The 144,179-nt window shown below is 42.1% G+C and overlaps 1 protein-coding gene across 1 annotated transcript; it reads left to right on the top strand.

Moving 5' to 3' along the window:
• The first annotated feature begins 26,741 nt into the window (after positions 1-26,741).
• On the top strand, positions 26,742-117,140 carry LOC115401175 (solute carrier family 12 member 9). The gene is made up of 13 exons (XM_030109380.1): positions 26,742-26,961; positions 28,708-28,842; positions 31,103-31,240; positions 32,896-33,219; positions 37,524-37,631; positions 39,371-39,482; positions 60,626-60,783; positions 65,987-66,069; positions 85,858-85,982; positions 100,821-101,013; positions 111,384-111,558; positions 112,940-113,086; positions 115,704-117,140. The coding sequence occupies exons 1-13, from the start codon at positions 26,742-26,744 to the stop codon at positions 116,666-116,668; spliced, it is 2,883 nt and encodes a 960-aa protein (XP_029965240.1). The 3' UTR covers positions 116,669-117,140.
• Positions 117,141-144,179: the final 27,039 nt, after the last annotated feature.

A 144,179-nucleotide genomic window follows, 5' to 3' on the forward strand; every position in this document is an offset into this window, starting at 1 on the left:
TTTCAACTTTTTGCAGCGTTTTCAACATTTTTGAACCTTTTTCAACTTTTTGGAGCGTTTTCAACCTTTTTGAACTTTTTCAACTTTTTCCAGCGTTTTCAACCTTTTTCAACATTTTTCAAGTGTTTGCAGCCTTTTCAAACTTTTTCAACCTTTTTCAACTTTTTGCAGCGTTTTCAAACTTTTTCAACCTTTTTCAACTTTTTGCAGTGTTTTCAACATTTTTCAACCTTATTCAACTGTTTTCAACTTTTTGCAGTGTTTTCAAACTTTTTCAACATTTTTCAACTTTTTGCAGCGCTTTCAACCTTTTTCAACATTTTTGCAGCGTTTTCATACTTTTTCAACCTTTTTCAACTTTTTGCAGTGTTTTCAACCTTTTTCAACTTTTTGCTGTATTTTCACCTTTTTTTAACTTTTTGCAGCGTTTTCAAACTTTGTCAACCTTTTTTAACTTCTTTCAACTTTTTGCAGTGTTTTCAAACTTTCACCGCCTTTTTCTACTCTTTTCAACTTTTTGCAGCGCATTCAACCCCTTTCAACTTTTTGCAGTGTTTTCAACCTTTTTCAGCTTTTTGCAGCGTTTTCAAACTTTTTGACCCTTTTTCAACTTTTTGCAGTGTTTTCAAACTTTCACCACCTTTTTCTACTCTTTTCAGCTTTTTGCAGCGTTTTTAACCTTTCTCAACCTTTTTCAACTTTTTGCAGTGTTTTCAACCTTTTTCAACTTCTTTCGAATTTTTGCAGCGTTTTCAAATTTTTGCAACCTTTCTCAACTTTTTGCAGCATTTTCAACCTTTTTCAACTTTTTGCAGATTTTCAAATTTTTCAACCTTTTTCAACTTTTCATCTTGAGCTTCTTGAGCTTTTTCTGCATTACAGTTTAGCATTTTCAGCTCAGCATTCACACTTGCAGTTTCTTCAGGAACTGCAAATTTTTTCTAGTTAAGTTTAGATCTGGATGTCTCACCTGCACATCTGGATCTGCCTGTGGTAATCCAACCTCGATGGCCACCTGCCCGCAGGTGTGGTCAGACCTCAGGGTGGGATGCTCTGGGAGACAAGAGGCGGCAGACGACCACTCCTGGCATGGCAGCTCCACAGGCTCTCGACAGCAGGGGCAGTGCACGGCGCAGGGGGGCTGTGGACGGCCGCGGCGCAGTGGACGGCGCGATGCGGCCTCCTCTGCGGCCTCCTCTGCGGCTGACACGCAGCGAGCACACATCGGATGAGAGCACGGCAGGATCAGGGCAATGTCATAACCACGGTGACAAGCAGGACAGTGGAGGAACTGCTGCAAACAGCCTTTTTCGTCTTCTTCTTCCCTTCGAGCAGTTCCCCACATCCTTGAAATGTATTTCAGGAAAGAAGGCCTTCATATCCTCCTGAGACCTGGGGAAAAAAAAGTGCACAGATTTTTTTTTATTGATACATATATTAACTGTTAGGATGCTAGAAATTATTGCAAAGGTCATTTGGAGTTTACATGTGCACTATAGTGCACAGTGGGACTTTGTTGATCTAATGTGTGCAAAATAATCAACATTTGAAATCTGAAATGTTATAATGCCGCTGAAATATGTCTGAATGGTATTTCAAAAAGTAATAAATACTTGTGCATAAAAAAATATAACAGAACAACACTTTTAACAACCTGACTTGTCACTGGCAGAGGCTACTGGCCGAGGATCATCTTAAACTCTTAAACTCACAATAGGAATTCCTGATCATAAAAACAACAACAACAACAACAACAACAACAAAACATTTAGTTGTGTTATCTTTGGAAAAACTCTTTTTAGAGACACAGAAGAACGTTTCATAGTTCACACATTCCACATATGTTTTACTGTTGCACTCAGACATTCTGCTTCTACAAGGACTTGGGCTACTTGGGGCTGGTGAATTGCACCATATCTTCTTATCCTCTCGTCTGGGGAGGGCTTCCTTTTCTTGATTTCTGGAGAGAACTCATCATCACTTGAGTCACTCTGATGTTGAAATGCCTGCACATGGGTTATCTTTTCTTTTGCCAAGAGCAGTTTGAACTCCAGGTATTGGGATGTGTTCTTTGCCGTCTGACGATCTTGTTGGTACCGAGGCCAGCAGTTGGTAAAGGCCAAATCAGTGAAGTGAAGAAAGGTGCGAACGGTCAACTTCTTGGTTTGGCTGGACATTCTGTCAAAGCTGAGCATGTGATCACAAATGTCCACCCCTCCTATATTACTGTTGTATTCCTGGACAACTGTGGGTCTCTGGACTTGTGCTTCTTTTCTTTTTGACCATCTGGAACAGATATCCTGGAACTCACTCCCATAGGCGGTTGATGACATGAGAACAGCCTTGTTGTTCATCCACTTGGTGACTGACTGACTGCCATTTTATTAGGTTTCCGTTGAGTCATTTCTGATGACCCTCTTGGTTTTCTACTCAGGATGTTGTCAGCAGTGAGTTGGCATCCTTTTGGGATACAATTCTTTTGTATTGATATTTTTTTATCAATAATAATTCACACAATATTTAAATCAAATTAATAAGTCTGTACATGTATTAAATCAATGACTTGGAACATAAGAGATGAGTTATCCATCCCGCGATTAAGATACTTGAATCCCTAAACATTGGCTCTGATGACGGTGTGCTTCAGCTGTCCTGTGTCTTGATTCACATCATCTGGCCCTGAATCCTCTGCATCCTCATCTGGGCTCTCAACCTCTCCTGTCTCACTAATTGGACTGTCATCACCTGAATCTCCCTCAATGATTTGGCGACAATTCTCTCTGCCTTTGTCAAAGAGCTGCCTGTCTACCAATGAAAGGGAAAAAAAGAAAAAGAACAAAGTACCTATGTCGGGGCGACAGTAGCTCAGTTGGTAGAGCAGGTCGTCTTATAACCGGAAGGTTGGCGGTTCGATCCCTGCTCCCGCAGGCGTAAAACTGTCGTTGTGTCCTTGGGCAAGACACTTCACCCACCTTGCCCAGTTTGAAAGTTGTGAGAGTGAATGGTCGGAGGGGCCGATGGCGCAGATTGGCAGCCTCGCTTCCGTCAGTCTGCCCCAGGGCAGCTGTGGCTACAGCAGTAGCTTACCACCGCACAGTATGGTGTGAATGAATAATGTAAAGTGTCTTTGAGTGTCCTGAAAAGCGCTATATAAAACCAATGCATTATTATTATGTTTACTCCAGAGAACATCTATTAATCAATCAAGGATTTGCCTTATGAACTAAATCATGACTCAGGTCTGAAAACTCACCCAAATTAGTCCATTGATATTAAATTTCTGAAGACAATTAAAATATCACAGTAAAAAACTTGATGAATCTAAATTTTAATGCTTACCGTGCTCTCTTTCGTCAAATGTGCTTACACTGATGCTAGCCATTTTGAAAAGACCAGAAAAGGAATCTTGACAAGATCAAACTCCCTTATTTGGTATCATCTAAAATCTACAGTTGTCCTCTTTAAAAATCACCTAGATTTCTTGATGTGACATTTTTAGGATTAGAGTTAGGACCAAAAATGAACGTACACTTCAGTGCCGGAAGGTATTTATACAAACATCAGGAGGACATACATACATACATACATATATATATATATATATATATATATATATATATATATATATATATATATATATATATATATATATATATATATCGGTCTCACCTGGTTTTAAAGTTAAGAGGAAAACCACAGGATTCAAGAATCAGCATTCCTTTTGGGTTCCAAAAACTTGACACTGTATATTCAGCTGTCAATTTGAATTGGAAGAAAGCCTCCACATCAGCAAAAAGATGTCCTTTGGCCAGAAAAATCATAAAGCTGCTCCACTGGGCGGAGGGACCCCACTGTGGCGGAAACTGAACACAGTCTTAGACCTCAGGGGGTAAAGCTGTTCAAGAGATGTTAGGAAATCCTGTTGCGCCATCCTTGCTGCCTTTTTGCTGACTGTGGTGGGTGAAATTTGTCGAGGGGTCTTGCAGATAAAAGACAGCCAGAGAGTGGTGGGTGTAAAGAGGGGGGCTTGTGAAAGGTACTCATTGCTCAGGTTGCCATGGTTATGGCTCCTCCTACAGAGACGCACAACCGCCAGACAATGCCCGGCAAAGGACTCTTGCACACGCTGACAAATGTATGCTAATGTTGACAAAGAGCTCATTAATGCCAGGCACACGAGCCACGCCACTTGGAAAAAACTCCCGTAACAAAAGCAGATACAAAGTAGCACAAACACTCTCTTGGATGACACATTTACTCTGGCTATTCTGCGTGTTCCTTCATTTATGAAAATATTACCAAAAAGTCTTTGTGTCTTCTTAAGAATTCACGCTCTGCCAAACCACAAGGCACCATGAGAATACTTTAATCCTGACAGCAGCATTTATTGAGCAGTTCATATGAAGCCAGAGGCAAATAACCAGATAAGAATATCAATGTCTTTTCCAAAAACAATGATTTAACATTCACTGTCTGCTGGAAAAAGAATTTACACCCTCGGTTGGCTCTTTTTTTTAGCAATGACTCCATGAAGAAACCTCAGGAGGACTTTTGGACTCTTTTCTTAACTCATTTCTTACCGTTTAACTCAAGTCTGGGCTCAGACTGAGTCAGGGTTGGATTGATGCGGCGAACACTTCCTCACATTATGCAGGATGATAGACTGATAAACTAAGGTATTGCTCTCTCCTCGGGATGTAAGGCGTCAAGACCCTGAAGCTACAGAGCAGCAACAACTCATGATGCTCCCTCCACCATTCCTCACTGTGGGGAGTGGGCACGCAGTGGATTTCCTTCTTCAACAGACGCGTGATGCAGGAAAGGCTCTTTTTTGTTCTGTTTGATGTTGCAGGAATAATTGACTTCAGTAATTCCATGCATCCAGGAGTACATGACATTTTTTCCTATTCGCTTCTCATTAGCACATTGAGCCTTCTGTGTTGTATCTTTGGAGTCAATTTGACTCACTACTATTAACAGTCTTTTTTTTGACAGTTTGAGGACAGGTGAGTACCTCACGTCTTTAAGACTGCGGAACTTTGGAACCATTTCGAGCTTGATGCAAAAAAAAAAACCCCATTGTCTATAAAAGGTCTTCTGACATCCTATTCTTTGTGATGTATTGTTTACACCAGAGAGATTCAATAGTTTAATGGTCCAATTCCTGCCCTGAGCCTAGGGGCCTTCAGAAGAGCCTATGGCCACAGGTTAGAGTGTGGGTTAGCTACTGTAACATGCGATTCCGAAAGCAAGAAGTCCTATGATTGAATTCAGGATGTACCTTGCCTTTTCCCACTGTTAGCTGCGTTCGGCTCCATCAGTCAATGACCATGACTTGGATAAAACAGAATAACGTGGATTAATAGATTTCCGCACCAAAAGATACCTTTTGTATGAAGCAAACTTAACAATTCTGTATGTTTTTATAAGCTAGATTAGCTCTGCACCTAATTTAATCCTCAACATGTTGATTAAACTTGATATTTTCTAACACCTCCCTCCCATTACTTCTCTGTCTCCAGTATAAAACAGACGTGTCAAAAACATTTTAGTTGAAGGTTCACATCCAGTCCCATTTGGAATGGATTGTAGCCTCCTGCAGACCCTTTTTGGCCCGCAAGTTTTATGTTTGACATCCCTGCCAATAAGGTTCACTTACCTTATTTAGCATCCCAGAGAGGAAACGTGCAACAACATGAAATATTACAAATGTTTTTGCAATATCAAGCCAAGAACAGTGTGTTTGTGTATAGCCGTGAGTAATTCTTCCATAAAACCTCACTGAGTGCTTCGACAGTACTTTGAGATCAAGCTTTTGTTTGGCAATGAACGGTAGAAAACTATTCAGGTCTCAGAAGAAGTGACAGAACTGCAGCTTTGAATAACGTGTACATTTGTTGTCAGGTACAGATGCAGCAATTAAAGATGACAAATGTGTGGGAAAATTCACCAAGGTGGTGTACACAAACGAGCACAGACACACACTTTCAGAGCGTAACTCCTCTCAGGCATGAGCTTGGCTACACCTCCTGGGAATTCTAGTGAACCGTAACCATGTGATTGCAGCTTTGAACAATTCAACGCTCTGAAGTTTTTCAAAATGTGTCATCGCTTTTTTTTTTTCTCCTTTGTTCATTCAACACTGAAGTGGGGCAATAGGGAGCACAATTCAAGTTTAAAGAAAGGTTGTTTTAAACCGACACTAAGGAACTTTTCAACCTTAATAAAACATTGTAATATCTTTTGTGACGATACATTGACTTACAACTAGTTGAATGACCCCTCTGTCACAGCCTGAACGCGTCAGTATTGCTTTCACTTGGACTCAGCAGCTGTGAGGAGGGTGGTAGGAACCCTGCACACTAAAAAACTCCAAATGTGCGGACTGCTTTACGGCATGCATCACATCATGATATAACATTGTTTAGCCACTATTAGATTCATTACCTCGTCGCTATCCATCCTTCACACAGCCACTGGAAACAAATGAAGGCGAGTTCAGTCCGACAGCACGCCACCGGGAGCAGCATTTTACCACGCCACGCGCTAGTCCTCATGGGAACTGTAGTATTCCTTCAGGCAAAACACTACCGCTTTTGTCCACTGGCGCCGCCAAAATCAACGAAAACTGAAAGTTCTTTAGTGTTGCTTTAATGTTTTTATTTTTAATTCCTGTTGTTTGTTGGTAGCTCATATGTGGGTGTGTAAAGCAAAGCATTAATCTCATCGCATTAGTGGTGGAAACTTAACCAACACAAATAAAATGTGTTTCTCTGTTGTTTTTATATGTCAGCATCAAATTCTAAGTTACACAAATAGAAGAGAGACAAAGCTAATTCTGAGTGAATATGATGGTGTTCGCTACTACAAAAAACATCAAAAGAAGTTAAGACAGTGAATCCCAACCTTTTTTCCCCCTAGACGATCCACATTTCCTTCAAGAAAGACTACCAACCTATAGTGCCATCCCAGAAGTTCTCACTGGTGCTGAAACTCTAAAAGCATAACAAATTGTTGAGCTAATGAAAACTATGCAGTACTTTACAATGAATTAAAAAAAAGAAGTGTTAGAAAAATGCCAAAGGTAAACGCACTATATTTATACTGATATCACACATTTTACAGTTTCAACAACAGTTTGCTCATTGGAATCATATCCATCTGGTCATTCCTAGAATTACACTCACAAGCCAATGGTGAGTTGCCATGCAAAGTCATTTACATTTTAAGTTTGGTTTCATTGTCTTGTGACGACTGATATCAAAACATTAATCATTCCAATACCATTACACTGTGTATAGATTCCAGTATGACATAGTAGTTAGTATTATTTTAATAGCTTGTGTTCATTCATCAAAATTGCACCGATACTGCACAGAGTATTCATCGTCATACTCGGAAAAAGGTCCTCAATACAACCTGGTTAGTATTAGGATGTCATGCGCCAGCAGCCTCACAGGCATGTTAGATGGCTTCCTGCTAACACAGTCCGTTTAGGATCCAAGAAAAACAATTCTGTTCGTTTTCATGGTTATTAAATTGCTTCAATTTGAAAGAAAGTACGATTAAGTCCTTTTTGACAGAAGCTGAGAGTGACCCTGAGAGACCTTTTCCATTCAAATAATCAGACACGAACTGGACACAAAAAGGCCCGGGAGACAGGAGCCAAACTGGACACAGACGCAGACAGGTGTGGAACTGAACACAATGACTCGGGGATACGAACTGAACACAATTATGGGTCGAAGCAGGACTCACAACGACTCAAAACAGCAAAACCGAAAAGACTCAAAAATGCCCTCTAGGAGCAACATCTGTCGAACGTCTACCCCCGGAGCGAGCAGAACAGCAGATTCACCTGAAAATCGGGTTCTGAGCGAACCCCAGTCTCAACCTACTCAGGAGTACAGGGGCACGGAACGTCCCGGGAGTCAACATCGTCCTCATGGCCTTGACTGGCATAGTTCTTATCACAGCTATTTTTGCCCGACTCGTTCCCATCTTCGTCATCCTCCTCAGAACTGCTGAAGGGGGGACCGACTAGATGGGGACTCACAGGGAAAAGACTGGCAGAGGGCAGGCAGACTGACTGAAGACTTCTTGTCCTTTTCTCTGGAAATAATTTAAGTATTGAGAATTTGTCCATCTCACAAATGTAGAATCAGCATCTGTATTCATATTCGCCATTCGAGCAACAGAAAATAACTCTTCACAGATTCATTTTTTTGGTTGGCGGACTATCTCCCAGTGTTTTCTTAAATTCTTTTAAAAAAACAACAAAACCGACTCTGGTCAAAATTCATTGTAACAGGTATAATATTACCAAAATTTAATTAGTAACGTGTTATATTACCACGTTATAGGAAATAGCAATTATATTATTAAAATTGCGTTACTTTTGCAACGAGTTACCCCCAACATTGGAGAGGTAATCATGACTCCTGATTGAGTAACAGATTGAACGAAGTATTAAAAAGAAATGTAGGATAATCAGTCTCATTGGACCCACAATCCTGAGGTGAGCCTCTTGTGATCATCGCAAGAGTCTCGTAAGGGAGTTAGCGTTTGTGGGATCCTGGAAGAGGCAAACATCAGCCGTGAACGACTCTTACCGAGGTTCTTCAGTTGATAACTGAGATACACCTCAAACTCAATGAGTGTGAATGTCTTGAGTGGGAAGACATTGATGTTTTGTGTATGAATGTAGTTGTTTGAGTGATCCGAAGGCCTTGTATATATTTAAAAAGGGTGTTTTTAGTGTGGATTTTTTTTTGTGTGTTAAAGTCTGGCTTTGTGCTCAATTGGCACCTGTCGGACCAGTTTCAATCTGTGGGGTGTAGTATGGTTTTTGAAGGACAGGTGTGCGATTTTACACATCCAGGAAGTATATTGGATGAGAGTGAGTCCATGAAGAAGTCTGAAATATGTGTATGGCTTATGTTTTATGTTGTGTGACAAGTGTTTGAACAGCGGCTCGTTTGTAAGTCCGGCATTGTTGGCAAGTCGTCATGGTTGATGTGATACTGCGAGCCAGAGAAGAAAATGACGAAGACATGTCAAGGAGAAGGATTAAGGGATGTTTGGTTGCTTTGTAAAGTCGAAAAGTTCCTTTTAGACGAAGCCCTTTTTCCCAAAGGGATAAAATGAGTTTGGAAATAAAATGTAAACAAATGTGTCAAAAAAGAAGTGCTAAATGGAGTTTGGAAATATGAGGAGATTAAATGGGAAGAAAGAATCAAGAAAATGATTTGTAAAGCAGGAGAAACAGACGAAAACAACTGTGGTGTTTTCATGGTGGACCTTAATAACGTTCTGTTACAAGTCAACTGTTTTTATAATATGTCTCGACTGTCACAAAGGAATAATAAAGTAAAGTTTTATAGAAAGACGTTGCGCTTGTTGCTGGATTTATCTGCCCTGTAAGAGAAGACAGTCTGTACCTGCCAGCTTGCTGTGAGTCTGACTTATACTTAGTGCTGAGTCTTGGAACTGCGAGCTCTAAATAAATGTGTTTTGAAGAAACTCCAAGCTTTGAACTTGGTGTTTTCCTTCCGATCCCTCCAAGCCTTGGTTGACCACATCCCGGGTTCGGGGTGACCGCTCAGTCCCTCACCTTGTCAAAAACATGAAACCTGAACAACTGAAAACTTGAATCCAACTGTAAATTTATGCAGGAAGACTATGGATATACCCTTTCACCTTTTCTCACACAGCAGTGTCGCAATCCAAGTTTACAAGTGAAGAAATCATTGGCCACAGCAATAAAGGAAATCAGATTACGGTATATGAGCAGAATCCATGCTTTCTCTTGGGTCGAGAATATTTAAAACCAAGTGCCACCTCTGAGAGCAGCATGAGGAAAAGGCATAGCAAGGCAAATAAATAAATAAATAAATAAATAAATAAATAAATAAATAAATAAGAATTATGTGAAAAAATAAATAAAAATAAATAATGTGAAAAAAGGTACAAAAAAAAAGGACTTCAGGCCAACGTAACTGGTTTAAATCCACCTATAGCACTAACAACTGACAGTGACTTAATGGAGATTTGTAGCTTTCATACATCGTTTTCACACAAAAACTGAAAACTGAGCAGTTCTTCTGGCCATGCATGAGTAGATGAACAATAACCACAATGGCAGCTTCCAGAGTGGCAAGACGTTCTGTCCATATTCCCCTTGAACTTGGCAGATTTACAGACGAATCACTCATATTAGCAATTTTCTTCTTGTCCATATGGCTGTCCCTGAATTCACCATATTATTAATGTTATACAATATTGTTCTCTGCAGGCATGTACGTTTTTTTTTTTTGTTTTTGTTTTTGTTTTTTTACAAAATCGATTAACAGCACCAACACATGGCCTGGCATGCTCACTACATCTTTTTCAGCGTCTCTGCCATCGTTTTCTCAGACATTTAAGTATTCAGTCATTATGAGTGAGAGGACACAACAGTGTATATAAGTGTTTTTAGTTTTCTGTTCATGATAAATTCCAAGTGAAGCCACATCTCAGTTGCCAGGATCTCGAAAAGGCAAGCCATGCTTTAATTAGTTCAAGAGTGGACTTCTGTATGGTCCTTTGTATTGTCTTCAATTTGGAGTCTCCAACTTGTACAAAATGCTGCTGCCCGATTTTTAACAAGCATGTCTCGACGTGAACACATTACCTCCATGCTGTCATCACTCCACTGGCTTCCTGTTCCTTTTAGAATTAATTTTAAACTCCTGTTGTTTGTTTTTAATGCCATGAATGTCCTTGCTTCCTCCTACTTGTCTGAGATTTTAACTGTCCATGATGGCAGGGTGCTGCATTCACCGGGCCAGCTTCCATTAGAAGTGCCCCCCGTGTTTTTAACTCAAAGCTGAAGACCTACTTGTACAGATTGGCATTCGATTCTGACGAGGGCGATCTTGTCTTTCTATTTGCTCTTGGTTTGCCTGTTTTGTTTTGTGTCCTTCTGGAAGGCTTTTAATAACCTGCAGCACTGTGGCACCTCCTACAGTCAGAATCCTGGGTTTCCCTGTAATGTTTTCCTGTAACGCTTCATGGCTTTGTTGTAAAGCACTTTGGGTTGGTTATTGAAAGATTCACTCATTCACTCTGAATCTCCATCTGGAGCCTTTCTCCCTATAGGACAGATCCACCATCCTCCATCTTTTTTCCACTACCTGGTAGACACAGGCTGCCTCTACATGGTGCCTCTCTTTTCTTATTTGCATTGACAGTCGGGAGTCAAACATTAACTTTTGGGCTAAATCAAACACATGCCTGCCTACTCTGAAAGCTTGCAGCATGACCGACCACACGTCACGCCTGACTCACCAGTTTATTAAACAAGCCAAAGAGAAAGCAGCTGAATGGCGTCTCTGCTAGAGCTGGTGCGTGTGTGGAACTTGGATCTCTACTCAGAGCTTTAATGGTGGGAATCGACCGATTCTGATTGGACAACATAAGATTTGAGAGTGCGCCGCTCTTGTTCCTGAGAAATCCAACAAAACGATGAAGGTTGAGAAACCAGAGCCGTGGGACAACATGCATCCAGGAAAGGGTTATGGCTTATAGCAGTAAGTTAAATGTTTCTTATCTTATTTACAGAGAGGCAGGTCTGGTATATCAGGTGTCACTGTGATTTTTGCATACTCGTGGTGGCGCATAAAACATAAATATGTCACGTTAGTGTCAGAGTACAACTTTGTACAAATCATGGCCTACTTATCAGGCCTACTTCTTCAGGAGAACTCTTCAGTCTTACAGGTTGTTCTGTATTGGTTATGTCAACCAAAAGTAAAGCATTTCTTGCCCCCCCCCTTTCTTCTACAAACTTCAACATTCAGATTTAGAAATATACAATTTGTCAGAGCCCTGCCTTGAACATTTGTTGGATGAAAAAAACAAATTTTTAAGAGAAAAATGTATTAAAATATCGAATAATAAACAGATTAGGTTCTTCATGTGATGGAGCTTCATCATCAGTGTTGCTGTTGATGCTCCTCCAGGACTCCTGCTGCTGCTGATGGGAGTGATTTCCACCCAGTTGCCCCACCTCCAGGCGAGACCCACTGACTTTTGGTGCAAGAATGACGCAAGGAAAAATATGATGGAAATGATCGAAGACAAGGTGAGGCAAAACTAATCAAGTGACTTCAGTAATGAGAAAAGAGAAATTATGTTTTTCTTCCAAAAGCTACAATCTTTTAGAGGTTTTTATTTGGAAAGGTCAATGCCTTTTTGTCAAATCTGTTGAAACTATTGGCACATTTTCTTTTGTTGACTGAATAGTGATACTTTCCCGGGTATGACTCGCTTTATTTGATTTCCTCAGAATGGCTGCATGGCCTCAGACACGTTTTCCTCCCTTGTTCAGCTGCCCTGTGTTGGGATACGGGCAACAGATTGGGCAAATAAAACTGTGAGTTCTTGCAGACACACACACACACACACACACACACACACGCCTTGTGTTTGTCAGGAAGTGAGAGCTTGTGGAGCTCAGTGTGATTTTTTTTTCTTCTTTGCTGTTGCACCGTTCCAGTGCCTGCACCTCTGTTTGCAAGCAGCGGGGCTTTCTCAACTCCAGTTTACGGAGGAGTTTTTCGTGGCATTATTCAAATAGTACTTGTCCACACAGCAACAGATTAAAGCGTTTATTTATGAAGAAGGAAGCTATGTGGCTATCGGCATGTTTAAAAACAAAAGTATTGGCAATGTTTTGCATAATACTAAGACTGGAATACCTTCGCGGAAAATTGCATCATATTTGGCTTCATTAACTGCAAAAGCTTGCAGCTCTTACGCTATGACAACCCTGTTATTTTGCCTGTTGCAGTGTCCATGAAAAAGGTTTGCGTCTTTTATTGCTTTTATGGACAGAACAATTTATTGCTTTAAAATTGCATCTTTGCTGGTCTGACAGCACAAAAAGAAACCGCTGTGAAAGGGAAAACTGATCTCTACAAACGTTTCTTATCATGAGATAAGTTAAAGGGGGCATATGCTTTTTCCACTTTGTGAAGAGTTTCTTATAGTAGTATGTGTTGCCGTGGCCTCATTATGATGTTCAAATTTGAAAACTGTCTGTTTCCTCCCTGTCTTGCTACACCGCATTTTGTGAAACTGAAACTGAAACGGTCAAATTTGAGTTGGGTCTGCTTATTTTGAAATAAGCGGATTTAACTCCTCCCCCTAACTGTGCCCCCACCATGTGTGTGTGTGTGTGTGTGTGTGTGTGTGTGTGTGTGTGTGTGTGTGTGTGTGTTCTTGTATTTCTATCCTTGTCGGGGCCAAATGTCCCCACAAGGATAGCAAAACGTGGAACGACGTGCCTTGTGGGGACCTTTTTCCGGTCCTAAGTAGGAGAAACAGTGTTTTCTTGACCATGTTGTTGTTACTGAAAAAAGTAAAAGTGCAAAAACATTTCTTTAGGGTTAGGCTTTGTTGTGGTGTGGGTTAGGGTTAGGGTAAGGGTCAGGGTTAGGGGCTAGACATGAATGGGAGTCAATGGACGGTCCCCACAAGGATAGAAATACAAGACTGTGTGTGTGTGTGTGTGTGTGTGTGTGTGTGTGTGTGTGTGTGTGAGACAGTGAGTGTGGACAGATGAGTTCAAGTGCATACCGGGAAGCAGACTCAGAAAAAGCCTGTTCTGAGGAGGGCTCGACAGAGCGACTTTTTAGACTGCTGAAACTCCAAACAAGGGATGAATTTGGGGCAAACAAACTTAAATATTGTGTTTTTGGGGTTCTGAGACCTATATGACGTGACTGAAAAATAACATAATATGTCCCCTTTAATGCACTATAAGTCCATCTACCTATCCACTCACAGAGAGGGAGAGAGAGAGAGAGAGGGAGAGAGAGATAGAAAGAGGGGGGGGGGGGGGGGGGAGGTCTTCCAGCAGTCTAAACCTATAGTATTTCACTAAGAAAATGGTCCAGCGAGGCCTGATCCAGTCCGAATTGTAAGCTTTACTAAATAGAAAGATCTTGAGCCTTGTTTCGAAAGCAGAAACTGCTAGCTAGTTCCACATGACAGGAGCCTGATGGGAGTTGAAGGATAAGTCCTTGTCTAAAATAACTTTCAGGTTCTTCACAGTGTTACTGGAGGTCAAACTAATATCATCCAACCTTAGTGTATATTCAGATTTTTTGTCATTCAGATGTTGTTGGGCCTAATATAATAACTTCTCTTTTATCTGAGTTAAACAGCAAACAATTACACCTTAGCCAGACTTTTACGTCTTTCAGAAAAGCTTCTATTTGACAAGATTATTAGTATAATCTGGTTTCACTGATAAATACATATATGTATATTCATCTGCATAACAGTGGAAGGTAATGAGGTGTTTCCTGATAACATTCTCTAAGCATGCAAATTGTGAAAAGCATAAGTCTGAAGCCAGAACCCTGTGGAACTCCATGTTTGGGTTCAGTCTGAGCTGAAGAGTCATCATCAACATGAATAAAATGGAACCTGCCTGCTAATAGCAGTATGATGGAAAGCAGTTTACTGTACCTTCAATCCTGATGATCTGTTTCAGTCTCTGTCTGATGTTATGATCACTAGTATCAAAAGCACTGAGAGCTAATAGGACAAGAGCAGAGACGAGGTCTTTGACTGAGACCATGAGAAGCTCATTAGTAACTTTGACCAGAGTTGTCTCTGTGCTCTGATCAGCCCTGGAGCTGTTCCCAACTAACACTGGGCAAAAAAGGAGCTACACCATGGGCAGGTTGTTAGTCTACGACTAATCATTATCAGATAGTACAAATGAAGACCATCTGTAAAACCCATCAAGCCAGTTGTAATTCCATTGTAAAATTCCATTGTAAAAAATGTTTATTGTGCTTGTTTCCCAAGCTCCATCAGAAACGTCTGGAGGTACTGAGGGACCTGCAAGAATTTCAACGTGGAGTTCAAGACATAAAAGGAACACAGGCCGCAAGCCAATGTCACACCACAATCTTGCAACTGGACCGCAGCATCGAAAATCATTGGAATATTGTCAACCGCCTTACCGTACAGGTAACAACTTCAAACAGTGTCTAGCATCAGATCGCACCAGATGATAAACTGAAAGTTTAATGTATCACCGAGTTCCTGCCATGAAAAGTGAAGACCTGACAAACCATTACAGTCGGGTTACATGTAAAAAGACGTCAACCTGCAATCGTGATCCCTGGAATTGGATAATTGCCATTTCATAGGGTGGTTATGTTCACCTGCATGCATGCATAAGGTCATAAAACTTGGCTTAGATCTTGAGAAATTTAATTATTTATTGACTGTCAAACAGCCCAGGCTGCATAAAGACAGTCTACTACACTGTTGTAGACTGTCTTTTATGTCCTGCTTAGCCCTCACTTGACTCACTTGAGATGTTATGAAGTCTTGTTTGAAACTTTAAAACTATGCATCATACTACCTGGAGAAAACTGGCCATTTTTTTGAGTAGAAATGTGAAGAAATAGGATATCTAAAATCAACTATTATAGGAATTACTGACTCTCAAATAAGCATATTGCATATTACAACTCTTGCTGCAAGTGCTTCACTGCTTTTGATAATTTGCTGTAATTCCCATGAGAAAGCCATCACACCAGTATAAGGTGAAAAAGAATGATGACCAGAAATACAAATTCAACCTTTGGGAAAATGCAAAATCCCCTCACTCATCTCACTCTTTTACCTATTCCTCATAGTCTGTTTAGAATTTACGTTTATTTCCAGTGAACCATTAAAAAAGGAATCATATTTCATGAGGCTGAAATTAGTTTTGGGCTCACTGTTCACTTCAAATTTTGCAGTGTATTTCTTTATAAATGAATTAATGACAAACTCGCTAAAAATTCTGTTTGGAAATAATGGAATGCAGATTTAACTAAATAATGTTTAACCAGTTACACTCATCAAATGTCCCAAATAGACAGCTAAAAGACAAATTTGACTAATCCTGCTTCATTCGGCAGAACGACAACTCTACAACGTCTCCGCCTGAAGTGCAGAGCTGCACCGGCCAAACCAGAATGAACCAAGTGCTGACAGAGTACCGAAGGTTCCTCAGAGGGAAGCTGGATCGCCTCGCTGTGGACGTCCAACACATCATCTGCAGGGAAACACAGAACTAGCAATGAAGAAAGACTTCCAGGGTATTTTAACAAATGGAAAAACAAACAAACAAATAAATAAACTCATTTTGGAGTCTGTGTTACCGGGTCGGATATGCTGACTGATGAGGACCAAGAGGATTTTAAAACCCACAAGGAAGCAAGAAGAAAAGTGACGGGGACATTCTTTAGTAAAGGCATCAAGGGATGAAGCATTACTTTAAGGCTGGATGTCTTGACCAGTACTTCTGTGTTTTCCTTCGGACGTCGTTTCGACTGCAAGTATTTGGTCCTCAATGGATTTGTCGGACCACGATGCCACACTCAAAAGAAAACCCATTGGAGCGCCACAGCTGTGTCCTCAGTCTAATCAATTGTCCTCAGTAGCAAGAGTGTTAGGGAAGGCCAGACATGGACTAACCAAGAAACATGGTTAAAGATCATGTTTTCACGGAGAAAAGAAAAATGCATGAAGTGGAATCGTCAACTTTAACATTCCCAAGTGAAGTGCCATTGAGAAATGTATTTTATTACCCAAGAACTGAAAGGTTCTGTAGTCTTACAACATGTGAGACATCCACCAAGACTTTACATCTATTTTCAGCAGATATAGGCCGAACGAGGCCTTTTCATGTGTCGATCGACTTCTCACAGTTCACGTCTGTGTCTGGCTGCGTGTGCTGCTATGATACACCCGCTAATGCTGCATCTGTGCTTGTTGAAAAGTTGCCAAACAAATATGGACACTTCAAAAAATGTGCTGTGTTTGTGCGATTGAAGCTTCAAGCTAACTTACCCAGTTGGTAAATTGTTTTTCCAAGATGTACTATTTGCATTTGCATCAACCAGGAGGTGGCCAAGTTGCAAAAGAGGAAGCAGGAGCTTAAGAATGTTTTCAAGTGAAAGCTCAAAATTTTTTTTACAATTTGTTTGTCTATTTACAAAATGCAACTTTTTGAAAATGGCTCAGAAGGTGGAACTTCTAAAAGACATTCCAACTCTGTCTCTGTGTAAACAGCTATTCAAGCTAACTTGGTCGTCTTGTAGTTGAGTCTGCCTGTGCGCATGTCTGTGCTTTCACTATTATTACTGTCTATCGCACTTCGTTCTCTGCAGTCTTGTGTGGTTAACAAACACACCGTGTTCTAACATGCTGACTAGATTGATTTCAGTATTTCTGCCATTTCTGTGTAAAGCAACGTCATTAATAAAATGCTGCCATGAAAGAAGAATATTTTTCCAGCCTCAAGCTATGAGATTCTGCTCAAAAAGAAAAATGATTATTGGTTCACAAGTTACTCTTCCTCATGTTGGCATTTTATCAAAAACGTGCTCATGGGTCACTAAAGGTTCGGTTTTGTCTCATATGTCCATTTTTCTGTATATAGTGTAAATAAGAGAAATAATACTTTAAAAAAAGAAAAGAAAAAAAGCAATATATTTAAATTGACTGACGCTTTGCCAAGAATGCTAGAGGTACTTTGCTGTGTACCACGTAGTCCCCGTGATGCTGTAATATTTTAGCAAACATAAATCATATCTCGTGTTTGTGTCTGTACAACAACTGTTACTGTGACTGATGATAGAATGTGCAATCCAAAACTGTGCTTGCAGCGCCCTCTGCAGGTCATGGAGGTGAGCTGCTGCGTGATGGGCATTGCACTGAAAATAAGAACCACAGCTTGACTGAAATTTGTTTTTAAAATTTATTGAAATGAAGGTGTAGCAGTGACTTTGTTGATATAGAGAATAGGTTTATATCGGGACAAAAAAGGTGAAAGAATAAGAGAAAAATATAAATATATGGTTTTGAAATATAGATTTGGAGAATATCAGTGTTGATGAAGAATGATGAAATGTGTCCATATTATGGTATTTGAAAAAATACATTTTCCCATTAGTGTATGTATTTAAATATTTACTAGTGCTTGTATGAGTTCAACAGGAGCGTAAATGATATCCATACATTTCCTATGCTGCTTTATGGGACTCAGTTAAAAGATGAGCAAAGGCAGAGAGAGAGAGAGAGAGAGAGAGAGAGAGATTTTTTGATTTTTAAAACACTTTTATTTGCACAGTTTACAGTGATCCAGTGTGTGTCAGACTATTAAAACCATTCATGCTTTCAAATTAAAAAATGTGCAAAATGAAGTTGATTGTTGTCCATACAGCACAGAATGTCCTTAAAACACCAGACCTCTTTAAAAGCATTTAAATCTTTGTTTTGTTTAAAAAACCGATATTCGAGCCAGAGTCTGGATTTGACGTTGACCTGCCACACTTCTTTGACGTCCTGTCCTTCTCTGCCCTCAACCTTGTTCCTCCTGCTGATGTAAATCGCCATCTTGGCTTCTCCTGAGATAAAATTGATTAGCTGCCACTTGTTTTTTTCTTTTTGTCTGTAGCCAGCTCCCATGATAAAAGCTCTCTCAGTAAAAGCAACACTAAAAAGACTAAAAACCGCCGTTAAAAGAGTGAAGAAGCTTGTGAGCCTCTTACACTCAGTAAAAACGTGGTAAACAGTCTCTCGCTGATGGCAGAAGGGGCATGTGTTTAAAACAGCAGGGTTGAGGACAGAGATAAAAGTATTGGAGGCGATGGCACCGTGTAAAATCCTCCACTGGAGGTCTCCAGTCCGTTTTCTTAAGGGGGGCTTGTATAAAATCCTCCACTGTGGGCCGGGTCCAGGACCAGCCTGTCCCAGTCTCTGTGACCACAGTGGGGGGCCTGTTGCTCAGTCCACCCTTGTGGATGCTCTTCACACAGTTCCTGTAAAATATTTTTTTGTCTGCCTTGTGTAAGGATAGTCTCTCAGGCTGTGTGATCTTCAGGAGGGGGCCGGACAGATCCCCCAGCTCCAGGCTCAGCAGGACCTCGGGGAAGGGGTCGTCAGCATCCGGGGAGAGTTCTCCTCGGCTGTACCTCCTCAGCAGGCTCCTGTCCCTGGGCGTCAGTGCACTCCTCCACTTCTCCAGGAGCCCCTGGGACACCCGGATGGACTGCATCCCCAGCAGCGAGCCCAGAGCCTGGGCGTCGCTCAGGTCCGGCCCCACAGCATCCACAAGCTGACCCACGGTGAGGGTCCCAGACTGGATCAGCCTTCCGGTCAGGCCGGGGGTCGAGGCTCCGCTGATGTCCAGTCTGGATCCGTGGATCAGGGGTTCTTTCAACAGCCAGTGCAAAGAGTCGGCTTTCAGGCACCTTCTGCGTGAAAATAAGGCCCAGCATTTAAATGAACTCTGGTAAAACGGAGGCAGCCCCTTGAGGTTTAGAAATTTGGGATCAGTCAAAAACAGAACATTATCCAACCCCAACTTATTGGCACGCCTCAGGATGCAGCTGGCCACGCCTCTCCACACCAGATCCGCTGGTCCTGCGAGGTACCTCTGCAGGAACTGGAGTCTAAAAGTGGCGGTCCGGCTGGCCAAGTGGACCAGGCCCTGGCCCCCCTCCTCTCTGTCTAAAAACAGCACCCCCTGTGGCACCCAGTGCAGACCATCCCAGAAGAAATCTATCATTTTCCTTTGAATTTGAGCCAGGAGACCTGGAGGAGGGTCTGCACTGGTGAGCCGATGCCACAGCTGGGATGCAACCAGATTATTTAAAACCAAGACTCTGCCCCGAAGTGACATTTTCGGGAGGAGCCACCTCCACTTGGAGAGCTTAGCCTCCACCTTTTCCAGGACGGTCTCCCAGTTCTTCTGAACAAAATGTTCCTTACCAACATATATTCCCAGATATTTGAGGCCCTCCCTCCTCCATGTTAGATTTTGGGGAAGAACTGGGAGACCGCCATGCCACCTGCCGACAGCAAGGGCCTCACTCTTCCCCCAGTTGACCCTTGCTGCGGATGCCACATTAAAATCTTTAATAATATTAACTAAAATGTCTACGTCCCCCTGATTCCATATAAAAACAATAAGATCGTCTGCATAGGCCGATAAAATCATGCTTTCACTAAGACCCGGTAAAAACAGACCCTGCAGACTGGAACGTAACTTAGAGAGGAGGGGCTCCAGGGAGAGCGCATAGAGCATCCCAGACAGAGCACAGCCCTGCCTGACACCTCTACACACCCTAAAAGGAGCACACAGACTGCCGTTGATCTTCAGCACACTCTCAATGTCCCTGTACAGCACCTGGATCTTAGCTATGAAACCAGCGCTGAACCCAAAACTTTCCATGACCCTCCAAAGGAAGCTGTGTTCAACTCGGTCAAAAGCCTTTTCCTGGTCTACTGAAATCAGACCAGCATCGATGTCCAAAGAACTAGAGACTTCCAAAACGTCCCGAATCAGGTGGACGTTGTCCACCATGGACCAGCCGGGGACACAGTAGGTCTGATCCCGGTGGATGACCTGCTCCATAGCCCTCCCCAGCCTGGAGGCCAAGACCTTGGACAGGAGTTTGTAATCCACACAGAGCAAGGACACGGGGCGCCAGTTCTTGATGTCCTGCAGGTTTCCCTTCTTGGGGAGCAGCGTGAGAACTGCTCTCCTGCAGGACACTGGCAAGGAACCAGAGGCCAGACACTCGTTGTGGACGTCCAGGACATCCGTACCCAGGATGTCCCAGAACGCCTTGTAGAACTCGGCGGTGAGCCCATCGATCCCAGGAGACCTGCCCGCAGCTCCTGCATGTCCAGGCAGGCCTCCAGTTCTGTGTTGGTCTCCTCGGAGACACGAGGCAGTCCCCTCAGGAACCCCTCCAGGAGCTCCTGCTCCTCCGTGAACTCACTCCCGTACAGGGAGGAGTAGAAGCCCACCGCCGTCCTCCGTATCTGGCATGGTTCGGTGATCTCCTCCCCCGTGTCTGAGAGCAGTGCGTGGATCACTCTCCCCTGTCCGGCCTTTTTCTCCAGGCCAAAGAAGAAGCTAGAGGGAGCATCCATCCCTGTGATGGTCTGGTACCGGGACCGAACCAATGCGCCCTGCACTTTAACGTTCAGCAGGTCGGCTAAAGCCATTTTTTTCCTTTTGAGGTTTTCAAAATTACCTCGATTTCCTGTGGACTCACTTAAAGTAACACTAAGGAACTTTCAGTTTCCGTTGATTTTGGCGGCGCCAGTGGACAAAAGCGGTAGTGTTTTGCCTAAAGGAATACTACAGTTCCCATGAGGACTAGTGCGTGACGTCATAAAATGCTGCTCCCGGTGGCGTGCTGTCAGACTGAACTCGCCTACATTTGTTTCCAGTGGCTGTGTGAAGGACGGATAGCGACGAGGTGATGAATCTAATGGTGGCTAAACAATATTATATCATAATGTGACGCATGCCGTGTGCTGGGTTCCTACCACCCTCCTCACAGTTTCTTAGTCCAAGTGAAAGCAATACTGACGCCCTCAGCCCGTGACAGAGGGGTCATTCAACCCGTTGTAAGTCGATGTATCATCACAAAAGATATTAAAATGTTTTATTAAGGTTGAAAAGTTCCTTAGTGTCGCTTTAAATGCTCCAGTTCCACTATCTCGGTCTCTAGATCCTTCATAGATCTGGTGATATCACTTGTGACATTGAGGGTGTGCTGCTGACACAGGAGTTTGATCTGCGTCTTACCGTGGTCCCACCACTGCCTAAAACTGCTAAAATCTCCCTTCCTCTGTCTAAAACCCTGCCAAAAAAACATTAAAGCCTCCCTAAAACTTCTATCAAAGGTTAAAACAGAGCAAAATGCCAGTAGGCGCTCCCTGGCCTCACATCTCTAATAAAAATACTGCTTAAAAGTAAACAATGATCAGTAAAACCAACAGGTAAAATATCACACCTCCTAAAAGCATTAAAATGATGCTTAAAACAATAAATACGATCCAGCCTGGCTGAGGAGACCCTGCTCTCTCTACAGTGGGACCAGGTGTACTGCCGACAGTCAGGATGCATCCTTCTCCAGACGTCCACAACGCCCTGAGAGTGGACCAGCTGCTTCAAGACGTGCTGAGAGGCTGGATGAGGCTCTGCCTGGTTGCGATCTAAAGTCGCGTCTTCCGTGCAGTTAAAATCCCCCCCCACAAACAAATAGTCCTCCGACCCACACCCACTTACCACCTCAGACAGTTTGAGGAAAAACTGCTTCCTCTCTGCACCGGCTGTTGGAGCATAAATGTTAATAAATACAAGTTTAAAATGGTGGAACTGAGCTTTGACTAAAAGTAGCCTCCCCTGTACACAATGCTGGACCTCCAGGGAGTCGGGGTTAAAAGCCCTGGAGAAGAGGAGGCCCACTCCTCCACTGAGAGGAGTAAGGTGGCTTAAGATGGCCTCCCCCCTCCATTCCCTCCTCCATTCAGCCTCAATGTTAAAATCACTATGAGTTTCCTGAAGGAACAGGACGTCGATCTTCTTCAGTGTGGCTGTCTCATAAACCCACTGTCTCTTTCTCAGATCTCTGGCTCCATTTATGTTTAAAACACCCAGCTTAAAAACATCCATGGTAAATGAGATGTCTAAAACCAGGATAAGAACAAATAAATTAATTAAAAACCACCTGGCTGCCACCTTCATCATTTAGTTGTTTTTTTGCTTTTGGCACCAGTTTTTTCAGCCTATAACATTCCTGGTCAGTGAGGCCGGACTCATGTTTATTCCTCATGTGTACCCTGGCTGAGAAAATAAAACCATTTAGATCCGGGAAATGATCCCCCACCTTCACCCTGTGCTGATTTTTGGTCTGGTGTAAAAATGTCTTGATTTTGTCTGTGCTGTATGGTGACCTGTTTTTCTGTGAACTGTTAAAAGAAATATCGCTGCTGTCTGACACACACTCACTGTCTGACACTCGCCCCTCCACACAGCTTTTCTTTGCTTCTGCATTCTTACCCTCTTTCTTTCTTTTACCTGGTTTAATTCTGTCCATTCTATCTGCCTCCATCTCCTCCTCCTCCACCTGTTCAGCCCATGAGGCGCTCCTGCCTGCCTCTCCTTCCTCCTCCACCACTTTCCCTCCCTGCTCCTTTTCCAGCTGCTCCTCCACCACTGTCTCTCCCCTTTCCTCCTCCACCACTGTCTCCCCCTGATCCCGCTCCACCTGTCCCTCCACCTCACCTTGCTTCTCCTCCCCTCCCTCACCCACTTTTTTTTCTTGTTTTTTATCTTTTTTCCCCTCCACCTCCGCAGTGTTATTTACAGTAGCGTCAGTGTCCCTCCACCCGGCAGACTCGCTCTCCTCTCCCCTGCCGCCACCCGCAGCTTCACCCGGTGTATTTACACTACTCACCCCGTGCTCGGTGCTCTCCTGTGGGGCCACGACAGATCGCCTCCTCGGGAAGGTCCGAGGAGCCGCAGTCGGCCGCTCGGGCTGAGCCGGGGCCGCCGCGTCCCCCGGGAGCCCGGAGCGCGGAGCCGCCGCTGGGGGGGGGGACCCCCCAGGCGTTGGCCCGCGGCGCCGGGGCCGGGGCGGCCGCGGCCGCGGCGGCAGCGCCGGGCTCCGTGGAATCCGGTCCCGCCAGGCCCGCCTCCGCCGAGCCGGACTGAGCAGAGCCGGACTCCGCAGAGCTGGATCCTGCTGAACCAGATGGAGCAGACGCGGCCGGGCAGGCCCTGATGGTGTGTCCCTCCTGTCCACAGCCGAAACACTTCATGCCAGCTGAGCTCGCGAAAACAACGTAATCATAATCATTTACTCTCACGCGGAATCGGAGGTTCAGCTCCTCGCTCCGGTTGTTGAGTATCATAAATACGTGTCTTCGGTGGCACACGGCGTTCTTCAGCAGCTGAGACTTACATCCAGACAGGATGTCTTTCACCGAGGACACCACCTTTCCAAATCTGGACAGCTCGCGGATCAGAAGCTCATCTGGCACGAAGGGAGGGACGTTGGACAGGACGACCCGGACAGCAGGCTGAGACAGCGGCTGGACCGGGACGAACCTGTCCGCGACGGTAATGCCCGACTCCACCACAGCGTTAGCCTGCTCCACCCGGTCCAGGAAGATCACCACGGCGCTGTTCATCCTCGCGACCGACCTAACATTGTCGTAGCCCACTTTCTCCCCCACAGCCAGGGCCACGTCCTCCACGCTGCAGGGGAACTGGGCCACCACCCGGACCCCGTGTTTGCGGGTGAGCTGCCTGAGGTTGGTCATGGCAGCAGCCAGACCTCCCCCAAACAGACCGCAAAACCCACCAAGAACCCAAATAAACTATATAAACTAATAAATGTGCTCTGTGATTAATAAACTACGGTGAATGTCAACATTAACAATTTAAACAAACAGAAAAAACAAGCTAAACGACACACACCACGCTCTCACACACTCCGGCCGCCGCCCACTCCCAGCATGCACCGAGAGAGAGAGAGAGAGAGAGAGAGAGAGAGAGAGAGAGAGAGAGAGAGAGAGAGAGAGAGAGAGAGAGAGAGAGAGACTGTTTTGAACTGTGAGATAAAACCAGGGAAAACTCAAACTTGCGATTCTCGAAAGAAATGTCCATCGATTACCAGCCCATCACAGGAGAGACGACCACACACACACATTCACACATTGGATCTATTTAGGGTCACCAATGATTTTGAACTGTGGGAGGAAACTGGAGGAAATTCACACACACACACACACACACACACACACACACACACAGGGAGAACATGCAGACTCCACACATCCAACCCATATTTTAACCCAGGACTTTCTCAGTTTGAGGTGAGAGTGCTAACCACTCTCCTTGACTCAGGGCAGGGGATTGGAGCAGGGGGGTGCTACGATGAACACATCGTAGTTTAAGGTCCACATGCAGCTCAATATTATCTTGAGTGAACCAGAGAGGTCAAATAGTGCAATAACAACCTTTAAATTTCAACTTTAGAGATTTTCCCAGTCATGGCGTGCAGTATACATGATGAGAATGTCTGTATTTTCACAAAATCAAACAATTACTGCAGAAAATTAGTCCACGCTCAACATATAGTCAATCATCTGGTGCAAAATACAGTGAAATGTCCAAAAACTTCTCCTATAGCGGTTGTATTGTGTTTTTCTTTATGCCAGCTTTCATGGGAGCATCACTGATACTTCAGCTTGGGTCTCATTGCTGTGTTGCGTCTGCTACTCTTGAGATTAAAAAAATGAATAAAGAAAGAAAATAAATGTTTTCTTTGACATTTCTATAATTTGCTTGGTGGTTTGGCGGGCCAGATTGGAGCCTTATGCAGACCAGTTTCAGCCCACAGGCCTTTTTGTTGGACACTTGTGAATTATATTGTTACACTTTTGCAATACTGAAATGCAAAAAAAAATGCAAAGCTAAAAATGATAATAAAAAAAGGTTATTAAAAACAAATCTTCACATTCTCTCGATTTTTTTTCATATTTTGATAAAGCCTTTCACTCAGTATTGTAGCAGAACTCTCTTTTTCTAAATGTTCTATTGTGAATAATTTATTTGTGCTTTTTTAAAATTCCATATTTTCATCAAACATTAAAGTTTGACATACATGATGGTGCAGCTGTTATTATTATTACCTGAAACTCCCTCACCTGCCTTGATGGGACTCCTGTCAGCAGGTGGCAGGGAGAAATGCAGCACTCTGATTGGTCCAGCCAGCTTGATCACATGACTAAAGACAACAGGCTGGAAACACTGAAGCTGGAAGAGGCTGCAAAGCCCAGCAGAACCAAACAGCTGTCAAGTGCCATATGGACGCACAGGGCGGAACAGGAAGTCTGCTTTGGTTTCAAATTAAATTGCATGTTTTAATGCACTCATACAGTGTCGGGAACTGAAAAGACTGGAAATACTTCCCTGAGGAAGATACTTCAACAGGGTTGCTCTACACAGAATAGATTATAATAAATAATAATTATTACAGAAGTTTTAATATTTAAAATAAAAAAGAATAAATATTAAATGTTGATATATACAGGGCTAAAAAGTGACTTGTGAGCATGGACAGATTGTTTATACAAAAAAAAAAAAAAAACAACAACAAAAAATGGTATTTTATTTGTCTTAAATTACTTAAGTAAATATACAATAAACTTTATACATTAATTTGACTTTGGAAAATGACATCATTTTGAAGCTGTAAGTCATAACTTTGAGAGAAAAAAGCTCTACTTTATGAGAGATAATTTGGATTTGGTTTCAATCTGATTAATCAGGATTACATTTTGAATTGAGATTCATTTGGAGACATTTCTGAGTAATATCTCCTCCATGTTTACTTTGAGAAATTTTATTAAATCACTTATTTCAAAATATAATTTAAGGTCCAGGATTTTATACTGAAGGTCTAACCGGATGTGAGTGACGTCACTGTGCGCACTTGACGTCTTTACGTCACATGATAATTCTTTGAATGGCTGTATGGATAATCAAACGGGAGCTCTTTCTGGATGTGGCACTTTATCCGCGTCTAAAACCACGTTTCCACTAGTTATGAAGGACCTGTTGGTTTTTATCATGTAGGCTTAGCACGGAGTGCGCGTTTTAAACCACTTTTAACCATTAAAGCGGTTGTTTCTTGCCTTGCTATGTAGCTCGGTAAGTTTTTCTTTCCTTGTTATTGGAGCAATTTCCGAAACTGCCGTAGAAACTCTCAACTCTTCTCACGAGTTCCGAGTTCGCCCTGGGCATAGCTGTCAGTTGTTCTCTCGGGCGGTGTTGTGGTTGAAGTTAGTGCTGCTTCGGGTCGGTTGTCACTATGACGGAGCGGACCCCGCTGCTCCACTACCGCCTCTCCACCAGCGTCAATGAGTCCGAGCCGCGGGGCCCTCCGGCCGGCCGGGCCCCGGAGCAGCTCCCGGGAGGCTCCCGGCGCCGGTCTGCCCAGCAGCGGCAGCCCAAGAAGCTCTCCATCTTCTTCGGGGTGGTGGTCCCGACGCTGCTGTCCATGTTCAGCGTGGTGCTCTTTCTTCGGATAGGTGAGTCAAGAGCGACAACGCTGTCCAGATTTTCTAATTTCAGTTTAATCTGACACACAAATGAAACGACTCCAGATAATTCCCACGTGAGCCGCTGGACAGGTGATCATAATTAGCAATGCACGTGGATCTCTGAGCGTTATCTGGATTTGATCGTTTATGGCTTCTGTAAACTTTGCAGCTCCAGCAATGACAACGGTCGTGTAAATAAAGCTGAAAGTATCCACTACTCGATTTGGATTTGTGCGTTTTTAGCTCTCAAACAGACACATTTACATCAGAACTGGAAAAGTTGTTCTCGAAGCTTTTCCGTTCTCACTGTGCAGAAATCAGCCTTGGAATCTTGAATCAGGAACACACAACTTCTCTTTTTAGTGAACATCCTTTCCCGCACTCGCTCAGAAGAGGCAGGTGATTTAATCTCATCCATCACATCATTGGTTTTACCGTTATGTTGTTTTCTGGCCTTATTGCCTTATTTCACTTTCCTCCCCCCACTCCCCCTTAACCTCGGTCTCGTGAGACATCAGCTGCTGCACCACGCATGCAACACACACACACACACACACACACACACACACACACACACACACACACACACACACACACGGGCACGCATAGTGGAGCCTCGCACTGTAACGTGTTGGTATGCACAGGAACTCACAGTAGTTTCATTGTGGATGTGAAACTATGGCAGCTTTTACCCGAGGTTGTCGCTATTGTGATTGAAAAAGGAAGGGGTAAATCAAACTAAAGTACCATCCAAATTAAGTTTGGGTCATGGTACATAAGACTTCTTTAAAGATTGTCAATCATATAAACCTGCTGCCTTCTCCCTCACTTCTATGATCTCACAGTAAGATTCTAGTTCTTATCATTCATGTGATGTCAAGCACACCTCATTGATTAAACACAGTCAGAATGTGGAAAATATTTGTATAAATAACTTGTCCCATACTCGATTGGACACACATGACTTTGATTGTAGTCAGGCCTTTCAACATTATCAAGTTGGAAAACTTGACTTTCTTCAAGCGTAGTTTGTCTGAGATTACAGTTCGTTTGAAACGCGGCTTAGGTTAGTTTTCTGTCTTTCAAGGCAGCATCAGTGTAGCACCCTGTAACACTATTGGCTCAACTTGATAACTTCAGCATTTCTGCCATTTCTGTGTAAGCAGACATCAATTTCTAAATGTTGCTGTGAAAATGTGAAACTTTTCTGAAAGGAAACTTGAAAAACAGTGTTTCCCCTTGAAGGGTTGTCGTGGGAATGGGGCCTTATTCAGCCGGAAAGTTTCTCATCAACTCCCTGAAGTGTTTAAACCTCAGTTCAACTAAATAAATTATTGCGCAGGTGGAGGTTGATTGATATATTAAAATAAAGCGTAAAGCTCGAGAACTAGCTTATAGGAAAACATAGACATAAGACATAAGAAAAAGGATTATAGATTGCAGATTACAAAGCGCTCCATAACAGCAGCTTATTTTAGAAACATAGTTTGATGTAACTTTTTCCCAAGAGATAAAACAAATCAACAGGAAAAGCACACCTGATTAATCAATACCATTGAAACATTTGAAGTGAACTAAGTTTTTTTTTTTATAAAAATGACACTGTATTATAACAGTGTTGATGTTGTTCATTTAACTTCCCCCTCATGCCACGCTGGTGCTGCTTTTTCACTTCCAACTTCTGCTTTCTGATAGCTTACGCTTTTTTCTTTTTTAATGCTTCCCTCTGACCAGGGTTTGTGGTGGGCCACGCCGGACTGTACCAAGCCATCGCCATGTTCCTGGTGGCCTACTTCATCATCTGCATGACCGTGCTGTCCGTCTGCGCTATCTCCACCAACGGAGCGCTGGACGCTGGAGGAGCCTACTGTATCCTGCTCAACGGTCACCCGACAATCAGTTTACTGTCTGTAACTCTGTCAAAGAATAGAATGGAGAGAAAGAAAGTGAAAACCACTAAAAATAGAGTAACTGTTTTAAAACTGCTCCCATTTGTGGGAACTTTTTGAAAATGGTCGGACTCCCGTCGCGGTTTTGTAGCTGAGAGTCGGCCATAACGGCATCTGATTCATCTGTTCTTACGAGTGTCCCTGAACTCACCATCGCTCTCTGCGTGTTGGTGTGTGGTTTCATTCCATAAACGACAGCGCCAGCTCCCGGCCTGGCGTCATCGCCACAGAATTTTCAGAGTTTCTGCCGTATTCGTGTAAATGAATATCATTTTCGTAACATAAATGTGAAACTGTCTCGAATGAAGCGTTTTCACTTGACACGTTGTGTGAACAAGGCCTTAGTGAGACTAAATGGAGTGAGTGTCGGTCAGTTTTTGCAGCACAAGATGCTTTTTTAGGATTTTTTTGGGGTTCTTGTTTTTGTCGGCAACTCTGGAGTCTGCGCAGTTTGCATCGACTTATAAATCTCTAAACGTCTCTTGATATAATTATGATGAAAAACAACAGACTCTTCACAAACTCAGGAAATGGGTGCTTATTACACAAATTCTACTGAATGAAAGTGAATTTTATCCAGTAATTTAATATTAAAACTTCTCTTTTTACTTTAACTTTATTTGTTCTATTTTGGTGTACAAGTAATTAAAATGACGAAAAAAAAACCTGTCTCTTGACATTAGAGTGTGTTATTTATCAAAAATTTTTAACTAGAGGCCATAAGTATGAAAATTCAGATTAAAATATCAAACTGCTTCGAACTGTTTTAATTTTTATGCTGTTTGAACAAAACTCAATTTTTTTAAAATATATATTTTCTCAAATAGTGTTGTTTGAAAACTGTTTTTGAGACTTTGGAATGCCTGTGAATAACATTTTTTTCTGTTTTATCGAAAGATAATGCAATTTCATGATCTGACTTGAAGTAATGAATTACTGCCACCACAATGCGTGATCCATCAAACTGCCTGTTGCAAAACGGACAATTGTAAATTTACACATCAACGCCATTTCAACACGAGTGCTTTTTTGTGAATAGGAATTTAGCACCGTGTCAGAAATACTGATGTCGTATGTCAGTGATATTTCTTAAAATCAGAAACTGTACTCAATACCGTTGTAAACACTTTCATTTGATGATCAGGTCATTATCCGTCAGTCATCATTGACTGACAGCTTCAGAAATGGTTTGTAAAATGACAATATACAGTAAAGTGATCATGAAAGACCCTAAAATCCCAGTTTCCACAGATTGTCATGATGTCAACAAGCCTCGCAAGTCATGAAGGAGTACAGATGTTTCCTGAACGTGAAGCGAAGACGAAATGCATTAAAAGCCCTTCAGAGGTGGAACAATGTGAAGTGCTGCTTTCTGCCTGTAACATCCACCAAACAGTGAGCAGAACAAGACTCGGAGAGTCCACAGTAAAGTTCTTTTCACTTCACACCTCTTCAGGCTTCACCAGAAAACAAAAGTCCAGCCTATAGCATGGTGGAGGTATCATCATGGTGTCAGGCTGCTTGGCTGTGTTTCTTATTGGAGGCATTCAGCGTGCCAAAGCAACGATGAAATCCGAGTAAATTATTGCGTTATACTTTTTTTTCCCTTCGGTTTTATTTTTTAATCCCACTGACAGAAAGAGCTTTGTGCTTGTTGGTTTTCAGTAACATGGGATCTTCCGTCTTCATCAAACACGGAGCTAACAAGCAGCAAGTTCTGTGGCTTATCTTACTGAAGTCAGCATGAAATAAGTTCCACTTCCCTCATTATGTGTTTACAGTGGCTGGAGTGGTTTATTTGTAATTATCCGTGGGAATTGACTTTCATTTTCACTTTAGAATTTCCAAACAGAAAATAACTTGGAAGACTAACAGAACTATATGCGAGACTCCGAAAGAGCATAACGTGTAGAAGTGTCAAAGTAGTTCTGAGGCCACACACGGCCCAATTTTATCTTGAATGGGCCAGACTGGTTCAAATGTTTTAATTGTCCTCTTAGTCCAGTAATTTAATATACCTGGGTATCCATTACAGTATTCCTGTCAGGTGAATCTTAAACTTTTACTTTCCTCGGGATGAAGATAAATTAGTAGTACATCAAATGTGCTTAAGTAACTGATGAAAGTTTGAACTCTGTTAAATCCCAAAGTGTTGCCTCCTCTTCCTTAACGGGACTCAGATATGATCAGCCGAGCGCTGGGTCCGGAGTTCGGGGGCAGCATCGGCATCATGTTCTTCCTGGCTAACGTGTGTGGCAGCGCTCTGTACGTGCTGGGTCTGGTGGAGGCGATTGTGACCACATTTGGAGTACCTGAGGGTGAGTCCAGCTCAAATTGGTTTAGCCATTTTGATAAATGATAAAGGGGAGTAACGGAGACTTCTCACAGTCACAGTATTCAGATTACAGTTAAAATCAAAGTCTTACTTATTTAATAATAGTGTTTTTTTTTTTTGTCTTTCTGTTCATATCAAGTAAATGAAAACCGCAAGGCCCCTCTATACTAGAATAATTTAGCCACAATGTCCAATCTGGCTGGTGGACTGATATTACAAAGTTAAAAAAAAAAACAAAAAAAAAAGCATGCATTTTAATTTAAGGAACTGCCGTCAGAGCCATGCATGCTGTTGTTTTGCCGAAATAGCTTTGCCAACATTAGTTTGGAGACCTACAGTGGTCGGCAGGACTTGGGATCATTGTAATGGACTCATGTGTATCTTATCTCATACATGTATCAAAGGGAAAAATTTGGAGTTGTCGTTATTGAGGGTTGATATTTGGTCCACTGGAGATCAATTAGGACTGTATGTGGCTCCTGAACTAAAAAATGTTTGGCATGAGGCATGAAGATGTTGGTATAATAAGATTGAAAACAATTTATGAGGCACTGATTTATTTTCACATCAATGAAAGTTTTGTTAAGCAGTTTTTTTTTTAATTGTTCTGAGACACATTATGAATGAGATTAACATAGGGGGTTTTAAGAAAACATCTCAAAGGAGTTCACGATCTCCGCCTCTGTGTTTCAGGACCTCACAACAATGTCATTTAAAAATCAAATGAATTCTTCTACCTTTATTTTTGCAAAATATTCTAATAGATTTTAGAAACGTCTCAAACCCTCAGTGTAGCGTTTGTGAATTTGAAAGGTTCAAAGTTTTCAGATCATGCCAGGGAAATTCCTCGTAAAACCTCGAGTCAGAATTCACAGAAATCAGAATGAGGAAGTGAAACGATGAGAAAGATATTTTCATAAAGGATCTTGCAGCAGAAGAAAGAACTCATAGTACAACCTCAAACTGAGGTTTAGACAACTGAGGAGTTGTCTGAAGTCTTTCTTCAGCAGTTCAACTTTTATAGAATGAGGTAAGCGAGAGCTGTGTCTGAATCAATAAGTGCAAGATCAGGCAAGTTTGGGTTTCTCCTTTCCTGGAGACGTCCTTGTTTGAGGAACAGAATGATCTGGCTACACAGAAGACGACTCAACTTCATCTTCACTGAGTTACAAAAACCATGTTTTTTTCACAGCTAGATATATACTTTATTAATCCCGAGGAAAATTCAAGTTTTCAGCAGCCCAAATACAACAGAACAAAAAACAGTGGCATTAGTAGCTGCATTGACATCAGTGTGAAAGGTTAATACACAAAACACTTTTAATTTCAAAATCAATACAATTTAGAATGTTTTTTTTCTCCAGTTTTTCTGTAAAAGTGCCTAGAAATGACTGTGTTGTCCCCTGGTGTTATATAAATAATGCTGAAATCAAAATAATTGAAGCAAGATTTGTCAAATTTCTCTAAGTATTTTGCTTTCTTCTTTTCAGACAGGTAGATCTTTGCAATGAATTTTTGACATGCTTTAACTGTTTTGCCTTCATGTGCTGCTTCTGATTGGGATGGAAGACGTCATTGTGTGACAGACACGGAGTGGACGTTTCCAACTCGTCTCTTCTCGTCTCCTCCTCTTCCCAGATGGAATAGTGACTTCTTCCTACCAGGTTTTGCCGTCGGGCTACTGGTGGTCCCTGCTCTACGCCACAGGCATCGCCCTGCTGTGCCTGCTGGTGTGCATGGTGGGGGCCCACATCTACGCCAAGGCCACCTTCCTCATCTTCATGGTGGTCATGTTCGTCCTGGGGACCATCCTCATCAGCTTCTTCGCCGTGCGTCCCCGAACCATCGTGCTGCCGAGGCCCAGTTCCTTCAACCCGACGCCCAACGGGACCGGCCCCACCTTTCCCACTACCGCCAACTTCACCGGCTTCAAGTTGGACACTCTGCTCGGCAACCTGGGGGGTAAGCAGCCTGTCGGCTGGAGGGGGCTTTTCACCGCCTCTTTACTCCGGCACGCCCTCTTCTCACACTGCCTTAAATACAACATGTGCGCGTACTGACGTAAACAACAGAACTGTGTTGGCGATCATTTCTGCGCCTTCCCCTGCTGCTGTATCTGACCTCTCCTGCTGCGTTTCCTGGCAGTCTCAGGGTAATGACGCCAATCCAGGGAGTGTTACCGTTCATGAGCCCTCATAGAAACTCATTACATCATGTTAGACTCGGTTTAGACTTGAGGCCCCTCCCTCGTGGGAAGATTATATCTTCACATCAAACATTAACAGTAACAGTGTCCTGAGCAGGGAATAGCAGAGATTCGGTCTGTGTGCCACGGTTAAAGACATACCACCAAAGCAGTCATTAAATAGAACATCAAGAAAAAAAATTTCAACAAGTTGACCTTTCACCAAACAACACCACAAAACAATCAGCTCATTATTCCCTGAAGGAGTTTAGGGGAGAAAAACAGGACACATTAAATCAAAGTAGCCTATTGATCCATCATTAAAGATTAACTTGTTCTCTATGTCAGATGTGTCACGTTTCAATTAATGTTTTGTTTTTTTGAGACGTCACTCAAAGATAGAGAAACCAACCGTCCACAAACTTGGGTCTCATTTATGAAATGATGCAAGTGAAACACATTGCTTTATTCATTTCAGAAAAGTTTCACATTTACCTGGTAGGGTTTCGATCATGTCCGTTTCCAGGGAAACAATAAAAAATGCTGAAAAAGATAAGCGTTTTCATGTAAGGCTGTAAGTGGGTGCTAATGGTTGCTTTGTGAGGACACCAAACACACATACACACAGCAATGTAGAATAAACATCCAGAATGACCAGCACACGGAGATTCACATGGACAGATGGCCAAATTGGATTGCTTTTCCAGGTGACCCGACCTTAAAACCACAAAGTACCAGGAGAAGCTGGAGTCATGACATTTGTTGTTATTGTCCAGCTCCTCGTGCATGTGGAGAAAAACTGTTGCCGTTGATCAAGTTGCGCCTGCGCAGGAGCAGCTTTTCCGCTTTCACTTGAAAACATAGTTGTGTAAAAGCCTTGGGGAGACTTTCGTTCAGGAAGTAAGCAGAAACTTTGGCAGCCTTACAGCAGGCAAATCATTACAGCATATTCTCACAAATCCCAAACATGTCAGACGTATAACAAGGCTGAAGTCCTCAACCCTCTGATCAGAAACCTTTTAGCTGTGTCAAGGTGAAATTGGACAAAAGAGTTTGTTCCCCTGTGAGTTACAAATATAACGGCAAACAACTGGAAAGTCTGTCACAGCTTGTAGCAATGGGCTTGCCTCTTCTCATTTCTTGAACTGCTGCCATATCACATATTTTTCCTGAATCTTTTTTTTCCCCCATGACTAGAGGTGTTCTGATACCATTTTTTGCCTCCCGATACCGATTTTGATACTTTTATTGTTGGTATCGGGCGATACCGAGTTCCGATCTGATACCAGTATATTATAAAATAATATCATGTCACACCTGCATGACTGTCACATGATTATCACTATGGTGAGGCCTGGCTCAGGTTAAACCCTCTAAAAACATGAATCAATACAGCAAAGTCGAGCCATTTATTTTTAAATAGAACAGTATAAAAACAGCAGTGCAAAGGCAATGGAACTAAATCAATCTAGGAATAATTATTTACAATAACTTTAAGCGCAGCCCCAATATTTTTAAATTAAAAGGGAATTTAAATAGAACAATATAAAACACTAGTGCAACAACAACTTAAATAAATCTAGGAATATATGTTGTTGCATTTTTAAATTAAAGTTCAGACACAATATTGTAAAATGAAGTAATTTAGATAAAACAGTATAAATAACAGTAGTGCAACAGTAACTTAATAAACAAATCTAGACATTTTTTTTTAATTAGGGTGCAAACATAACATAGTAAAATGAACAGGCCATTTAAATAGAACAGTAAAAAAAATAGTTCAACAGCAACTTAAAAGATTACTTTCCAAAGTGTTATAGTCCAAAACCAACCTGTGAAGTTTAATCCAAAGAGCAGAAGCTGCACTCCAAACAAAAAAATAGGCTTCTTTAACGGGCGCTGTACGTCTGTCACGTGATCCATTCTTCTTCTCAAGAGCTGCAGCAGCGGCAAAGAACTGTGTCAGCACTAACGACCAGCAGATGGCGGTAGTGCAACCAACGGGATGCAGGCTGCAGTAAAACATTACAGAAGAAGAAGTGTCGGTGCTAACGGAGCTGAAGGAACTAACGGAGCTAACAGAGCTGACCAGTAAATAGATTACTAATTTAATTAATGACGTGGTCGGATCGGTGCCTGCACTCCAGGACTCGCCGATACCGATGCCAGCATTTTTGGCAGTATCGGCGCAATTTCCAATACTGGTATCGGAATCGGAACAACTCCACCCACGACATGCAGACTGTTATGTTTGGTTGGTTTTACAGGAACGACATCATCCAGAAACATCAAATTAGAAACGCTTCAATCTGTTTGAACAGATTCACTAAGCTAGGTAGTTGCCATAACTCAGGCAAGTGACACTATTACACACAGACACGACCTCTCCTTATGCCTTATTGGGTCAATACATTGACTTGCTTTTTTTCCTGCACAACTACTTGAACTCTTGACCACAGACTGACCTAAAAACAAATTCTCCTGAAAATGCATTGATTTATCACATGAAGACCTACATATTACGTGCGTGTGTCTTACAGGAGTTAGATTATTGTCAAGTCTATAAGGCTAAGAATGTAATGATGGCGATTCAAGCTGAAAACCTTCCCGGTTGTACAAACAGCAGACTTGAACACCGCTGAATGCCACAGTAAATCACATACACAACTTCTTAGTGACATTATGACGACACTGCTATTACCATCTTGTCAGTCAATCCCCCATGACAATAATACTGATGGCCCATCATACCTGAAGCAAACATCCTGAGCATGCGTACTTATATTTTGTAGCACGCAATGCACATTGCATTGTGAGAACCTTATTCATGCAACCATTAGTTTGGATCAGGAGAACACAGCCTGAAGCGGCAAGACGGAGATCAATAACCATGGAATAAAATCCTGACACACAAATTGTATGCAGTATAGAAGGAAACTATATTCATAGACAATAAAACATTGCAGATAATCTTTGCCTACAGTCTTTTCTGGCTGGGCATCACCTCCCCTGAATGAGCCGGACTTCGCACTAAAGTAGGCCTGGACTTGAACGTACAACCTTCGTGCAGTGGTGTGACTGCGTACCACTGTGCAGCCAAGTTAAGGTCTCGGTTTAGGTTAAGACATAGAAAGATTAATCCGCAGATGAATCCTTATTTAAATGAATACACAAGGCAAGGCCACTTTATTTCTATGGCACCATTCAGACACAAAGCGATTTAAAATGTCTTAGATGGAAATGAAAGAAATCCTTTGAAGCAAGGCAATTAACGGTCTTAACCTTCGGTAATTAAGATGATGAAAAACATTAAAACAGAGCGATTATTAACAAAACAAAAAAAAAAAAAAAAGAAGAAATCAAAACTTTTATACCTGAGCTCCTTTCAAGGCTTTATTGACCTGATGTCGAATTTTGAAATCGGTTCTTTGACTCACAGGCAGTCAAGACGGGAGAGCGAAGCCCAGATCTGTGCTGCTCCGCTCTCGTTATGTTTAACACTGAAATATTCTCTAAAAACCTGACGAACATGAACATTTGTTCCTGTGAATGTCAGTTGGTGGATTTATGATTCAGTCGGAATCACTGGAGGTAAAACTGAGACAATTCTCCGACTTGGAAATAGAAACGCGAGGTGACAGTGCTGATCATGTTTGTCCAATTTGAAAGTGCAAGTCATGATCTATGTTCTGTTGGGGATACAAAACGCGTATCCTCGCTTGTACACGTTTGGCCTGGTGAAGGGAGATTTGTTTCCTTAAATGCTGGTGTTGCTGTCACAAATGGAGAAGACAGAGAGGCCGTCTCTCGCGGCTCAATGCTGCCAAATTGAATTTTCACAAATAAATCATGCGATGGAGTCGACGGCGCTCCGTAAACAACAGGGGGAGATTTGCAGTGAATTGCTTTCTCAAACGCTCCAAACCATGATGGAGTCAGATGTGCGAGCAGGTGTGGAGGAGTGTCTGCCAACAAGCCAAATTGAACTTTCTCTTAGAAGACTGATGGTGTTGATAAGAGCAGCTGCAGAGACTTATCTGCTTTTTGTTTTCTCTTTGTTTGTTTGTTTGTCTCCCCGCAGCGGGCTACACTGAAGATTACACCACACAAACGATGATGAACTTTGCCACCGTGTTTGCCGTCATGTTCAACGGCTGCACCGGCATCATGGCGGGGTCCAACATGTCAGGTGGGCGTGGAAAGTTGTGCTTTCGTGTTTCCGTGTGGAACTTTCGAAAACAGTTTTTTTTTTTTCAAAAAGCACTGAAGTGTGCGAGGTCTACTGAGGCTGAGAGAAGTCAGTCTGACAAGTCCTGCATCTGTTAAACGTACAGATGCATCATCATTTTGTTAATTTGGCTCAAATTTTAATTCTGGCGCAGTTTCGTATTAAACGTTGCCTAACATTTCATACATTGTGGATAACGTCCCACGATTTGATGGTTCAGACTTTGAGCCATTTTACCACTGTGTTCTATAATTTCAAAAATAAATTCTATTTTTGTAAAAATAAAGATTATGTTTCATATTAAAATCAAGATCAAATCTGTAAAAAAAAAAAAAAAATACTGGCACCAGCACTGTGTCTGATAATTCAACCGCAGAGTATTATGTGACCATGGTTTGAAGATTCTTTAAAAGGAAAATGACCAAAGTAAGACGAACTGTAAATTATATTCTGCCCAAATGTCAACAGGAGAGAAAAGATATTTCACATAAAGTGTTAAATAAAAGTCTTTCTATTTCCTCGTTGAGTAAATGTCTGTTGACAAGAGGAATAAAACGGTGAAATGTGTCTGGAAGGCCTGTTTTTTTTTTTCTCTCCCCTGGTAAGAGAAGTGCTGGCTTCAAAGGGTTTTTAACACCACGAAAGGGGAAGTACGCTCTTGTAATAGGACTCTGAAAGCAGTAGCGCTCATTAGGTGCCTTATCTCTCTTAATTCTCAGATTGAGTGAGACAACCTCTCTGTAGCTTTTGCTACATTTTTCTGTTCTCTCGACCTTTGACTGGGTAATCCCCGGGGAAAAGCTAACCGAAGCTGATCCACCGAGCGTTTCCGGCCCCACACGTCACCTAGCAACCATGGAACTGACTTCATATAATAGATTATTATTGGGTTTTTTCTTTAGTTGACACTTCTTCCTCGGAGAGATTTACTCCGCTCCACTGATATTGCGTTGAAGCTCTGACATTTGCAGTGACATTTCGCTTTAATTTGTCATTTGACTGAGTTGAAAACCAATGTTGACAGTTGGAGGTTTTTTTTTTTTTTTGTTGTTGTTGCTTGGATTGCGTTGCTTCAGGTGCGTTGTCTGAGTCCCAGGTGAGGAAAAGAATGCACACTTATTAAAAATGTTGTCACATTCAATTTGAATCATGGCTGTAGAAGCTCCACTTGGTGATTCTTTGCCTGACCTAGTTCAAGGATCTTTGCTGTGAATACCTTTAAATGCAACCTCTGGGGAGGGGGGGGGGGGGGGGGGGGGGGGGGGGAATACGGTCACTAAAACAGGACACATGGTCAGGTGACTCAGTTACAGCATTTGACCCTGATGAGCTGCTCATGCACAAATGCGTGACAGTTTATGTGCTCCCTGTGACCGCATATATACTTTTAGTAGTATTTCCTGTAGTTTACTTGTAAACATATTGATCTGGGGTGTTAAACATAAGGCCCGTGGGCAAAGTCTCCTGCCAAACCACCAAAGCAAACAGAATTTCAAACAAATCACTGATCTTTTTTTTTTTTTTTTTTTTTCTTAAGACAAATTTAAAAGTAGTGGATGCAAAATTGGGGCCCGAAAGTTTAAATTTAAAGGATCTCATGGCACTATTGTGCTAGTTTGGATCATTCAAAATGAAATTAGGCAGTATGTGTTTGGCATCTCGGTCATGACAGAAATCATGTTTTGTGTCTGAACCACCAGGCGACCTGAAGAATCCCAGCTACTCCATCCCCCGCGGCACCATCACCGCCGTCATCTTCACCTTCATCATCTACAACCTGCTCAGCGTGCTGGTGGCCTGCACCTGTGACCGGTCAGTCGCTTTCAAACACGACGACTTCCAGATTTCAGCTCCTGTGCACTCCACACACACAGTCGTACACCTCTTTCACTAAATGTGACTCATTCATCCTCATCGTCTAATACCCATGCACGTGTAGGAAACAATCGAAAAGCACTGATAACGGCTCGTAATCAAGCTTTTAGCGGCACACATCCAAACAGCCTGATTGCACTTGTGAAGAGCAGCTGAGGTCCCGCACAACTGAACATCTGCATGTTTGGTTTGCAGCAGATGAGACCGAGTACTGGGGGACTATCGGATAATGCAGACAGAATTTATTTTCTGCTCCAGCAAACAGAATCGGAGCGTCAGAGGAGCCCCGTTTCAAAACTGTTTGTTCCGAACAAATGCGAGTTGGCGCCAGGTGTCAGTTAATCACACTGAGCCTCATGTAGATGAAAGTGAGCAAAATAATAGAAACGTCAGTTTCTGTGCGGTTCAAAGCAGCAAGGCACCATGGTGTGTTTGTGACAGAGGGTAACTGACAACCACTGGTGGATGTATCAGATCATTTTCTCATTTTCCTGTATATTTATACTTATATGTGTGGTTTCACTATAAAAACAAATGGTTTTCAATAATGGCTAAGTTTATTAATGGGGAGAGCGAAACTGTTAAACTTGGATGTTTTGCAGCATTTGCTTGTGTAAATATTTCCTGTCTGTTTTAATCCAGAAATGAGGACTTCTACAAAATTGCAGAGTCATTTAAAATTTAATTTGAGAGAAAATTATTGTGCATTTAATATTTGGTGATTCTTCCCTTTAGTTTTATGCTTTATTTTTCGAACTGTGCTCACGACTGAAGTCTCAGTAATCTCAAAATAATTGTACAATTTTTCAGGTCTTAAACCAGTTTCACATTGTAATTTCCATCCCTCGCTGAGTCCTTTTTCTGTAACCGTTCACGTTCTGATTAAGTAGTATTTTGGGCCATTTTATCCCCATAAATGTTGCGCTACTCATTCTTGAGTTGAACTCCATATAATCTACTTCACAGCTTTTAAAATTGAGCCAGTTTTGATCTGTATTTTTTTAGCTATTAAGTTTTTGTTCTCCAATAGAAAATCCCTGCCTTTGTTTGCAAGAACTTTTCGATATAGTATCATTTGTCATACATATTTCACTTTAAAGTTTGCAGCCCACCATCTCAGAAACCGTTCATGTGCGGCATATTCGGTGTCCTCGGCTCACTCCTGGGGTTCGGGCAGCTAAATCTTCCAGTCCCTGGTGTAGCTGTTGGTATTTACTTTTTTTTTTCCTATTTATTTGACCCCCCCCCCTTCTCTCCCTCTCCATCTCTTTCTATCTGTCTGTTGCTGAGCTCCAGAGTTCAGTATTGATGCCGCTCTAAAGCGAGTGTTGCCAAGGTGCTAAACTGACATGACAGGGCTATAAAAGAGCGTCGAGGATCAATACTGCTATCATTTACCCTGCTGCGCCGTCCTCTCTCTCTCTCACTCTCACTCTCTCTCACACACACACACACACACACACACACACACACACACACACACACACTCTCACAGAAACACACTCTCTCTCTCAGGAAAACAAGGTTTCAGAACACACTCGCTCTGCAGTATTAGGCTGTGTTCCCAGAGACATTCTGGATCCGTTTGTACACTCCTCATGTTTGCGTCTGCTGTAGCTGAAGGTGGATTAAAGTACATGTTGTGTTTGGTCATCAGTGGAACCATCTATCTCATAAAGATTAAAAATTTGGCATTGATCAGTTCTGATCGTTGTGTGTGTGGTCGCCTCCGATATTCTCACTGCAGCACACCATACACACACCGATTCTTTTACTGGCCGTCATGAATCTCGTCCTCCAAGACAAAAACCTTATTAAACGTGATCACAAACGGCGACGGAGAAGCAACTCAGAAGTAACAACAAAGCACAGCTCGCAACATGGAAGAGGACATCCATGAGGATGTTCTGATGGGGATTTTGAACACAGACATGATAAACTCTGCATTTCCTGCTGCTGATTGGAGCCGATGTGCCAAGCGACGGGCGGCTCGTGGAGGAGCGCCTCGCTCCCACATCGCATGAAGTGTTCACCATAAAAGTGATCATAAACCGATCAATTTCCAAATTACATTCAGGTTTGTTACAAAACACAGTCATTATGACTATAGCAATTCATGTATTTGATGATCTGGTCAATATAAGGTCTCAAATAAGTTATTTCACTTGTAAACAGCTATGTAATATGTGAAATAATGTGAGCTAATATATTATGGGAAGCACGGGAAACTAAAGAGAGCAGAGGGTTTATCTCACTATTTAAGAACCAGATCGCTCCATACTGTTTATGTACACATTACCAGTGAATATTGATTCTACAGGGTCTGGTTTGCATGTTCTCCTTATTACTATATAAGTGGGACAAAAGTTGGGGATCTTTTCCCACTTAATTAAATTGTATTTGGATGGTAAAACAGCCATTTTTGAAATATCCAAGTGCCCTGTGTCATGGCTACTCGTGACGTTTTGAATAAAACGCATCGTAACCACAGATCATTGGAAATCTTGGGAAAATTCAGTAAATAATTTGACTTTAGGATGAAGGAGAACTTCTTACCTTCATCCACTTTCATGCACTGGTCCTGATAGTGCTTCTCCGGAGCTGCAGAGAAACGGTCAACGCAGTGTCTAGTATGTAATTTTCTATGATCACGGTGTCTGTTGATGGTCGGTCAGCTGAGAAGCTGCTTCTTGATTGGCTAGATTGGCTAGATTTCGTTCCACGTGACATTTCTCAGCACGACCTCTTGGGAGCGCTCGCTTCCCACCACACACACGAAGATATTTTGTGGGAAATATTAAACAAGTTCAACATTTACGATCGTTGGCCCCGAAACGTCTTGGAGCCGATTGTCGGGAACAATTCGCTCTTAACACACCACAGACATAAAATTCTCTTATCGGAGAATAGTTTAGGAAGAAAGATAATTGGCCATTGTCCGTGCAAGGTCGGGAGGAGGCAGAATCAGGATGAAACCAGCCCAATTCTCACTATTGGCTGGCTTTAGAGAAAACGTTAACCTTGTGTGAGCATCATGTAATGTAAATTGGCTTTTAAAGGGTTAATGGGGTTTCAGTTTACATGTCACTGCAACTCGGAGCCACCGAAATTGCATCTTAGAGCGACGCCCAAGGTGAAACTTCTCAAACGATACAACTCCCTGTCCGTGGAAATTAGGGAAAACTGTATTTGAATTAAGTGTAGGAAGGACTGACTGTGACCAGCACTTGTGTGGAAGTCTGCTGAAAACGCAAAGAACCAGTAAGCGACTTCCTTGGAGCTGCGCGGATTGAAGTCAGACACACACTGCTCTGTAAAGAGCCAGCTTTATTGGTTCCACAGCCAAGATATCGCTCCACGTCTTATCTGCTCTTTCCTCGGGGTCGCTCGCTTTATTGAGCCTGACCGCAGTCGGGCCGATAGCGAGCGCTATCAAGCCGGAAGAAACTGTACGGTAATTTCTCGGACGTGGCCTGATAATTGTCACTAAATGGAGATTTCTACATCGTCTTTTTGTTTGAGCACAAGAGCAAGTGAGGAAAAAGTTTCACAATTGAACCTTCAACCACTTCCTCTAATTTGACTCATTTCTTTCCTTCTTAAGAATTTCCCCTGAACTGTAATGACGGAAACATTGGATTTGCACACTCCTTCACTTCTCACAGTGATTTGATTGTGCAATGTGAGCAAACATCTGGAATTCAGCTGCTGATAAGTGTGCCGCTGTTGACAGCTTGAGGGTTACACCCCCTTTAATCCCCTGCTTTCATTTTCTAATGAAGCAAACAGGAGCGTTTACACGTTACCTGCGCCTCAGCAGAGCCCCGCAATGTATTCCCCTTCAACGTCGGTAAAACATTAACATTCCCCACTATTCCTGCTACATTAAGCCGACTCACTCCTAGAAAAATATTACCCACCGTACCTAATGCGCATCATAAAACTTTATTGAATTTCTGCAAGGGAATTGCGCAAAGACCAATATTTATCATGGCAGCGAGGCTTCGAGTAACGTCGAGTAATTCTTCAAGTGCAAACGATTTGACAAGTGACGATGGGAGATGAGAGGAAGGAAAAAATCAGATCGTCTATTATGAATGCGAGACCACACACCTGCTCCGGCTCTGCATCTACTCTGAATTGTATTTATAGAAATACAATCACCGCAATACCGATTTCTTGTGGAAAGAATAGCCAATCAGGATGAAAGTAAAACAACAACAAGGTGAAAAGTTTGGTTCCCTGACATGCAGACGTATCCATCAGGCGAGTTTTTAATCCTCTGGGCTGGAATCAGAGGTGGATTATTCCTTTGAAATATCCCTTCATTTGATTGAGCAAATGTGAAAAGATTAGATCATAGGATGAGGACTTGTAGCCTTTTAATGCTTTAAAGCTGTGTTCATGTCAAGGTCTACAATATCATATCAGGCATTCAAATCGATGCTCAGATGTAGAAAAATGACTTTTGCTTGCATGTGAATACTCTGTAAAATCAGCTTACAAGCAGGCTCAAATGAGTGCTTTAATATAACTTCTGTCTACTATGCATTGCCATAATCGGTTCATACTACAGTACATACTAGAAATGAGTTTACACATATCGGGAAAATTAGGGACCGAATGACGAGCGTCATTTGAAGCCTTTTTAAGCATCCAATGAAGTATAGTTTAAATGAGTTTGTGCATTTATATATTGGACACACGTACAGAACAGGATGGGTTGTTAAAACTTGAATCTTAATGGAAGACAGCTGCTCAACCGACAATTGTACCCAAACATCAGAAACATACTTTATTTGTAAATCTGAAGGCAGCAGCGCAAGCCAACAGGTGTTTGTTGCATTTGTTTTCTTTTTTTTTTTTTTTTCAAGTGACTGAAAACTGAAGAGACACACCACTATAGCTTTAAGGTTTTCCCCTCGTGTGTTAAGGTTTACACTGGTAGGCTAGATCGACACCAAGACAGTAAAAGGGTGTAGTGTGGCCCTGTAGTGAAAGACTCAAGCCTACAATTGAGCTATCTGTGTGGTTACTCATGTGGTTTTATGATAATATAGCATATCTCTCCACTGTCTGAATGAGCTATTTTACCAGGGGCGTGCAGATATCGCAGGGCTTGCAACGGAAGAGTCCAGGCATGAAATATGCTATTTTATTATGTATCAATTATGTTTGGAAACGGTAAAGCATGGCGCGCCAGTAAAAAAGTCAAGATGCTAAACTGACTCTTCAGCTTGGCAACAGTGCAGACATACACCAGCATAACAAGGTTTTTGGAATAAAAGATTCCAGCCTCTGAATGGGGTGTTTTACGAGGGACCCATGCAGCTATACAGTCATAGCAGGTTGTTTGTATTAAGCGTCCAGCCAGGCACTAAATGGGCCATTTCATTATGTAACTAGGTTGTTTGAAAACATTATGGCATGGCTTTGTCATAAAAGAGTCAATGTTCTAAGTTAACTATTTTGACACCAAACTGTGCTATATTCAATTCAGTTTTATTCCTGCAGCACCAAATACAACACAGCCATTTTAAGGCAGTCTTACTGAGAAGTGAGGATAGGACATGTAGTTGTATAACAGTGCTGGATGGAATCTATACTGGGAACCCATGTGGGTGTATCGCTGTAAAGCAGTGCTCTGTAACAAAAGAATCTTGATGTTTCAGTGAAACTGCACATTTTAGAGTGTCATGTTATTGTTTCCAGCCGAAGACACACCTGTGAAATAATCCTGCTGTGGCTCTGCCACACCTGTGAGATCATCTCAGCAAAGAAGCAGTGCTCAACAGATTTAGACAAATTTGTCAGAAATATTTAGGAAATTTAGGCCCTTTGTGCATGTAGAAAAAGTCTTGAACCTTTGAGTTCAGCTCATGAAGAATGGGAACAGAAACAAAAGTGGCTTTATATTTTCATTCAGTGTATCTTTCATATCTCAGCTCTTGTCTGTGTTGTGTTCACTACTCTTAAGGAAGGTGTTTTCCTTGGTGTTTCTACATATTTCCTCATCCTTTCCTCTTCTCGATTGGAGCCTCTTGTGGGCTAGTTTTGGCCCAAGTGCCTTCTGCGGTTTTGATTAACTAAATAAAACTTTCCATAATCTTATTTTTATTGGTAGCTTGGGTGCTACTGTGAGGAATGTTAGCTGAGTTTTCCTGACTTTTAGAGTGAGTTTTAGAAATTTCTTGCTTTTTCGTTCTTACATTAGTGAGGAAGTCTAATTGTTTCTTTTTCGTTAATTGCAGTTCACTGTTTAATTCTTCCCGTATCCCTTCAGTCATGGAATATTAGAACTATTTTGTCATCTTTACCAGCTATCCAAAAAAAGTATTTAGATTCAATTTTTTTGTCGCTCGGTGCAACATTTTCTCCATTTACTGCTTAGAGTTTATGTAAACTGTATCGTCGTCACAGCGTATGTTCTTTACACTTTAACCAAACACTGTCAACCATCAAGACAAATAATCAGGAAAGACCTCGTTGAACTTCTCTCATTAATTTTTGCACAAAGTGGAGAGAAACAGTTCAGCCCTGGGTGCAGCGTGATGCTGGAGCGGTCGTCTCAGAACATTTTCCACTAGAAGCAACAGAACATGCAGCAGTGAAACTGAGCAGTGTTGTTAATCTGATGGAAACTGATTATGAATGCTTAGCTAAATTGCTTGCAGACTGACCCAAGAATGAAAAGTCTTCATATTTGCAGATTTATTTAAATAAAAAAAAAAAAAAAAAAAAAATTGCTCCAGTTGTCCAGAAGGTGGCAGTCACGCTCTCTTCATAAACATGAGCCCTTCTACCTTGAAGAGGCAGAACTCAGAGAGACAAGCTAACCTTTACATAAGGCTGTCCCAGATTGCCACCCTCTGCAAATTGTAGTTGTGCATCGTGGCTTTAAAAGCTGAAGCTGTTAAGAGTGTGAGTATTTAAAAGTGAATGTCAGGGAGGTGGCGGAGCAGCCAGAGGAGAGGATGGTGCAGCACGCAGGGCAGATCTCATTCAAACGGCCTTCCTGTGTGTCTCAGCTTAACACGCCTCCACGCTTTGACCTGCACCACAAGCAGTTTACGTGCTGGTTAGTTTTCTCATATGATACTCATAATAAACTTTTAAATGTTGAGGTTTTGGCAAGTTATTTAACTAAATTTGTAAGTGTGTATCCTTCATTTTGGCTTTATTTTCACAAACATCAAAGCTATTCATTTATTAACATGGAAATCAGTGTTGGTGTATTTTTTTTCTAAATCACGCTGTTTGTGCAATTCGGTTCTTACTGTCTGCAGTGTATCTCATTCATGGCTCATGCAGTCAGTGGAATACTTTCCAAATGTTTGTTTTAATACAAAATGGTTAATTATATTTTTTTCCTTAAGTATTTTGAGATTGACAGAGCAGTTTCACACAGTGCGACCAATTGATCCTGGATCATTTAATATACATTAAATAGTGACAGTGCCAGTGTGTGGTGGTGAAGCTGCTTTGCAAACAATGCTATTACAAGCTTTCATTGCAGCGTCACTGACCTTTTAACTTAGCTGCCCGAGTCGAGACCTGTTTACTTGACATTTTCAGGTGAAAATGGAAAACTTACAATTGAGTTTTTGGAGCCAGTTCACATGACAATGCTCTCTTACAATGCATCTTTTTGAAAACTGCTCTCATGGTGGAACTTTCTGAAAACCCTCGAACTCCACGGAAATAGGACAAAATGCAACTTTTTTTAAAAAAAAAAAATGCTACCACTGTGCATGTACACCACTGCCATACTAAATAGTTCTGCACATGTGCGAGTATATGGACAATAACAATGGCGGCCTCCAGAGTGGCGTGACTCCCAGTCCATACTGTCCAGGAACTATAGTTTTATGGTTGAGTTACCCATAATAGCAATCAATAATAGCGTATTGTTCTCTGCACACGGATGAGTGGTTTAGTTCCAATAAAGCAACGGTGCCAGCTCATGGTCTGGCATTTTCTGCCAATAGTTTTCAAAGGTTTTCCATTTAAACGTGAAATGTTTCTGATGCAAAAATGTAAAAACGCTACATTTTTACTTAATACGCCGTCGTGCAATCGGGATCTATAATATCCAAATTTCAATATCAAATATATTACATTATAAAGAAAAGTAGATCAAATACTTGTAACTCATCCTGCTGGTCGGTTTAGTTCTGGAGTCTTCTGTTCAATGACGAATGATGAAATCTGTGTGGTGCGGTGTCTGGAGCTGATGCAATGACCGAATACCTTCCCTGTGGCAAGAGTACCTGAAAAACATATAAACTTGACACAGATTATGACAGGTTATGTATATCCTGACTGAAAACCGAAGAGAAATGAGTCCTCAATGAAGGGTTCCAGTGAGAGAAAGCAGACCCCCACAAGTACTACTGACAAACTGTGTGTACATGTGTGCGCGTGCGTGTGCACGAGTCTGAGTGATAGCCAGTGTGAGCTCATTATAACGAGTAGTGATCTCACTTAACCTGGCTCTGACACTTTGTTTTAATAAGAAGGCTCCATGTGACGCCACTCCGCATTGGAGGTCGGGAGATCGGTGCAGAGCGAGCCGGGATACTTGGAAGGTGTCGTCATCTGGCTGGTGCTGGAATATTGAAGGAACAGGTTTTTATGTTTGTTTTTTGAAACGCTCCGGAGCTTAGAGGGAACCTAAGAGATGGAATCTGCGGATTTTCCCAGCAGGCGCGAGGACACTCTTCCTGCATCACAGCTTTTAGCAGAGTAAAGAAAACACTCCTCATTTGGATTGGAAACCCGTTACAAGTCGGTTTCCAGGTCAGCATTAATAGAGCGCCCACATATTTTGTGTGTTTGAGATTATCGCTGATGATATGCCAGAATAGTAAGAAGGCCGCTGATGATGGCGATGAAGGCTGGAGGAGGAGGAGGAGGAGGACCCGAGATAGAGAAAGGAATCTATTAACCTCATGTGACCAGCCAACCAGCCATGACAGATTGCCCTGTCTCTACTTTATAAAGCTCTTTTTGCCAGTGTGTGTTTGTGTGGGTTAGGAGCTGCGTGACGACTCACTCTGAACTGTTTTTCTGTATCATTTTCCAACAGGTTTCACGCCCGACTATTCTCCACTTTCGCTCATTTCCTCGGGCTCGCCCGTTTCCGCATCATCGGCTTCTTTGTGCACGCCGCGCACACACGTGTTCCCGTCACCGCGGCGCATCGCTGACCTATGGGCTAATCTGCACCGCGCTGCAGAGGCTTTTGTATTAATAGCCGAGTTGATAATTATATTAATTTGAATCTGCTGGGCCTCCTTTTTGTGGCGCTATCTCTGACACGCAGCTTTGTGAACGTGTACGAGTTCCGCACGCCTCCCCGGAGCGCCTCTGGTTCTCATCTCTCTGTCTTCTGGCACTCCTCCCTGTTCTCCACCCCAACACACACGTACACACACACACACACACACACATGCTGTGTCTAATTCCTCTCACTTCTCCAGCATCTTTCATCACATCACTTTCAGCTTTTTTGTTTCTCTCCATTCTCCCAAAAACATGCGGTCTGTCCGCCGCTCCTCTTTTCTTCGCCCACGCGCCGTCTATTTCCATTCCTGTGTTTCTCTACCCTACATTTCGTCCTCCCCGTTGTAACTCCAGTTACCTTTCAATCATATGCTGTCTTCTTCTCTTTTTTTTTTAAACTCATCCTACATAATTTTCTCAGCTCTTTCTTCTCTTTTGGCATCTGCTCTTAGAAACTTCTTTTTTGGTTTCTTTTTTTTTTTCTCTGGTTGCTAGCTGTGTTTTTTTTGTCTCCACACTGACACAAAGGTAGGCAGAGTTTTCGGAATCAAGGTAATTTATATCGTGCAATCATGCTGTAGTTCAGCGGCCAAAAGCAGCCGGATTTCATCTTGAGTAGGCCAGACGGGTGAAAATTGTGCTATAATAACCTTTAAATTTAAACTTTTTCTTTATTGTAGCACAGAGTATATGTGATTAAAATGTCATTATTTTCTACAAAGCCCACAATTACTACGGAAAATTACCACAATGTCAACATGCAGCCAATTTTCATGATATCTGGTGGAAAATACAGTGAAACATTCAAAGCACTTGAACAATAGCTGTTGCATTATGCATGTGTATCCAGACTCACCCTGACAGCATTTCTTTAAGGTTATCTTGTTAGCAGCATGGTAGCTCGCCTTCATGGCAGCACCAGTGATATCTGAGCTCAGGTCTCAGGGTCACGTCTGCAACTCAAAATAAATTTGTTTTAAATAAATGTTTTCTTTGAGCATCTTAGTTTTTTGGTGGATTTCATCCTCTTGTGGACTGGTTTTGGCCCACAGGCCTTATGTTGGACACCCCTGAGCTAGTAGATCCAGATGAGCAGTTGGACAGGGTGCATACCTCAGGTTTAAGAACCCTACTCTCCCCTGTTGGCTCGTCTTGCTTGTGCTTGTCGAACTCGCGGTTTGTGCTCCCCTTGCTCTTTTTGTCCCCTCCCCCTCTTGTCCTCATCCGTCTCCCCTCCATCATCAGGCGTTCTCCTCCTCTCCGTCTAGACTGCAATTCAGCAAGTCAACAAGTCCAGCATCTCCTCCGCTTGTCCCCTCCCCGTCTGTTTCTCCGACACTATCACCCCACAGCAGCATTCCTGGCTCCCATTTCTCGTCCGTCTCCCTCCTCTCTCTGTCTATCATTCATCCGTCCATCCACACAGCCGTGCTCCCTCCTTTTGTTATTCACCTCCTATCTCTCCACTGCAGAGATTCCAGTCACTTTCGCGCCCCTCTCTCCTGTCGTCCGGCGTCCCGGTTTGTTGCGGAGGAGGTAGAGGGCAGTGGTACAATGGCAGCCGTGCTGGCCAAGTCTTCTACAGCTTGTCTTTTCGCAATGAAAAAAAGCAACGAGTTCAGAGCTTCAGAAATAGGAAATGAGGATGTGTGTGATAGCTCTGTGTTTGCCATGATAGATATGTTGGAGTTTATTGTTGTTGATGGGTACCTCACTGGCTGTCAAAGGGATGCACTGAACCGGAATTCTAATTGAGTGTTATGATCAGATTACAGTCTCACGCGGAGAGACGGGAAATTATCTGCGCTGTAACTGGGTGCAATCTCTTATTGATTGATCTTTTTCTTCTATCATTTAAGAAATAAAAAAAAGCAAATGCCTCTGAAACTTGTAGTTAATGTTTTATGATAAGGTCACAATTTTACTAACACCTTATATGTAAGGGTTACAAGTGGCATTTTAGAGGAAACTCTCACCATAATCTGAGTTTAAGAGATCAGAGGGCTCAGCCTTTTGGAGTGACTTTCGCTCGTGGTTGCACACTTTGACACTGTGACAAGAAAATATGGAAAAATCTAGTCAGTCCTCTTGAAAGGCTTCTTTTGAATCGAGTACTTAATTAATCCAGGCTTGTGTGCAGACTTTTAAAACCTTAATTTCTCAACTTCAGTTCAAAACGGTCCAAAGCTCGACATGCTTCAACTGGGTATGTCTAGAACCCCCTGAGGAGGAAACACTGTGTTATCTAGGTGTCCCGCCAACAGATAGGGTGCCTTTGGTTGAGGTGCAGTCTTTATTTTGAATCTTCTATTTGAATACATAAAGTATGGACTCTATATTTTCTAGTTGGTGAAGGTCTCGATTTGTGGGGTGTCGACATGCTTTTTGAGTTCGTAAATTTGTGAATTTCCCCATTCCAGAAAAATAAAAAAATAAAAACCACTTTACAATAGAAGAAGTATTTAATATGGCAGTGGTGCGCATGCGCATTCGCGGAGCTTCCAAAAGGAGGGTTCAGTCCTGTAAGCTTGTGTTTTTTTTTTTTTAGGAATAAACCTCTTTCATTCCAGTAAGAGGATGTTTTGAGTTTAACCCATACCTCAAAGTCGTCACCGAGTATGTAAGCGGGGTTGGGGTTTAAATATTGCCGCTGATTTGCTGTCACTTAAGCTTTTACCCTGCCATCAAAGAAAACTGCTTCACCATGAGAATTAAAGAACCAGAAAGAGCCTGCAGGACTGCCATCCCATTTCGGTCACCTCCCTTGTTGCACGTGTCTGTTACAAATGATGGAGTAATACAAACAAGTGGCTGGAAATTGGAAGTCGGCACAAAGTGACTGAATAGAGCGGCAGAAAATTGGAAATGAAGAGCGGCTGTTGAAAATGGGACAAGTGCGCAGAGAGAGTTTGATAAACATTTTATTTAAAAAAAGAAGAAGAAAAAGATGAGGGTGGAGGAGGTAGAAAAAAACCGGTGGTGCAGAGTGCATGTGCATCGAGGTGAGGGGTGGAGAAGAGGATGATGGAGGGAGAAGCGATGGGGAGGGTGGGCGGCTGTTTGTGCACACAGAGGCCTTGTTAGTTATTGATCCCATTTAATAATCCTTAACCACAGTCTACTCCCCTGAGAGCACTTAACTCTGCCTCCCTCCCTCCCTCTTACAACCCGCCTCTGCCTCGCTCTTTTACTTTGTTTGCCTCCTTCTCTTCCCCGCCACTGCCTTATGGGTTTGTGTGTCCTCAACCTCGTCGTCCCATGGCTACACTCGAAAAGAGGCCGCAAAGTCAAGGTGAAGCCAGGCTGTGAAGGACTGGAGCCATCCACTCCTGTACAGTTGCTTCAGTTTTCTCTGAAGGACCATGAGCAAATTCATACCTGGGCAGAGACTCTCGCCAAGCAGCGCAATTCAGATCCCTGTGCTCAGTTTCTGCTTGGAGCTTGAAGTGCACCAAGAGAAGTTTTGGCACCGTCTTCATGTGCAATAATGTTTCTGTTTTGTTTTACCCCATTGCTATGTTGGGAAATTTTACTCTAAGTTTTTTTTTTCCCTGACAGAAAACACTGTAAAACTATTTCAAGTAGACTTCTGACTAAATATTTAGGGAATACATAATAATAATAATAATAATATCAATAATAATAATAATAATAATAATAATAATAATAAATGATGATGTTGATGATAATGAATAGGGAATCAAATAGCAGTGACACCCAAGATTTCATTCCCTTTCAATCCCTCATATAACCTCTGGAGTTTACATGTTCTTCTTGTGTAGGTTTTCTTCAGGTACTCTTGAGTAGTATTTCTATATTTGCTTCGGCTCACCACAGTGGTTCACAAAAAGCATAATCAGTTTTTTTTTTTTTTTTTTTTTTTCTATTTATCATTTGTCTTTTCTTGTGAAACGTAAAACCCAGGAGCCAGTACTTGGACTGTACAGCGTCCAACCCGACCAGCAGGATGAGTTTGTAGAGGGTAGGAATTACAAGACGAGGCAGTTTTGTTTGTATAGCATCATTCACACACAAGACAACTCCAAGTAGAAGGAAAATATTAAATTGCTTTTCTATTGCAGTCTAACTGACTGATAATTAAATTTGGTTGTTTAAGACTCAGCTTACGACCTTTCAAGTGAAAACCGATTGTTTCTGTGTTTTTGTTTCAGAAAAGACTTGTGTATACACAGCAGCGTTTTGACAAGGCTGTATGGCGGAAATGCTGAAAAGTTATCATGCAGGGCTGCGATTTAGTGCAGCTGGTCATTTTCATAATGAATCACATGCACACAGAAAACGATACACTATAAATATCAGCAATGAGGAGTACAAGGACATTAGTATGGACAGACCACTGATTGGATTGCTATTCCGGATGCCTCTCAACTTTAAAGCTACGAAGTCCCCGGACAGTATGGACTGGGAGTCATGACGCTTTTGACGCCACCATTCTTGTGCAGAAGAGCTAATTACTATGGCCGTGGTGCGCATTTCAGAAAGATTGCATTTTACCACTGTTTAAGTGTAGATAGTATTTTCTGAAAATTCCACCTTGGGAGCTGTTTTCATTAGCTGGAAAGCACTGTTGTTGTGTAAACGGACCCTGAAAATGCAGCAAAGCTTTTCCATTTCGACTTGAAAACACTGTATGAAGCCTCAGCCTGAAAATATACTTTCTCTCTCATGTCTTTACTTACTTCCCATTTTTTAACTGATCAAAAGTGTGTTGTAGCTGACTGTTTCAAGAAGCGCATGGGTTCAGGTGTTTCATTTGAATTTTGTAGCACCAATGCCTAGGCAAAGCACAAAATGGTTAAAGCAGTTTGAAACTATTTCTGAAGCTTCAAATCCAAGTCCTGCAGCCTTCCTTTACCTCCATGCATCAGTTCTGCACCCGCCAACCCCTGTTGATGGAAAAGCATTTAAAGTAAATTCTAGAGAAGAGGAACTGACCTTTGCACCCTGCATACAGTATCGACTGTGAAGATCATTGTATTTGCTTTCCAGAGGCACTGATGTTGACACAATGATGCCATGAGCATAACAGTGATGTTAGCTATAAGCTGAAAGCATCCCATTAGCTTGCTCTGATGCCATTTGAGCGTTTATTGGAGCGTCTGTAGGGTCATTAAACTGGATGGTCCTGAGCCATCAGTGGACGCCCTGACCTCGCCCTCCTCCGGCGAGCACTGACACCCTTTTCCTTCCGTTTGGGCGCACGGCAGCATCTTCCCTCCACGATGTTAGCGCTTCATTTTTCATTCCATTAGAAAAATTGCAGATAATTAATCCATAATGTTCGACCAAAGCGCTGGTGAATTATCAGAAGCACAAACACAGCAAATGATGGATTAAAAGATGAATGCGCATGAATACACAAATGAGGGTATGAATGAAAACGGTAAACAAACGAGCTGAAGGATGGAGCGGGGCCGGAGGGGGAGGGAACGGGGAGCGGGAACAATCGGGCCCAACGATCTCTGTGGGTTCCTTTTTAGTCGACGAGCTTTGTTTCCTCCTCTTCTCCCAATGAGCTCCTTTAATCTGTCACTGGCTGCCTCGCGCTTTTGTTCTCCCCTTTATTTCCATGGCAGAGCTCATTTCAGCCGGATGATCTGATCAATAATTACCAACCCAGGGCCGCAGCCACATAGACACACACACGCACACACACACTCACACTAACTGTATGTGCATCACTGACTCGGTAATGAATACACAGCCGGCAAAGAAGCACAAAATTATAAAACAGCGAATACGTATTGTTGTTCATTCAGTCATGACCCGGCACGTGGCCGGCCTTCATCTTTCTCTCTCTCTCTCTCTCGAGCAGGCGCGCACAAAAACACACATAATTTGTCATCGCTGACACACAGTTTTGCCGCACATTTTGAGCTTTGTTTCCCCCCCCCCACAAGTCGGTTTGGAAATGTCAAGCAGTTTCAAGATTTATTTGGCTCCCCTCCGCATGTCAGAGAAATTAATAATCAACCGATGAGTTCTGACCCACATCATCACTCACCTGTGCAACACACACACTTTCCTCATGTTTAGTACTAATTTTCTTTTCTTGTTGTTTTTGCGTTCGTGCCATCACAAACATCTGCAAAGCACCGTGTGTGTGTGTGTGTGGTGTGTTTTGCGTGTGTGTGTGATGAATATGTTGCTGAGTGTGATTAAAGCAACGGGTCATAAACTTTCCACTGCAGTGAACACACACACACACACCCACACACCCACCAGGTAATCACAGTAGTTGGCATGTCTTAATTTCGAGGGTGACGTTAACTTCCATACAGAACCTTTGTTTGGTTGATTTGTGTGTGTGTGTGTGTGTGTGTGTGTGTGTGTGTGTGTGTGTGTGTGTGTGTGTGTGTGTGTGTGTGTGTGTGTGTGTGTGTGTGTGTGTGTGTGTGTGTGTGTGTGTGTGTGTGTGTGTGTGTGTGTGTGTGTGTGTGTGTGTGTGCGCCTCGTGGGCTCCATATGAAATAATAGTGTTCTCAGATCTTTGGATGGAGTGAACAATGCTTAATAGGGCCATGATAATAAGTATTAAAATCTGTGGACCTGAACAAAGACGTGATGAGACTGTTGATTGAGAGAGAGAATTGCGTGGACACCGACACGAAGAGAAATAAACCGGGGAGGACCGAGACGGAACAGACAAGAACAAGAAAAAGCTTTCGACTGGGGTTTTAAAAACGTTGCGACAAAGCAGACGGAGGTGATGAGGGAGGGGGGGGATAGATGGATTGTATGTGCACGCATCAAGCCACAGAGAAAGATTGAGATGGATCAAGAGAGCGAGAGAGAGAGAGGGGAATACTTTGCACTCTAATTCTCATCGCTCTGGCTGTGTTGTATTGAGAAGAGGTGGGGGGCAGGCCATAATCACACACACCCCGCTGGCTTCTTTGTACTCTTTGATCTCTCTTTCTGTGTCTAGTGCGCCGTCTTGGGTGAATACACAGTTGGCGATGTCTCTGTAATTTTAGGGGGATGTTACATTCACTTCCATTCATTTCCTGGCGGCTGTGATCAGAATCGCTGTCAATTTGTTTGTTATTCTTATGGCACACCTCAGCTTCCATTGAGACGAAACACCTTTTCTACACAAGTCTGAAAGCTATCTGCATAAAATAAATCAACGCCAATCTTACCTCCCTTATCCTCAGATTGACAGGGTCAGAAGATCTCCCCTCTGTAACATAATCTGTCAAAATTACACACAGACTTCCAATATTCTTTTAATGATTTTTTCAAATATTTGATCAAAGGCTAGATGTTGTCTAACCCATCATCTGGCTAGAACTGTGTAAAGTGAGAACTGACCTCACTAGTTAGTGAAGTGGACTACTTAATTTGTTTTCTGCCTTTAGATTTTACTCTGAACACCCGTTAGGCTTTTCTCCTCATGATTAATTTCTTCATGCCGAAACTGGATGTTGAAGGTGCAGTCAGTAAGAAATTTACTAGAAAAATTCCCATATGAAGCTTGTCACTGAAAAAAAAACATTTCCTTTAAACAATCTGTCTTCTCCATCAACAATGTCTTGATCTAGTTTTTTTTTTTTTCTTTCATACTTAGAGGTATGGGCTGGAACAACTTAGGTAGGTGGGGCTAGAGCGTCACTACTTCCTGGTTCCACAGCCAATCATATGAGAGTTCCCAAAGTTGCCAAACAAGCAACACAGCATTCTGTGTTTTGTCTGCACTGCTGGCCACGCACGTGCGCCATGCGACATCCCTAAACTGTGTAAATGCTCAAACTGGCAACCTGCACGACACTCTCCGAAGGGGAGGAGTGTGAGGAGAGGAAGTATGTTATGTGACACAATGTTACTTGTTGCACCTTTAAGGTTTGTGGATGTTGTTTGGAACTTGGGCAGAACTTTGGTTTTTAAGCCTAAATGTCATCTGGCTCTTCCTGCTCTTGGCTCTGCCCAGTTACTTTGCATTGATGCATATTAAATTCCTGAAGAATACTGTCATAATGCAGTCTTCAGTAATTTCAGTAGCACACCCCAATTTAAATGAAAAAGTAACTCATTATTCACAATCAATTTGCTGTTTATAGAAAAAAACAAAACAAAACAGAAATGTACATCTATCAGAAGGAATGATGATACACCCAGTACGTGAGTGGTAACTTAAAACTACAATACATCTGCCCCAGCCTCTTTATCTACACGTTGGTTTGTATTTCATCTCGCTAGCACCAGATGCATTCGTAGCTTAGCTCTCCCAGAGTGGGTCTCTTCACACTGCCACAAACCATCAAACTTGGTGGCCACGTACCACTTTTCTCAGACTGACCAGTCATTTCGTCTCGCAGGGACTGGATGCAGGCAAACTTTCAGTCTGTTGGCCAAAAAGTAAGCAATCCCCACTACTTCTCCAGTCTCATTGGACTGTGTGTGTCCTTTGACTCGAGCCATCTCTGGATGCAGTTGATACCAGTCGCTCTGGGTCTGGCCATCGCTGCCTCCAGTCCTGCTGCTACAGTTTACTGATTAGATTGCCAGGTTGGGCAGTTGATTCCTGGAAAAAAAAAAAAAAAAAGTATAAAAATGTTTATCACTGTTTATTCAGCAAGGACAATATTTGCATTAGTTCCTGAAAATTGGAATTACAAGTACAACTATGAATACTTAAGAAAACAGTTTTTCAGCTCGTCAGTGGGATATTTACTAGAAAAAAAAGCATGGTCATTAGTCTGTTACTCCAACGTGGACATCCCTAATGTAGCTGCTTTCTCAACACTTGTTTGTTTGCCTGATGTAGGTGAAGCTAGGGGCTCTTAGGTTGCGTTGACAGGATGTTTCAAGTAAACGCATGACTTTTGTTCAGAAAGGTTTCATTTTTCCAGACTAGCGTTTGGAAATGATGTCTCTGTACACAGAGACGACAAACACTAAAAATGATGTTGGCGTACTAGTTACTATTGTCCATCTACTCCTTCATGTGCAGAACTATTAACTGAGAGTGTGGTGTGCATGTGCAGTAGCAGCGTTTCCATCTACATGGAGACAGAGCTCGAGTGTTTTTAAAAAGTTGCGTTTTTCAACCATTTCATGGATACGGAGTTGGAGTGAAACTACATTTTGAATGCCAACCAAAAATGTTGCATTATAATATCGAGAACATGGATGATTCTTCTCACCAGATTTTCACCAGATGACAAACAAAAGCTGTTTTTTTTTCCCCCCGAACTATCAACCACCAACCAGTGGTTACCATTCCACAGTTTCTCACCATCATTCAGCTCCTCGTTGTAGAATTGTTTGCATATGAAACTCAGGTCTCAGGGCCAGAAAACGGATAGACTGTTCTCTTTCCCTTTGCAGTCTCTTTTGATCATGCACTGCGCTTTATATGACATTTCCTGTGGATACAGGTGAAACCCACATCTGCCCGTCACTGCAGCTCGAGTGGCTGCAACTATCTATAGGGTTAACAGGCCAGGAAAAGCAGAAAACTCAGTAAAACACTTGTTGTACTGTCTCCTTAAGAGAATCTTGCGTTCATTTCAGGAATACCTTCTCAGCACACAACCACGCTGACAACATTCCCAAGCATTTTTGACAGTCTCTTGATGCCAAAGCCGTATTCTGAGCTTGAATTATCTCTTCCCCTTTGAGTGTAACTCTTTTCTTGAAAAAATATACATTTTTAATCCCAATAAGAGAGGAGCTACCCCCTTAACGTAAATGTGAGAGCACACAGACACAATTTGCTGAAGCTTTCCCTTTGTTCCATCAAGTGCTCTGCCAGAGTAATCATTGTTCCTTCTTCAGTCTCATACTTTTCCGCTGGAGAGAAGCATGTTTTGCCCTCCTTGAACAAATGTGTTTGAGACAGCACATAGCTCGCTGTACTGCTTGATTTTGATTTCCTGGTGTCAGGGTGATAAAATTATAAAGTGACCTGCTGGCAAGTGTTTTTGCTGTAGATATATGGCTCTTTATTTTTTGGATCCCCTTCTTTGTTATTCGCTGTTCAGTCCACTTTGAGCCAACGTTGCTACAGAGTTCCCACAGCTGTTCAATCATGAAAACAGTCTTTAGTTTTCTCTGATAATAAACCCAAGCGATATAGAAAATGTTGCAATATATTTGAAGAAAATCACCTATGAAAAGGTTAGTGTATTTTTGTTAATGTAAATATGATTAAACCTAGAAATGGTTCATGGTATGTCATCTCAAGAATTTCTAGCTTTAACAAGCTTTTACAAAAGAAAAAAAAAAAGCCAGTAAATGAGTTCTTCCTATAGATTCTCTTGTACTACACCCTCTTCTTTGCATATCTGCCAACACACACCCTCTTTACAGTATCTGTAATTGCCCACGATTGGTCGATAGCAGTGCCAGTAGACTATTATGGGTTATGCCATATTATATTGCAATATTGATATGTCATGATAGAAGGGAGTACGTCCAAAGTACATTTTCTGGATCATTACCCAGACAGAAATGTCTGTGGTGGCTAATCAAGCAAATAAAGTGTCTGACAAATCAAAGTACTTCATTACATCGACGTTAAACCATATTCATGTCCAGTATTGATATTACCTTGGAGCAGTTGTTCACAGAGATTTGCTGTTATTCTCGGTGATTATTCTCAATGGCGATTGTGTAAAAACCACGTGGGACGAATCGGTGATGGCTGAACAATTTACCTGGCCTTGTAGTTTTCACATGCAGTTCAGGATCTATTGAGGCTTTTGTCAAGTTGAATGTCTTACAGTGACTTTATTTAATTACTCTTCTGCTCCTTATACAGTCTGAAAATACAAGATGCCCGTTCCACACACTGCTGGTTTTTACCTTGGTGGCTGTATGTCTCTGTGTCCTTTCTGTTAGAATATCCATTTGTCTTTTCTATCTCTCTGTACATTGTGATATACGTAGATGTTGGAAAAAGCATGTGTATCATTGGAGATGTTCTAGTTTTCTGCAAATACAGACGAACGTACAAAGTATAAAATTGCACATTTTTGTATTTACTAAACAAATCATGCAATTTACACGGAGACTGATTTGTAACATTTTCAAAAAGTTGTTTTCTGCCGTTTCCAAACTGTATAGTTTTCAACAACTCCGTGCGATCTTGTTACATAAACGGACCCCTGAAATGCAGTTGCAGTTTGTCTTGAATGCCCAATCTTGAAGTCATCTTCATTACGTCTTTACAACAGGATTAAAATGGTGACATAATGAATTATGTAAAAACCGGCTAATAACTAACTGTCCTAAATAGTGGTGTTGTGTATCACTGAAGCTGGAGGGTTAATCGAGAAAATCAGCAGGTGAAACACGAAACCCAAGTATACATGGTGACTCCAAAATGTAGCTTTAACTCCTTTATCCATAATAGCATCAGCAAGTTCTTTGACTTTATGTTGATCAGTGCTGCATAATGCTCTGTAGGAATTTCTGATGGATAGCATAGTGCCGCTGCCCGTGATCCTAAGGATGAAGCGTTTATGTATTAATAGCTGTCATATTTTCTCATTGTCACACTATTGACTCGAGCTGGATTTCAACAATTTTCCTGAAGTTTAAATTACAAAGACAAATATCCAAGAGCATTCCAAGTTACTGTTCAGTGTGCGTTTTGTGCCATTGTATAAAGCGCTCTGAAACTGAAGTAAATGCCTATAGTAGTACTTTATAGTACCTGTGGTGCTGGAAGACATAAAATGGAAATAAATGTTCTACTGTTGGTTTTGATGAAGGGAAATCCTGGTTGGGTTGTAACTGATCTGTTTTTGTTCTCTAAACCCGTACAGCGTCCTGCTTCAGAGGGATTACGGTTTCCTGAGAGACATCAACATCTGGTACCCCTTCGTCATCATTGGGGTTTATTCCTCCACACTCTCTGCTGCCATGAGCAACCTGATCGGAGCTTCGCGCATCCTTTACGCTTTGGCAAGGGACGACTTGTTTGGTAAGCAGTAGCTTTCAGCTCGGAAGCATATACTCTCTTCCTTTGTTTCACTGCTGTTTCAGTTCCAAACATACATATAACAAGCATGGCATTCAAAATACTATTCCCAGCAGGAAGGTAAAGTCAAAGCTAGGGTCGACGATCTTGGAAAACTAGCATGCAGCACGAACGTAGCATCTCCCCAAGGCTCCGCCCAGCTCCTACCCCATTGGAGGAGCTCCCGTTGGGAGCGAACGCACTGGACCCGAAAGTGCGCGCGGAAGCGCCATGCGCACGATGTTTGTGATCGCCTCCAATGTTATTAACCTTTCTGACTGCCCGCACACAACGCGCATAGGAGCGCAGCGCGCCCGCTCCGCTTCCTTCTATTTTTCACACGAGCTGCGAGCGCCGAGAGCTCCTTGGCAACGTGCGCGCGCTCTGAACCAGGGTCAGTGCACGCCATTGGAATGAACGCGCAGGGGGCTGGTAGAACGGCGAAGGGATTTGATTGATTTCTTAAGAGCGGTCCGCGCAATACGATTGGTTGGAGTTTTTACACTCCTGTGGCCGCTACAGTGGTTAGATTTTTTCCGCACTTTTTTCTGTCCACATAATGTATTGACTTCTCCCAGGGGGCAAGGAGCATTTCACTCAGTATGACAAAAAATGCTTTTGGACAACATCGTCTACCCTAACTTTAACCAAGTTGACAATACAAGTTGTCATGACTTTCTGTGCCATCCCCTGTTAAATAAAATGAAAGTGATGAGTGCTACATGTGAAAAGACCCTTGATAGGGCCTGGTAAGACAGAACCACCAGCTTAATCTGTGAGTAACAGATTCTCTTGTTAAGCCAATTGGTGCATCACCCTGATGGGGAATCTGTTTTACTGGATCCTCAGTCCTTGATTGGTCAAACTGAGCTCAGACTTGACCTTGACAGAGGTCACCAGCTCAGTCAAGGGAACAAAATAACCTGATGAAGCCACATAGGGTTAAAAGGCGCACAGGCCAAAGATATGAGAGAGAGAAAAGAGTGTGTCGGTCATGCTGTGATGGAACAATGAATTTCCCGATTTTCCTTTGTAATATGTGACTCAATAAATAATCCAATTGCAATTTAAAATTAATTGGGCAGTAGGTTAATATATGTTCTTTTCACAAACAAATATCAAACAGCTGATCAAACATGTTGAATTGTCTTCACACATACTTTCAAAAACAGATGACTTGGAAAAGTCCCTGCTCTCCAGGTGCGCTACCTGTTGCTCCTTGTTGCTAAGCAACCAGTCAGTCTTTAATTCCTCAGCAGTCTTCGCTACACGTGTGGTACATTATGCGAGTCTACACAGATAAACCCGTCAGAAGCTACCAACCGGTTTTTGAAAGTGTACAATTGCAAAGTCGCTCTTGTGGTTTAAAAAGAAAAAAGAAAGCTCTTGATATTTTCTAACTTTTCTCATCACCTGTAGTTTTTGCACAGATTAAAGAATTGACTTCAGCAAACACCCCCTCCAAATGCTAATGGCAATGTTTGTGACATCCAGCGTTGCGCCGGCTGCAAGCTCCTCCTTAAGGACAAAGCGACAGCTTTGAAGAAACAATCATTCTTGAAAGTTTCTCCACACACACCCAGCCGAATTCATTAGAATATCAAGTGAGTGCCACATTTGTGTGATGTCCATCGTTCGTCTGTGCCGCCCGCCGCTTTGTCGTTATTAATGACCGTGAGCCACTTCCTCATCCCGTCCTCTCCTCCTTTGTGAGGTCTATTGCAAATTGATTTGGCCTGTTCCTGCCGGTGAGCTCGGTCATTGCCTCTGCGTGTGTGTGCGCGCGCGTATGTGTGTGTCAAAGGAGATAAATGGCTATATTAGCAGCACTTCCTCTGTGGAGTGATCAGACGTAGCGGAGTCAGACGACTCTTGTACAAGTCGGTCCCCTCACAAACGGCCAAAGGGTTAACTTCAATTAGATTAATCTGTTTAATTAAGAGTCAGTGACTGTGGAATCGTAAATGTGTAATGTTCTTGTTGAGGTGGCGGGAGAGTGTGGAATTGGTTTGTATGACCACACTGTGTGTGTGTGTGTGTGTGTGTGTGTGTGTGTGTGTGTGTGTGTTCCTGTTATTTTCATTCATGCATGCTGCTCGTTGTTTAACCTTGCCACGGTGCCAGTGTGCAAACTGAGTGATGGATGCGTCAATTTCCCCAACGCACACAATGCTCAAAAGGAGCCTTTTTTTTTTTTTAACTTCTCTCTCATCTCACACATTCTTCATTTCTTTCTCCTCTCCAACTCACTAATCTCCAACTCCTTCACCTCTGTCCTGCCTCTCTCCATTCACTCCATCACTCAAGTCCGTTCCATTGATTTGACTTTAAAGTCTCACTGATTTAATTCTGATCCTTCATCAGCTGTGAAATTCACTCTTTAACTCCAATTCTCCTCTGACATCCGTGGCCCGCCTCGTTATGCCCCAAACTCTGCACTCGCCACCCTCTGAGCTGTTTTTCGTCTCTGTGGCCATGACTGCAGCCACCTCAGTGCTCACAATAACACGTACATAAGCTCATTGCCTTCCAGTGTAACTTTACAACTCTGTATGATATTAGATTACTTCTTAGTTGATCTTCTTTGCTGCATCACCAGCCCACTCCCACAAAGTCTCGCTCCTTTTCTCTTCATAAGCCGAATACATTATTATTCAAATGTCAGCAACAGAAATCACCGTATGTAGTCCTCATTCAATGTGATCTTTTTACCTGATCACTCTTATACGTCGTATGTGATGTGAAATCACAAAAAAATAGAATAATTTTAGTTACCTTTTTCATGGAGTACATAAAACCCTGACAAGTTATTGCAAGTGAAAATTAAATGATTTGCAAAAGTAGCTTTTCTCTTTCTCCTTAAGTTGTGATGTGCCCCATTTTCTGAGCTGTTGACACTGTGGATCAGTCTAAAAACTGATTCCCTCTTTGCGCTGAGCTGAAGTTTAGTCTCTTCGAGGAAGATCCTCTAAAAACTGAGTTTTAGATATATAAACAAAGGAGCAGCAACAAAACAGTGGGAATAAACTACCAACAACTACTAGGAGTTGCCAGCATTTATTTAAGGTCCCGTTTACATGATGACAATCGATTGAAAATGGCATCATGATGGCTACGCTGGAATCTGCTTAACTATGGTGAGAGAAAAAAAAAAAAACAGTCTTGCTGATCTGGTGCCGCTAATGTTGATCCAACAGAGCCATGCGGTTTTTCTGAAGCTGTCCTCCAATAATTCTCCAGCCAAATAAAAGCAAGAGTGATTGATATGCTGCTGCCCCAAACAAGAACAAAGGCAGACTGTAAGGTTTATTTTTCATGTTTTTTTTTTTATTTGTTTTGCTTTAATCAGATGACGATTGGTTGCAATTGCACTGCGCCCTCTTCATCGAGCAGAGTGCATTAGCTGGCTCGACAGTGCTGTTGTATGCCTCCCATGACTTTACATCTGTGACAGCAGCTATTGGCTCCAATCTTTCCTGCACGCCTCAAACTGTGGCCACTGGCAGAGGACCGCGGTTCATTAGGACCACAACCTCACATCAGAGAGCCAGCTGCTTTCTTGTTGCCAGAGGCCTTGTCAACAAGCAGTGTGACCCACACTGACAGAACCCGCGCACTGAAGCCTTCACACTGTAGCACACTGTGGATTTGTTTTGTTTTTTTCGTCATACTGACATTGACACAATGTACAGCATTTCACCTCTGGATAATGCCACAATGGATTTGAAAGGAAATGAGCAAGATGGTTCAAGGACAAACATTTAGCTTTAACGGTCTTTGTATTCAATTCAAGTGAACAGTGTAGGAATTTTTTGGGATAAACTCATATAATCATGAATCATAATTGAAATTTTATTATAGTTTGAAACATCTTTTATGGTCATCAACAACCTGGGCTTTCTCATTCAGCGCTGGATCTGGTTCTGGTTGGTGATGCTTTCTTCACCGTCATACTTCTTCCTCTGGTATTCTTCCTCTCGGTTTTATCTTCATCAAGTGAATTGCAACACTATTTGATCTTGGCGATTGTGGAACATTCCACTTCTTTGCCTTCAATAACACACTTGTTTCTGCAGTAGACGTACCCCTGGACATCGTCCATCCACTGAGAGAAGCACCGTCTATTGAGTTTCATAGAGTTTGGCTTGGAAATGCACCCTGCAGTCATATCATCAGCACATATAAAACAAGCAGTTCTCTTGGCAGCCATACATGCTCACGTTATTACACAACCAGCACCCTTCACTTCACTGATGAGGTGAGGTGCCTTGGACCTCGAGCGCTTCCTTCCTTTCTCCATCTGTTTTTCTTTCTCCTTCAAGTTGATCTCTGTCTCACCTGTCGATAGAATGTTGTCACAGTGCTGAACAGGGATATTAGTTGGCAGATCAATAGGGTCTCCCTGTATTTCAGGCTTGTTAACAGTTTACATCTTGCAGTGAACCTTTTGTATTCACTCTGGTGAAGTCTTCTCCTAATTGTTGACTCTGACACTGTAACGCAGGCCTCCTGTAGAGTTCTTGATCTCACCTACTGCTGTGAAGGTTTTCTTCTCCTGATTAGGGAAGGATTCTTCTGTCATTTGTCATGCTTGTCTTTCCTGGTCTCCCAGGTCTTTTAGCATCGCTGAGCTACATGAGACCCTCAACAATGCTTTTACAACACTGTTCTTCCGTGTTGTCTTGATGGGAGTTCAATGTTGATTTCAGCAATGGAAGAAGCCAACATTTTGTGGGACTCGCATGTTTGCATCATATAATCACAAATATGGAGAAAAGGCTGTCAATAAGATATCTATTTCATATACGTCTCCTCTTTCAGGTTGGAGTGTTTCTCTTACTTTAGCATGCTGGTATTTCCTTTTCCTCTTCACAAACTCATTGAAAATGTATGATCACTTCAGAAGAGTATATTGTCCATCTCTGGGAGGCTGAGGAGGAAAAGTGAAACTTATTTAAGAATGAATACAAAAAGTGGTGTGCAATTTATGAAGTTCTCCTAAAGTTCTCTTTAGGAACGGGGAATGTTCATTCATCGCATTGTTGTGGATTTTGAAAGCAGTTTTAATGCTGAAACTCCTGTTCATTTTTTTTTTTTTTTTTTTTTTTTTTTTTGCTGACACTTACTTCAAATACATTCTCTCTCCTATCTCATTTCATCCCTGCAGGGAAAGTGTTGTCTCCGGCGAAGAAGACGTCGCACAGCGGGAACCCCTGGGTCTCTGTGCTCATTTCCTGGTTCCTCGTGCAGGTTTGTGAAATTAACAGAATGCCATTTTTGATACTTCACCATAGTACAGGTCATGCAAACTTTGGGGCTTTGTGTGAATTGCTGTTGAAATACGATCTAACCTCTGTATGGACTGGGTGGTCGATGATATCGCTCATGGGTGAGAACAGCCCTTTCAGAGGGTCCAATCCAGTCGGCAGAATGGTTTAGCAAAATGTAAAACTTATGAAGAAGACAATTGCAGTTGCAACGAAGTGGGAACATTTTGACATTTCACTGTGTTTTGCACCTGAAAGTGTCAATAATAACATGATAAAGTTACCTTTTGAAGTTTCAAGTCATTCAGATACTGAATAAAATATTAACGTATTCTTATTCCTTTGGACTTAAACAAATGGAAAAGTTCAATAAATACTCCAGTTCTTAATGATTCGAAGTCAGGTGTTACTCAACTAACCCTTACCCATCCATTAAAAAGGCATTTAATTCAATTTGTTTTAATAGCATCAAATAAAACAGTCATTTAAAGGCAGTTTTACAGAGAAAAATCCAACAATGCCATTCGGAAAAGCGTTAACGTCGGTGGAAATGAAAGACTCGCTTTTAACCGGAAGAAACCTGTAGAACCAAACTTGGAGATAAAGACTTTCTGCAGTTCTAGTTTGGGTTCGGGGGCTGAAGGAGAGACCAGGACAGGCAGACAGATTATGGAGAGGGCATTCAAGCCCTTGCTTAGATATGGGATACGGGATTCTCAATTGAATTTTGTTCAGATAGCCTACTGCCAAACAAGCAAAAATAAATAAATCAACCCACTGCTGATTGATTGGTGCAGCAGGTTCAGACCATGAATTGTTGGGATACTTTTTCTTTTTAATAGCAAAAAAATGACTTCATTGTCTGTTTCAGATTTTAAGAGCTTAAAAAGTCAAAGACTTGTGGAATTGAGTCCTCTCCCCAACAAACTGTCTTCTAAGGTAGTGCAGTTAGGACTGTAACTGCTTTCCCTAGCAAACCCAGCTAACTCCCAAAATTTACCCGATGATTAGAAATTTTGTTTGTTTAATTGAATGATCAAACTAAGGTTGAACCTTTGACATAAAGATATTACTGCATATCCACATTAGAACATCATCCAGTCCATTCATCATGATCTGGGGCTGCTTTACTGCCTCCGTGCTCGGTTGACCGCTTGTCATAACGGGAACATAATTAAATCCCATGTTTATCAAGGTATCCTTCAGGATAATTGCAGGCTGCCTGTTGGAGTAAATCTTCCACAGAATGGTTTTAAAGAAAAGAATCTGCTGTTGTGAGTAACCCAGCCCAGACCTAGATCTAATAGAGATGCTGTTGAGTGAGCGCAGGCAGTCGCATGTAGCCTGGCTGAAGCAGTTCTGGAAGGACAAGAATTCCTCCTGAATGTCGTTGTGTTCATTGGCCGTGCTCAGTAAGGACACAAATTTGATTAATTGGTAGTTTCAGCATGTTGTATATGTCAATATTTGTTCCTGATGGTTTTTTCGCTCACATGTTTCTTTCCAGTTTTTGAGAACCTGTATGAGCATCTGTGTTTTGTCTTGAATATTTGTCCTTCAACTAGGGCTGGGCGATATGGCAAAAAAAATGATCACGATTTCTTTTTTCATATCATTCAATCTCGATTAAAATCACGATATGCTATATTGTTTTTAAACCAGTTTTAAAGCATCTGCACTGAAAACTAGAACTATAGAATAGTTAGGGCTGCACAATTAATCGAATTTTGATCATGATCACGATTTTGGCTGCTGCGATTAAATTTAGATGATCGTCGCGATTTTTAAATTGAAAAAACGGGCTCTGTTGCGTGTCAAATCAAGCACTTTTTTAATCCAACAATCAGCCAACCACCAGGGGGCGACCTGAGCCGTGTAGCTCCTGCTGCCTTCAGGGACACTCCGTAAAAGTAGCTGCTGATGGACGCCACTGCGGTGTCTCAGTCAGCTGTTAGCTTAGCTGTTAGCCACCGATGAACTAGCTGGCTTTGAACGATTCCTTCATGCTCAAACATCAGTCGATGGAACGCATCTCAACTTCTGTACCGGTGGAAAGAAGATGTAAACGCTGAGCGTCTCGGACAGAACGGGAAAAGCTGTTATTGACGGACAGTTCAGGATGTGAGCGGCGTAGCAGCGGCTTGGAGAGAAAGAGGGAATCATTGTTCTGGTAGGTTTCATTTCTGGGTTTAGCGTGGCTGTTTACTGTTCTCTTGTTGTTTTATCTTCATCTTGTTGTTCAGTGATCATCGTGTTGCTCTCAGGGGTTAGAATGCAGCAAGTGACGGTCGCTCAGCTGTGAGGCGTTCAGGTTCCAAAGTCATAATCCGGCTCTTTTCAGAACAGAGGTCTGGTCAAACGTTTGTAAAAACTCACAGTCGGTGCGTCTATATGTTCGTTTCTAAGGGAAAGCGATCGTTCACAACATTGACATGGTTCTAAATAGTTGTTTAGATTCTAATTAAAACATCTTCAGTTATGTGCACATGCACACCAGACTTCGCTGAAGTGCTGAAGACGCACATCTTCAATTTGACACTTGTTTGTTTAAAAAAAAAAAGTGCAATAAAAAGGTATGTTTTACATAACATAATGAATAATCGTGATGAATAATCGTGATTACAATATTGAAAAAAATAATCGTGATTATCATTTTGGCCATAATCGTGCAGCCCTAAGAATAGTTTAACATTTTATTAACAAACCAAGCAAATAGCAATGCAAATTAAATAATACAAACATAGAAAAATATAAGAACAATCTCACTTAACAGTGCAGTAAATGGGAAAAAAAATCTAGCACCAAGACAATAAAATCCTGCGATGCACCGTTTTTTCAGTAAAAGAGAAGAACTGAACGATCGTTGGTTAAAGTGTGACAGTTTCCAGCCCTGAGGATTTTTGTTGCTATAAAAGATTAAAAAACTAAAGAAACCTCCTGGAGATAATGAAGGTGCTTTAGAATGTAAACATTATTTTCAAGTTATGATGCTAAATATGCTGCTGCTATCATTAATGCTTGCATCAAATGTACAAAATTTAAAAAATCTAGATTGGACAGATTAGATTTAAAAATTAACGGTGCAAAACTACAATAATATAAAAAAAATAGACAAAATTAATCATTTTTCTCCTCTTACAATGTTGCTCGTACGGTGCTTTGGCCTGAAAAGACGACACTGGCTACGTTTACGTGCAGTCAATATTCGTGTTAAGATAAATATTCTGGTTTCTGAAACATTTGGAATAACCCCAGGGAGATCCTCATTCAGACCACGGCCACAGGCGACGCCATGACTGCAATTGCACATCATGCCACTAGGTGTGCTGTTTGCATGTTCAACCTTATTTTACACAGACACCACAGAAGAAGACCGGCGCTGCAGCCGCTGCAGGCTCTCTGCATGTGGTTAGAAACAGAGCGTTAGCGGCAAGAAGTGGTGACATGTTCAATGATGCGATGCACCGTTATTTTCAGTAAAAGAGAGGAACTGAACGATCGTTAGTTAAACTGTATCACAAGTAGTTCCTGGACTCAAAAGACCAGATTCTTTGCGGATCGGTGAGCTAGCAGCGGTGTGCTAGCAGCGGTGCAGGTGGAGCAGCCTGTCCTGTCAGCAGCAGCCTCATCTTCAGAGGATAACACCAATACATGGCTGACTTCATCTGCTTCGCTGCTCCACGTTAAGCTCCATCTCTGTTTACTTCTCAGACAACTTGCAGGCGGAAGCTGAGCAGGAAAAAGTCGACTGTGTCATGCACATTTCTGCCATGTCTGATCGAGTAAATGTGCTCACAGCTGATCACCGTGATCGACTGGAAATTAATCGCGATCACCAATCACGATCATATAATCGCCCAGGCCTACCTTCAACTCCACATTTTGTCAAAATTCCAAAGTTGTTCATCATCCTGAATTGGGTTTACAATTGAGTGTCATTAAAATATAGTATGTGTGTATATATTAGGGGTGTGCCATCTAAGGCACCTCACGATTCGATTCGATTACGATTCAGGGTGCTACGATTCGATTATTCAACGATTATCACGATTTTAATGATAAAAAAAGATTATCATGATTTTTTGTGCATTTTTTTCCCCCTCACTTAGTGCCCACTTCATACTTTGAAACAATGTACAGCTATTTCTCGGTATACATAAATCTTTTTTTTTTTTCCCTTGTCCTGTTCGGCAGCTGGGGCGTGCAATATTGCATGATTGTAGCCTTTTACTATCCGAACAGATTTTAATGTTAGCTGTACATTGTTTCATACTTTGAAACAATGTACAGCTGTTTCTCGGTATACATAAATCAAAGTAATCAAACAAATTCAAATCCAAAAAAAGTATTTTTTATTGATGTCAAATGGTCCATCAGCAACCATGGCATAAACTTTGTGCCTGTAGCTGTGGCCTAAAGAGCCAATACAACAAAAGGCTGCCCCTGTTGACAAAAGATCAACAGTTACCTCCCTTAAGTGCAAACAATAGCAGATATGTCATATATGCAGATATATGTTCAATTTGAATTTACTACTTGGCGTTCAGCATATCTAGACACCTACATCTAGATATCTATGTACGTCTAGGCGGTAGTGTGATGTCAGCGGGAGCTACGGGAGCTGCAGTGTTGTTGTGTGCGTGTTTTTTCGACTGCCAATGCTAACGCATGTTTCTGATCCCTGCTCTTGGAATAAACATCGTCATGCTGCCAAACGCCTCTGGACTTCTTTCAGGCATATTGCAGAGATAAATGTTTTGGTTGTTTTGTTTACCTCTGAACTGAAAGCTTTGTTTACGGCGCCGCGCCATGCGCAGTACGGCTCATTGTTTCCGGGGCTACATGAGGCTACACACGGTGCTTTTTGTTCCAGTGTAGCGTAAAATGGACGAATATCTATTGGATGAATATGTTGTGGACGAGAACTTTGAATGATTTTCTCTTTAGCAAAAGCAGCGTTGGCATTTAGCACTAGCTTTTAATCCAGAAGAATGAATCTCACACTCTGTTACTGTAGCTAAAGAGCTAGCTGTCGCCATATTAACCGGTCCGTCACTACAGATGTCCGGGTGGTGCGCAGGAACAATACTTTGGTTCCGCAAGTGGCGTCCGTGCTCCTGGCGTCTAGTTATTATGAAAAATAATCGATTTTAAATATTTATGAATCGTAATCGAATCATTATGTGTCGCATCACGATTAATCTAATAATCGATGTATCAGCACACCTCTAGTATATATATATAAAAACTTGCCATTTTGGAGAAATGCTTCAAAAACCAACAACTTCAAATGAAGAAGGATACAGAGAACACTAGACTTGGCTCTAAATGTTTCAATGAAATCAATAAATCTGAGAAGAATTCCTGCTGTGCTGCGGGAGCAATGAAGCTCGGTACGAAATGAAGGTAGAGAAGCTTCAAAGAAGTTACTATTATTCCTGGATAATGAATGCAGCGATGGCTAGTGAGAGGGACGAAAAGCAGCTCCAAGCTCCCGTTGTTTGGAGTGTCGAGTCTCGTCAAAGAAACTCTCCTCAGGCAAGAACATCAGAACGTCTTCTCCTCCTCCCAGCTCAACCAAGTTCAGCCTGGGCAGCTTTATGCCTTTGTTTCCTGTGAGTGCTCAGTCTGCGTCCACACACAGCACCGGTTCTTTATTTTTTGTGGATTTGCTTTAAAGTAATCCTAATCAAAGGCGGTCTGTTGACTGATGTGCTCCTTAGAGGAGATCACTTAACTGGTCACAGAAAACTATTCTATGCTCCCTTCGACACATTTTGCTTTACATCATCTTCCAAAAGTTAAATGCGCTCTTTCCCGTTTCCGCAGACAAAGTTGGAGTATTTTGTTTTCCTTTCAGAAAAGTTTCGTGTTTATGAGAATTTTATGCCTTTTTAAGATTTTATGGTGGATATTTCTGTGTTAATGTTCCCAGGTTCCAAAATCTTTGATAACCGCAGACTATTCGTGTCCCTTTTGTTTAACTCTTCAGTAGTGAAGTGTAGTTCCAAGTATTAGTGCAATTAATTGGATAGCAAGCACAATTAGGCCGAAGAGATGTGCTGTGGTCAGATATATGCATTATTTAACCACCAAACAATCAATAATGGACGACCCGTCCTCTGTGATTAGTACAGTCTTCCTCCGGCTGATCACAGGAAAAAAAGCCTGGGAGTGATTACAGCTTCCAAATGCAGTCCTGACTGAGGAGACAATGGCTCTGGTCAACAATAACCATGTAGTATTCTTTTTTTCTTCCACCCTTTGCTCATCTATTGTGTCCTTCAAATGGACGGAAGAAGTCAATTCAGACTGAGGAGAAAATATTGGCAGGGGAAAGGAGGGTGAGGATAGAGAGACAAAGAGGAGGCGGTGGATCTTGGGAGCAAATAGGCCTGACTAAGCTATCATTATCAGAGGTGAGTGTTAAAGGCTGAATGGCCCGTCATTATTTGCGCCCTGTCTTTCTTTTCCTCGCCGTCCCTCTCCTCGCCCTCCTCTCGTCATATCTTGCCCCTCTCCAGCAGCGGAGGAGGAGCAATTAGATGGAAATCGTTAGCTGCGTGACCGACGCCATCAGTGATCTTTGCCTCTCGTCGTCCTCGCGGCATCTTTCTGCTCCATTTGGATGATTCACCGATCACAAAAGTGTGATTGCTATCTTGACTTGCGCACTTTTGTGCAAGGAGGAATTGTAAAAGATGGAGGAGAAAGCCAGGAAGACAACTGTCAAAATTAGGGATGTGCGAGTACCGATACCAGGTATCGGTATCGGGCCGATACTGGCCTTATTTCAAAGTATCGGGTACTCGTGAAGGCTACCGATACCAGCCGCCGATACTCACGGCAAGAAAACCCCATGCGTAGTAAGCCCTCCTCACCAGCAGTTGGCGGTAGTGCAACCAAATGGGGTGCAAGCTGCCGACAAACATGAAAGAGGAAGAAGCTCCTCTCTGGGAGTCGCTGACAGGCGCAGGGCTACACTGCAGCGGGCTGACTTCTCCATGAGTCTCATCCAGAGCAGAGACAACAGGATGAATCCAGAACGGCTGCTCGTCTCACCAGAACCGCCGGTGTGGAAATTCTGTTATATAAGTGAAAACGAGCCGAGCTTTGCAGAATGCTAACTCTGCAATGCTAAAATTGCTAAAGGAGGTGCGCAATGTTGTTCATTTACCACTAGTAATTTGTTGAAACACCTCAGGGCGAAGCTTGTGGACGAGAGTCTGACGCTGTTGTGCTGGAAAAAAGAAAACTCCGGCAGCAACTCGACGGCAACTCTGCAGAAGACCGAGAAACTGAAGAGCAGAGATCCGAGAACAGCACAAATAACACGAGCAATTCTTTAAACTCAGGGTTTTTTCTATCTTTGACTTTAGTTCATAAAAAAAATCATTTAAATTAGTACATTTAAAAACCTTAGTTTATGTAAAGTGTAAAACTCAGAGAAATTGTTTTATCTTGCACTTAATTTCAATTAAATAAGTGCAAACTCAGTTGCTTGTTTTATTTTTCAGACTATTATTTTGGACTTAAACATAGTGGCTGGGCTGCCTTTTTATTGGAAATAAAATTCATTTTCAAAAATAATCTCATTGCATTATTTTAAATTTTATGTGTATAAAGTATTGGTATGCAAGCATCGGTATCGGTGAGTACTGAAGACGAAGTACTCGTACTTGGTATCGGTCTGAAAAAAAGTGGTATCGCACATCCCTAGTCAAAATCATGAGCCCGGTTTATCTGGTATTGGATGAATGGACAGATTTCCAGTCGAGGAAAAGCATTTGAAGAAGATGTTGAAGGATTGGGTTGGATAGCCGAGGTGAAGTGAAAGCAGGCTGGAGGTTAGTCCAAAGCTCTAAAGCATTTACAGGAGTATAACTTCCAACAAGAGCAAAGTTTCTGCCGTATAGAGATGGCCCTAACTCAACTGAATCACTTCTCAAAAGCACTGTTGGCTTCACGTTAGTCTTGTAGTCATCCATGCCTCTGTGTAGGTCTCTAGAGGAGGTTGCCATTACTCAATACAGAACAACCCACCACTCTTCTTCGGGGATCAAGGTCATTTTCACGTCAGGTGGTATATGTAATGTGCTTCCTGCTACTATAATGTGAAAGCTATTTCCTCTCAGTTTGATGTGCTTTTAACAGTTCCGCACGAACACTTGTGAAAATGAATCTTAATTAGATGCCTGATGCACAATGACGCAAATCATGGCACTGTAATGGAAAAGTTTTTATATACTTAGCTGATATGGTATTTGTGTTAATTCTGCCCCCAGAGGTGAAGTGAGCAGCCCTACACAATAAACAGCCTTGTGGGTAATTTTCTGCAGTTTATGTTCACAGTAGAGAGCTTCAATGTATGTTATCTAGTATACTGTAATGCTCCAGTCTTGTATTTTTAACAACAGAAAAGCGCTTTTATGTTACTTGGAAATCGGTAGTACTGCAATTGGTACCCTCTGCAATTATTTTTTAATTCTTTTTGGCATTTTGTTACTGCACTGCTTCACGGTTTTCAACTACACACTGTTGATTCATTGAGTGACTTTATACAGCATCTTCTGGTATTGTGATATGAAAAAGTTTGGAGAAACTTGTGGATTTGACTGGATATAACACGTCTTAAGTGTCTTTAGGATAACATTACAACGGATGTTTAGTGTGTTTGCACTTTCGAGGGTGTATTTTATTGATGAGTTATTTTACAAAAAATTTCATGTTCCAGTTTGCAATGCTTTGTATCTGCAGCTTCTCTCATTTTAACCTGATTGCCATGTTCAAAAATCAAATTCAGTGTCCAGTCTGGACAGTAACAGACTACCAACGAAGCTATGTCGTTTGATTTCCATAAAAGTAGCCTACATGAGAATTTTCAGTGACATTAACTGTATTGAGTACTCCGAATATCTTTAAACAACAATATATTTACAGTCTTTCAGTCCCCTCAGGAGATTACTGAAAGATGACTGGAGTTAAAGTTTTAAGGAAATTTAGGACAAGATATGAAGTTTGTCAGTTTTGGATTTTGTTTTTTTTTTTTTTTTTTTTGCCTTTGCGTTTTTTAATGAAGATTTAATTTTTCATTCTGTTCTCTCATTTATTTATAACTTTGAGCTCCTTTTACCATGTTCTGCTCCCTAATTAAGAATTTCAGAAACAATTATTAACAAAAGCTGCTGTTGGTGACCAAAACATGTGATGCTGAAACTCTTTGTTGATTTCAACCAAGCTATTTAAAATTTATATCTTGTTAGCTTTTTGATATACAGTATGCTCTCGAATACGAATTTATGAATTTTCCTTGTCACCCAGAGAAAATTCTGGAAGCATTTGTATTCCTGAACATTTCAGTGCTGGGTTGTTTTCACTCAGTAAAAGTGATTGTCTGAGGTTACCTATTTCAGTGAAATATATGGCAATTTATGCACGCTCCCCAGTTTAAAATAAACACTCTCAGATGGCCAAGCGGCGAGACGAAGGTGAGTGTGCGCTGGGGCGGGCGGCAGGCCGTCACAGCGGATGTCTGTGGCCGCCTGTGTCCGAGCTAATGGCTAATTAAAGCTCCGGTGGAGCCGAATCCCAGGAGAGTAGCGCAGAGACACCCACCGACTTTAACTGCCGGAGGTCAGAGTTGCTCTCCCTCTACCTCTTTAACCTCCCTTTTCTTTTTCTCTCTTCTTTTTCCCTCCTCACCTCCGTCCACTCGTCTCTTCTCACGCCTCCTCCACTTGGTCTCATGCCTTATTCCATCTCCCGCTCTCTGTCTGTCAATAATGTGACGACATTAATCTCAACTTCCTATCATTACCCCTTCTCCTCTTTCTCTCCCTCTCTCTTCACCTCAGTTTCTTTCTGCCTCATGGTCACAGAGCTCCCCTCACTGTTGCTCCTTACCTACCATTTGCCCTTGAGCTCAATACAATATGCTCCATTTCCAGCGGAGCCGTAAAAAGAAATGGTAATTGGTGAGAGAGAATCTGTTCACTGTTTGCGCAGTACAGTAGCTTTCCTCCTTGTTCTGCCCGATCCGTCCGTGCGGCTCACACGCAGACTTGAGCATTACGATGATGGTGAAACATCAGCCGCTTCTCGCAGTACAGAGCCTCTAATGATGGCTTCTGCCTGAAAGATTTACACGCTGTGTTCCTCTTGCCAAAGCCAAGGTGTGCTACATGCTGTAGGAAGGTAACGATGGGAAAGATATCCATTTTAGAGACTTGAAATGCCATAGTTCAGCAATTCAACAGAGAGCAGCAGTAATGAGAGTAATTAGGACACCGAACGAGTAGTTAGGCCGTTTTATGTGTGTCTGATGGAGCTGATTATGGAGGTAAAAATAGTGCATATACAAATGTGGAATTAACGTGGAGTGTACAAAGAGCTTCAGCGTCATGTTGGTTTACACTCAAGGTTGAATCATATTTGCTTTCGAGGCACATTAATCACAACTTGTCAAAACAAATATGCAGCATTCATGGTAAATGATCAGTATTTCACCCTTGATGGGACAGTAGTGCATCTTAAGTCTGTCAGATCTGCTTAAAGCAGTAATAGAGGTGTGTTATGAGATTCTCATAAGACAGATACATACTGGACTGATCTGATCCCATATGTTGTCGATGGATGGGATCAATTGTTTCATTCCTTGAGTGACTGAACCTGACCGCTCAGAGGTTTTCAATTAACTTCTTCCTGTTTAGTTTAACTCTTCTAACCCTCAAGACAGTAACTTGTGGTTGTCCCCAAAAAGATGTAGCCATGTCTGCTAATGTTTTCAATATTTCATAGTATGTCACAATATTAAGGAAGTAGCTAGCAGAAGCAAAGTGTGCATCACACTTTCAAGAGATAGAACCAGCGCCATCTCAGTTAATCTCAGATCAAACCCATCAAACTGAAGTTCAGTGAGACTTTGTTGAGCTGCACGATTATGGCCAAAATGATAATCCTGATTATTTTTGTCAATATTGTAATCGCCATTACTAACCACGATTATTCATTATGTTAGGTAAAACATAGCTTTTTATTGCACTTTTTTTTGAACAAGTCTTTAAATTGAAGACGTGCGTCTTCAGCGTCTTCAGCGAAGTCAGGCGTGCATGCGCACATAATCGAAGATGTTTTAATTAAAAACAACTATCCAATCTGTGGCTGCTGTCTTTAGTCACCAACTTGTTAAAGTAAATTGTCTTTTAAAACAAGAATGTGTGTGAAATGTGGAAAGCACTTTATAATAAATAACTAGAAAAAATTTGCAGTTCCTGAAGAAACTGCAAGTGTGAATGCTGAGCTGAAAATGTTAAACTGTAATGCAGAAAAACTAAATAAGAAATGGTGAAAAACCCTGAAATAAAGTTGAAAAAGGTTGAAAAAGGTAGAAAAACACTGCAAAAAGTTGAAAAAGGTAGAAATCACTGCAAAAAGTTGAAAATGTTGAAAAAGGTTCAAAACACTGCAAAAAGTTGAAAAAAGTTGAAAAAGGTTGAAAACACTGCAAAAAAGTTGAAAAAGTTTGAGAACACTGCAAAAAGTTGAAAAACGTTGAAAAAGGTTAAAAAGTTTGAAAACACTGCAAAAAGTTGAAAAAGGTTAAAAAAGGTTGAAAACACTGCAAAAAATTGAAAAAGGTTGAAGAAGGTTGAAAACACTGTAAAAAAGTTGAAAAAGTTTCAAAAAGTGTGAAAACACTGCAAAAAGTTGAAATTGGTTGAAAAAGTTTGAAAACACTGTAAAAAAGTTGAAAAAGGTTGAAAAAGTTTGAAAACACTGTAAAAAAGTTGAAAACGTTTGAAAACACTGTAAAAAGTTGAAAAGGGTTGAAAAAGGTTGAAAACACTGCAAAAAGTTGAAAAAGGTTGAAAAAGGTTAAAAATACTGCAAAAAGTTGAAAAAGGTTGAAAAGTTTGAAAACACTGCAAAAAGTTGAAAAAAGTTGAAAAAGGTCGAAAAAGGTAGAAGGAGCAGTGGAGTCAGTGTCAGAGTAACAGAGGATCAGTAGAGCTCCAGTCTTAATGGAAAAATCCAGACTAATCAAGCAGCAGTCAGCACAACAGGTGTGTCTGTTGCAATGGAGACCAGCTGCACAGCAGCCATGACAGTGAATCAGCACTTTTTAATGGAGTGCGTATGGTTGAAGAAATGGCATTTCTCGGGGCCCGAAAGGCAAAATTGAAAAAGATTTTCACACAGTCAGATTCAGAAGCCTTTCATGATTTTAATGGTGCAGGAATCATGTCTGTAGGATCATCCATTCAGCCACACCGATTGTGCGAACACGAGTGAAGTTTTGGATTCAGGCGTCTCAAAAATGCATTGGAGCGGATGGGAGAAAATTCTGTGCTCTCCTCAAACAAATGCCTCTGGAGAGAGAACCGTTTGAGATAGAGACAAAGTGACTCAATTGTATGAGTCACAAGAAAAATTCCTACGTTTTGAGGGGTTATTGTGCAGATTGAGCAAGAAATGTGGCCGTACGGACGAGAAAATAATTTATTTTTTGGTTTAAATCGAGAGCCTCCCCCACTCTAACTGCCACTCTCCCACTCTAGCGTTTCCAATACACACCCATTATAAACTTCAAAAACGGCTGAAATTCTCTCCATACTTAAAGGCTCACAGTTTAAATTTGGTAAAAGATCTTGAAATGATGTTACATACCTGAATAGAGGACAAAAATGCCTATGTTTTAAAAGTAAAATGACTTGTCTATGTGAAAGCATGACAAAGTTATAATGGTTCAAAGTTGAAGGAGTTGAAAGGTCAGTTGAAGGGTTTTCCCATCCACTTCAATGTTAAAAATAATTTTAAAAAGTTGAAATATTTCAAAAAGTTGAACAAAGTTGAAAAAGTTTAAAAAGGTTGAAGAAAGGGTTTAAAAAGTTGAACATTTTAAAAGTTGAATGGTTAAAATCGGTTAACATTTGAAGAAGTTATAAGGTTCCACAGTTTGAAAAAATCTCCATCCGTTAACATGGGGCAAAAAGTTGCACAAAAGTTGAAATATTTCAAAAAGTTGAAAAGATTTTAAAAAGCTAGAACATAGCACCCATGTCCTTAAAAAGCTGCACATTTTGATATATGAATGGTTCAAATCGGACAAAATTTGTAGGAGGAGAAGCGTGCCAAAAAACGGCGGAAGAAGTCAGAAGAGGAATGTAATCGTGTGAATGCCTTCAGCATTCACACAACTAGAAAAAATTTGCAGTTCCTGAAGAAACTGCAAGTGTGAATGCTGAGCTGAAAATGTTAAACTGTAATGCAGAAAAACTGAATAAGAAAAGGTGAAAAACCCTGAAATAAAGTTGAAAAAGGTTGAAAAACTTTGAAAACACGGCAAAAAGTCGAAAAAGGTTGAGAAAGGTTGAAAAACACTGCAAAAAGTTGAAAAATGTTGAAAAAAGGTTGAAAACTGCAAAAAAAACTTGAAAATGTTGAAAAACGTTGAAAACACTGCAAAAAGTTGAAAAAGCTTGAAAAATGTTGAAAACATTGCAAAAAGTTGAAAAGGGTTGAAAAATGTTAAAAAAGATTGAAAAATTTTGAAAACACTTGAAAAAGTTGAAAAAGTTCGAAAAAGGTTGAAAACACTGCAAAAAAACTTGAAAATGTTGAAAAAGGTTGAAAACACTGCAAAAAGTTGAAAAAGCTTGAAAAATGTTGAAAACATTGCAAAAAGTTGAAAAGGGTTGAAAAAAGTTGAAAAAGGTTGAAAAATTTTGAAAAAGGTTGAAAACACTGAAAAAAGTTGAAAAAGGTTAAAAAAAACTGCAAAAAGTTGAAAAAGGTTTAAAAAGGTTGAAAACGCTACAAAAAGTTGAAAAAGGTTGATAGAGGTAGAAGGAGCGGTAGAGTCAGTGTCAGAGTAACAGAGGATCAATAGAGCTCCAGTCTTAATGGAAAAATCCAGACTAATCAAGCAGCAGCAGCACAACAGGTGTGTCTGTTGCAATGGAGACCAGCTGCACAGCAGCCATGACAGTGAATCAGCACTTTTTAATGGAGTGCGCATGGTTGAAGAAATGGCATTTCTCGGGGACCGAAAGGTGAAATTGAAAAAGATTTTCACACAGTCAGATTCAGAAGCCTTTCAGGAATTTAATGGTGCAGGAATCATGTCTGTAGGATCATCCATTCAGCCACGGCGATTGTGCGAACATGAGAGAAGTTTTGGATTCAGGCGCCTCCAAAATGCATTGGAGCGGATGGGAGAAAATTCTGCACTCTCCTCAAACAAATGCCTCTGGACAGAGAACTGTTTGAGATAGAGACAAAGTGACTCAATTGTACGGGTCACAAGAAATATTCCTACGTTTTGAGGGGTTATTGTGCAGATTGAGCCAGAAATGTGGCCGTACGGATGAGAAATTCATTTTTTTTTGGTTAAAATTCAGAGCCTCCCGCACTCTAAATTTGATTCTCCCACTCTAGCTTTTCCAATACACACCCATTATAAACTTCAAAAACGGCTGAAATTCTCTCCATACTTAAAGGCTCACAGTTTAAATTTGGTAAAAGATCTTGAAATGATGTTACATACCTGAATAGAGGACAAAAATGCCTACGTTTTAAATGTAAAATGACTTGTCTATGTGAAAGTATGACAAAGTAGTAAGGGTTCAAAGTTGAAGGAGTTGAAAGGTCAGTTGAAGGGTTTTCCCATCCACTTCAATGTTAAAAATAATTTTAAAAAGTTGAAATATTTCAAAAAGTTGAACAAAGTTGAAAAAGTTTAAAAAGGTTGAAGAAAGGGTTTAAAAAGTTGAATATTTCAAAAGTTGAATGGTTAAAATCGGTTAAGATTTGAAGAAGTTATAAGGTTCCAAAGTTTGAAAAAATCTCCATCCGTTAACATGGGGCAAAAAGTTGCACAAAAGTTGAAATATTTCAAAAAGTTTAAAAGGTTTTAAAAAGCTAGAACATAGCACTAATGTCCTTAAAAAGCTGCACAATTTGATATATGAATGGTTCAAATCGGACCAAATTTGGAGGAGTAGTTAAGCGTTAAAAAACGGCGGAAGAAGTCAGAATAATAATAAGAAGAATAATAAAGAAAAGGAATGTAATAGTGTGAATGCCTTCAGCATTCACACAATTAGAATTCTGTATTGCCAGCAATTTAGGACCATTTTAGTGTTGTGAACGATCGCTTTTACTTAGACACGAACTTATAGAAGCGCCAACTATGAGTATTTACAATTGTTTGATCTGAAAAGAGCCAGATTGTGACTTTGGAATCTGAACGCCTCACAGCTGAGTGACCATCAGCGTCAGCGTCTTTCACTCCTGAGATCAACATGATGATCACTGAACAACAAGCAGAACAGTAAACAGCCGCGCTAAACTCAGAAATTTAACCTACCAGAACGTTTCCCTCATTCTCTCCAAGCCGCTGCTATGCCACTCAGATACTTTCTCTCAGAGCTGAACTGACCGTCAACAACCTTTCCCTGTTCTGTCCGAGACACTCGCCGTTTAAATCTGCTTTCCACCGTTGCAGAAGTTGAGATGGCGTCCCGTCGACTGATGTTGGAGCACCAAGGAATCATTCAAAGCCAGGCAGTTCATCGGTGGCTAACAGCTAGGCTAACAGCTAAGCTAACAGCTGACTGAGGGCGGTGGCGTCATCAGCAGGCTATTTGTATGAAGTGTCCCTGAAGGCAGCAGGAGCTACACAGTTGTTCACTGTTGTTCACTGACACAGAGGGTTTCAAGGTGTTTCACAGGCAATGAAGGCGGTTTAAGAGGAGCTGGATATGGGCAGGTTAATGGACGGTGTTACTGCCTCCGTGAAGCAGGAGCCTCAGATTCTCAAAATCATCTGGCGGGCCAGATATTGTTGTTCGCAGACCAGAAGTGGCATCGGGCCGCCAGTTGCCGACCGCTGCAGTAGATGTTGCTCCTTTATGAGGCACTAGCGGCTCCTCACCTCCAGATGCCTCAGCAATGTCACTGCCTGCTGCTCCCGACACCGTACTGTCTCATAGTTTTATCATTTGACGCTGCCGCTGCTGCAGGGTTCACTCGCTTGCTGTTTATTCAGCGTAATGGTGAGGCCCTAACCAAGCTCGCCCCCTGGTGGTTGGCTGGCAATTGGGTTGACAAAGTGCTTGATTTGACATGCAACAGAGCCTGCTTTTTCAATTTTAAAATTGCCGACGATCTTCAAAATTTAATCACGGCAGCCAAAATCGTGATCGTGATCAAAATTCGATGAATTGTGCAGCCCTACTTCAAGATAAATATTTCAAGCTAAAGTCCAAATTTTGTGCAAACACTGGGCTCATACTTTCTTGGAAATGTCTTCTGGGTGAAATGTCAGAAATGACAACAATAACAAAATGTGAATGTCACAGTGTAGCAACTCCAAAATATCCAATTGAATCCAGTCTAATACCTGGAAAATACATATATATTTTTAGAAATGTGATCCCCCACATTATGAGCGTCTGACCCCTTGACTTGTAACATGCCAGCCTCGTGACAGAAACGCAGCATCAACTTTTGAATGTATGCTACATATGGGATCTGTGCCATCTTAACATCGTGACTTCAATTTGCCTTTATGGATTTCATTTCAAATAATATACTAAGAACTTTAAAATTGAACTATTAGAAGACATTTTCGTGAGGCAGTAACACTGACACTAATACCTGCTTGCTTTGGTGATCTGCAGATGTTAGGTATAGGGTCATGTTTAGAGGGAATATATACTTGATTTGATTCTTACACAAGACGTACTAAAAATTATAAAAGGTATTTATGTGGTCTTGGTGTGGGATGGTTTACTAGCTACTGTGATTCTCACTCAGAATGTGAAGAGAAGCCAATGCCTGAATTTATTTCGCTTGGGTTTTACATAACTCGCTGAACTCGGACCTCCCCCAAGGTCCAATAGATATCCTTTCATTTACTAAAATGCTCAGTTACTCTTTGGGAGCAAAAATGCAGGCAAAGTGTTTCTCTGGCACGATGAAGAAATTCAGATGAACCTCCTCACAGAGGGTTGCATTCAGGCATGTTCACACATCCTGATTTCGGGCAGGGCGCAGAGCCGATAATAAGGTCATCATTTCCTTCCTCTCAGAATTCAGCTGCTGCACCTCTGTCAGAGACGGCAAACCTCCTACAGCGCAGTACTGTCATTATTATTAGATGTATGATTCTGCCACCAAGCCAGACCCAGAACGTGTAAAATGTAACTCGACTTGGCTGTATCCCCATGTAGCTGCCACAGCAGCTGACTCGGCGCAGAAGTCCAGCAGATAGCATCTTAATTAAAGCTGAGCATTAACCTCAATCAGTGGCTCCCAAAGTGGAGCTAGGAGACCTCGTTAGACCTTTCGGGGTCTTCAAGAGAATGTCACACACTTAAATTTAGATTTTTAACAGTGTTTTGCTCCCCAGATGTTTTGCAAATCCGTCCTTGATGTCGCTTATTCACCGCAGTGCAGCTTGATAATCGTATCGAACTGCCGCAAGTTCTCAAGAGGCCTTTTAGCATGCAAATGGGCTGAAGCTCAATTATTCGGAGATCCGTGGCTTAGAAAATCTGCAAACCCTCCCACCTTATTAACCACTTAATTAAAATCTCTGCATGAGATTATGAAATTTTATGCCTGTGCCCAGTGAAAGCATACATTTTTTTTGAAAGCATTTGTTTTCATGCATTTCACGTATGAACAGCAAATGACTTGAACCTGTTGTGCTTGCACAATAATGGGAAGAATTGTATCATGCTAAGTGGGGTCATCAAAGGAGGACCCCTTCACCTTCACCTTCAGATCTGACAGCCACGTTCACTTTAACATAAAGACCTCATGTCGCTTTTCAGTGATTGAAGTGTTAAAAAAAAAAAAAAAAAAAAAAAAAAAAGTTTTAGGTTGAAACTTTCATTATCACCACAAATTAACTTCCGAGCTGAAATTTAGGCCCTGCTAGCATAACATAGTTTCACGGCTCCAGGGTTCCAGTATAGGAGATGGATAGAATTCTACCAAGGCGCTGATGTACTATTGAAAAACTGTGGGCCCCATATTCCCTCGACATGAAGCCGGTTGGAGGGAAGGAACTGCAACACTTGAGAAACCCAACTTTAAAAAATGCCTTGCCAAGTGTTTCTACTCTAGAGTAACGTACCTGACCTCTAAACTCTTTTCCTGAATTTGTGGTGACAATTCCGCCACGTGTTGTTCCTGCTGAGTGTGGTTTCAGCATTCAGGAGAAAACTAATCCGACGACAGTCACTCTATCAATTTAATTTTGCTCAAGCAGAAGAGAGGAGCTTTTCCTCCCCACAAATAATCAGGCCTCATTTGATCACAATGATGAAATTGTTTCCAATCAAATCAGACATGTTAGTAATTGTATTTTAGTGGATTTCGAAATCAGGAAAAAACAGAACTCTGTCAACGTAAATTATGTTTACAGTGAGTGTCTTTATGATTTTCTCAATGCAATAATGAATACATAATCAAATATCTTGTCTATTATACAAATGTATATTTGTATAATAATAATATGGTGAACACATATAAAAATGAAGAATTTTGAAATTTTGAAAGACACTCGTGACATGGCTGCCTTCCCGCCAGACAGTCACAATTAGTCATCTGCAGGATGAAGCCAGAAGAAGTATACAAAAATGGACAGTGGAGAGGACCATGAAGGAGACCAACTCCACACCAAACTCCACTCATTTCATCAGGTCTTCAGGATAAGACTGAACTAACTTGATGGAATGAGTGGAGTCTGGTGTGGTCCTGCTTGGTTGGAACAAAAACCTGCAGCCACTCGGCCCTTTCTGGCATGAGTTTGACACCGCTGATGTAGAGCGATGGAGAGGGGACCCTCGAGTGTGTGTTGTGTAACTCAGGTTAAAAATATGTAAAAAAGAAAATAGTTCATTGTGAATTAAAAGCGAGCTCTTTGAATTTTTTTTTTTTTTTGTTAAAAAAGAAAGCTGTTTGAATTACACAGTAAATCATTGCATTTTATGTTAATCTTATTTTGTTTTGATAAAAAAACGTAAATTAAATGCAAATGCTTTAATGTTTTTGTTAATTAAAACCATGTACAGTGTTGCATTGATGTACTATTAAAAAAAAAGTTGAAGAGTTAGGTCTAAGAGCATGAGTTTTGACACTACAGTTTAGAACCCAGGTCCATCTAAGTTTCATAAGTCAATATTCATACAACACAACTTTGTAGTGAAGCGTGAAATAAAAATACTTTTTACTTTTCATAATACTTTTGAGTACATTCCAGGGCCAGTACTTTTTACTTGAGTAGATATGTGGACCAGTACTTTCATGTTTACCAAAGTCATTTTTTACACAGATACTTTTACTTCCACTCAAGTAAAGAATTGGGGTACTTTTGCCATCTCTGCCCGTCGGTCATATTGACAGACAACAGAAATGGAATGCAGCCTCGGATCATTCCTCAGAACGGCCTTTACTTCCTCTGCCAGAGAAGTAAAGTGACAGTGAGATAAACTTTCCCATAAATTACATTTTTCTTTGTATTCTCAAGCAGAGCCCTCATTAACATGCAAATCATGTTTCTGATTTTATATTTTAGATGTACTTTTTTGGGACGGGTGAAAAGTAGGCGGGTGCTTGAAAAGGTCATGTGAAGAAGACATTAGCATGCACCGTTCTGCTCGACTTTTCTCTGAATAACATGTTGCCGTGAATGCTAATCCCTCCCTCTCTCCACCTCTTCATTTGTTTTTGTTTTCTTTTTTTCCATGTCTCTATCTAGCTGGTGCTGTTCGCAGGGAAGCTCAACACCATCGCCAGCATTGTGACCATTTTCTTCCTGCTGGTGTACGCCGCGGTGGACTTGGCCTGCCTCGCCCTGGAGTGGGCCTCGGCTCCCAATTTCAGGTACAAACACACGATTCCTTAGCACACCCTTCTCTTCTCTTCGGTCCTCCTTGTTTTCTCCCTCTGCATTTGTTTCTGTCCAGGGGTGGGGAGGTCATTTTCTTTTTCTCCTGCCAGCTTGCTGCCACAATGAAAGTGTGCTAATTAAAAAAAAATATAAAACTGGCCTCCGTTTTCAGGCTCACGTTGAAGAGGGACCAACACTCAAAGTGCTGAGTGCGTTTGTATTTTGGGTGCAGCCTGAGCTCGATGGTCAAGTAGCATGTTGGGATGCTTCAATTTACTGTTTGCCTTTGTATCTTAATGCCTGTTGCTCCCGGGGTGTATTTTTAGTAAGCTTTGGAAAAACCTCTTGAATCTATGCGGTTCGCTGCACCACCAGACACAAACATCTGCCCCATTCCGGGGATTTATCTTACACTTATTAGTATTGAGTATTGAGACTCTCTCCTGTACGTAGCAATAGATAAGAAAAAGTTAGAACTTGGTGAAGTTTAGGTTGAGGTGCTGCAGCATTTATTATTTATACTATTGTTTTTTGTATTTGATCAGCGGTTCCAACCTTCTCTCCCTGGAGCAACCAAGAGATTACAAAAGGCCAAAGAACCTCTGTCCAGTTTGCCAAAACATCAAATTGGAGTAAAAGGCTGCCTTAGACACACTTCAATCTCCATGCAAAACCTAGCAGGTGCCTTCAAAATAAAATGCAATCGGATTTTCCAGGTCTGTTCAGTCTCAGGCCTCATTTCCATGACGTCACGCCAGTGAAAATGGCAAACTGTATTGCGTTTTGGCTGTCTGTACCACAACAGTGCCCAGAACCACTGGAAACACTCCGTCTCCACTGAAACTGCAAATTTTATGAAATGCTGCTTTCCGCACATGTGCACCATCGCTGTGTGAAATACTTTATCTGCACATCCACAAGTAGATGGATCATTACATCAGTCTTCAGTGTCCTGACTCCCAGTTCATATTCTCCTGAGAGTTGGTAGTTTTGTAGTTGAGACACCATAATACCAGTCCAATCAGGTCCATACGAATGTCCACATGCTTACCTTTATCAATGTTGTTAGCCCATTTTTCTCTGTGCGCATGTGTGTGGTTTCATTGCAAAAACAATCAGCAGCTCCTCCTCATGGCCCAACATGCTAACTGCTTTGTTTTCAGTGTTGTCGTGTAAGCGGTCCCTAAATGGGTCTTCACACGTGATCAACCTTCAAGGCTGTCAGAGGTATAGGTAGCGTCGATGTAGAGGAGGTGGTTCACAGCAACACAGCCTTTGCATATCGTTGCAGCATTAGTGTAAATTGGGCTTAATTGAATTCAGTAAGTGGTCGTATCAGTACTCTATCGGCAAGTCGCTGAAGGCTAGTCCTCGTACTTGTACTAGTCTTTTGAAAAAGTAGTATCAGTGCATTCCAAACTGCAATATCTGGTGCTGTTTGTTCTCTCTCGTGTGTGTGATACAGTCCAGACAAGATAACCGCTAGTTTTTATTTGTTACGGAGGCGAGGGAGTATTTAAGCACCGTGCATTGCTTTATTGTTGTGACAGATTGCCTCCAGACCCTCTTTTTAGTGTAATATATTCCTCTGTGGTGATGGTTGAAAATGATTGGGAGGATGTGTGAGAGCACTCGCCCCCCCCCCCCCCCCCCCAAATAGCTGCTGGAATTGGGATTCAGCGGAAAACATTATAAACCTACTGGAACATGCAAAAGTGGATTCCTATCTGTTGTTCTGGTGATTCCTGGCACTGCGGGGGTTTATTCAGCTGCTTGACAGCATATGAGTGGACTGAATTGCATATTTGTCACTGCTGCCGTTTGGAGGCGTTAGTGATTGAATACCTCACCTAAGCGTTTCAGAATAGAAGCGACTCACCTGTAAAATGATGCACTTTGACAACACAAGCTATTTGATATGGAATCAAGAGCACTTATAACAATCAGTGCTGTGCACATAGGCGCAGAGATCATTTCATTTTATTATGTGTCTTTTGGAAAAGGTCACCAATGAAGCAATATCCCAACAAAATTGCTTTATAAGTATTTCTCAAGAAAAATGTCACTTCTGGGTGACTCGAGCTTTAGGGCTTATAACCTTTAATGACTCTATATGCTGAAACTGTTGCTACTCTGAGCTGTTGAATCATATGAGAGAGGATATATTTTGTATACGACCACTGGCACTTTTAGTTAAAGTAAATGTCAGTTCTCAGTGCATATTCCGTGGAAATACAGAGTCTGAGTTTTCTGTTTGAATTGGTATTAAAATGTAATCTACACTACTTTATAAAGCAACGTCAGACAAGCCCTATGTAACGAAATATCTGAAACTATTTTATATCTTTGTGGACCAAGGATCAAACATGCTGCTGGAAAACGGACATGAAGATTTTGACGATTGGAGGCTTCTTTGGCAGCACTGAGGTGGGATTTAAGTTGTGATGTTTTTAGAAAGCCCCTCAACATCTTTTTAATGCAGCGTTTTGCGTGTAGTCAATTCATGAAGAAATGTTCACAAGTTCCAGCGTAATTCAAACCTTAAGTTCTTATTCTCTGGTTCCTTTTGGGAATTAAATGGAGCAGTGCACTGCTGTACTAAATGGTGTTCATTTGTCACTGATTTAACTGTGAACACATCAATATCAAGTTTGTTTGAATGGATTTTATTAGTTTGGTCATTACATTGACTTGTTTTGTAGAACATGAATGTTTCATCATTTTGTTCCATTAAAAAGTTAAATATCGGCCATTGAAATGAAGGTAAACACGCTGGCTTTGGTTGTACTTGGAACTCGGATCTTTTCTCTTGTCATAACCAATTCATCCAAAATACTAGAACATTTCAGGTTCACAGTTTTTTTTCCATCTACTGCCATCTCAGCACAGTTTATCTGTGAGTAACTCCAATTTCAAACCACTTTCAGTGTTTCTTTATCCCATGTCTCATATCAGTGTAACAGTACCTAAACACCACAAGAGTGCACTGTCAACATCAGCATGCTGCATTTCGTGAAGAATTAGCTGCTCCAAAGTGAATGGGATGGAATAAATAACTGCACGCAACACATTCAGTACCGCGTGTTTCCTCTGGTGTCGACCCGCTATCTGCTCGGACTGCGTTATCAATGGGTGACCGCTGGCGAAGGGTACGGGACACAAAGTTAGCCGCAGCACTTCTGCTACCGTGCTCTCCCTCTTGGCCGAAGGGGGCCCCCAGAGCTGATAAGAGGACTTGTTTTCTGGCCGTCCGCCTGCTTCGCTGCCGTCTCATCCTCCCCTGACTTAATTCTCTTCAGTTCACTGTTGTTGTGTCAACAGGCAAATTTGAACATCATGTGTCGATGTGTTTGTTGGTTTAACTTTGTTTTTGTTGGCTTTTTCAGCTTTTTTTTTTTTTCCCTCTCCGTTCTCTGCCTGGCTTTCTCCCACATCTCTTTCCAGGCGGAAAGAATTAAAAGCCATTTAGCGCCTTTTCTCCCCCTGAGAACTGCTCTGTAATTAGCATAACTAATTTAGCAGAAATATTTCCCTTTCCTTTAAATTTGCTGTTTAGGAGGGAGGGAAAAGGGACTGGAAATTATGATGTGGCGGAAAAGATGCCTGCTTGTTAAGTGTGTGTGTGTGTGTTTTCACACAAGTGAAGGTAAACACAAAACAGGAGTCTTGGCGCTTGTCTGACATCTTCATCACACTTTGGCGAGTGGAGAGGAAATGTATGGATTTGCTTTTTTTTTTTTTTTTTTTTTTTTTTATCTGGATGTGTGTGATTTGTGGGAAGAGAATTATGCTGGCTGCAGCTTTATCGGCTGCAGAGAGCACTCCTCAGGGGTGTGCTGTGTGTCCTGCACACAGCGGCTCAGACTAGTGGCTTAAAAACGCTCGAACACATGCATGTTTAACAGAGGGGTCACTGGCCGCGATTCAGGACACAACTGAGCGCCTCATGCTGGTGCCAAAGGATATTTGTGAAACTCACAGATGCTGTGACCTTCAGTCAAATGGAAACTGGCAGTTCAACAGCAACATACACTTTTTAATGTTCTGCTTTTTTTCCTCTCTCTTTTGTGGTGGGATTGTACTTGTATCAGGGAGGGGAAAAAAAACTGCAGTATTCTCTTAGTCCTCTTTGATTTTGTTACCACTAGCTTCAAAAACAGAAAACGTTGTCCTTTGCTGGGCCCGTCCTAGTATGGATTCAGTCGGAGCGATTTGACTGGACCATATTGTTAAATGAGATTGGGGTTTGGAAAAATCCAGATGGTTCATCATCTGTGTCTGGCTGGAAGTAGGAGAATAGGTTGTTAAGAGGCCATTATGTGCTGATGAAGGGGGACCACTGACAATAAAGGTGCTGAAGTTAATTAAGACCAGAAATTTTGATCACATCATTTCTAGCAGTGTTAATTGGTCTTAATGGATGATATTGGATTTGGCAAATTTTACTGTAGTCCTGAGAACATTGTAGGGGTGTTGCCCTTTGGATAACAGGGGTGATGGTAAGTAGAATAGATCCTTTCATTCACTCATTGGCTCATTTCCTTCTACTTTCCAAAGGACGGCGGTGAATATGTAGGGTGTGATGGAACATTTAGAATCTTAAAATTCTGAATTTCATTTCATGAGTAGCAAAATAAATAAAGCCAACGGCGCAAGTCAGAAGAAGTAGATGAATGTGGAGTGGAAGTTCAGGCGGTCATTGATAGGTGGTCAAAAGACTGTAAATCACAATTGTTTGTGGTTAGCCGTTAGCCGCTATCCGGCTGTTGGGGTTTCAGTCTGCACCAATCAAATGAGCTGGATTTCTTCTGCCTGTCTGGTCAGTGTTACAATCGACAGCATCCCCAAAAGAGCAGCCGTTGTAATTGACGTTGTCCATGCATTTGATCTGACAGTGGTCCACTCTCAAAAGTACAGTGTGCAAGCAAGCCGAACCAAAGGAAGGTGTAAAACTTTCCAACCCCCCACCCCCACCTGAGCACATTGCATTGGAGAGTCAAGCTTAGCACCAGATACATGCTGGATTCTAGATTGATAGAAAACACATTTAGAAGTTATCATGACTGTCAGGACTCTGAAAGGAAATGTAACTGAAGGCCAGCAGAAATTAGATTATTTACTGGAGTCAAAGAAATTCGGGGCAATGTCCGTCCCATCACATATAGCTGATACGTTTCATATTTGGATAAAGCCATATATGGTGGTTGAAGTTTTATTCGTTCATCCTCAGCATGCATTTTTCAGAGATCTCGAGAAACCCAATAAAGTCCAGTCTGACATCTACTAATCTCATACAGGATCCAGACAGCAATATCTGCCTGATAATAAACCAACCTCAAGGATGAAGACCTTAGGAATGAGTGTAGACACTGGGTATGACAGATGCTCATGATCTATTGTCCACTATATCATAAAAGAAGATGAACCGTGCTTTAGGTGGAGTGTCTCTTGACACCATGACAAAAAAGGTTCAAGTGTGCTCCATTATTTTGAGCGATAGGGCCACAGGGCTCTTTTATATGCACTATATGACAAACTGTAAGAAGCATTAAAGTATAAGTAACATACAAGTCTTTTATCATTATCTTAATGAAGTCAGCTGCCTGTCAAATTCTCCTCATTGCAGTGTCTCTGAAATTTCTCCAAGGAATTTCATCAATTCTACTTCACACTGTTACCATGACAGACGGGTACAATCCTGGTGGCAGAAGTTTAAGGGTCTCAATCAGTGTCATGGTGACTCAATATTTGTCCTTTTTTTGTGAGGCCAGTGTCTGAGAAAAGCTTTAAGCTTTTATTGTCACAGAAATTCACTTGAACTCCAGTATGAACTGCCAGTTTTGAACCCCAGCTTTTGTTCACCCTCTTTAAGAAAGACAGGTATAGAAGATGGATGCATTGGTTGACCAAGAGGGAGTTATTACTATTAATCTGATGAGAAAAATTCAATTAATCAATCCATCCATTTTCTAAGCTTCTTAATACTTTTTCAGGGTCGCCGGGGGTGGGGTGGGGCTGGAGCCAATCCCACCTACTTTGGGTGAGGGCGGTTCCACCCTTGACAGTCTGTCCATTCACACTCATTCTGTGCGAACTCCGCACAGAAAGGCCCCGAGCTCCTGCCGGTACTTGAACCTTCTTGCTGTGAGGCAAGAGCGCTAATCACTGCTCCACCGTGCAGCCATCAACTTCAGTTTTATTTATATAGCACCAAGTACAACTGTCATTTATAGGCCTTTTAACACACACACACACACACACACACACACACACACACACACACACACACACACACACACACAAAAGCAAAAAAAAAAAAGGAGGTGCGCGGCTTTCTGCTATTTTGGTTGGAGTGAGGCGACAGAACATATACATGCTTTCTGCTCGGCATTCTAAATGATCTACTCAGCACATCAAAAAAGTGCTGGGAACATTTTTTATAACTTTTATTACCTTCCCGGACAGCGTTGACTTCATAAATTTAGAATCTGGACAGACAATGTTCAGAAGTTGGCTCAGAAATACAACTCTGGGGATATTTAGATTTATTTTCATACACACAAGTACTGGAGAAAGTTGGTTTTCCATCAAAGGTCTAACAAGCTGTAGGAACAAGTAAGATCTATACAGAAATTCCAAGTCAGCTTCACATCACAAACCTTTAATGTAAGACTACTTGCTTACGAGTCTCAGAAAAGCAAAATTAGTCCTGTTTCATAGACATGAGTTGCGCGGTCCGACACTGACTTTGGATCTTCTGTCTCCCAGAATTTGAACATTTGTCCCAAAAACTGAAGCACAGTGGAGAAAGAAATTGAGAAACTTTAAAAGGGCTGAACAGGAAAGACGATACAGAGCAGACGGGCGCTTTTGGCTTCTCGATGTTGTTCATGCACATGTGTTCAGGTGGTTCATAAATCAGGTGAGTCTGCAGTTCTTTACATGTGGATCCACTTTACAAGGATTCTCAGGTTCCTCAGGGTCCATCCTGTCTCAGCTGGTGTTATGCCAGTATTGCCTGACGTAACGTCTCTGACGCTCGCTGACCTCCTTATAGGATCTGGCATTTCCTGGCAGTCCTCTTTGGGCGTGTCGGCCTGTGTGCGCAGTAAGGATAACATTTCTGTCCCCACGTCCCCTCAAACATGACGTGTCTCTTGGCTGAACGCCGGGTCTCCTCCTCCTCCTCCACTACTTTTTCTTAATATCCCTCAGGATTTGATGGGTGGCAATTTTTTTTTCTCCGTCCTGGGCGATTTTGCTGTATCAGCTAAGTGACATCAGTCGCTCCAGAGCGTGGTGACTGAACGGAGGGACTGCACAGACAAAAAGGATAAGTGAGGGAGGGTCGGCGAGAGCTTTTACCCTAATTACAACCACACTCCGGGATGGAAGAGGGAAAAGATTAGAGAACTGTGGGCCACGGCGATGTCAAGTGATCAGCTCGAGAGGAAATGAAAGCAGAGTTTGGAGACCGTAGGCATAGTGTGAGAGGGAATAAGCTAGGTTAAGACTTGAATGTCAAGATGTTGAGATCCATTTGAAAAAGTCTAGAAAAGATTTTTTTTTCTTTTTACAATTTCTTGTCAGAGAGACTTTCACTCATCTGTCGCGAGGTATTAGATGTACACTCTTTAAAAAAGAAAACAATATTATGCAACCTTTCAGTCATGGAGAGCTGCTCACCACCTCAGACTATAATTTGGGTGTTGACTTTCTGCTTTCCCTTCAAAGCTGGATTCTCTTCCACCGTCTGCTGACAGAATTATGTTTTTGTAACTCATCTGCAATGTAAAGGCCACAGAAGAGGTGAAATAGAATTGGACCAAATGGCAGAGTTCACAGTTTCAGAATTTTAAAAAGCCCATTTTTAATCCCAACACGGACAATTCATGTTGAACAACTTGGTCAGCTCCATGCCAAACGACAGAAAAGTCACGAGAGGAAATTTAGAGTGAGGGTTTAGCTTTTTTTTTTTTTAATCAGTATATAGTTGAGAAAGCATTATGATACCTCCGTTTGTTTTCTGTTGGTTACATATAGAAAAATTTGATGTTTTTCCTTCAAAAAAAAAGGGGGTAAAAACAATGTGGAGCTTTAATAGAGAGGAGACAAACTTTTACCTGCAAGTTTTGCAAACTTTACTATTAAATTAAAATGTAGATTTTAATGGCACCAAAAAAGTGTAGGCAGTCTTGGAGTATATGCAAGCAGCAAAGAAAAATGTCAGAGATATTGTTGAGGTGTCATTTCCAAATTTGTCCTCCAGGAAAAGCCAACAGGTTTGGAAATTGTATTTTATATTTGAAATATGTTGCCATTTTTACATGCTCACATCAGTAAGTGTTATTTGCCAAAGGCTTTGTCTTTTTGTCGTGCCTCTTCACCTGCACACTTTTTCCTCAGAAGGTTCAGGTCTTTAATAAGATGTTCGCAATATTCTTAAAATATGTTCCTAATATTCCTAAATAATTTTTCTCTGTCACCTTGGCATTCCCAAAACTGATTTGATTGGATTTGGGTGGCCACAGATTGAACGTCACAAAGGCTGACAGCCATCACTACAAATTTTGAAGTCTGTGAGTTGCAAATTTGCTCAGAAGCTTGCATTTAAAGAAATATTTGCACAATGGTTTGAGTGAAAACAGCTTCTTTTTCATTTCATAATTTTTGCATTTATGCTGTAAGGTTTTGAAAACTTTGTCCATTTACATAGAAATGCTAGAAACACTGAAAACAAGCTGTTTTTTACCTTTATCTTTTTGTCTTTTTTTGTCTTTATTCATTTAACAGATGTGAAGTTCAAGTTTCAAGTCTTTATTGTCATTGTGGAGCAGTGCATAAGATTCATCAGTATGTGCTTGCTAACAGTCATGAACTGAAATTTGTACAATCCCATAAATCATTGGCACATTTAAAATGTGACAACAGTCACTTATCACATAGAAGCTTGGTTCAGAGCAGGCAGTGTTTTGGTTCATGTCTTCTAATGTCCAGTGTTTCAGTCTGTGACAAGTGCAGCCACGGTTTTCCTTTTCTCAGCTGATGGTCGACTGCAGGTCTTGGGTGGACATTTTTTTTTGTAATGGTTCTGTTGTCTGTCGTCTCCAACCAATCTGACACTCCTCCTTTGATCACATCAACAAGTCAAGTTCATCCAGAGAACTGCTGCTCAGTGGACGTTACCTCCTTCTCAGATACTCTACAGATGGGTTGGAGAACTGATCCAGTATAGGGATATTAAATGGTTCTGTTGTTTCCAGTGGTAAAATGCTTCAATGTGCTCACGGTGAATGATTTAAAATAGATGAGGCTGTCAAGAGTTCAGGGAAGTCAGTTTCTCGTTTACTTGCTGTCACATGATTTGCTGATATTTTGGTTTCAGCAGCTGCACCGATGTCTTTAACTCTTAAGCTTCATAAAACACCATTAAAAGAGTACTATCATTAATAATCACCTAAATTAGGAGCATTTTCTAATTTTTTTCTCTGTAAATGTAAGACATTGGTGTTGAGCTGTTTTGAGCTTTAAGCAAAGTGTTTCGGGTTTCTACCTTTAGATCTGAACACATTCTCTTTGACTTTTTCTTCATCAGTGCAAACAGCGTTACCAACAGGATGACTAATGGCTGCCTCACAGCCATTTCTTTCTTTGTCTCTTTTCTTTTAATTCAACTTTCAGGTGTTCTCACCACACACGAGCATGTGCCACATTTGTTGGTTGTCACTCTCAGGCCTTTTACAAAGGACCTTAAGACTGTTCTGGTCTGTGGAGGAAGCGGGCCGGTCATTCGAGCGGCTTGGTGTAATTGCAGCCGGTAACTGTTTAGATTGCTGTTCGAGTGGCACAGCTTCAGTTATTGCAGGGAAATCGGTGTCAATTATACAATCCTCTAAAAACATGAGCACTCCCATCAGCAGCATAAGCTTCCATCTCCTCGACCTTCCAGCTCATTCTCACTTAAAACCGCCACACACACAAGCACAAGTGCACTGTGCACGGCTAATGCGCCCCACTTGCTCTTTTCTGTATTCAAGCCCCTGCACACAAACAGTGAGAGGTCTACGAGCGGTAAGCAGCAGAAGCAGCCTATTATCTGTGTTCGGTGTTTTTTAATCGATCTCGTCTCAGCAATAGCTCCACACTTGTGTTGGTGCTGCTGTGACGTTACGCATTAGGAAATGGCTCTGCTTGTGCGCGTGCGTGTCTTTTAGTGAATTAGCATTTTTAATGACCGTTTGTCGAACGCTGAGGTCTCATTTGGTTGAAATCGGACTTTTGACATGCATGTTGGATTGAATTTTAAATTGGAAGCCTCAACACCTCTTTTAGGGATGCACCCATACCGCTTTTTGGAAGGACAAGTACAAGTATGACTACTATTGGCTACTTGCCCATCCAGAGTATAGATGCAAGTAAGATGCAAGATGCTCGCTCGGGGGCTGGTGCGGGTGGGGTTGGGGTTTGTGTAGCGAGTGGGTCCTCTTGCCCTGGGCTGCCTGGGTCGGTTCTGGCGTGCTGGGGGTGTCGGTAGCTGCTCCCTCTTGTCTTCGGGGTCCGTGTGGTACACGGTGGCCCGGTTGCTCTCTGGGGGCGCTGCCCGGTGGCTCCTGCGGCCTGGGGAGGGGGGGCGCGCCCGGTCGGCCGGCTTGGCCCTGCATTGCTGTGATGGCTGTTTTGAGCTTCAGGGTTTGTCACACTTGCATGCGTATGTTTGCTCAGGTCCCATCAGCTCCTGTCGAGTTCCGCTGTTGAGCAGTGATGGGACCCGCCAGAATGTGCCGAGTCTCTCTCCAGAGTCTAATCTCACACTAAACCCTCTCTCCTTTTTTTTCTGGGATTTTCTTCTGGCCTATTCCACTCTATACTAACACAACACACACAACTATGGTGTTCAGTACTGTCTGACTAATTAATTTATTTATTTATTTTTTGTTGGTTTTCTGTTCTCTTGTGTATGTGTTTTTGTCTTATTGATGGGTAGTTATTAGTTGGGAATGACACAACTCCTGATACTCTTCAGAGGTAATAGCACCGCTTGCTAGTCTCTGCCCCTGTTTGTCCCGTCCCGTCCTGCTCACCCTGTGTCTCCCTTCAAATTTGTGAAAATATAACATTGGTTATAACTGTAAAAGTGTGAGTGAAAAACAAAACTATTTAATAGAAAAAAAAATCTAATTTTTCATGTCCAGTTTGATATGTAAAACGCACCATTTGGGGTCTATTGTTTTGTAATTGGCTGGCATTTCCAGCCAGTTTGGTGCAGTCCGTCCCACACCATCCTCGTTAGTATTAAAGAATCTCCAAACCGCTGGCATCACTAGTCTTCTCTTGTCTACCTGCTGTGACGGTGACGGATGTTTTCACGTAACGTCATGGTATTGTCGTATTCCGAGTGCAGTTCTATTTTCAAGAATGCATCTTCTCATCAGTTGATATGAGCAGACATTTTGAAATGTTCTAGTTTTCTGCATTAGTCATAAAATTGATCTGATGCGTGTTAGTCACATGGACCTGGACCTGAAACCACACAAGCTGTTCTAATAGTTCATGTCTTTCTTGAGCGTTCTCTTATACATTTACAGTTCTGCTGGGAGAAAGGATGTGAACCTTGACTTTAATGATTCATCACACTTCGTTTGGCTGCATTACGCTGAACCAAGCTCTTCTAATAGCTTCTGATCAGAGCTGCACAACGTTCAAGGGGACCTTTGAACCATTATCGCTCACTGAACTGCTTCAGCTCATCCACATTCGGAGGATGTCAGTTCTTAACGGCTCTCTCAGCTCAGCAGCTCTGTTGAATTCAGGTCTGGACCCTGACTGGGTCACTTTGGAAACTGGACGGCGTTTTAATTCCCTTTGAAGCCATTCTGTGATTCATGCAAAAACCATTCCAGAGAAATGTGACGTCTCCCCACCAGTCCATATGCGATATTAAGGAAAAATGTTCTGAGAACTAAAATAAGATAGAATCTTCTTTTAGATACAAATGAATTTGAGAAATCCAAACATGACATTGGATTTTTTTTTTTTTTTTTTTGACAAAACTGTTTTTGTGCTTCTTCGAAGGCATTCTGAATATTAAAACCAATATAAATTACAGCACATTTTTATGAATCATGTTCAACTCTGGGAGTCAAATTATAAATTGTGTTTTTATTCATGAGCCCTGGGATCTATTCCAGCTACCCTGAATTACATAAAGTGATATTGAAGGTGGATGGATGATCTCATTGTTTAATTGTGTTATTATTGATGCTTCTAGATAATGCTTTAATGTCAAGATAAACATTTCTTTTTCACCTCTGTAACAGTGCAAATGACAGGCAGCTCTTTTTTCCCCCTGCTAACCCTGACCCTGATTTCTGTTTTTAAACTTTTTTTTTCTTATTTTGATCCAAGCGTTGTGAACAGGGCCTCGTAGGAACTATAACACAGTAGTGGTGTCCATGCTGAACTTGCTTGCAAATTTTCCTTATTGACATCTTTGCATACGACCCTTTACAACATGGTGACATTTATTGTCCTCGTTCTCATTCTGTCATTTTTACCTCTGGCATTGATATTACCACCGTCGTAGTTTATGTCAAAATCCTCATAACTTATTTTTTTTATTACATTGTGTCAAAGCAGCCATTCTTAGAATAAAAAGAAAGGGAGCCAAAGTAACCAACATCATGATAAATGTTTATATATATGCGACTAAACTACAAGTGTTAATGTTGCTTTATAGACTCCTGGAGATGCAGGTGACCCAACATGATTAATGCAATCACAAATCATTTAGGCTGTAATTGTACTATGTGGACAATTAAAACTAAGCTACTTGTCAGATGTTACTTAACACAAACTAACAAAAAAAGATCTTCTGTTTTTGCCAGCTGAAGCTATAGGACCATAATCCTCTATGCTGTTTTTTTGCAACCCTCTTTAGTTTTAGTGACTGGCACTAGTACAAACAACAATAAAAAATATTGCATTTATTAAGTGTTTCCTAAACATTTTACTTTCAGAAAGAGCACTCTGAACATCTGTGGAGAAGATATTTAGACTCTCACATGACACTGAGGTTTTCCAGTGAAACCCAGACAAATGAAATAGTTTAATGGGTATAGCAGCAATGTGAAAGATTTCCTCTGCGCTGGTGAAAATGACTTCATTTTCCAGATGGCACTGTCACTCTCAAACTGCTATACTTCTTTAGTTTTTGACAGTTTTAAAAAGAGAATCAGTTTGCGTTGTTTTCCAACTTCTGTTCACGTTCAAACTTCATTAAAAAAGTGTCAAAGTTCAGAAGTTGAGATAGAAATTCTGGAACCGAACACCATTAGATTGCATGGGTGTACCTAATAAGATGGCTCAAATTGAGTTCATGATCATAAATGATTAATATCTGGCATGTTTACAGGTTTAAAAAAAACTGAAAAGCCAATATATTTCAGCATTTAGTCGAGATAATCCAGCAATGCTGTTCAGAACAGAGCCATCAGTGTGGGAATAAGGTCAGTGAGGCGCACTACTCAGACTAAAAACATACACATTTTTTTTTAGCTCTTCTTTCATGTCAGTAGTTCAGTATGAGGTTCATTGGCTTTTTTTCAACCCAGGCATGTGGACAAGTACGTTAGGAAAATGTTAATTTAGCTTCAGCTGCTTTTGCACTGAATTCCTCAGCGGTTTGTTAAATCCTCCTCAATCTGAAGCACTGATGTTTGGGAGCAGTTTCTCAGCAGAGGTGTGAGATTAGAGCTATCTGAGGACTTTTCTTGCTTTATCCTTTAAACGCATCCCTGGGACGAACTCTCATCTCATAGCCAACTCTTTAAAAACCCACATATATAAAATAGGAATCTTCTACCCACTTTATCTTACAAAAACCACATAACTTAAGTCCAGGGATGAAGCAAGTTGACTGACTCTCATAAAACGTATGATTACTGTGTAAAGTCAAAGTGAGGATTGAGCAGTATGAACTAATTGTCTCCTTAAAAAACATGTTACAAGAGATTTTTCTGCTGGAGTAGACAAGGCTTTACTTTTTTGCAACAAATTCCTGATTTCCAATTAAAATCTGACAACATTGTGCATGTGTGGTCATCTTGCACTTTCCATTCTTGTTTTTGTGAATATCTGAGAACAGTCATCTCAAGCTACTCGACAGACTAAAAGCTGAGACGTAACACAGCGTCAGGAGCATGCACCGGGAAGTGTGTAGCGTGTACACGGTAGAATCACCACTGGAGATTATTTATCAAGGTATAGGGAAGGATTTGCTGCAACAGCACAGCGTGGGACTCGTTTGTTTTCTGGTGGTGCGTTTGCGGACATAGTGAGCAATTTGGCAGCATGAACGTCAGTGATGCAGTGAATTTTAGCATCAGGTGTAAGCCAGCAGACGTGTCTGTGCAATAAAACTGAGTGACAGAGGTCCATTCTAGCTTCCTCAAATGTTTACAGCTATGTGTTTCGATAGGGAAGGACTTTTAAAACATGAAGTTCAACAAGTCTGCTTGTATAAGCTTGACAGACATTGATTGGTAAATGCAAATAACCACAGGCTGCTGGTTCTGCTTTTGAAAGCTGTTGGTGTCAAGAATTGGAGAGCCACCAGAGAGCTTTTTGTTGTGTTTTTTTTTCCCAAAATGCAAATGATTTTGACCCAACAACAAATGAAAGGGCAGGGGAGAAACCAAGCAAAGCCTGATTTAGATTCGACAGCGAGTCTAAGCGAAGCGTCCCCTTTTCAGTGTGTCTGGCGTCTGAGGAACAATAAATCGGCAAATTTCTGTGGGTCAACATTCACCTCTCCTTGTGCTCTCTCCTCCCAGGCCCACCTTCCGCTACTTCACCTGGCACACGTGCGTGCTGGGCATCATCGGCTGCGCCGTCATGATGTTCCTCATCAACGCCATCTACGCCTCGGCTAGCATCGCCTTCATGCTCCTGCTGCTCCTGTTGATTCACTACCTCAGTCCCACCTCCAGCTGGGGCTACATCAGCCAGGCTCTCATTTTCCACCAGGTCTGAGACACACATACATATGCACGCACACACAGTCACACACTCTCAATACTGCCTTGTCATTACTATAGCAACTAAAATCTCATCCCCTCAGCTTTACAAGAGCCTGTACCTCTGCCAAGCAATCGTTCTATCAGGTTTATAGAGACAAGCACACACACACACACACACACACACACACACACACACACACACACACACACACACACACACACTGCTCTCCACTGCCTCTCACTCAGCATTGAACAGGCAAACACACATTTCCTCTCTCTTTTCTCACTCATACACATGCTGCCTTGTCATTCCTACAGCAGCTATCCATCATGTTTATATCAGGCTTAGCAGACACCAAAACACACACACACTCCTTCATCTCATCCCTCTGCAAAGCTCTCTACTTTTATAACACACACACGCACACACACCCAGGCAGTGCTTTGCATCATCCAGCTCGCCATGTCCTCCTGTCTGGGCGAGCCTGTTGCTCTCAAGGAGAAGGGGCCACAGTTGCCAGGAGGCCTGGTGCCCAGAGGGGGGGGGTTCAGTGCCAATGCTGCAGGCAGGGGTTTTAGCCGGGAGCGGAGAGTGTGGCAGACTTTGCCAGTAGGTTTTCAGGAACTTTATTACAGCCACTAACATTATGGCACTTTTCTTCTTTAGACTCAACCTTCCAGCACACGCCCCCCCCCCCCCCCCCGAATATCGCATTCCAGCACTTTCTGTCTCGAGACATCAGACATTCTGACTGGATACCTGGTTGAAGGTAGTGATGGAGGCTTTGAATTGCTTTAAATTGATGCCTCAACTGTCCTTCCAGCTTCTACAGGCCCCCCCCCCCCCCCCAACCCCAACTTAGAGCCTGTTTTCACAACGTTTCAAGTGAAAATGCATTATTGTGTTTTTGTTTCAGATGAGTTTCACGTTTATACAAAGGAACTTTTTGAAAATGATGTGCATTGAAATGGCAAACTCTGAAAACCATATAGTGAAGATGTTGGGCCATGAGTTGCCACTCTTTGTTGTTTATGCAATGAAGCCACACTAGACTTGCAGGTTTTGAGACCACTTTTTGTGGTCTTGGTCTTGTCTCGGTCTCCACAATCTATGGTCTCGGTTTCGGGTCTCTCGGTCTCGGAATGTCTCAGACTGTCTGAGAGGTCTTGAAGGGATATGTAAGTTGCGGCTGGTGGTATATTTCTAAGGTGGGGCTTCATCATTCTTCAGTTTGTGTGTTTATGTTGCAGCTCTTCCAGGCAGGAACGACCAGCATGACTGTCTCTTGGAAAAAAGTTTCATTTCAACTTGCCAACATTTAACCGAAAAACTTTCTCACCTGCGGCTCCTCTCATCAACGGCCTCTGCTGCTGCTGCTCTCCAGTAACGTTGACGGCAGCTTGTACCTCAGTGAGGCTTTCAAAACTATTGGAAATTTGCAATGTTTACAGAAATGAAGAAATGACAGACAAAAAAAGCAAAAACAAACGTGGAGTATCTGTGAACCTTTCACAATATATAACATATTTGAATCATGTTGTTTGTCCTTTTATTGGCAACAAAAACTACTTTAAATTTATTGAATTGTCCACATCTCTTACATTTAAATAATGTCCTTATGTATTACACTTAAATAACTTCATCACACTTCAATCATGTGTATTTATCTCCAGTGTTGGGCAAGTTACTTTTAAAAGGTAATTATTATAGTTACTATTTACCTCTTCAAAAAAGTAACTTAGTAACGGAGTTATGATATTTTAAAAGTAACTAATTACTAAGCAAAGTAGCTATTGCATTACTTTAGGAAAAAAAAAACGTTTTTCAATGTGTCAGAATTTGGATTCCCTCTAAGAGAACTTTAGTAACATGTTCAATTATTGATAATGAAACTGAATATATGATTAATAAAATAAATGAACACTTCACAGAATAAATTACATATAGGAAAAATTAAATCTAAATTATGAAAATGTTGCTCTGTGATAATGAGTCAAGACACCAATCAGATTTAATCTCTAACTGTAGATAGTGTTTCTACATCTATTAACATAGATATATGTCATGGTGGGGGTGTGGGGGTTAATAGTCATGTCAGTTCTGAACAGCACTCAAGAGTCAATCCTCAGTGGAGAAGTAGCGGTCATGCAGTTGCCACATATTTGATGTCAACATTTATAGTGAGTTCACTCAGACTTGCACTGTCTCTGTGTTATTGTACCTGTGGTTAAATAGAATCTCATATTTATACTACACTGCTGCACCCAGCGTGGTGCCGATGTTCTACAACTCATGCAAGATGGTAAAAAAAAAAAAAAAGGTTTTGGTCTTACGTTTTTTGCACACGCACAGTATCAGTGTTTCTGGCATCTAAACCGAGACGGTTCTCAAAATGTTGTTTTCTCCGTCCCGTTTTCACAGAGCGGAAGTCCAAAGCATTTTCAAAAAGTTCCACCTCAAGAGCCATCTTCAAAAAAGCATTTCCCCAGGTCTGCTCTTGATAATGAATCCAGTCTGATTCTGGTGTCGGTTCAATAATGGTGAATACTTCTGTTGGTACACTAGCAGGATCAGATACGTATAATGTACAAAAAAATAAAAATAAAGGAAAGCAATGATCCCTTGAAGAGATTTTAGTTACAGCACCGACTGAAATATAAGAATTTTTTGCAACAGTTGTGATTGGCTTTCCTACACTCCCAATCATTTGCAGATCTCACACTGAATTCATCAGCAGCAGCAATACATGGACCTTCCTTCTCTCTCCCGGTGAAAAACAGTCATCACGAAGCTGTAATCATTTTGCAGTTATCGCAAAATAAATGGATAACGGGCGCAATTGGCTCTGGCCTGCTTGCTTACTGTATAAATTGTAATCCTATTATGTAAGGGAGGCACTGGTGTGCCTAATTAGTGTATAAATTTTAATCCTATTAAATAAAGGCTGAATATCAGTGAGAGAATGCCAATTAGTGTTGCTGGCACTGATAAAATCCTCAAGATACCGGCGCTTAGCGATGAGGAGCTGGCGTCTTGGTACTGAGAGTGGACCACTGAACAAACATGGTTACACTCCCAGGTGCCTGAGGCAAATGAAGTGCTACTTTAAGTTGGGTGACAAATTTCTGAAATTTCTTCAGGGCTTGAATTTCACTATGGGATTGTGCATATTTTCATTAATTTCTGACATTTTATTTCTTTCACAGTGCGGGAAATTACCGCACACGAGGCTGTGCGCGCGTGAAGTCTGTTTTGTTGTTGACACATCTGCGCGTCTGCATCCGTCCTTTTAGCAGCCACGCCACCTCACGCGAGTTGAATTGTAATAACTCTACATTTAGCTGCAGATGGGTTTGAAATCTGGCAACACCTGTGTGTGTGTGACTATATTGCTTTATTTTCTTAACGAGCTGGAAACAAGGCCTTCGTTGTTGAACAACAGTGAGAAGAGAGAGAGAGAGAAGATACCAATTACAGTAGAAATACAGGTAGTTTTCTCTCTGTTGATAAAATGTTTTATTAGTTAATTGCTGATTATGAATGAGGAGGAGGAGGAGGATCAGTCCTTCATTAAACAATCAGCCACAGAGCGCCGTGCAAAACAGGAAGTATTTCTAAATGTTTCTTGTTCTGTCAGAGGAAGCCAGATTACCCATAGAATATCTGAAGATGTTCAGTCCCTTTTGTGTCAGTTAAGAGACTCCTCCATTAGTTATTTAAAATTTAATCATTAGGGTTATTTCTAGAAACTACAATAGAAATCAAATTGGGGAAAAAATACTTCTAAGAAATGCAACATAACTCCAAATACGTATATCCCAAGCAACTTCAAAAAGTGTGAATTTACATTGAGTTGAGATACAAAGAAACTAGTTAAGTGATTTCATGACCTGTGACCGAAGTCACTTGAATCATTAAGGCACAAAATTGAAGGGATATAAAATTACTTAAGAAAGAAATGAGGAACTTTCAAAGGCAAGTTAATTAACTGAAATACTTGCAGAATCACTTGTTTCAATAGAGAGATGCACTCAAGACATAAATAGACTTCAAGGAGACAAATTGCTTTCAGGGAAATACTCAGCAACCCTAAAGAAACACATGAGGATGTCAAATATGAGAACAACGTGCATTAATTTACTGTAAATCTACCACACTGTACTTCTGTAGGATGGAAAATGACTTCCGGGACTTCAAACTGACATCTTGATGTCAGACACAAAATGACTTTGCATTGACGTATTCACTTTTTTTTTTTTTTAAACCATCACCGTCCTGGAAAAAAAGATGCAGGATGACTTTAATTGAGTATAAATGTCCTCCGAACAGATGCAAAGTCACTTCCAACAAAAAAGAGACAAAGTGACTTTAGATGAACAGAATGTACCTTCAAAGAGATGTGAAGTTATTTTAAGCAAACATAAGGTCTAAACTGATGGATCTCACTTGGTAACACTCCTTTGTAGAGTTTACATGTTATCCCTGTGCATGGAGCTTCTGCCTTCACTAGGGCTGGGTGCCGTTTCCTGAACAGTCCTTTTTTCGGTACCTGCGTTCACGGCGCACAGACGCCGCCATGACTGCATTTGCACTTCATGCCACTAGGTGTGCTGTTTGCATGTTCAACCTTATTTTACACAGACACCACACCACAGGAGAAGAAGGGCACTGCAGCCGCTGCAGGCTGTCTCTGCACGTTGTGAGAAAAAGAGTGTGAGCCGGCAAGACGTGGTGATATGTTCGATGATGCAATGCACCATTTTATCAGTAAAAAAGAAGAACTGAACGATCGTTTCCGCGCGTGTTTATTGACCTCGCAGCCACTTTAAGAACCGAAACTGATACCCGTACGCACGTCTCTTGTTCGGTACCAGTATATACCGGAGTTTTTCGGTCAGTACCTCTGAGGTACCGTTAAACGGTACCCAGCCCTAGTCTTCACTCTCTAATAACACTGGCCACACATTCCAAAATGTGAGAAGAAACCGTGCCCAGTGTTGCGGTTGGAGCCACTGAAAACTCTTTTGCTATTGAGGTGGAACTTTGTGGAAAACATTCCGACCTCGTCTTCATGGAAATGTAACATCTTGAACATGCTCTGTCACTTTGGAGCCGGGACAACTACATGTTTTCAGCATTTGTGTCGTTTCTATGTAAACGGACAACATTTTCAAAATGTTGCCATGATGTCGTGTCAACGCAAAAATTATGACACAAAAAATAATGTTTTCATCTGAAACATTGCCCGTAGTCAGCCTCCAACTCAACGCTGGATAATGTATAAAGCAGCTCAGAACATGGATGGATAGAGGCACAAAGTCTCTTGAAACAACAATAAATGGACTTTGAAGAGATGCAAAATAACTTCACGCTTTCGTGAAACAACTTCAGGGAATCATAAAATAAGTGATGGGAGTTGCATAAATATAATTATGCAGTTTGCGGTCGTGGACAGTTACAAATCGCTGCTATTTGCTGATATGACTCTGCATCAGAATATTAAAGCGTTTCCTTTGACATTCATTTGTTGCACTGAATAAAGAGTCTAACTGTTGGTAATGTGTTGTGTTAGAGTTTAATGGGTAATTGATTTATTTATTTTTATTTGTTTTTTTTTTTTCATTTTTATTTCAGCCGTAGCACTTTATTTATACTTTAACAAATGGGCCTCAGATTTTCCGCCTTCCCCACTTCAACAAACTCGTTCCTGGCTCTCAGCCCGGTCCGGTGAAAATCATTAGGCTGGTAGACGTAGCAGAGGGGACCACACATGTTCATGAACGAGTTTCATTCGGACACGCCTCTGAAGGTTCTGTAGCAGCCCGTGTGGACGGGCGCCAGCTGGGCGACATTGAAACCAGGACAAAAGACATGACTGCTGGCAACAAACTAAAAAAGAATCCCGAATCGCGAGTGGCGATAACAGGCGAACGACAACAGCGTTCAAGGAGAGAAAGTGAATGAAGGGAAATGGAAACCCAGGCGAGTAATGCTGATGGTATCGCAGGAAAAGAACGAGTGAAGCAGGCAGAGGGAATGAGTGATTGAGAAACTAAGTGATGGATGAGACCGAAGCGACAGTGAAATGATGATAGCCTGATGGATGGGAAGACAGAGGGAAGCAGAGAGATAAAGAAAGACAGATTATTAGATGAGTGGAGGCAGTTGGATTTTGCCTTTGAGACTTTTTTTTTCTTTCTTTCTTTTGTACAGCAATTACTGATGGAAGTATGAAAACAGTCTGGGTGATTATGATGGCCATAAAGTCGCATCTTGGCTTTTGATTGATAGCAGAACAGGCACACAGTTGGATTTGATCTTGTATTGTTCAGAAGGTCATTATCGGAATAATTTCCAGGCAAAATCCCAAAATGGAGCTGCGACTCAAGAAGATTCTTCTTTTAATATTCTTTCCCCTCCAATTTTATGTTATTACCTCTTGTCTATAAAACACACCCTGGAAGTGTTTTCAGGTGAAAGTCACTCTAAAGTATTTGGATCATCCATTTAATCGGCGTTCCTTACAGCCAAAAAAGTGACGGTGCTGCAATTAGATGGAAGTACTTTAAGCCGTCCCAGCCTCCCATCCAGACCTGACGTGATTGGTTGACTCCCGTAAAGTTCAACTCTTCACTTCCCACGTCACTCTGAAAGTCTCATTTCAGAAAGAAACCTGCAAAGTGAACGCCACCAGACATTCAAATACCCTTGAAAATTATAAATCTTCTGTTAAAGAACAGGTGAATTCCATTGCGTAGGCTGAATCCATAAGGTAGCAACATGTCAACGTGGAGTTAATGGTCATCAATTTCAATGAGGGCATGAAGTGAGTGTTAATCATTCCTAGTAGGCTGTGGGTTCGGCTCTGTTTGGTTCCACTTGGCTACATTTCCTTAATGGTGCCTCCATGCCACCTCATCAGAGCACTTTCAGAATCCTAATGATATTTGTGTCATGGCGTGCATTATAATACTGTTATTTAAATGCACAATGATAAGCAGTCACACACATTCATAATTTTCTTGTAACATAAAATCTTGCAGATAAAGTTTGTGGTCCCCTCCACTGTATATGAATTCACCTCAGATTTGTTTGCACTTGGTTGTCTGGGCCAAATTTTAATAATCTAATTTGAACACTCTTCGTCCAGTTTCTCATTAAAGGAGAAACACTTTGCACCTGTAGTCCAATGCATAGTTCAAGTGTATCTCGTCGTGTGTCAGCTGGAGCATTGCATTAACCAGTGGCTCCTCGGCCCTTCTTCATTTACTCGACATAGCGTTACCAAAATTGTGTGTAAATAAAGATGTCATCATATTTAAATTGGTTGTTCTGTAAACAGTTGATTTATTCTACATCTTGAAGTAACAAATATGACACACACACAAAAAAAGTTTATAGTTTATCAACTGTAAAATGCATCTCCATCACATTGCCTTTCACTGCAGGTGCTAAAATCTGAGTTTCAAGTTTACAATTGCTTGGAAGTGAAATAAGACCCCTTTTACATGAAACCTCTAGTTAAAATCATTTTCAAACTTTTGCATTTGCACAACAAAGTCTTAAATTTACATTTACATGAAAACGAAAGAAAAGCTGAAAATAGTCTAGTTACCATATAAGGCCGTGAGTTGACACTATTGGTTGTTCCCATAATGAAAACATGTAAGCGCGCGCGCACACAAACAATACACTCTAAACATTAACAATGGTGAGTACGGAGATATTCGTATGGAGAGACGATGAAGTTGGATTGCTGTTACAGTGACTCTCAACTACAAATCTGTCAAGTCCCAAGAGAAAGCCACTATTATTATTGTCCACTTATTCATGGATGTGCAAAATAACTATTTTCTACGACCGCAGCGTTTTCAAAGAGTTCTTTTCTGCTGTTTCCATGGAGACGGAGCATTTTCGAAAACTCCTCGTCATTTTCAAAAAGCCACGTTGTAATAGACTCAGAGTACCATTGTCATGTAAATGAACTCCCAAAACGCAGTTTTCTGTTTTCACTTGAAAATTTAACCTAAATGGAGCTTAAATCCAGTGAAATGAATGCCTGGACAGAGTTGTGTCTAATGTGGAGCGACTGATATGAGATGGAAATAACACATGTGCACTAAAAGTTAAAGTCTATGGTAAAAGTGTAAAATGGCTAAAAGTAGTTAAAACAACTCAAAAACTATAAAACCCCTTCAAATATGAAATGGCGTAAATTGCTTAAACTGGCTAAATAATGTGAAACTATTGGAATGACAAACTGTCAAAATGCATAAATATATAAAGCCATAATGAAATGTCAACAGTTCTCTATTGTAGTTCTTAAATGTTATAACCAAATGAATGAATCATCTTCATTTTGGAACTTAATCATGTTTTGCAGCTTCAACCAAACTTAATTTGATGGAAACAGGCAAAAGCTGCTTCAGTCATAAAGGCTGTAGAAACCTGTCTCAGGTAAATAACAGTGATTTCCCATTAGCTGCCTGCAGCCAGTGTGTCTGTGTGCATCTCCAGCATTCTGCAGCAGCAACATCATTATTTACTTAACCCTGACAGAGTGGAGGACAGGACGGGTCAGGATGTGACAGCAGATGAAGTTGTGTACTTTCCTTCACTCCAGACAGCTCAGCTGTCACTCGGACAGAGTGTCAGTTGCACAGTAGAGGTCATCAGTCCTGAACTCAGCTGTGACTTTGACGGGCCGCTAAGGCGCCATCGCTGCGAGAAAGTAGAATGTGAACAAACCACGTCTAGCGCAGAATAGAAGCAGTTTATAGAACTTAAACACGACTAAAAACCAGACTCAAACATGACTAAAATAAATAATCCATATGAATGATGTGCCAGGCTGCTATCCATTATCCAGTGATTTCTTGCCATCCTGTATCAGATTTTTATTAACCAGTTGTGTACTCAGCTGAATTTTAAAGTTCAGCCCATAGAGTCATAGTCCTTGGAGATAAGATATCTGAAAGTCTGGAGCTCCCAGTTTTGTTCAAGATAATGGAATCTGATTTAAACCACTCAGATTTGCTACAAACAATAATGAAAATAAAGGACTTATTCATTAACTGTGTTCATTCCAGCTTTATTACTAATGAGGACTGCATGTTTAGTTTCAGTCCTGCAAGAAAACCTCTAAGAAATGCTTGCATCTTTGCCCTAATGTAATCTCACAGATTCTGTCAGTATCTAAAATAGTACAGGGTTTCTTGTGGTATATACAAACCTACTCATATACAAACCGCTATATTGATTTATAGCAGTCACGTCCACTCTCTGCACCGAGCGTGAAACACATATTAAACATGGCAAGTGAGCATTTTTAACACTCTATAGGGCCAATTTGTATTTGCCTCATAAAAACCTTGCAAGCATAAGTAATGCCAGTTCGTTCTGCCCCAAAAGACACATAATCAGAGAATGAAATGCAAAAGTGGAATTACCACCCGCCTGCAGTGCGAGTGTGTAAACTTATTGAGAGACACTGCAAACAGAGAGCACTCCCCTCTGATGCCCGACAATATTGTCAACACTTCAGCAGCCGAACAAATGTGAAGTACTACAATCGCAGATTTTTAAATAAAGATGATTGTTGCCGTCTGACAATTTGGAATAAAAATCACTTTCAGGAACAATTTCCACCAAAGGAGCCATGAAACATGTTTAATCATCACAATGATGAAAACACAGCTGTTGCAAATGTGTGTATAGTTTTACTATTTGCCAAATTTTCCAGACATTGAGTTGTACTTTTTTGGGTTGTTTCACTCGTCATGTGACTTACTGTATAACGAGAAGTAACTCGTATTAAAAAATCGACCAGTGCATGCCATCTGCCACCAGTAGATGTCACTGTATGACATCAGAATGCTGTTTTAGTACTTCAGAGAAACGATGGAAAAGCACAAGCAAATTTTCCCAAAAAGGGGAAAAAAACTAAAAAGCAGATTTAAAAAAAAAAAAATGGCATAATGTGTATCTAATTATCAGAAAACGGAGAAAGAGCAGCTAAGAGTCTAGATTCTGTGAGAAACTTGTGTGGGACTGGAGAAAAACTAACGATGAAGAAGAAAATAAAGAAGGCTAACTGAGCTGAAAGCACGGTGGCAAAACCTGAGGATCAAATTCACAGAAGGTTCTGGAGCAGCAGCTGCTGGGCACTGAAAAATAAGTGAAACACAATCATCTGTGTGCCTTTTCCCCCTTTATGGTATATTTATTTGATAGATCTGACTTACAGTCAAATATATTCTGTGTAGTGCACTGTACGCTGTGCTTTCTGGAAGTTTCACCTAACCACCACAGCCAACTCTGACGTGATGAAGATTGAGAGCCGGTTCAGTTAACGACTGCCTTTCCTCCAAATGTAGGTGCGCAAATACTTGCTGATGCTGGACGTGAGGAAGGACCACGTGAAGTTCTGGAGGCCTCAGGTTCTCCTGATGGTTTCGAACCCCCGCAGCAGCGTGGGCCTCATCACCTTCATCAATGACATCAAGAAGAGCGGCCTCTACGTCCTGGGACACGTCCAGCTCGGCGACCTCAGTGAGAAACTGCTCCCTTCCCTTTGCTTTAACCTTTTCACTTATGCATCATTTCTCTTTCGAAGCACCTCAAAGTGAGCAGGAGACTATTAATAACGAGAGGAACAAATGGGCAGTGGTGTTGGGATATTGTTTTTTTGGATAATTTAACATGATTATAACGTGAAGTTGCAGCAGTGAAAATTTAAAGGCTTGTTTTTCCAGCTTCACTTTCATCAATATTCAGAGAATTGTTTCTCTTCAATATAAAACAAGTTGCCATTATCATTCTGCCTCGCTGTTTTCATTTGGGCCCTGTTCAGAAGGGCTAGACAATCTTTTCTAAATGTGTTAAGTACATAAATGAGGAGAAATAACCTCCCTGATGGCGGTAGTATCTGGTGTTGTCCCATTGAGCGTCGCATCGTTTAATGGATCTTGTTAGAATGCGAGACCGATCTCCTTGACACAGGCTCTTCTGTTAGAGGAAAATAATCTGTGGCATAATGCTCTGGAGGAGCCTCTTTTCTTCTTTGCGGCGGCGCACGCTCGCAGATTTCCAGGGAACAGGGCCACGGATCATGTTTTCTCCTTGTCTCTTAAGGGTCCTGTAGGAGGGGGAGGTTTCGCTGGGTGCGGATGGGACCGGCCCTGAATGGAGCCGTCAGAACCCAGATCCCCCATGAGTGATTCGGAGTGGTTAAAAAATAAAATAAAATGACATGTTCATCAGGCTGCTCAAGAGCCTTTCCCTCATTTGAAGAGCCACTCGGTCTTGAGGATTTTTGAAGAGTTATTCATTCATGTAATTAGGCGGTAGTGGAGTTTGCTTTCGAAGGCTCTCTGCCACTCCATTGCCTCCATCGTGTTTTTTAAGTCCGTCAATTTATTCGCGCCCTTGTTGAGCAGCTGTTTGCCTTAAAGCTGAATAAAAACGCTTGGGAACAATGGTGTTTGGAGTTAAAGAGGTTCTGTTTTGACAAAAATGAATTGTTTGGGAAAGCTGCAGACGAGGCCTCCGGATTCCTCTCTGCATGCACATTGATGTGTTTTTTTGGGGGGAGGGATGATTGATCACCTACTCTGCTGTCTGTGCTTTCCTGCATCTTTCACTCCGTCTCGCATTCTGTCTCGGCTGTCAGTCGCGCTTGCGTCTTTTTTCCGTCTCTCTCTGGCCCACACATCTCCACATCACCACTCGTATCTCACTCACTCACCGCCTCTGATATCGGCTCTGTCACGCTGGCTTCTCCGATCTCCGCTTCTCATCCTGAAGCTGTGGCTCGTTGGCCTTCTCTTTCATTCTCATCCTCGGCATGTCGGCACACTTTGGTTGAGCTTCAGAGTGGTCCCTGCATGTGTATCGCACTTCTCAGAGCTTTGTTATTTCTACTGGTTAACAGATACGTTGCCATCGGACCCTCTGCAGTCTCAGTACGACTCCTGGTTGTCCCTGGTGGACCACCTGAACATCAAAGCTTTCGTCAACCTGACGCTGGCTGATTCCGTCCGTCACGGCGTCCAGCACCTCCTCTTCATCTCAGGACTCGGTCAGTACTACTTACAGTGATACACAGTGAAAAGTCAATGGATTTGGGTTTATCCAAGACCACTTGTGGTATCACTCCTGTGTTTAAAGCAACACACACAGTTCAATACATCTGTTTATTGATTCATAAATCATTCTTCAGCCTGTTTTTGCTGTAATATCAAAAAATAATGGAAAATGTGCCAGCAGAGGTATTTCATACTTGCAGCTGGTGACTATCACAAGGATGTAACAAATACAGTGAAACTTTGTGATAGCTCACCTGTTTGACACAAAGAAAAGTTACTTGTTCTGATGTTGGAGCCTGAGTTCCTGTTCGGGCTCATTTTGGCCCCGTTTACACACAACTTCAAGTGAAAAAGCATCATTTACACAGCAACATTTTGAAAATGATGTCTGTTGAGAAGAAAATGTTAGAAAGGCTAAAAGCGATGTAGTTATTACGCCAGGCCACGAGTTGGCACTGTAGTTTGGCATTTGTACAACACTGAGTACACACACATTCATGTGGACATATGAGGAAGTTGGACTGTTATTACTAGTGACTCTCAACTAAAACTACCAAGTCCCAGGACGTCATGACACTCTGGAGGCCACCATTGTTGTTATTGTCCATCTATTCATGGATGTGCAGAGGAACTATTTACTTTGACCATAGGGTGCCGTGGCAGTGTTTCAGAAATCTTGCATTCTCCGGTTTACGTAGAGAGGGAATTAGAGCGCTTTCAGAAATCGAGTTCTCAGTCAGTCCAAGCCCAGTAAGGAGCCCTCGTTGCAATCATTCGCGCTTCAACTGGGGGAGACGTAAAGCATGCAGGACACCAGAGTTGAATATCCTGCGCCACATCCTCGTATCACAGAATACAGATTTGTTTCTTCTTCATGTCTGTCAGTCGCCCTCAGTGGCCACACTGCTCCCCCATGGTCAGTGACAGTATTGCCCCATTTGTCCATATCAGCAAGCTTCTGGGAGACAGACGGTTCACAGAACAGACAAAAAATTATTGCATAACATCGAGCACAAATGAGACTTTAGGGCTAAGGAGACGAAGTGTACACCTGCATGCCTTCTGTGTAATTTACACTGTTCAGCTTTAGAAACAAATACGCTACAAAGATCCGTCCTCAGGTATTCAATAAATTCAGAGAAAATTATGTTATATTAGGAAGCATAAAATACAGTTTGTGCCTCTGATAACATTCTGGTAAAACCCTTGTGTGTAGCAAGCAAGTCACGATCCACTAATCAGCAGCACTGTTGTGCCCTGTTTGCACCTCATTTTAAGACTTCCATGCAGTGTTGAAGCAGCATCAGAAGCAGATGAAAAATTAAATCAAATGTGCAGGTCTGCTCAACCAAGTTGAAAATGTGAGTTAGTCTTGTCATTTATTTCTATCATTTTATGGTTTTTACATTTTCATTCAAGCATCTACATATAGATATTTTACCAAACATATTTCAAGGTCGGCGTGTTGTTCTCTGGTTTCGTGGTGTGTTTTCATTACAAGAACAAGTCAGCAAATGTTCAGTGTTTTCTGTCATTGTTGTAGAAACACAAAATTTTCCTGGAACAAAAACACTAAAATTATTTTTTGGAGAAATACAGACTGGATTGTGTGTTAAACAAGTTATTCAGATTTGGTTTTATTTGAGAACAACTAAGTACTATTACGTTACATGCAAGCAAATATTTGCATGTATTGCTGGTTGGTCTGACTGCAAGGTAACAGTTGGTGGAGGATGTAAATCAAGCATGTCAGAGCAAATAAAGAAAAACAGAGCAAATGATCGGTGATGGTGTCTACACAGTAAGAAAAACAGAAAACAACAGAAGAAGTGAATAAAAGGACAAGAGGTACAACACAAAGAGAGGTCTTTTGATCAAATCTGTGAAATCAAGTTGCTGTGGTGAGTTTATAGATGTCTAGGCTCAATAACGGATACCAGCCAGAGTGGAATAGTTTGTGCCTCCTTTATGGACATTAACAGTAAATCACATTTTTACTGGTAAGTTAATTCATTACCACATACCCCATCAGCATTGTGTACAATAACCGAGACACCACCGACACTTTGTATTGATTAAGGAAACTGCCTGAAATGGACTTTGAATGTTGTTTCACGTCTTAGTCTTCTATTCTTTCTGCACCAGTATTTTGTAAATCAGCTTCATGTAGGTTTTTATGAGATATCAAATTCATGCACATTTTCATAGATAAGGGTCTTTGTGTCAGTCGTTACCTAACACCTCCAGAAACCACCCCATGATTCGTAGTTAAATTGATTCAACTCAGTTTTATTTAAATACAACAATTATTTCAAGGCACTTTTACAGAGGAAAAACCCAACAATTCCACATGAGCAGGTAGAGGAGACGGCGGAACGGAGAAGAAACCTGCAGAACCAGAAACAGAGGTGGAGACTTTCTGCTGTTTTGGTTGGGGTGAGGGGAAAGAAGAGAGGAAAGAGGACAGGACAAACCGATTGTGGGGAAGAATACAAACTCTGGTTGGGGTAGAGGGTGACGCAAGCAACAGACTGTCAAAACAACGGATGGATTTAGGGTTTAAACAGTCGTTCTCTCATGAGTCTTTTCTCATCTTTCCTTTCTTTCTAGGTGGGATGCGTCCAAACACCCTCGTCCTGGGTTTTTACGACGACTGCGTTCCGAAGGACAGGCTGACAGGTTCATCTCTGTCCACCAGTCCGTCCAACGATCCCTCGGGTCTTTCTCCTGAGGTCGAACAGCCTCCTCTTTTCCACTTCACGTCGCTGCGGGGTTCCAGTGACAGACAGGATCACGGCGAATTTGAGGACGGGAAGGTTCTCGGGCCTCAGGAGTACGTGGCGATAATCTCAGACGCCATGAAGATGCTGAAAAATGTCGTTCTCGCTCGGTACTTCAACAACTTTGACCGATCCCTGGCCCTGTCGCCGCCCCCGTCCTCCCCGGGTAAGGGAGCCGTGTACGTGGACGTCTGGCCGGTGAACCTCCTGCGGCCGGACAGCTGCAGCTATGTGGACACCTGCTCCCTGTTCCTGCTGCAGCTGGCGTGCATCCTCAACATGGTGCGGTCGTGGCGCAAAGCGACGCTGCGTCTCTTCCTGTGCGTGGAGGAGGGACGGAGCGTGAGGGGCTCCGAGGAGAAGCTCGGCCAGCTCCTGAAGGAACTGAGAATCAAAGCTCAGATCTACCCCGTACCCTGGGACCAGCAGGTGGCGCTGCACTGGCAGCGCCAGGGGGACTTCGGCAAGAAGCAGCACCTCCAAGACGCCTCAGACGCCGCCGCAGAGGGGAAGAAACAAAAACCCGATGAAGAGGAAGAGAACGAAGACGATTATGTCAACAGCTTCCCGAGTAACGCCACCCGCCTGTCGGACGACTACCTGTCCGCCGTCAACAGGATGATCCTGGACCAGGCGCGGCCGGCTCCAGCCGTGCGCTTCCTCTACTTGCCCCGCCCTCCAGCGGACACCCGCCGCTACAGTGCCTACTTACGCCAACTTGAGCTTTTAACCCAGGACTTGGGCCCCACGCTGCTCATCCACGGCGTCACGCCCGTCATCACCACTGACCTTTGATCTCTCGACGGTGACGGGTGTTCGCCGCGGTGCGGTCCGGAGGGTTTGACCACATTCCCACTGAAAGTGTTGCTGTGGCACCGACTCGACCACTGAGTTGAAAATCTGTCACTTCCAGACCTCAGCCCCACCCTGCACTTTGTGTGCTTTCTACATATGTTACCCCTTTTTTATCCAGCAGTTTTGGTTTTACTTTCAGCGACTTTGGACCTCACAACCGATCACACGCATTCCCAAACTCCCATCAGTCAGGTCTCCATTCCTACCTGATTCAAGGAGTCCCTTTTAACTTTCCTGCTTTTTCAATCATTTCTTCTGCTGCTCAGATTTCCAAAAAGAAAAAACAAAAACAAAAGATCATTCCACATGTTCCTAGGTCACCTCGTGCCTCAAGAGTTCAAAAGCTGAAAATGGACGACCTGGAAGGAGTCGTTTGCAAAAAAACAAAAAACTGCCTTTCCCATCGTCCCAAGCTTTGAACAGCGAAAATGACTGAACAGTGACAATAATGGTGCTACTGTGGAAATCCTTGCAAGTTTTAGTCCAAAAATGATTTCAGTGGGATCTCAGGATGACATTGATCTTTTACTCTGACGCACTTTTTGTCCTTCCTCCAATGTAACTACAAGATGTTTACAGCACTAAATAACTACTGTGATGTTTTATTGTTTGGCTTTTTACACAAATTTGGTCCTAATGACGTTCATTGCCACCGCCCCCCTCCCCCCCCCCATCCCCCCCATGGGGCGAAGCGGCTCTTTTCCCATTTGAAGTGCCTGACTGATTTTATATAGCCACTCAAATTTGCAGCCTTAACTTTTACACAAAGAACTTGTAATATTTAAAATGAATCAATATGTTTGTTGAACTGTGATATGAGAATAAATGATACGTCTGAGTTTCTTCGCACTGTAGAAAAATAAAGAAAAAACAATGCAGCTACTTGCTACTTTCCGTCCTGTGCTGCCATCACTGCTGGAAAGGAGGGTTCAGAGTTCGGATCTGATAGTTGTAACAATTATACAATGACTGTCTGCAGTAGGCCAAACCTTTTAGTTTGATACAGACAGAAACACTTTGAAAACCTCATCTGGCTGATGAGAACGGGGGATTGGTAATAGAAATTAATAATTACGATTCATTCTTGTTCACAGGTTAGATCTTATTTAATGATTTTTGAAACTTTAATATTGAATACAGAAAGTGCATTTGGCTGAGAATGAGCTTGCGTTGATTTCATGACTCCAACAGATGTTCATTCAGCTTCATCCTTGATTCAGCCTTTTCACCTCTACATAAATCACTCCTCTTACTGCAAACTTTACTTTATGGCAGATGAAACCAAATATAAACTCTGAGACGTTCTGTGGAGTCAACTCTTTTCACAAAAACGACAAAGGAGCCTTGATTCTAAAAACCTGAGCCTAAACACCACCAGCATCTTCTCACACTAAATTATTTTGTCATAAATACATGGATGTTTCTCCATGTATCTATGTTTATGATATGTGACGCGCGTATTTTAGGTGGAATTTAAAGACAGGCTTCTCTAATGAGTTAAAGTGAAAGCTGGCATTGATTAGACTTCGATCAAGCTTGTCAAACATTTCAGTTGAGCCAATTTCATATTGACTGCACGGACTGTTAAAATAGTGTCATTACAACCTTTAAACATATTCTTAAAAGCTCCTCTTTGTCGGGACGCAGAGTATACGGATGTCTGTCTGTATTTTCACAAACCCAAACAATCGCTATGAAAAATGACTACATTTGCAAAATGAAGCCAGTTTCAATGAAACCTCCTGAATCAGAATACAGTAAAAATTCCCCCCAAGCCGTTAACGGAATTTTCACAAGCTCACCCTGACAGCATAGCTTTGAGGCTGATGCTACTTTGATACCTTTATCTATCGGCTCGGCTCTGTCTTGTGTTGTCTGTTATTCTTAAGAAATTTGTTTTTAAAAACTCAGTGTTTTATTTGAACTCATTACATTTCCCTTTGTGATTTGGTGGGCCGGATTGGAGCTTCTTGCGGGCCAGTTTTGGCCCATAGGCCTTATGTTTGACACCCCTGATGTATAGGACAGCCTGGACTACTGGTCTTTTATCTTCTGGCTTCTTCCACAGCTAGAGCAGGTTAATAATTCACAAATATTAAGTAACTATCCAGAATTGACAAACTGTTGTGGCCTGAATAGAACCAATTTCAGGACACAAGACCAAAAGTGTTAAACTACTGATTTCCATGTATAATTCTTATTTTTGCTCCACTACTCCTGGTCCTGCTTTAATCTGCCCTCGCTGTGGCAGATAGTCGTTTCAATCTCTTGACCCTCTGAACTTGGAGAACACTAAATTCCTGGAGTTCTCTGGATGGAAGCAGACAAGCTTCAGTTTTGCTGACTGACGCGTCTGCAGGGCTGAGATTCCTGTTTGAAGAGAGGCTTGCGCTTTGATTTGGACTCATCTCGACATCCTTTTGACTGTGTTTGGATTGAGATATCTGTTTACTTGTCGGGCCTGGTGGATCCCCTCTTGTTTTCTGCAGATGGGTTCTTGTTTGGACGCTACACTCCTCAACAAACCACTGACACTACATTTCTTCAAGTAATCGTCCCGGACGTCTGCCGCCGAACCAAAGCGAGTTCTCTGCTTCGTCAGAGTTACGGAGGCGCCCAGTCTTACCGATGAAATCCATGATCCCAACTTTAGAGGATGTAGACTGAAATGACAGAAACAAATACAGTGTTTATACTGTGTGTTGCTTCTTTTCTTTGCCAGATCAAACTGCTCCCCGCCTGGACTTTGGTCCATCCGAGCCGAAAGCTGACTGCTGCTTTTGTCCACGAGCACACTTGTTTATTCGAGGTAAACTCTGGAAATAGGCCCTGAGATAACTCCACAACAGACACAGAGATACCAGAGAGTGCCAGGCAGCCAAATTACCTTGTCCTACAGTCCTCTCCGCTGCCAGCCGGGCAGGCATGGATTCCATCTCCGCTCTGAGGTGAACAACAGATTAAGCCCGAATAACCATCCATATCTGTTCAGGAGGAAGGAGCCGGGCATTTATTACCGAGGAAAAGACCCTGCCTGACACAACATCACATGTATGGAGCTGTGGGAAACACTTTAGAGGAGAAATGTGTGTTGACGGGTTCATTTCACACCCATAAAATCAATAAGTACTTTTATGGAGTAGAAAACAAACCTAATATCTATCTCCAGATAAGGTCTGAGTTAATACATGTGCTTACAAGACAAGATTCTCTCTTGGAGAAGTGCACGTCATACTATAATTACAATGAATGGGAGTCCAGCTTTCACCTGCCTGACAGGAGAAGAGCTGCAGGTACACATCGAGGAACGAGTTAATCGGAAAGAAAATGCAACAACTTGACAACCTGTTTCTAATGTTTGAGGGAAAAATGTGATACAATCAGAACAGAAGTAAATAAACAGAACTGAGGTTTGAAGAAAGGTCAACAATCAAATATGAAAAATCAACACCACCAAAAACTGAAAGATACTGTGAGAAAATACAGAAAAACTATTGAAGCAGAGCACCCCGTTTACACAATGTTTGAGTGAAAAAAGAATCAAGGAAACGTTGCTTTTCATTGTTGGAGCAACAGAAAACGCAGACTTTCGAAAATGGCTCTTTTTTTATTTAAAAAAATGTTCCATTGTCATGAAAACAAAGGAAATCCTAACTTTTTGAAAATGCAAATCTCAAATCAAAAAAACGACAACTTTTTGAAAACACTCAATTTGCGGCTGGAACAGAGTCAGTAATAATAGCAATTCAACTTCCTGTCAATACAAATTTCTCGTATTCGCCATTGTGTGGTTTCATTAAAAGAACAAATGGCGCCAACTCATGGCTGACTGTCATTTTCAGGTTGTCATGTCACGACATCGCTTTCAAAAACGTTAGAGGAAACGTTAGCATTTTCTGAAATGCAAAAACGATGCTTGAAACATCGCGTAAACAATTCCTTAAACTCATGCAGAAAGATGCTAAATTTGTTTAAAAAGTCAAATAATGAGGCTTTTCAGTGATATAACATTTATTTCCAAAATATATTGATACAACAATCAGCTGATGTACCATCAACAGTCTCCCTCCCTTTATGTGAATAATTCATAAAACTGATACAGCAAGCTCGCTATTGTGTAGTATTTGTCCTTGCAAGACGAGTATTAGAAAATACACAGAAGTGCCCTGAGACTGATCATTGCAAACGGTTTCTTGTTTGGGTCCATCGTGTTGCTTCACCTGTGGTTTTATAGGTCTGCTCAACAATTTTCCATCACTAATACAAGTTCATTTTTTGTTGCATGCATAAAGTAACCAAGAGTGAACACGTGCATATCTAGAAATGCAAATGAACCAAAAAGTTCCCATCAGCAGATGAACATGAATGCAGTTCTTCATTCATGAAACCGACGTTGGACACACTTGAGGATCCAGTGTCGGTTTTGGCATTCAAGCAGTTTGGCTTGTTAACATATTCCTACACACTCTTAACGTCCCGAAGGCCCCAGAAAGGCGGCTGATGACAGGGCGCAGGAGGAGAGCAGCCGTTCACCTACGGGGGCTTTCCTAAGCTTGTGTGAGAGACGGTGAGAGATGGAGGCCGTCAGGCTGAGCGTGTTTGCCTTCCAGTGTCACGTCTGCAGCCCTGATCAGAGAAAACTTGTCACCACGTTGTCACTTCTGCGTGCGTCTCAGCCCCGAACCACCAGGGACGCCGCCGGCGAACACGCGCGGAGACACGTACTTCATCACTTATCATTCCCACGGTGCTTTAAATTTCATCTCCCTCCCCGCATCTTCAGATCCACTTAATTGGACATGACACGCAGATTGCCGGAGTCATCCGAACGGATCGAGGAGAGAGAGGATTTGGTCTCACTGACACCCAGATTTGATTACCGGTTAAGGTTTTTTTCGAGGCCCGAAACACTCCCGGCGTTTCCTGTGCGTCATGTTTGCCTTCAAATATGCAGATAGTTCAAGTTGCGGTTCAGACACTCACAGTTTAAGAGTTCAAGCTGCTCCCACATTAACACAGCGGTCATAATCCGAACGCGCAAGTCTCTGAAGCGTCCTTTCTGTGCGGCGATTGGACGTCGTTTGTACGGTTTTCTTGGCGCGGCGCTGATTTCACTCTCCTTCACAGCGGGGTGCCAAGTATGTGAGCGTGCTTGTGTTTGTGCTCTTAATGATAACTCTCCAGAGGTAAGTGCACTAAGATGCATCATGTTGGTCAAATTGCACATCTATTTTTTCGATGCATCTCTAAGCTGAGGTGAACCTCATCCTCATCAATCTCATGATCTGAAACAGTGAACTGAAGTGGTTCTTTCTGCTCATGCCATGGAAATTAAAGCAGAGAGTGGTGAAGGTCATCTGATCTACAAAAATACTGACAAATACAGTGTTTAATCTTCATGTCTGTATGGAAGAAAGCCATTTCACATTTACTGAAAGAGTTTGTGAACCTTTAGTCTAGGGACTCCATTGTGACCGAACTGCCCTCAGACGTCACAAAATCTGAATTGAGGGTTCCACCACGAGTAGCACGACTACTAAAAAGAAAACTGGGCACCCCTTCACAGATTCTACCCTGGGCAGTCGTCCACATCGCCGATAGAAGCAGATCGATTAGAATGAATATTCACAGTTAAAGCTAGGGTAGGCGATCTTGTCCTAAAGCACTTTTTGTCATACTGAGTGAAATGCTCCTTGCCTCCTGGGAGAAGTCAATTCATTATGTGTACGGAAAAAGGTGCGGAAAAAATCTGACAACTGTAGCAGCCAAAGGACTGTAAAAACTCCGACCAATCGTAAGGCGCGGACCGCTCTTAAGGAACCAATCAGATGCCGTGCTCCGCTGTCTGAACAGCCCCGTCTGCTCCGCTCCGTCTGTGTGTGTGTTTGGGTGTGTGTGAGCGCGCGGCGCAGATCGACTCACAGACCGCCTCTCGGTAATTACGTCGCGCAACAAAGTATCATAGTACTGTGTGCAAAGCGCTGGTCAATTTACGTTTATGTGCTATGAGAAACAGTGAGCCCCGGACATTTCCTTGAATTTAAAAAACCCGCCCGGACGCCCCGGACAGGACGTAAACAGTGGACATGTCCGGGTAAAAGAGGACGTATGGTCACCCTGGGCTTGGAGCGGGGTCCCATTGAAAACATTAGTTGAGATGCGCGGTCACATTCGTGGGGGTGTGGCGTTGGGCCAAGCACTGATTGGAGTAGGAGGAGCTTAGGGGGGATGGCTTGAGGTGTGCGACTTTCAAATCTTGGAGGCTCTTCAACATCGTCTACCCTAGCTTTAATCTATAATGAAAGACTCTAACAATGGAAGAAAAAAAAAAACACAGTTTGGAGTTCAGAACTTAAATCCAGTAGAGATGCGCAATAAAACCGGTCACGGCAGACATGCTAAGAATGTGGATGAACTGGAGCAAGTCTGTAAAGACGAATAATCCAGACTTCCTCCTGAATGATGTGCATGTGTCAACAGATCCTGAGAGCTCAGTTATGTTAACTGAAGCAGGTCTGACCACATTAAATCCCGGAACTCTCCTACTTTTCCTGTGAAACTGTAGAGAGTACAAGAATAGTTTGGTATTCAAGCAAAATGAAGTAGTCTGTTCGTGTGATTTAACCGCTGCTACATGAGACCTATTTTTCTGCCTCCTGTCCGAAGTGACATTCCCATAATGAATAGAGTATATCTTCAAAACTGCAAGAGCTGTGTCAATAATTTAGGTCTCAAAAGAAGGAAAACATGTGAGATTGCTACAAAACGTGTCAGAATCCATATACAGTGGATATAAAAAGTCTACACACCCCTGTTAAAATGCCGGGTTTTCGTGAAATAAAAAAATGACAGCAAGACAAATAATTGGTTTCATCAGACTATATTTCAGATGTCTTATTGCAAAATGAAGTCAGGCTTGGATGTGTTTCTTTGTAAAATAAGGCTTCCGTCTTGCTACCCTACCCCATAGCCCAGACATATGAAAAAGACGGGAGATTGTTGTCACTTGTATGACACAGCCAGTACTTCCAAAAATTCCTGCAGCTCCTTCAGTGTTGCTGTTTACCTCGTGGCGGCCTCCCTGACATGTTTTCTTCTCGTCTTATCAATTTTGGACGGACGTCCTGTTCTTGGTAATGTCACTGTTGCGCCATATTTTTTCCACCTAATGCCAGTCTTCACTGTGTTCCATGGTATGTTTAATCACTTGGAAATTCTTTTGTAGCCTTCACCTGACTGATATCTTTGAATAATGAGATCCCTCTGGTGCTTTGGAAACTCTGCGGACCATGCCTGGTGTTGGAAGATGTCAGGAAAAGTCTACAAGAACAGCTGAACTTTATTTGGGGTTGATCAGAGGCACTTTAATTGGTGACAGGTGTGTGCTGACTCCAGTTTAACCTGAGTTTGAATGTAATTGGTCAATTCTGGACACTGTCACATCCCCCAGTTATAAAAGGGTGTGTCAACAAGCTGGATCTTCTGTGATTCATTTCAAAGTGACACAGAGCCGTCGGAGAAGCCATGAACACCAACTTTTAGAGTTGCAATATAGCTTTGGATTGCAAAGATATACTTTTTGATTTAGCAAATGTTGTTTTTGCAACTCTTCAGTTGCTAGTCGATGAGTTTTCGTCGCACAGTAATGAGACTGATTCTTTCGCAGTCAGCGGACTCCCTGCTTTTATCTTGGTTTGCTACATGTTGAGGCTGAAGCAGGTCCAACCAGATGTTAAATACATCAATACAAATTTTAGTATAGTTCATTTGGTTTTAAGAAAGATGAGGTCGTCTGTACGTGTGATTTAAATGCAGATCGGGTCTTATTTTAGATTCTTAGGTCATGCTGAAAACTTTGCTTGCAGACTTTTCTCTTGTATTTGCTGGTTTTCATGCATTTACTTGGAGAGAAAACCTGCTCTGCAGTGTCTAATTTCAAACAACAAAGAAGGTTAAAGAAAACTTTTAGGTTTCCAGAACAACACAAAAGTGTCAAGATGCTCTCACAATACCTGCCTTGTAATTAAAAAAAAAGTCTTTACTCAAGAAGTTGCATCTGCATCTCTCCAATGTCCAAATGTGGCGATCCAAACCTATAATTGTAACACACTTTAAACACAAATTGAACACAAATTGAACTCTCTTGCTGCGTTGTGTCCCAGCAGGACACTTGATAAGCTGTTTAAAGTCAGACATCTCACCAGGTTGTGCCTGCTCCTGTTTGAATAAGGGAATTGATTTGAAAGCCTGAAGAAAGCAAATCTGCTCCGCTTATGTGCTCTTTTGAAGATTAAAAAAAACACAGAATTGCCGATGCATATCTTTAGATTACCACAGCCTTGTGATGTGTTTTCTGGTTAAACACGGTGTTCTGCTGGAGGCGAAGGCATCAGAAATCGCAGAGGTGGCACAAGTCTTTTGTCTCTCATCAGCAAAGAAATGCCAACATCTCAGCACTTTAGATAGATCAGGATATTGGAACTGAAATATCTGAAGGTACTGAGCTCCCACTTAATGCTGTCCCACCCTTGGTCGTGTTCAGGTGTTGATCTTGCTCATGATACGGTCATGTCCTGCCTGAGTCGATGGTTGATCTTAGTCACAGTTGCTAACTCAGCCTCCCATTGTTTTGGCCTTTGTTGTGGTGTAGTCTTAACTTGTCTTCACCTTGCATTACCTCGTCAGGTCTGAGCGCAATCCCACTACTTGTTAGTCTTCTTCTGCTTACTCTCATGCATTGCTCATGGGCTGGGTTGGTGTGGTGCCCCCAGTAAAAGTGAAGCTCATCGTACTAGTGGGTCCTCGTTAATTTCAGTCCCGCCCGTGTTTTGGTCTTCTGTTGCCCTTGTCTTAAACTATACTCGACACTCTCCAGTCTCAGTCTTGACTTTACTAGAACCTGCTTCAATCTTAGTTTTGGCTTTGTGCTGTATTGTCCTTGATTCTGCCTGTTTGCTTTGGTCTTGTCCTCGTTTAGTTAACGTCTTAATGTTGGTTTTAAGATTCGTCCTCGACCCACCTTGTCCTCGGCTTTGCACCTTGGTTCTCTCACAGTTTCCCTTCAGTTCTGGTGAATGTTGAACCCTGATGCTGTACAGTTTCCTGTCGATGCGCTCCCCACCACACCTTCCTCCTACACATGTTGCATTTTCTGTGGCTGATTTAGCTCCGATTGAATGTTCATGCATGTGTTTGTCAACCAGGATTCACTCCAGTGGATTTCAAAAGAGTCTCTCTCACCGACTGTAACTGTAAAACTGTTTGCTGTAGATGGTCCAATCTTTGATGAGCAACTATAACGCCAGCCGCACAAACACATACACACACACTCCTACTCAAATTAGCATAGTTTTACAGTGTCAGCAGTGTGTGTGTTGAGTCACACTGCGATGCATGTTGTGCTTTTGAATATGTATGGTGGACGTCCTCGCAGAGCCACAGGTGTAGGAGCATTTTCTGATTGCTTATTCTGTTTCATGTTTGACCCACACTGCAGTGTGATATTCATTCATCTCCACAGACAAACACACACACACACACACACACACACACACACACACACACACACACACACACACACACACACACACACTGGTCAGGACAAAGTGCATGGGGGTGGCTGAATTCGATTAGTTTTCAGACATCGCACTGCCATGCAACCAAGCAGCATTCGCTTTGTGTGTGAGTGTGTGTGTGCACGTGTGTGTTTTCCAGGAGAAGAAAACATGACAAGCACACACCAATTAGAACCTACCAAGGCCGAGGCAGTTTTTGAAGGGCGCGTGCGCCTCCTGTTTGTCTGCAGCCTTGGATTGGATCTCACATCTGCCACAAGAACTTGGTCTGTCCTCAAATAATTCCTGTGTGTGTGTGTGTGTGTGTGTGTGTGTGTGTGTGTGTGTGTGTGTGTGTGTGGTGTGAGAGAGTGAGTGAGGCCTTGTCCCTTTCATGCAGGTGTGTCGTGAATGGCCTCGGTGTCCCTGAGAAGTAGGACCGAATGGTCACTGCTGCTTTGGCAGCGTCTATATCAACCTGACGTAGCTGAAGCAGGCTGAGTAAACATAGTGATTGTGTGTGTGTGTGCGTGCGTGCGTGCGTGCGTGCGTGCGTGTGAGTGTGTGAATGTGGTTACATGGGTGTTTTTAATTCGGAATTGGTTTATTCTGGATTAAATCATTCAGGATTGTCAGGGCCGGCCCGGGCTTCTCAGGCGCCCTAGACAAACAAGAGTATCCAGTATCCAGTTCTTTTAATTAATTCTCTGCTGTTAAACAAGAAACAAGTCGTCTCCATATGAGTTGAAATGCGGACTGTCAGCCGCCATGTTGGAATATTGCATCATCACGGCGAAGCATGCGCAGAATGACCAGAATGAAGTTGCTCTTAATTTATATATAATTCCGCTTCCAAAGAGGAATTAACCGGCTGGTCTATTCGGACTCAAACTTAATTCTGAATCAAGTTATCAGTTTGTGTTGCCATTTTAGAGTGGAATTACACTTTATTCTGATTTAAACAGGAATAAAAAGTCCCAGGTAAACGCACTGGAAAGTCTCCCCTGTCCAGGGAGCTGGGAGATCAGCCTTCCACTTCAATTCCAGACAATTCTCAGTAGTTTTCTGTGCTGCCTGTGAGTTCCCGTTTACAGCCGTTAACTTGAAATTTCACAGCAATTTACTGTTTACTTTTCATGGAATGAAAAAGGAAGGAAAGAAGCTCAGTGTAAGCCTTCCAGCAGTCTAAACCTATAGCAGCTTCACTGGGGAACAGTTCAGAGTGGCTTGAACCAGCTCTAACTGTAAGTTTTACTGTTAATTCCACATGAGAGAAGCCTGACAGCTGAAAGCTCTGACATCCATTTTTAATATTACTTTAATATTACTTTAATATCACTCTACTTTTAGAAAAACAAGGAACCTCCAGTAAGCAGCACTCTGAGGACCAAGTGTTCTGCTGGATAATGTGGGACTGACAGCGCTTTAAGATATGATGGAACCAACAGTCTCAATCAAGCGAATGTAATGTTGGAGTAACAAATACTTGGTTTAATTTATCAGCGTCACTCCGTGTCAACATGTCCTCAAGTCACTGCTGTAAATTATTTTACAGTAATGCACAATAATACATAATAACTCAATTAGTTCATCCAAACACATATTTCTTTTGAGACTGATGAAGAGAACAAAGAAGAAAATAGTTGCAACCAATTAAAGCATCTAAACAAGAATGAAAAGAGTTGTAATGTGATGGCTAAAGCTCATTGAAGTCCTAATTTGAAATGGAATAAATATAAAGCTTTGTTTGTCCTGTGCCCAAGTCTCCCACCTCCTCGGCCTCAGGGTCACTAACCCCTTTGAATATAGGTTACTACAGTTTTCTCCTCCTTCCTACATCAGTATCCTCCTGGGAGGAGATTGGTCAGGTGGAGCTGCTGCTGTCTTGGTTCTTGGTGGTGGCGATGTGAAATTAGCGTTGCGCTTATTGCCGACGGCACATTTAAAGGTGAGGAGTGGCATTCATTTGATTGACCACGATTACAGTCAGCTGTGTTAAACCCAGCCACAACTAGTAAGTAAGTAGAGTTTATTTATATAGCACTTTTCCCAGAACAGTCGTCACAAAGAGCTTCACAGGTAAAATCAAAAAAAGAAAAAAAAAGCACTTGCTCCAGTGGGAGGGACAGAGGCGTGTATGTGCCGGTCCATCTTGGTGTAATCAGAGTTGACTGGTCAACAAAAATACCATTATTGGCGTTACATGTGTTGGACCTGTCGATACCACTGCAGGTGTTAAATGAATGATAATAAACCAACAATTTATATGCTTCTTTTTTTAAATAGTCTGCAACAAAAGAGCAGACAAACAGGTGGGGGAAGTGGAAAAAGTGACTTAAAATTGCAGAACCATGCATTCAGATGCTAAATAAAAACTTCCAATGTATAGAACAGGTTTTTTATTTATGTGCATCATAACTCTTAAACAGAAATGTGCACAAAGAATCAAAGATATAAGCGAGTCACCTCAGTCATGGGCTGATCACTCACAGCGGAGCAGGGGTGAGCCCATTTGGTACTGAACTGCTGCTGGTTCTGCATATCATTCATATCCTCTGAAATAATTCCTATCATTCTGATCAAACACATTACAAAACGGGCGGCCCAGATGAAAGTTAACAAGTAAGAGAGAAAGGTGGCGATGTCTTCAGTCCCCGCTCGCTCGCTAACCCAAACTCAAACTCAAAAGCTTGTTTCTTTCAGTCAACACCTGCTCCTCAAACTGTTCAGTTTACTTTGTTCATTGCTTTTCATGCGTCACAGCTTTGAAGAAGTCTTCTACTTAATATTTGGTGAGGTGATAAATCAGGTTTGGCAAACTAAATATGACTTCTATTGCAGACTCACGCCACACCTGACACAGAATACCGAAGCTGCCATCATTCACTGACTCTCAGTGTGACTTGAGAGGAAACCGAGGCAGAGGACGACCTGGACAGAAGTGGATACTGAGGAGCTTCATTTGACACTTGAGGTCTGAACCTTTATTGCCTTTGGAGCATTGACGAACAGAACTGACACTGACTATGCAGAGAGTATTTCACGCTGAGAAGATGTTTTAAGTTGGATTGTTTTTTTGTGGTTAAACTACAGAGTACTGTGATGCAGATAAAGGCGTATGTCTCTAAGCTGTTGAACCTCAGGGGATTATACGTGGCTGTTGCACACACCTTTCACCTTTCATATCCATAGAAACTTCGCAAACTGAAACTTTAGTATAAAATGATCATAATCAGAAAAAAACTTGGAAATTTGAAAGTCGTCTTTTCCTGCTCATGACAAGCAGAAGGTGTCGTGGTCGTTGGCAGTTGAATGAAATAGCAAAAAAAACAACATGGCATATTTTTTTTCCTAAAAATCTTTCGAACACATTGTATATGTTATCAATGATAGTGAAAGTTATTGAACTGACAGATACATCAGCACTCTGGAAAGATACTTATTCAGCCCATTTTGCTGGCTCGGGGCCTTTCTTTGTGGAGTTCGCATGTTCTTCCCGTGTGTGCGGTTCCCGCCGGGTTCTCCGGCTTCCTCCCACGGTCCAAAAACATGCATGTCAGGTTAATTGGTCACTTTAAATTGCCCCTAGGTGTGAGTGTGAGTGATTGTATGTCTACATGTGTTAGCCCTGCGACAGACTGGCGACTTGTCCATGGTGTAGCTCGCCTTCGCCCACAGCAGCTGTGATTGGCTCCAGCCACCCGCGACCCTGAAAAGGACAAGAGGTAGCAGGTGGATGGATGGCACTTGTCTTGAGTGAAATTGTTTCATTTTACTTGATTTAAGATAAATCCACATAAAATGTATATATTAGGAAGATAAAAAGACTTGTTCGAAGAGAACTTCTCTGAAATCAAGATAATTTTTACTTGTTCTTTTGGCAGATTTTTTTTCTTAAATTAAGGTACTTTTGCCTCAAAATAGTATTTTAAATATGCGACCTTAAAGGTGCATTAAGGAGTTTGCACGTTTTATGCGAAACAGCGCCCCCTGCAGGCCTTGGGAGCAATGCAGCTTAGTGAAAAACTCGTGCCTGTGGCTCGCGTGCACGGAAGAGGGGGACTCCTTCCTCGCTCTTTTAGTAGCGCTCGAGTAAAATTTAAGTTTCTTTTACCTGGTGGAGTCTGTGCTGGAGTTGTGGCAGTGCTAGAAGCCAGTCTTTTCTTTCTTTCTGGAAGATCCTGCTCAGTTGTTGCTCACTAAGCATCTGGAGGAGTAATGGCGGACAAAACGAAACTTAACTCAACCAGGCCAGCTGGAGGGTGCATTATGTCATTCCTCTCAAATTCTCAGCAAAAAAATTCTGGTGCCGGACCGGCACTGCAACTTTCAAGTGACAATTTAGCGCTGTTTGAGGTACTTGCAATGAAAATGTCAGGGCGCATTGTACACATCATTAAAAATGTGTAACATATTTATGGTGGAAAATAAGTATTTTTAAAGTTGAAAAACTCCTTAATGCACCTTTAAAGGGGTAATGTGAACCTGGATATGAACAGTTACATCAAAGTTCCACTGATGAACATCCCAAAGCACCAATGCCTGCCTTCCTTATGGGGATGGCTAGTAGCTACGTCATCGAAGCTGAATACGTCACTTCCGTGTCCAAAGGTGCGATGGTGCAGTGCTGTGTCCCGTGTTGTAACAACAGGAACGATGTCAACAAAACCATATTCTATCCTATTACTATTCATATCCTATTACTGCTTTCCTCTGATATTACATCATTATATTATTTTTACTGATATTACAAATAATGAGGCGGACTCACGTTAAATTGATCAGATTTTTATTGTTTCATTTAATTATGTCTCTGAGCCAGACAGCAGAGGCACCGTAGCCGGGTCTCCTCCTCACAGCGGGACGGTTCCACCGAACACACACGCCCAGCACCGGACCCGGTCCTGAGCAGGACCCCGGACCGAGCAGGACACAGGACGGAGCGGACCGGGACTCAGTCCACGAGGGCGGCGCGTGCCCCCCGCTGCCGGTGCTGCTTAAATTAATTAAAGACAATTTATAGAAGTCTAAATAAAATTTTTGGCTAAACGTCCTCTGTCTGTATTTAATCTCCCTTTAGCTGATATTATTTTCTAGGCTGCTGGCATCACATCACTGATTAAATAAATAATTTGCTAAACTTTAGAGTTTATTTACATGTGGGTCGCGGTTCTTCAGGTCCTGCTGGTTCCCACATCAGCTCCTCCCGTGGCGCCGGCGCATCAACAGTAACTCTATCGGCCAGAACAATATGGTGTAAAACAGCACAGGACAAAATAAAGTCCCACATCTTTTCAGGGCTGGACAGCAGCGTTTCCCCCGCTGGATCTGAAGCTGCTCTGCAGCAGCTGTGTCTTCTCTCACTGTTAAAACTGCCTCCTCTCCGGCAGGATGGACCAGCGGAGTTATCCAAAGTTAATAATCCTTTATTAATCCCACAAGGGGGGATATTATTAGATATTCTGTAAGGGCTTTTTTATTATTATTATTATTATTATTGTTATTCTTTTACTTTTTAACCTGTACTGAATGTGTGCTGCTTCTGCTTTATGGCGTGTTTGAGGTTTGGTTTAAAATTATTTCCCTGGATGACACTTCTAGAATAAACTGTAAGTTGTCCACAAACCGCAGACAGACAGAACCCAATTCTAACATAGCTAATTAATTAATAGTTAAGTGACACAGCATGATGCGACGACTGACACCCTCGTGTTAATGCTAGCTAGCTACTTAATCACTCACCTCAACCTCGTAAATGTTGTTTTTCATTGAAGCCTGTACTTTCCCTTTCAGACTTCCACCTGTCACCACAGAAACAATTACAACTCGGTTTGAGTTGTAAGGATTTAAACCCCTCTTCACTAACTTTGGAAAGTCAGCAAAATTCACTGTTACCATGAAAAAAGTGACCGGTTCTTTGGCAACAGCCATTGTGTTTACATTGCGCGCTACAAGCCTTGGACCCGGAAGTGACTTGTGACGTCACACTAGCCATTCCCATTGTGTTCAGACGAAGAAGAAACTCAGTTGTATGCCACTGAATATATGCCTCCATAAGAGTGGGACACTGGTGACAACGGGCAATACCAACTCTCATACTTTTAGATTACTGGTTCTGGTTTCGGTCCAGACCAATCAAATGAGTCAGATTTCTTCCTTGTCAGACTTCACTGGCTCTCTGGTCAGTCCTTGTTTGGAACAGGCACCCCCAATCGAGCAGTTGTTGTAGTTACATGACATTGTCCCGGCGTTTGGGCCAATGCCAACCAAATGAAGGTGTGAGAATTGTCAGCTGCCCCCACCAGAGAAAAACAAGCCCTGGACCTCCAAATGGTTTATAATCTGTTCAGAGAAGTCTATGCTTTGTGATGGAAAGATTCAGACTGCTCTTTCTGACTGTGTGTCATATCATTTGTTATCTGTCTTACAGATCGTAACACAACTCAGACAGGATGCTGCGGTTGGTGAGCATAAAAAGCATCTTTAAAATGTTGTTCATCGTGGTGCCTTTAACACTGCTCCTTAAAGTGTCTTAAAGGAGCACCATCGTACCACTGCTTGCTGCAGAAAAAGGTAATATTTGTCACAGTTGTATGTAGACCCTTACTTTGCATTGAGCATTCATGGTTGGAAGTGTGTACGTGGAGGGTGGGATATAAGGTGAAGCCACCTGTGCAACCTTTCAGGTGGACTGTAGATAAGTGATGAAGGAAAAAGTGAATGCAGATATGCTTGCACTAGGGATGGATACCAATTTTGGTACTGTTATAGGTCAGGACTGCCGAGTGAAGATTAATATAAAATCAAACGGTACTATATTTCGGTGCCTAATGTGAAGGAGTGGAAGAGGTGGCGATTTTACCGAGCCAGACATGAACGCACATGCACAAACAAGAGCGTAATTACGTCAGTCTTCGAACATTCAGTGAACAGAGCAGAGTGCTGAGAGAACGTGCTACACATCACGGTTCCACTTTTCAAAATGCGATATAGGTTACGCTCTTTGTGGCGGGAATACTTCTTAGGAAGCACCTCGTGAAGCACAAGATTTTTCTCAAGGCTGAGGAGTGCAGCATTTTGAACAGGTTCAGACAAATTCTGCATTCAGTACAGTTAGCATGCTAGCATACCATCTGTTGCCAGCAACAAATGAACATTACCTCTTAAAGACACACAAAAGTACCGAAAATTGGTACCATTTAGAACCAGTACCAATTCTCATGTAGCCTACTGGAAATTGGTACCGTATCGATTCAGATATAAACGGTACCCATCCCTCATGTGCGCATGATTTTATGAATCAGATTATTTTTACCACATGCTATTTTCTTGCTTTTGGTTGCTTGTAAGCTTTGAGGATGGATCCTATGCAATGTTTTATGAATGGGGACCAAGTGATTTTAGTCAATGAACTTTCAGGGCCCCTCTACAAATCCCCGCCCCCTCTACAATGTGACAGGCTATGCACCTGGCCTATTTGCTTCAATATTTTATCCAGAAAACAAATAAGCAATTTCCAAATCCTCAGACAGCGATGCATATTGAACTGTTTCATCCAGAAACATAATTGACTCTGCAATCTGCAGCTGCAAGTTAGAGATAGATGATAACTGTCATGTCATGGAATTAAAAATTAAAGCAACAAGACTGAAGTTTGATGACATTTATTGAGTTTACTTTTTTTTGGACGATTTTCGCGAAAAGTCGAAGCCAAACGTCTGTTACTCGCTTTTTGAAAAACGCGCATGCGCCACACCATCCTACCTGCTCTGCTGCTCCTACGAGAACGTTTGACGGCGTTACGCAAGCATTTCTCCAGCGTGATTGACATGTTGGAGGACCAATAGTTCAGACTCGCATCACGCCATTCATTGGCTAAAACATTGTCCATTATACCTTTAAGTTAGATCAGTGTACAGCAGTTGAATGAAGCATAATGTTAAATCTATACCAGTCATGATGCAGGAGCTCATCTCTCTATTTTACTTCCTGAACAGATGGTACCGGAGGGGTTTCTAATTTCAGGAATTTCTTCCCGAGTTGTAACAAGGTCTGCACTGAACAGGCCTATGCTCGGCCTCCGCCCTGGTCCGACAGCCTGCCCGCAATCTATGTCATCACTGCTACATACTCTCGTTTTGTGCAGAAAGCAGAACTGACACGCTTGTCCAATACTCTGCTCCATGTTCCCAACCTGCACTGGATTGTGGGTGAAGACTCTGAAAAGAAGACCAGTTTGGTTAGTAGCCTCCTCAGAAACACGGGACTGAACTACACCCACCTCAATGGGCATACACCTGGAAAGTTTCTTTACAGGGGCAATGTGCCGAGAAACCTTGAAATGGCTATGGGACACGTTCAGCGTAAATGACAGCCATCCTGGCATTGTCTACATTGCAGATGATGACAACACATACAGTCTGGAGTTGTTTGATGAGGTGAGGCGATTTTAACAGGGTAGCTTCTCAGAACATCTCACAGCCGCACTAGTTTCATGATCTTTATTGTCACTTCAGTGGACTTTCACAAACTGATCACAGCCTAATGTTGGGTGCTTTGTTTCAAGCCAGCTCTCTGTCTCAGCGGTCAGACCCACACAGCTACTGCTTTAAAGCACAAAAGTATCTAAACGACGACAAAGTATTCAGACAGCAGGCGGCAACAGAATGTGCCATAGGATCATGGAGGGGGAGTGCTCCTCAGTCAAGCTCTCTTAATATATCCCTTTACTTACTATTGAACTCATGAGACCTAAAGGAGGACAATGACACCATGAAGGCGGACCCTGAAGTGAGATCTTGAAGCTGGAACCAGGAAGGAATAAGATGACTCTGCCTTAGAATGGACTGGCCATGCAGAAGGTATTTCATGTTGGGTGTCTATAAAGAGGGTTTAAGTTGGATTGGTGTGGTTAAACTACGGAGAAATGTGATGCAGATAAAAGGATATTTCTAAAAACTATCAACTCTCAGGAGATCAGATTAGTATGATTTATAAAACATCTTAGTGTCTTTGTTCGTCTGGTTCCCGCAGGTCTCTGTCTCACACACTGACACTTATGAAGATTCCCAAGACACTTATGAAGTTCTCCAAGTGAAATCAATTTCAATTTCAATTTATTTTTTGTATAGCCCAGTATCACAACAACAGTGATAACAAATCCTATACAACACCTGTGATCGCATCAGTAACTCAACAGAGTGACATTTTCTTTGAGTCGTGATGCATCATCATGTGACGGTTCCTGTTTTCTGTACACAAACTTCATGCTCCACCCCTTTGTTGTGACACCTGGACTACAGAGAAGGAAAGTGTTCAAGACTGAGTAGAAATTAGAGCTGGGGTTTCTGGCTCTTTGAAGGGAGCCGGCTCTTGAAGAGCCATTTGTTTGAAAGAGCCGTTCAAAATAGTGGCTCCTTGATGAACGTCATCTAATCTCTATTAGAAGGACGGAGGCGTCACCCTCATTTGCACAGGAGTCAGTCTGTTATTTTCTGACATCTGTCTCTGTTACTGTCGGGTGCAGAGTTTTTATACGGTGGTGTAAAGGTGTTTGTTCACCCACATTCGAAAGAGATATTTTTCTGACAAATTTTGCACCATGCTTTACCTGTCAGGACCCGCACGGCAGCGGCCTCCTAGTGGCGCTGTGCAGGTTCTTGTTTTTGTTTCTCAGGTGGGTGAAGCTGGAGGGGAGGCTTGCTGCAGCGTGGGTTCAGCTCATCAGCGGGATGGCTTTCAGCTGCTTGGGGCACTGGCACTATTTAAGCGACACCCAGAATGAGAGTCAGCACTGGATCGTAATATCTACGCCCGTGTGTGACGTGGGTTAGCACATTCAGCTTAGTAGCTACCCAAGCTAACTAGTTATTCTTGTTTGCAGTTGGAGTCCCGATCAGCCTGCCGCAGCGCCCAGCAGCTGTCTGCCTCTCCAGCCACCCACCTGCCCCGGACTGTCTCAGGACGCAGAGCCAGGGCGCCAATACTGAAGCTCGCCACCGACAATTCGGACAGTGCCCATTCAGACCAGTCGCCTGGACTCGCCACTTCCTGACCCCCCCAGAATAAACTGTTCTGGCATCCTTCAGACCCGCCTCTGTCTTGGTGTCTGCGTCTGAGCCTCTGTACAGACCGTAACATTACCTTGGACACTGCCCCCAGAAAAGTTCATCCAAAGGCTGCTTCTTGTTCTTTGATGGTGCATTTTAAGGTGTGTGTGAGTGTGGGTATACTTTTTGGTAAACTACAATAAACTCATCGTCATTGCTCTGACTTTAACATCATTTTTTTTTTTCAAAATCATTCTCTGTTGGTCCAACCTGCTTCCTGCTGTGTTTCTCTCATTTTCACTCTGTTCAGGTCCTTGAATTAATCTCCACATTTCCTCTTTAATTTTCACTCTCATGTCAGCTTTTGTTCGCTGCCACCTTCTCCTCCAAGCTGGCTTTTGCGAAAGGAGCTCTTCGTGGCACTTTGACTTCAGCAGTTCACCTTATCAGGTTATGGGAAAAAGCTTGCTGTTAATGAGTGTATCAGACATATTTTAATCATGCCTTGCTGGTGTATGTGAGCCTGAAACTGTTTAGCATGTAGCGTGTAGCACTGCTCGGCACATCTGGATTCACTGAAATAATTAGCGACTTCGTCATTAATATGTTAGTCTCCAAACCTCGGACATCACCCGTGCATGTTTGTACACTGGCGGGCGATGTTGCTGACATGTGACATTGTGTAATACTCCTCTCGGCTGTATCAGGGATTTTGAAAGTACTCAAATAAGTATAGCTGCATCCAGAAAAAAACTGATAGATAAAAAAAAAAAAAAAGATTAATGAAATGTCCTTAAAGCTCAGTTGGGCACTAAATAATCACATCATGGACACAAAATGTGCTCTATTCAAGTGACGCTGTAGTGTTTTTCATTCCACAGGAATCCTTGATGAGTAGGAACTGGTCAAAATTATATTAAGTGGTCCTAAGCTGTAATTAACTTCAATTATTCTGTCCTCCAAGCATGCTCTTATTCAGCTCTAATTAAAACAATTTATCTCCTTCTAAATTTCCTCAAATGCTACAATCAGGCCTGCAGTGAAAGTCTCAAGCTGAATTTCGAGCTTTGGATTTTAAGTTGGACATGAATCCAAAAGTCCTCAATATCAGAAGCAACAAAAGGTTATCTTAAAACCCAGTGTGCAGTGATGATGTGGATGAAACGCAATAGGGTTTCTTTTTAGTTTGTACCAGCTGTAGTAAATATTTCGTCTGCACATGTCTGAGTAGATGGGCAGTAACAGCAAGGTTTGCCTCCAGAGTGTCATAACTCCCAGTCCACATTCTCCTGGGACCCGGTGGTTTTATAGTTGAGAGTCACTCAGAATAACAACTCAGCTTGGCCGTCTTTCTGTTAATGTCTGTTAATGTTTGTAGGGTATTGCTGTCTGTACAAATGCATGTGGTTTCATTACAACAGCATGCCCCCCTGGTGACACTGTATTGCCAACAACATTGTTTTAAGCATGAGTTTCCAGTGCAGCATCGGACCCGATACTGATACCGATACTGGACACTGTAGGGATTATGGACAGGTACAGACCACATTAATCTCAACTAAACAGATTGACAAGGAAAAACTGACCTGCTAAAGATACAACCATAGACATATGATGTGATGAGACCTAGTTACAATCAACATTCAGGTGTAAAACAATGACAGTACAGCATCAAGAACAGAGCTAGTGCACATAGAAACCCAGTATGAACTTACAGTTCACACTAAAAAGAGGTAAAAAAACATATGACTGAAGAACATGATCAGACTTGAATAGAAATAAAACTAATACATCTGAATAAAACCTTTAAGGTGTTTGGTTGATAGCTACATAAACACCGTGGAGTCAAGAGTCCATGACAGCCAACAGAAAAGTAACCCTTGACACTGTTTGGCTTGAAAACATTGTAATTTTCCACGAGGAACTTTTCCTTTTTCTTTGACAGAAGCGTCAAGTTTTCAGTTCACCACAGAGAATAATTCAGTCCGTCTCCCCGCATTGAGCTGTACGAGCCCATTGGCGTCTAATGTTCCTTATCAAACAGCTTAAACAATGTTAAGAGAAAAGCACGCTGCCTCTCATTTTGTCTCCCATGTGACCCAAATGAGGAACAAAGAAGAGGTGAGAGACCTCATCTGCTCTACTCGGCTTCAGTCTTGCTGCTTGTCATTATCTTTTCACCTAGTATTTCACCGACTGTCACCTCCAAGTTCCCCCCCTCCGTCGCCCCTCCACTCCACCCGGAGACGTAATCACATCTATTCAGTGATGAAGATGAAATTGCCCTCTCCCTCCACCTCCTCCTGCGCGAGCCTGGTTAAATCTGGTCATCCTTTTGTCGCTGAGGGAACAAACAAATTACGTCCCCCTCGCACAGTCAAGACGAGAGAGATCGCCCGAGCGGACTCAGACAGAGAGCAGAAGGTGCGAGACGGGAGGCCCCCGCGTGGCGCAGCGGAATCGGCGAGCTAAATGGTTATGAGTGTTTGTCTTTGTGTGTGTTTACAGATGTAATTAGTGCATTATGCTGTGAGTAAAATGCTCGGGCTAGCCATGCAGCGGAAATGGACAAGTAATGGAGTGTTACCTACGCCAAAGCACACCCACAGGGTTCATTTAGCAAGAGAAAACACACATGCGGTGGCGGGGGCATCAACTCAAAGTGAAACTAAATGTCACACAAGCTAATTGCTTCATGTTTTACTTAGATGATCGCAGCCCTGCAGGTTTTTGAAGTTGGAAGTGTTGTAAATACAGAGGATTCTGAAGGCTGATGTACCTCTTAGAGCAGAAAAACCAAGCCTCGCATGAACACCTTTATTGTATCATGACAAAGAGGTCGCAGTTATTAGTAGCTGTTTCAAGAAACACTGTAATAGTAAAAGTCTTGTTCCATTTAAGACAAATTGTCCAGAACAACTTGCTGCATTTCAAAGAGAAAAGCAAGCGAGCTGTCATCAATGTTCTCCTGTTTGATTTCCACGATTATATCATGTTCTGTGAGAGGATAAAGCAGGCCTATGCCGTTTTCTACAGGTAAACCACAGCCTTTTCTTTCCCTTTGTATTCGGGTTATTTAACTTCAGAGCAATTTATAACAGAAGCAAGACTACGAATTTAAAGGGTGTGTGGACTGGGGGTGAAAACTGAAGAGAATGTTCTCCCTTGAAGGGAAATGTTTTATTCCAAATGCAAGATGCGCCAATGGAGGGAGGGGGTCAGTGTTGTATATTTACACATTAATCAGACAGAGACAGAGGTTTGGTCTTAGTCTCAGGTCTGCACAGAGCGTCCAGTGTCCAAGCCCAGTCTGTGTTCCCTGAATTTGCACTGAAACGTCTTGCATGTCTGTCAAGTCTGTGGCTCCCTCACTCAGAATGTTTCGATCCTGTGCTTTCTGGCTCTTTGCTTTTGCTCTCACCTCCCATCAGGCATAGTTACTTTTCTGTTGGATTGACTGAATGTCATTTGGTCAGATTACTCATTGAACAACTGTTTGTCTTGAAAGAGTTCCTGAATCCCTGATTGGATTGTTTCGCTTGGTATATTGTTAAAGTTTTCTTACACCAGCATTATTTATTTCACTCAAACTGAGAAGAATTCTACAATCCTGAACAAACGTCAGTGTAATCATCTGTTTTGTTTTCTTTTTATTTCATGCAGTCTGGCTGGTCTTCAGACAGACCAGCCCATAAAAAAAAACTCTTTTCAAGAGGGCATCAAATAAAACCTGTGTTTATAATCTAGATCTCAGAAGAGTCCTCAGAAGATCCTGTCAGTGGGCTCCAGGCAGCACGAGGGTGCAGCAGCTCAAAGAACTTCAATAACATGTTGTCACCCCAAACTGCAGAGCCATGTTTACCAGCAGCACTTTGCCTTGTGTGGAGCCGCAGCCGTGGAGTGCTGTGAACTTCTTTCAGAAGTTGGAGTCTCTCTTTCGGTGAGAACGGAGCCATCATTGGCTGCATAATGATCTTTCACCTCCATTCAGATTTCATTTAAGCCGGAACTCATTCAGTCCTCAGTCGCTGAGTCACTGGGTCACTTTCTCCACTAAAAATACCAAATTCGCTGGAGAGAAATGATCGCTCTGCGGCTTCATATCCAGCCTCTGCTTGAGATGACACAGAGGCTTGATTGACGGATGAAGCCGCCACTGGTGGAAAAATGTGAGGTCTGAGTCCAGTGTCAGAAAGCGGCACGGGTTTGTTTGTTGAGGGAGTCACAAAAGGTAGACTGATGTCTCCTGACACTTTAACTGCCTCAAGTGTTCTTCAGCCTCTGTGGAAAATGGTACTGTCGCATAAAAGTCAGTCGTGCACGGCGAGAGTTTATCCAAGAAAAAGTAAGAGGAGGAATTGGACATAACCTTCACAGATCTGGAGCGGGAAGGGAATGGGGGGGGAGGGGGGGTGGGGGTAGTGCTGAATGGGATGCAGAGATCCGGGCCTGAGAGTTGAGGGGCACTAGGAAATGAGAGAGGACATCTTCATTTAGTTTTAACATCTGCCTAACTCTGCAGTGCGAGCCGCTCTGCTCGGGCAGAAAGCAGCCGGCTCAGCTCCTCTCGCTGGCAGATGGATTTAGACTTTGAGGCTCAGACGCTTGGCAATATTCGCCGCCTCAGGTGAGATTTTAGAATTTGGTATTGAATCAAGCGTATCAAACCGGTCTTTGGGATATGAAAAGTTGATGCGTAAATGGGATTTTCTTTTTTAATTAGTCAATTCGCTGCCATATTTCAGGGCCCCACCTGTATGGTCTGATGCCTGGAGGCTGTAAATCGTGAGTATTTCTCAATTAACTGTCATGAAAAGAAGGAGAGCTGCAAAGAAAGATGACAGAAGGAGGGAGGTGACAGCAGCTGAGCCCAGAAAGCCTCACTTTGCCTCTGCACTGAATAAGTGAACCACAGAGAAGACTCGTGTTACTTCAGTTCACTCCATCAAACCTCCCATCAGTCTTTTATCATAGTTTTACAGGCTATTTAATCAACACACACATGTAGTGGGTAACACTGTCCTTTACTATTGGTTCTGAGTAACATATTTAAAATGTCTTTTAGGATGTTCAGGAACCCTGTCGAGAGAACACAAGTAGTGATATGAAGTCATAATGAAAACATGTTTAAAGGCTGAACGAGAAATTGTTATGAGCTCAAGTTCAAGGTCCAATATCCTTGAAATGATAATACCACACTATTCCAAATCATGTTGTCAACTCAAGCTGAAAAATACATTACAAAGACAATACCAGTTTCCCCCAAACAAGTCTAGTAACTGCCTGACATGGGTGTTCATCATCAGACGCAAAAAAACTAAGAATTAATCACCCAGAAAACAACGATATCATGACTATGTGGAATTTCACTTTGTGCAGTGTCGGCATTAAGTTAGTGTACAGTGGTTTATAAAAGGATTGCACAGATGAAGCCGTACGTGCTGTGTGTGGGTGTGTTTACTGTAAAGGCTGGAAGTAGAAAATAAATCTGAATGGCCGGACTGAGAGGGAGCTGCAGTCATAACTCAGCCTGGCTGTCACCTGCACCACAGCACACACACACACATACACACACACCTCACTGTGTGCGTGTATTTTTTAAACAAAGGTGGACAAGTTATATCCTGATTGTACAATAGACAGAATAATGTCTTCATAATTTCAGTTTCAGACAAGCAAAGAGTTTTATTATGATGCAGTTCTGTGTGAGGACCTCTAATAAAGTACATTTTCATGAAGTATTTTTTTTGGAAAATATTAGTTTACTTTGCTGCTATGTGCACTTTCTTTTTTTCATCGTGCTTCACTTTGATCTTCTTTTCAACTTCAAAAAGTTATTTTGTACTCATTGGCAGTCGCTGCTTTTGTTTTCAAAGACTGCTGCAGAATGTTCCAGAACACAAGCAGTTGCCTGTGTTGTGCACCTTGTTGCGGTGTGAGACACTCCAGCAGTAAAAGTTATCTGATATGTATTACTTCTTCAAATACGAATTCTCCAGCAGGTTCAATTCAAAATTCATGACGTAAGACAAGTATTTTAACAGTGTTCAATTTCTGCTGAGGAGTAGTGAGAAAAAAAAGAGATGAGAACTTAAAATGTTATTCACTGACCAGCTCAATGATACTATTTATTGATCATCTTATTCCTGAATGTGACCAACCAACAGACTGAAACTCCTCAAGAAAGGCCACAAGCATGACGATGCCAGAGGTGGATGTTTGGACTTCTGAAAACATCTTCATGCAGAGATTTGTTCAACTTTGAGTATTTTCTGTAATCGTCCGACTGACCCCGTCCTCCTGTCTCTCCAGATGTCCACACTACAGTCCAAGTCCAAGTCCAAGTCAGTTTATTTGTCAAATATGCCATACATAAACACATACAGCACAAATGAAATTACAGTCCTCTCGGACCCACGGTGCAACAAACAAATAAATAAAATAATTTACTAATAACACAGTAAAACACAAAAGTTCAGGCCTGAGGTCAGTGGCGGGGGGCAGAGACAGGGAGTGGGGGCAGAGCAGGGAGGGAGTTTAGCTTCCTGACTGCCTGGTGGAAAAAGCTGTCCTTTAGTCTGCTAGTTCTGGCCCGGAGGCTCCGCAGTCTCCTAGCCGACGGCAGCAGGCTGAAGAGGCTGTGGGCAGGGTGAGTGGGGTCACCTGCGATCCTGGTGGCTGTGCGGGTGAGGCGGGTGTTGTAAATAGAGGAGAGGGAGGGGAGAGAGACACCAATGATCTTCTCGGCTGCTCTCACAATGCGCTGCAGGGTCTTGCAGCAGGACACGGTGCAGGCGCCGTACCACACCGTGATGCAGCTGGTCAGGATGCTCTCTACAGTGCCTCTGTAAAAGGTGGTCATCATGGGGGTCGGGGCTCTCGCTCTTCTCAGTCTACGGAGGAAGTAGAGCCGCCGTTGAGCTGTTTTAGCCAGTGATGTGGTGTTGGTGTTCCAGGAAAGATCCTCAGAGATGTGCACACCCAGAAACTTGGTGCTGCTCACTCTCTCCACAGCAGCACCGTTGATGGTCAGTGGAGCATGCTGGGAATGCTCTCTCCTGAAGTCCACAACAATCTCCTTCGTCTTCTCCACGTTCAGGTGGAGATTGTTGTCCTGACACCACGTGGCCAGGCGGCTCACCTCACTCCGGTAGGTTGTCTCATCGTCATTGTTGATGAGACCCACCACGGTCGTGTCATCAGCAAACTTGATGAAGAGGTTTGAGCTGGATGAGGGTGTGCAGTCATGGGTCAGCAGAGTGAAGAGGAGGGGGCTCAGCACACATCCCTGGGGGGCCCCCGTGTTCAAAATGATGGTGCCGGAGGTGTTGCTGCCAACCCGAACTGCCTGTGGTCTCCCTGTCAGAAAGTCCAGCAGCCAGTTGCACAAGGTGGTGTTGAGTCCCAGCCGGTCCAGTTTGTAGATGAGCTGCTGGGGGATGATTGTGTTGAATGCTGAGCTGAAGTCGATGAACAGCATTCTGACGTATGAGTTCTTGGTCTCCAGGTGGGTCAGGGCTGAGTGGAGAGCAGTGGCGATGGCGTCATCGGTCGAGCGGTTGGACCGATAAGCAAACTGGTAGGGATCCAGGGTGGATGGGAGGGCAGACTTGATGTGCTGCATGACTAGCCGCTCAAAGCACTTCATAAGGATGGGGGTGAGTGCGACCGGGCGATAGTCATTGTAGTGGGATGGAGACGGCTTCTTAGGAACCGGGATGATGGTGGTGGCTTTGAGGCATGTGGGGACAACAGCCTGGCTCAACGAGATGTTAAAGATGTCAGTGAAAACATCAGTGAGCTCCTCAGCACAGTCTCTCAGGATACGACCAGGAATATTGTCAGGAC

The sequence above is a fragment of the Salarias fasciatus genome, chromosome 14 (genome assembly GCF_902148845.1).
Source record: "Salarias fasciatus chromosome 14, fSalaFa1.1, whole genome shotgun sequence".
Taxonomy (NCBI): domain Eukaryota; kingdom Metazoa; phylum Chordata; class Actinopteri; order Blenniiformes; family Blenniidae; genus Salarias; species Salarias fasciatus.

Coding starts and splice junctions, on each gene's coding strand:
- LOC115401175 (XM_030109380.1), top strand. CDS start 26,742: ATGACGGAGCGGACCCCGCTGCTCCACTACCGCCTCTCCACCAGCGTC. Junction 60,784..65,986: donor GGCAAGGGACGACTTGTTTG/GTAAGCAGTAGC, acceptor TCATCCCTGCAG/GGAAAGTGTTGTCTCCGGCG. Junction 66,070..85,857: donor TTTCCTGGTTCCTCGTGCAG/GTTTGTGAAATT, acceptor GTCTCTATCTAG/CTGGTGCTGTTCGCAGGGAA.